This window comes from Dipodomys merriami, unplaced genomic scaffold (assembly GCF_024711535.1).
Source record: "Dipodomys merriami isolate MVZ:Mamm:240054 unplaced genomic scaffold, mDipMer1.0.p SCAF_36, whole genome shotgun sequence".
Taxonomy (NCBI): domain Eukaryota; kingdom Metazoa; phylum Chordata; class Mammalia; order Rodentia; family Heteromyidae; genus Dipodomys; species Dipodomys merriami.
The window spans coordinates 6739560-6872500 of NW_027205159.1; the positions used below are offsets into that span (position 1 = coordinate 6739560).

Sequence of the window (132941 nt, forward strand, 5' to 3'; positions counted from 1 at the left end):
AGACATTCCTGCCCCAGATGGCTTCAAACCGCAATCCTCATATCTCAACATCCTGAGTATCTAGGATTACAAGCACGAGCCACCAGTGTCTTATTGCAATCTCTTTTATAAGGGCACTGATTCTATTCAAGAGGGGACATTGGCATGACCTAATCACCTCTCAAAGTCACAACTTCTTAATACCGTGGAGGTTAAGCTTTTACCATATGAATTTTGGGAGCACAATCATCCAGACTATAGCATTCTTACGAAAAAATTACCAAATAAACCCAAGGGAGCCTACATTATCTTGTCAGTGAGAATACTTTATCTAGTTCTGTAGGTAGATGTAAAGCATATGGAAAGGTTTTCTAAATGAACAGCAGAGGTAGAATTAATGCTCAGTATTAACTAAAACTAAACCAGGAGAAAAAAATCCCTTCACCAAGAATCCAGTGTGATTTCCTTTGCAGACCACAATCAGATCATAACATCTCAAACGGAATGCAGTCTTGTCCCCCATGGTATGCCCATGTGGTGGCTGGAGTGGGCTCCAGATTTTATATACAGAACAGTGACACAATTCATTAGACCTAAAAGCAGAGGAAAAGATGTGTGATTGGAAAATGTTTGGCACAGCAACATTGAAAAATCCTAGTTTTCACTCTAATCAACTACAAGAACTTTGGCTTAGTATTTAAGTTTTAATGCTTAAAAAAAGTAAAATAAAAATTACAGGCTCATGCCTGTAATCCTAACTACTCAGGAGGCTGAGATCTGAGAACCATGGTTCAAAGCCAGCCAGGGCAGGAAAGTTTGTGAGACTGTTATCTCCAATTAACCACCAAAATAACAGAAGTAGAACTGTGGTAGACACTAACCTTGAGCAAAAAAGCTCAAGGACAGCACCCAGGCTCCCTAGTCTTAGCCCCAGGAGCGGCACAGTTATGGTTGGGTGAGGGGAGGTGTGGAGGGGCATGCAAATGGGACAATCAGAAAGGAAACTTCCTTAAGTATCTTTCCTTCAAAGCTCTTTTATGGAATAAGAGCATATTGACCGCTTTAGGGTTTTGATTTGTTTTGTTTCATGCTGGTACTGGAGTTTGGACTCAAGGCCTTGCACTATCACTTAGCTCTTTCGCTCAAGGCTGGCACTCTACCATTTGAGCCATACCCTCCATTTCTGGATTTTTTCTAGTTAATTGGATGTAAGAGTCTTGCAGACTTTTCTGCCCACAGTGGCTTTGAACTCTGAACTTCAGAGCTTAGCCCAAATAGCTAGCATTACAGCATGAGCCACCAGAATCAGACAAATACTTCAAGCTTTGCTATGAAACAGGTGCAGAGAGATAAACATCCCTAGTTATCTGGGTAGAGTCTAAACTAGAGTCCTGGCCCATGCCTTTCACAAGTACTTCTTCAGTGGCTATTGAACCTATATGCTCCAATTCCAGGCCATTCAGGGAGAAAAGGGACATTGCAGAATTGAGCCTAGAAGAAGCCTCCACGGTATATGGATAATTCCATGTTCTACAATTTAAAAGAATTCTCAACGATTTTATTAGGGAGATTCTTGATTTAAAGTGGTACTTCAGGAAGTAATCAACTGTTTTACTGTCATATTGAGATAATAGCTACTTCTCAGCCTGTATAAACTCAAATAATACCCATATCTTGGCCTATGCACAGTAGAATGAAGCATTTGAGAACTTACTGACTGGAAAGGGGTCCTTATAGCTAAAAACCCATGAGACTAACCAATCAGGAGAAAACTCATTCTGATGAGATGAGATCAATGGCAAATTGCATTGACATCAGTTTATTTCTGATTACATGGTAAATGAGAAAGAGAAAAGGAGAGAGAGTAAGAAGAATGAAACAAGGGAGAAAATGAGCATAAAAATAGGAATATAGAAAATAGACCTCAAATACTGGGCTTTATGCAGTGTATGTATAACCACAGCACTCAGAAAGCAAAGGCAGGAGGATGGTAAGTTCAAGGTCGTAGGCTTGGCTACATAGTGAGATTCTATCTCAAATAAGCAAAATGAAAAACAATAGCAACCTAAATCCCCACAACAAAGCCCACTGGCGTCAAGTATAACACATGTCTTTAATATTCGGAAACTAGAAGTTAATTAACAATTCACTCACTTAATAAGAAGTCAGTTAAAGATACTTTTGTCATTATTTTCTTTTACTGCTGATTTAATGATCTGTCCATTTATAAAGTATGCCAAAATAATGAGATGTACAGTTTTAGCTCTTATGGTATTTTGTCACTTATTTAAGGAAGCCTTTGGGATGGAGCCAGATACCTTAGGAAACAGAGCCATGATAAACACTCCATTACTACCATATCACTACCACTATCATCTGCATTCATTGCTTCAAACATCACTATCACAGCTAACATTACCATCACTACTACCACCGTAATCACAACCACCATCACCATCACAACTACTACTACCACCATCAGTATCACCACCATCAGCAGCACCAGAACCTAAACTACCACCAGTACCATCACTACTACCACAATTACCATCAACCACATCACCACCATCACCATCATCACTATAATCATTACACCACCACAACACCAACACCAAAACCACAGCCACCATCATATTATCATTACTCACATTGCTACCACCACCTCAAGTCAAAAGTGAAGCAACACAAAATTTTCTTTCATCTTTACAAAGGAATCTGATTCCTTCTAAAGAAAAAGAACAGGTTGAATGGTAACCCCTTTGTACAACTCTCAAAAATAATTTTTAAAACCACAATAAGGAAAAAATAAGAAAACAAAGTTTAAAAAGTAATCATTTAATTTAACATTAGTACAACAAAAAAATCTTTTGGAAAATTCAAATTTAGAAGTGGGTCCAGGCCTGCATATAGACAAACCCATAACACAATAGCAGGTCCCTGTGTTCTTTAGTCATTAGTTCTAGCAACTTCCTCTCCATTCACCTGTTCAATAAACAAGAGCCCTTTAAATTTATATCATGAATCTCTTTGGATTCTGAAATAATTCACTTTTACTGGCTACATTTTAAAACAGGCCAACATTTTTATGACAGGTTATCAACTTTGCTCCTTCATGCTTTGCAGTCTGAAAAGAGAATAGTGTTGAGAATTCCTTGAAATTTCAGGGCCAATTATTGGCAAAGACAGAAAGGGAAAAACCCAAGACAAACAAACAGAAATTCCTTTCCACCAAATCACATTGCCCACTAACTCTAATGGCATCACTGAAATTCCATTCAGGCCTCAAGCTACATAAGATTAAGGATGCCATATTTTGGGAAACTCCAAATACCTTTCTTACTGACTTTTGAAACTTTCTAATATTTCAATGCATTTTTCACTCAGTGAAAACTAAAAGTGGAATGACAAGATGATAAACACAAGCCATCAACTCAACACTGAAATCTCTCTTGCTGTCAAGTCTGTAGGCACACTGCAATATTCCCTTAAATACCTTTAACACCTAGGTGAGCCAGCATTTGATGCAAATAACTAGTTTTCTTGCCAATGAAAATAATGTTTGCATTCCAAACTGCAGGATAATATACTGGCTATGTTTATTATAGCAGTAATCATTTTAGAGATCCTGACTCAATATTTTTAACATTGGAAGGGTTTTCATGGGCAATTACATCCTTACCCCACATTTTGATGAAAATGACTATCCATTCAGACATAGGATATGCAGGCAATCACTGGTGGCCCACACCCGTAATCCTTGCCACTCAGGAGGATGAGATCTGACAATCACAGTTCAAAATCAGCCTGGGCAGAAAAATACTTGAGACTCTTATCTCCAACTAGCTATCTAAAAGTTTAGAAGTGAAGCTGTGGCTCAGGTAGTAGAGTCCATCCACATGAGATTGTGAAATCCTGAGTTCAAGCCCCAGTGATAGCACAAACATAAAAGAAGAGCCAGGCACTGGTGGCTCATGCTTGTAGTCCTAGCTACTCAGGAGGAAGAGATCTGAGGATCAAGGTTTGAAGCCAGCAAAGGCAAGAAAGTCCATGAAACTCTTAAGTCCAATTAATCACCATAAAACCAGAAGTGGAGCTGTAGCTCAAAGTGGTAGAACTCTAGCCTTGAGCAAAAAAGCCAGTGTCCAGGCCAAGTTCAAGCCCCATGACCAACAATACACACATACTTACATACATACATACATACATACACACATACATACATATATACATGGGATATGTATACTTTAATTCACTGATTCATTCATTAATTCATATATTTTCTACTACATGTTCTAGACTCTCTGGATCCAGCAGTGGAAAAAAATGGTCTTATATCTAACATGTCTGATACTTTATACTCTAGGAAGGGGCGAGATATTAAAATAAGTACAATAATTCAAATTTATTTGTGGATTTAGACATGCAGTTTTCACTAAGAGCAGGCAAACAAACTCTAAAATTTAAAAGGAATTTTTTAAAAAGTTCTAAATTTTCACATGCACATTGCGTGTAGAACCTCTCAAGCAGTCCTGTGTTGTCAGGTGTGTCCAAATAGCTATGTACTTACATCTGTTGAGTGTTTCTATACACCAAGTTTTGTGGAAAAAAATCTGCCTCTCAAAAAGGACATGCTTCCCCCCAAAAGCAAGGACAAGTTAATGTGCTTAATTAGAGCAATAACATAAACATTTCAGACCTGATGAAAAGTGGCATGTATTTAGCAAAAGTTGGGCAGCATTATTGGGAAAAAAAATGAATGAAACATCTACAGGACAATACAGACATCTCTGCATCCTGAGCAGGCACATTTTTTTTTAATCATTGAGGGTCCCCTTGGAATAGTATACTTTCAGATACCAAAGGTCTACTGTATGTGGAGGTAAATGGTTGGGGTAAAATGAAGTACAAGAATTTTCTATTGTTGGTCCATAAAAGCTTCACATTAAGGAGGCAGTGGAACATCTTCTTGAAGGGTGAAGGGACCACAGTGAAATCTGGATATCTGAGGCCGACAGGAACCCAGCAAGAAGGAAGGACACCCTAAGTGACAGTATGTCAGATATAGTTCAGAAATAGCAAATAGGTAAGCAAGAAAGCAAAGAGATAGGATAGGATTAGATAGATAGATAGATAGATAGATAGATAGATAGATAGATAGATAGATAGATAGATAGATAGACACTCCATTGAACAGATTTAGAAGGATGGTCTAGAAGATGAGGTTAGAGGAGTGCATGTAATTTGAGGGGGACTGATAGGTCAATTTTGCAAGGTCTTTGCAGATAATTTTAAAAGCTTTGTTCATACTCTGGCTGAGATGGAAGTCACTGACAGGACTGGAGTACAGGAATGACCTGATCTCACTGACATACTAATACAGCAAGGATGCAGAGGTGTCACTTGGGAGGTGATAGCAACAATATAGGTGAGCTAACAGGAGTGGCTTGAAGCATGGTGAGCCATGGAGATGATGAAAAATGAGAGGTTGTAGATTTTTAAGGTTGACTCAGTAGGATTTCCTATAGGTTGGACATGGAGTGTAAGGAAAGGAACTCAGAGGTGATGCTGGGTTTTGGTCTGGAGAAGCAGAGTTGCCCGTTGCTACTGGAAGAAAAGTGGGGCTAGAGCAGGAATGAACATGGTACAGAGATCATCAGTCAGTTTGAGATGTAATAAAGTCATAGATGTCTCCTAGACCTCCAGGTAAAGGGGGGGGGACAAATAGGAAACTCAATTTATCAAATCAGGAAGAGAGAGGCACATTTAGAATTTTAAGACCATAAAACTGACGTAGATTACCAACGTAGTGAGTTAAGGCTTGAAAATAGAGTCTATGCTCTGGACACCGCACCATGAGGAGGAAGTGGAGGAGGAGGGGGGCAATGAGTAAGAGGAGAGGATGAGGAGGACAAGAAGAAAGAGGAGAAGAAGAGATGGAGGAAGAAGAGGAGGAGAAAAAGGAGAGGATGTGGAATAAAAAGGGACAAGAAAAGGAGAATTAGGAGGAAGAAGAGAAGAGATAGTAGAGGAAGATGAAGAAATGAGGAAGAACTGCCAAAGGGAAAAGGAAAATGAGGAATGTGTGGTGAGCTGGGATCCATGTAAAGAAGGATCCATCAGAATGTCATGTGCTGCTCCTGGTCCGTCACAGACACAACCACTGAAAATGGTAGAGGGCAAAGTCCACTTCATAGTGGACAGGAGAATATTGAGAAGACTAGGAACAGTAGTCAACAAGAGGTCATAATATCCAAACATGTTTCCAACACAGCTGGTAAGATAATAGGTATTTGAACAGATCTCCTTCTGTAAGCACTGTAAAATGTTACCATGCTGTGGCCAAAGCAGCAATGTATCCTTGCCATATATTTTAAAAACAATTTGCACAGTTCTATCATCTACTCAAAGACACAAACATACACAATGTTCAGCAAAGTACCAAAGCTGACATTAAACAGATTCAAGTTTCTCTCACCATCTTACATCGCATTATCTTGTTATTTCAGCAATAATGTTGGTGATTATACGTTGGCTTTATGCCTAAAAGACTGGTTTAAATCTATCGTTTAAATACATATAATACTAAATAGCATTGCTGTGCAAAAGCCAAGACAAATCCAGTGGTTAGTCTTTTCCTCCTTTCCAAAACACAGAGGAGCTGTTTCTGGTCTCCAGGATGCAGGTGTAACATTGGAAAATGCCTTGAAAATTCCGCTGGTGCATTTGCCTGGGGGCAGGGAGAGGGAACCTAATTTTTTTAAGTTATAAAAATATACTTGCTCTTCTGTCTGAGTGAGTGGATGAAAATGGGAAAATGTACCATTTCCAACTGAGGTAGTAAAACCTTGGAAAGCATTTCAAAATAAATGGCCCTAAATAGTTAGGCTAAATTTTGCTCTGAAATGTTTTTCATACTCATTGTTTTGCATTAAACCTTTTCTTGTACACATGAAAATTAAATTAAGTTCATTTCAGTACATTTACAACTTGTTTTTTTTTTCAAATATTCAATTGCTATTGATACAAGGTCAGGAAAAACTCAAGTATCTTTTTTAAATCTTAAGTGCAACAGACTTGTAGCCAAATGGAAAGACTTGGAAAAATTTTATTAAAAGCCAGACCCAAAGAAACAGAGGTTGCATGGTTTCCCTCGTTTTTGTAAACCCAATGAATAGTAAAAGACAAAAAAAATTACACTTGGACGTGATAAATTTATTAGGATGCTAAGCATTCACACAGTGAGACCAAAAGAGGATATACTTAGGAGAGGATCATAAGGGCTCAATAGCTATGTGCATGCAATCATACAAAAATTATGCTTATTGAAATGAACCCCAAGAAATAGAAACAAGAGGTTTATAATTTTACTTTTTTGTGGAATTGTTATTGTTCTGTTTTAACCTTTTGTCGCTGTTTACTATTCTGTACCTTTTATTTTGTATATATGTTTGTCTGATTTGGGGAAGAAAAGCAGAAGCACAGAAATAGTTGGACAAAGTGAACTAATGTAACCAGTGATACTCACTAGACACATTGAAAATGAACTATACAACTTGTGGGAGAGGGGGATTGGAAGGGAAAATTTGGGAAGAGGTGACACTGTTCAAAAAGAAATGTTCTCATAACCTGAGTTATGTAACTGTAACTCCTCTGTATATTACCTTTACAACAATTTTTAATTCAAAAGAATATGAATAAGAGATGGTAATCATGCCACATACACTTCTCCAGCCACACTGAGTGTGAGACACAGCTGCATATGGTATCAATAGTTGAACTGGTAGGGGAAAAACAAAGGAGGAGGCAACAGTGCTTGATAAGAAATGTACTCATTACCTTGCTCATGTAACTGTTACCCCTCTGTACAGTATTTGCACAATAAAAAACTTATTAAAAATAGTTGAACTTGAACTTCATGATTACAGCATGGGCTGTGTACAGCAAGATGCCAACTCTTGTGCTTTCTCCCCTTTCCCTCTGTCTCTCTTTTTGTGGGGAGAGTTGGGGGTACATGCACATACATGCATGCATGTGCAGGTCTTGAACTCTTGGCTTGGGCACTGTCCTTTAGCTTCTTTGCTCAAGGTTGGCTCTACCACTTGAGCCACAGCTCAACTTCCAGCTTTTTAGTGGTTCATTGGATATGAGTCTCCTGAACATCCCTACTGCAGCTGACTTTCAACCATGACTCTCAGATCTCAGCCTCCAGAGTAGCTAGGATTATGGGCATGAGCCATCAGCACCTGACACCATATCAGTTCTTAATGAACCCAAGTTAAACAGTTCTAGGATGTGTTATCTATAAATGTAAACAGTAATGTCTATTTGATATATATCATGGGCTAAAAAATATATAAATAGTATTAACTGTTCATCTTTCCCATATCACTTTCTGGTTCTAAAGAAATAGTGTCTGATTCTTGGGACATCCTTACTCGATAGCTACAGGTGGTCCAAGAGGTGCTGTAAATGGTCTATCATACAAAGGAAACAGAAAAGGGTAACAACATTCAACAAGAATGTACTCATTGCCTTACTCATGTGACTGTAACCACTCTGTAAAGCATCTTTACAATAAAATAAAAAAATTTTAAAGGGTCTATCATATAGATGTGGTCCTGCTCAATAGCAGGACCTTTCTTTCTGTCATATGGCTTGATCTCTTGGAAGATATAGGAAGAAAGGATTTAGATCTTAAATCACTGTGGTAGGCTACCCAAAAAAATCTCTAATTGTTTGTGAGTATATCTCATTTCTCTCCACTGAAACCTTGTGACTTACTTTGAATATGGATTACAGCAGAAGTGAGGTGTGTGTTCAATTCCAGTTGTGACAAGAGCTTGCTGCTGTACAGCTGTACCTTGGTACAATTAACCCTGCTGCCACCAGGAGGACAAGTTCAGGTTGACCTGTGGAGGAAGGGACAACCCTGCAACACAGCTAGCCAAGACTCCCCCCAGGTATAAGTATATGAGTAAGACTTGCCCACAGAAGCTAACTGAGAAATGAAATGGGGATACTGGAGCTAAGTAATGCCATCTTGCCATTGTAATAAAAGTTAACAGAAGCTGGGTAACCGCGGCTCACGCCTGTAATCCTAGCTACTCAGGAAGCTGAGATCTGAGGATCGTGGTTCAAAGCCAGCCTGGGGAAGAGAGTCTGTGAGATTCTTATCTCCAGGTAACCACCAGAAAACCGAAGTGGCATTGTGGCTCAAGTGGTAGAGTGCTCGCTTTGAGCGGAAGAGCTGAGGGGCAGCGCCCAGGCCCAGAGTTCAAGCCCCATGACTGACAAAAAAGAAAAAAAAGTTAATAGGAGATGGGGACTTTCTGAGAACTCTAGGGGGTATAGAGGACATTCTTTGTCTTGCAAATATGTCATGAGTAGTTGAGCTCCAGGAAACTCATGTTCTTTCTAGATAACTGGGGTCCTGATTGCCCTTTATTGTTCCCCTGGATAGTCTGTACTGCCTAGGTATGACAATTTTATTAGAAATAGGTATCCTCATCTAGCTTGCTTTGTGTTATGTATAACCCTTTTGTTAAGGCTGTTAAGGCTTGGTCTCCACCTGAAGAATGTGGTTTTTGTCTTTAAAAGCTATGTGCATGTTGGAAATGAACTTGGAAGGGAGTATTGAGGAGGGAGGGGGTAACAATGTTAGACAAGAAATGTACTCACTACCTTCTATATGTAACTGTAACCCCTCTGTACATCACCTTGACAATAAAATTAAATTAAAAAAATAAATAAAAGCTATGTGCCAGCTCTGCTCTGGGCTACAGATCTTTGAGACAAGAGTCCATGTGCAAACTGCTGGTATTCTAATAAAAAGTCCCAATTCAACCTCTCAAGATGTGGCTTATCTGTTTTTTCACCATACAACAAGAACAGACCAGAAGGATGTTCTCAGCCAAAGTTGCCAGAGTAGGGGGAGTGTATTACATGGTAGTAAATAACTGCTACAGACATTATTTGAAGAAGCAGCAATGCTTCCTACCTGTTCCCTTCTCCTCTTTTTTTTCTTTGGAAGGAAGAATATTTCTAATCAGTTCATATCTGACAGCAACAATGGATTCTATCTGAATCAATTAATCTGCTTAATCTATCTTAAGCAGATAAACTTACCTGTGAAATCAAAAGGTTTCTCTAAAACAGGTCAACAGCATCATCATCAACAACAACAAAAAACACTAGTCTATAGCACACATTAAATCAAAAGAAAACCATTTTCCTGGGTGGAAGGAACTATAGACAAAAGGTTGTCAGTGATGAGAATTTCCAAAGAATCAACAGAATCATTCTACAAAATAAAAAATTAAAGCATAAAGCTCTGTCAGAAGGAGAGAAAACAATTCTCTTAAGGAAATACCAGCCATACTCTTCCCACTTCTACCCTCTTCTGCTTTCTGCTCTACCCAGAAATCTCATGAGTAGAGTGAATGGAAAAAAAGGGGAGGGAGGAAGAAGAATTGGTTGTTTTCCATCTCCTTGGCTCCCACACTGAGAAGACCCCAAGTAAGTCAGGGTGGGAGAGAAGTTTTTATTTAAATTTGAGATTTGAAATTTGGTTATTGTAGATATGACAGCACATCAGAGAGTTCTAATCATTAGCTAAGTCTCTGTCTTCCAGTACTGAGCCAGAGTTAGTGGAGGCAATACTGAGATAATGTTTTGGTATTGCTTTTAAAAGTAAATATTGAGCCGGGCACTGGTGGCTCACACCTGTAATCCTAGCTACTCAGGAGGCTGAGATCTGAGGATCACGGTTCAAAGCCAGCCCGGGCAAGAGAGACCGTGAAACTCCTATCTCCAATAAACCACCAGAAAACCGGAAGTGGCGCTGTAGCTCAAGTGGTAGAGCACTCGCCTTGAGCTGAAGAGCTGAGGGACAGCGCCCAAGCCCAGAGTTCAAGCCCCACGACCGACCAAAAAAAAAAAAAAAAAAGTAAATATTGATGTGCCAACTACTTTAATTCAACTGTTTCTTTGGTGCCCTACAAATGCAATAAAAATTAAATAGTAACCTAGTTTGGTAATGATGAAGTATTTCTGAGCTTTGTAATCTCTAACAGGGAGCTTTACCTGCTCAGTGATTGAATCGGTCCTGTGTTAGAAAGATAGGATGCAGGCGACACCTGCAGTGCTATCATACTCTACCAGCACCCACGGGCCTGGGCTCGTGCAGACAATACAACCTAAGAGACACAATAGGCTTCATGCAGCACCAAACTCTAAAAAGGATGTAAATGGGTAGACCATTTAAATGCAGACTTCTAAAGCTTTTAGGAAAAGATAGGGCAAAACCCTCATTTTTAGACTCTAAAGACATTAAAGAATGATCTTTAAAAAAAAAAAAAAGCAAATTGAAGTATATTGGACCCCAAGAAAATTTAAAACTTTTGTTCTATTAGAAACTTTATTAAGAAGACAGAGACCTACAGAGTAAGAGAATACTTGAAAAGCCTGATCCAACACAGAACTTATATCTGAAAATTCAAACTCCTCAGTTGAAAAAAATCCTGTTAGAAACTGGGCATCATTCCTTAAAAAGGCAAAGTCAACATACAACAAAATAAACATCAAGAAACAAGTACCTGAAAAGAGTGGAAGGGGGTTAAGGGAGGAGGGGGAGCTGAGTGAAGGGAAGAAGAGGAAAGAGAATGAAAACAAGAAAAATGGGTGAAGTGGTGGGTTAGAAGGATGGGAAAAATGTTGAAAGGGGTGACACTGATCAAACGGCTTTGTTAAATGGCAACTCCTTTGTACAATTACATAAAGATAATAAATAAGTAAATCAAGTTTTACTTTAAAAATGAAACTGGGTGTCTGTGGTTCATATCTGTAATCCTAGCTACTCAGGAAGTTAAGATCTGAGGATCAGAGTTCAAAATACCCATGGCAGGACAGTCTGTGAGATTCCATCTCCAATTAACCAGCAAAAAGCCACACTGGAGGCATGGCTCAAGTGGCAGAATACCAACCAATAGCAAGGAATTTGAGCAAACTCAAGGACTTGAATTCAAACTCCCAAATTGGCGAAAAGAAAGAAAAGAAAGAATGAACAAGAGAGAGAGAGATCCTTTTAGAAAATGAATTTTAAAATACATTTTACTAAGAACCTTTTCAACTTCATTACCATCAGGGAAGTAAAGGTAAAACCACAATAAGATACCATTAAACACCTATTAGAATGACTAAAAGTGTCAATCTAAATGTTGGAGAAGATACATATAAACTGGGTCACTCACATATTGCTGGTATGGATTTTATACAGCGTCTCAAGAAAACAGTTTGATAGTTCTTAAAAGGAAAAAAAAAAGTAAGCATTCAACTACTGTGCAAATAGCAATCACATTCCTGAGCATTTATCTCAGAGAAATGAAAATGTCTTCACTTACAAAACTTTTACAGGGGTACCTTTGACAGTTTTATTCATGATAGCTGAAACCACTCAGGTGATTTTTAATGGGCAAGTAGTCAAACAACCAGTGGTACATCACCCCATCACATACCACTCAGCAATAAGAAGGGAGAAATTGTTGATATGTACTACTTGGATGATTCTTTGGGGAAATACACTAAGTGAGAATCCAGTGTAAACATTACATATCACATTATTCCATTTACATAACATACTTGAAATAACAAAATGAGAGCCATAGAGAGCTAGAATAATAGTTGCCAGAGACTTAGAGACAGTAGTAGGGAGGGATAACTATGGAAGAAAACCATAACACAGTCCTTGGTATTTTTGTTTGCTTGTTATCTTTAATTAGTTGTATAAAAGGGTTTCAATTCAACATATCAGTTTGTGAATACAATGTCACACTCTTCATAATTCTCCCAACTCCACCTTTATCCTCAATTTACCAGATTCCATGTTCTCATATGTGCATTTAATAAACACAACCCTTGTGATTATGGAACTGTTCTGTATCTCCACTGTGGTGGTAGTGGTTACAGAAGTTTACACAACAGACAAATTGAGTGTCCTCCCTCCCCCACCCCCCCACCCCCGCCATCAACCTCTAACACATTAAGTTTAAATCTGGAGAAATCTTCATTGTGATGGTTTCTATAAATTTTGCATTATTATTGAGAGAAACTGGGTCAAGGCTAACAGGAATCTTCCAAGTACACATTGTTTGAACTTTCTTGTGACTTCATAATTATTTCCAAAATTGTTTAAAACAAAGCATGGCAAAATGATACAGAACAAGGAGGTACATACCTGGCAACTGCAAAGATGTGACCTTGTGGCACCCACAGGCTCCTGTTCCCATGGATGTGCCTTCATTAAGGAAGGTTCATGAGAATTGAACCCCAGCCTGGCTCCTGGATGCTCTCATTTAGTTCCACATGTGGTGCTTATTTTATAGTATTGCTTCACTTCATCAGTATCTGCTTCTTATCGCTCAACAGCCTCAATAGTGAATCAAAATTATTAGGTCTGGTTCATTGATTTAGAGTGAATTCTCATTGTTCCTAGAATTCTTAGAGGCATATAATTTTTTTTATTTTTAACTTTATCATTATCTTTAAGCAGTTGTGTAAAAGGGTTTCAATTCAACGTATCAATGTATGACTACAATGCATCTTCCTTTAACAAACTACTAAGTTATTGGTGTTGTAAATGGTATTCAATCAAGTACCACCACCTCTGGTATCCCTAGAGGAAGCTGGGGGAAGGGCCGGCAATGAGCTGTGGACCTTGTCTTTCTACTATCTCAGTGTCATATAATACATGACATGTTAGCCCATGGCTGTCAAGCATTCTGAAATGAGCTCTATAATGAGCTTCCGTCTGAACCCTAGAATTTTGATAAAATTGTAGCAAAATAAAAGTTGATCAATGCTTGGGACCTATGAAGATCTACATACCCTGCTCTTCGGCAGAAACCAATTCTTGACTGGATTCTCTTTCATTCTGAGAGAGTGTATGTATTTGTTTATGCATCCTTTTTATTGAGCATCAGTGGATATGGCATATCATTCCCCAAAAAACCTTATATCTGAAAAATAAGTGTAGAAACCAGAAGAAAATTTAAGTAATAATCAGGTGGACTAAGTTGGTTATGAGCAATTATCCTCTAGTCTCAAACCCACTACCTCAGAAGAGGAGTGTGGGCGTAAGTGGTAGACTGGCAGCCAAGCTCCAGGCCTTGAGTTTGAGCCCCATTACTATCATTAAAAACAAAAACAAAACAAAACAGAAACAAACAAAAACTGCAAGCTGGAGAAGAGTTTGGAGAAAGTGGGGGGGAAAAAGGCAACAGAGATCAACAGAGTTCTCCTCAAAGAAGCAGAGTTTTAGGTTCCTATCAGGCTATCCACATCTAGAGAATCACACCAAGTAAGCTATAATTATACAGAGGTTCATACCAAACAAGAGAATTATGAGTTGCCTGCATAAGAAGACAGAATTAAGTGCCCGCCAGCGGTGTAGGGCAAGCAGCTGAGGAAGAGGCCATGGCTGCAGCCCAAGGGCTTTCTGCTCACCTTTACAGTGAATTTAAGCACCAGGTACAGGAATCCACGTTCCAGCCCACCACAGATGAATGCAGAGACAACTCATCACATCGCGAACATCTGAAACACAAAGGAAAAGCGTGAGTACCCCACAAAAGACTTCTTACCTCCCAGGAGAACATCTAGAAGGAAATGTCCCCTCCCCTTCCCCGAGAAGAATGGCAGTTTTGAAAGTGGCATAGAACCTTCCAGAGCACCTGGCAGGAAACACTTGCTGGAGAAGCAGCGCCATTTTTTGAAGAGGGGCAGGGAATAGGAAATCCCTCCCAGGGGGAAGGAGCCCTCCCAGAGGACACAGCTCAGCCCAGGGCTGATGGCTCTGCCCCTCAGCAGCAAGCAAAGCCAAGCTTGGCATTCCAGATAGATTGCAGCTCAGCCTGTGGGTAGCCAGGCACCTTGGAATTACAAAACCAAAAGTCTCTAAAAGCTCACCAAAAAAAAAAGGACAGGTTGTCAAAGCTGAGGTGATTTCAGCCTGGGTAAAAAGGAGGGTCTCAGGAGCTAGACACCACGGGAAAAGCCACTGATGCTAGATATGCCACAGTACTGCCCACAGCCTAGCTTGCTGCAGAGACTCTAAGCCCCAGAAAGCAGTCATCTCCTCCCTAATCAACAAAGCAACTCTGCCCTCCCATTAAGTAAGGCTGGGAGGAGGCCTACAAAGACTCCAAGTTTGTAAGGCAGAACATTATTCTGGCCTCTTAAACTGATTTGAGGGTTAATCTGTTCACTTGGAGTTATAACTAAGGTTCAGACAGGCCTGAGTGTGGGAATGCAGGTACACCCCTGTATCAAGAAGGCTTATTCACCACATAGAAAGCTGACCACTGCAAGGAAATCAAAGACTACACCAAGAGACTGAATAGTGAACATCAAAGAGACACAAGGTTCCCCAAACAAATTGGAGAACAGGTTTTTGTTTTCTTTTTCATTCCTGTTCTGTCTTAGATACACAGTCGACAGTGATTACTAGGTCTTTTTCCTAAGTGCATACTTAATTCTGCATATATATATATATATATATATATATATATATATATATATATATATATATATATACATACATAGATATAGATATAGATTTTTTTTCTTGTCAGGGCCTTGGTGCTGTTCCTGAGCTCTTTTGCTCAAGCCTAGCATTCTACCACTTTAGTCCCAGTACCTCTTCCAGTTTTTGAGTGGTTAATTGGAGATGAGAGTGTCATGGGATTTTTCTGCCAAGGCTAGCTTCAAACCACAATCCCTCAGATATGAGCCTCCTGAGTAGCTAGGATTACAAGTACCAGCCAGCAGCACCCAGCCTTTATTATTATTTATATTTTTTCCTTTTTTAAAATGTTCTTTTGATTTTAGGTCTTAGTTCTCTTCCTTCTGTTCCTTTCCTTTTTTTATAACTTCATTCTTATTTGCTCTTCCCTCTGTTTTTTGTTATCTCTTAATATTGTTTTTAATTTCTTTAACTTGTTTTCCCTTATTTCCAGTCCTTCTCTCCTTCTTTGTTTTCTTTAGTATGTTGATCCCTAATTGTTTGTGAGTTAGACTGTATTTGTTTCCATTTGACTGTGTCTAATTGGCACATCCTATTATCTTTTTGGTTCAGATTATTTTATTGCCAACACCAGATTTGCTCACTGGCTACAACTGGCTACAGCTTTCCTAAACTATAATACCTGTCTTCAAACAGAAGAAAGGAGAGTTCAATTGGGGAATACCTATCTATGATTTAAAACCTCTAAAGTCTGTGCAATTACAGGTATATGGGTTAGTTTTGGACTTAAATTGTGTTCTCTTGTGGTATTGGATTTGCTTTTGTTTCAAAATGAGAAGAACAAAGAAAATGGCAAGTCAAGGAACCTCAACTCCCACTCAAACAAAAAAAAAAGTGGAAAGTCTTGATGGAAGATTAGATGACATAAAAGGCAGTCTCTGGAATTGAAGATAGTCTAGATATTAGAAAGAAAGAATTGTTCACAAGAATTATTATTCAGAAGAAATCCAAGAAACAAGAAAGTCCTTACAGGATTTTTAAGACGCAGAAGACATAAGGTTAAGCTAATATGTATTGCAGAATGTTAAGAGAAAGAAGCTAAAGGAACAAGAAATATATTTAACAGAATTCCAGCAGAGAACTTCCCAAATGACAGGCACTTTCAGATTCAAGACTTTCAAACCCCAAACAGACCAGAAAAGAACAGAACATTCCGTCACCACATTGTAATCCATACAGGATCAATAGAGACCAAGGAAAGGATCCTTGAAGCTGTCAGGGAGAAAAGATTGATAACTTATAAAGGAAAACTAATCAGAATATCTCCAACAAACCAGCATTACAGAAGATACATAGACATAGTGTACATAGAAAATCAAGTAGTAAATAGTATTGTAGTATTGGCATAGAAACAGCCCCTTACCAGAGAAACAGATAAATATAGTAAGAAATGATGAGGCATAGCCCCTAAGAAGGTGTATAACATGGAAGGAGCTCCAAACACTTCTCAGTCCTAACTTTAAATATTAATGGACTTAACTCTCCAAATAAATGACATAGATTGACTAGTTGGATCAAAAAGCAAGATCCATCATTTTCATGTGTCTTCAAGAGACACAATTTTCCCATTAAAACAAATATACTCTGAACATGAAAGGCTGGAATAAAATCTGTCAAGCAAACAGCCCCCATAAGCAGGCTGGAGTTGCACTACTCATATCAGATAAAATAGACTTCAATTAAAATTAGTGAGAAGAGACAAAGAAGTATATTACATACTAAAAATATATATATATATATGTGTCTTACAGGAGGATATAATGATCCTAAATATCTATACTCCAAATGCTGGAGCACCTGACATCACCAAAAAATATTACTAACCCTAAAAACATACATAGATCCAAACACATTGATTGTTGATGATTTTTTTAACACATCACGGTTGCCTTTGGATAGATCAACCCAGCAAAATCTCAACAGAGAAACCTCAGATCTAAACAATTGCATAGATCAACTATATTTAACAGACATTTACAGAATATTTCATCCAGCAGCATCAGAACATACATTCTTCTGAACACAAATGGAACATTCTCCAAAATAGATAACATTTTAGGACACAAAACAAATCTGTGGAAATTTTGAAATATTGAAATTATTTCCTGCATTCTCTGAGACTACAACAGAATAAAATTAGAGCTCAACACCAAAAGCCACCACAGAAAATTCTCTAACTCATGGAGACTGAACAACATATTGCTGAATGACCAGTGGGTCATTGAAGAGATCTGAAGGGAAATTGAAACATTTACAGAATTTGACCAAAAGGAACATACAAAATACCAACTTCTCTGGATACAACAAAGGCACTAATCAGAAGAAATTTTAGAGTTCTGAGTGCCTACATCAACAAATTGGAGAAATCTCAAACCAACAATTTAACGATACACCTTAAGTTCCTTGAAAAAGAGGAACAAACCAAACCCCGAACCAGTAGACAGAAACAAATAATTAAAATTACATCAGAAATAAATGAATTAGAAATTTTAAAAAAACATAGAATCAACAAAACAAAGAGTTGGCTCTTGAAAAAAATTAACAAAATGACCCTTAAAAAATCTGACATTAAAAAAAAGAAGAAAACATACCCTAATAAATAAAATTAGAGATGAGAACAGGGACATGACAGAAACAAGCAAGATACAAAACATTATATGGAAATACTTTGCAAACCTTAATGCTAAAAAATTGTAGACTCTGGAAGAAATGGAAGAATTTCTAGAAAACACTGATATAATCAAATAAACCAACAAAATAGACCCATAATAAGTAATGAAATAGAAATGGCAATAAAAGATCTCCCATCCTAGAAAAGCCCAGGGCCAGATTGATTCACAGCCCAGTTCTATAAGGCCCTCAAAGGAAAATTCACTCTAATACTCCTCAAACTCTTCAATGAAATTGAAAGCAAAAGGATCACTGCCAAACTCATTCTATGAAACCAGCATAACCCTCATCCCAAAACCAGATAGGGACTCATCAAAGTAAGAGAACTATTGACCCATTTCTTTGATGAATATTGATATAAAACTTCTCAATAAAATACCAGACAATCAGCTTCAACAATTAATCAAAAAAAAAATTATACACTATGATCATATGGGATTCAAATCTGCAGGTCAATTATTGTAATTCAACACATCAGCAGGAGCAAGGATAAAAACCACTTGATCAATTCAAAGATCCACAAAAAGCATTTGACAAGATCTAATACCCCTTTATGATGAAAGCTCTGGAGAAACTAGGAATCCAAGAAACATTCCTCAATATAGTAAAGTCTGTATATGACAAATCTACAGCCAGGATTATACTTAATGATAAATAGTTAAAACCATTTCCTCTAAAATCAGGAATGAGGCAATGATGTCCATGCTCTCCACTCCTCTTCAATATAGTATTGGCAATAAGGCAAGAGACAAACATAAAGGGGATCTAAATAGGGAAAGAATAGTAAAGCTCTCCCTCTTTGTAGATGAGATCATCAACTATTTAAAGAACCCCATAGAAATGGTGAGACAAAGGACAAGGAAGGAACCAATGGAACAGCGATATACACAAGACAAAATGGTGGAAATGATCTGCACAACTTGGGGGTGGGAGAAAGGGAAAGTAAGAGAATAATGAGTTTGACAAGAAATGTACTTATACAACTGTAACCCTTCTGTACATCACCTTGACAATTAAAAAGAAAAGAAAAGAAAAAGAACCCCATAGATTCCTCTCCCAAGTTACTTGAGCTGATCTGAAACATTGGCAAAGTAGTAGGATATAAAATTAACCTACAAAAAGCAATAGTTTCTTTTTTCTTTTTTTGGGGGGTCCGGTCGTGGGGCCTGAACTCTGGGCCAGGGCGCTGTCCCTCAGCAATTCAGTTCAAGGCTAGCGCTCTACCACTTGAGCCACAGCGCTACTTCTGGCTTTTTTTTTTTTTTTTTGCTTATGTTGTGCTGAGGAATCGAACCCACGGTCTCATGCATGCAAGGCAAGTGCTCTATCACTGAGCCACCTTCCCAGCCTGCAATAGCTTTTCTGTATGCTAACAATGAGAAGAGTGAGGCTGACACAGGCAAGCAACTCCTTTTGTAAAAACCTCAAGAAAAAAAATACAGGGGCTGGGAAGGTGGCTCAGTGGTAAAGCGCTTGCCTTGCATGCATGAGGCCCTGGGTTCAATTCCTCAGCACCACATAGCAAAAAGAAAAAGCCGGAAGTGGCGCTGTGGCTCAAGTAGTACAGCGTTCGTCTTGAGCTGAGGAGCTGAGGAACAGCGCCCAGGCCCAGAGTTCAGGCCCCATGACCGGACCCCTCCCCCCAAAAAAGAAAAAAATACATAGGAATTAACCAAAGATGTGAATGATCTCTATGATGAAAAATTTTTAAACCTGAAAAAAGAAATTAAAGAAGATTTAAGGAAGTAGGAAAACTTCCCATGCTCCTGGATTGGAAGGATTAACATTGTGAAAATGGCAATACTGCCCAATGCTATCTACAAATTCATTGCAATACCCATCAAAATCCTAACAACATTCTTTAATTATATAGAAGAAGCAATAAAAAAAATTCATATGGTGTAAAAGACCTAGACTAGCAAAAAAAAAAAAAAAAAAAAAAAAAAAAAAAAAAAAAACTCCTTAGAAGGAAGAACAGTGCTAAGGAGTATCAATACCAAATTTCAAACTCTATTACCAAACTATAATAATAAAAACAGTTTGGTACTGGCATATAAACAGGCCTGATGGGGCTGGGAAGGTGGCTCAGTGGTAGAGCACTTGCCTTGCATGCATGAGGCCCTGGGTTCGATTCCTCAGCACCACATAAGCAAAAAGAAAAAAAGCCGGAAGTGGTGCTGTGGCTCAAGTGGTAGAGCGCAAGCCTTGAGCTGAAGAGCTGAGGGACAGCGCCCAGGCCCAGAGTTCAGGCCCCACGACCGGACCTCCAAAAAAAAAACCAGGCCTGAGGACCAATAGAACAGAACTGAAGATCCAGAAATGAGCCTACAGATGTATGGCCAACTAATCTTGGAGAAGAGAGCCAAAATCACAGGATGGAAGAAAGACAGCTTCTTCAACAAATGGTGCTTGCAAAAAAGAAATTGGCTATGCACATGTAGAAAACTGAGGTTAAATCGTGACACTCATATCTACATTAACAATGCTAGCCTTCAGCAAAAAACATCCAGGTACAACACCCAGACCCTCAATTCAAGCCCCAGGACTCGTTCTCTCTCTCTCTCTCTCTCTCTCTCTCTCTCTCTCTCTCTCTCTCTCACACACACACACACCCCAAACCTCTACCTCTTATACTGTGCACTGACTGAACTCTTTTTTTTTTTATTATTATTGTGAAAATACAGTACAGAGGGGTTACAATTACATGGGCAAGATAATGAGTACATTTCTTATCAAGCATTGTTGCCTCCTCCTTTGTTTCCCCTTCCCATACCCCACCTGCCAATCCCCTACCCGATCCTCCCCCACCCCCCCACCAAAGTTGTAAAGTTCATTTTTCCACATAACGACTTGTACATCTCATTCTTGCAATGGGTCCACCGGTATCCCTATTTAAACAATTTGTTTTTTCCCTTCCCCTTTACAAATTATGTGAAAACAGGGGTTATACTGTGGAGGAGGGACATACAAAGCAACAAAGAAATCATCTTATAAATATGTTAGAAACAATAGCAAGAAAGAAAAACCATTTGAGTCCTTATCTTGGGGTTCATTTCCCTAACATCAATTTATCTGACCTTTTCTGCTTGTCTCAGACATACACTAGTTATCGCAAATAAGGGAAACCATGGGACCTATGTTTCTTTGGGCCTGGCTTACTTCACTTATTAAGTGACTGAACTCTTAATCATGTTTTCCTGCTGGATTCTGCTAAAAAGAGGGAAGAGAGTACTAGTGGAAAAATGGAAGGAAATAGAAGAGCATCATACAAAGGGTAGTAGTTCTTTTTGCATGTGGCAACTAGCTCCAGAAAGAGTTAGTTTCAGATTCCAACTTTTTTCTACATTCTCATTCTCATTCCCTAGCTGTGGCAGCAACCAACTGGGTTTACTCTAACCCTAAAGGTTCCTACTCCCAGGTCTGGATCTCCCACCCAATTGAACTTCTAGGTGCTAATAACCCAAAGTTCTCCCTTTATTCTTCTAGTACTAGATGTGGCCACCTTCTGAATTTATTATTTCTATATTAACTTGTATTAACTCTTTTGTCTTTTCTGTCCTATACCTGTTAAATTATTGTTTAGATTAACTTACTCTAGTTAAATAAGTGATAGGGTTCTATTTTCTTGCTTGGAGCTTGACAATATGAAAATTAGAATCCTCAAAAGGAAGTATCCGGGCTGGGAAGGTGGCTCAGTGGTAGAGCGCTTGCCTTGCATGCATGAGGCCCTGGGTTCAATTCCTCAGCACCATATAAGCAAAAAGAAAAAACCGGAAGTAGCACTGTAGCTCAAGTGGTAGAGCGCTAGCCTTGAGCTGAAGAGCTGAGGGACAGCGCCCAGGCCCAGAGTTCAAGCCCCACAACCGGACCCCCCCCCCAAAAAAAGGAAGTATCCACCCTGAGAAGCAATATGAATAATTTCCCTGAACTCATCCATGTGAAACTTTCACAAGCAAGGAGCTAATGATGAGTCAGCCATTAGTTAGGTAGACAACAGGGGCAGAAAGAAGCGTTGGTGAAGTGGGAGGGTAACAAAGAGGTTTAGCCTTTTAAGCCAGCTGTAGGACTATGTCTACTTGTCCAGAAAGGACTTGTGTCTAAGAGAAAAGCCAATCCCATACAAGGAACTGAAACAAGTAACCCTGTCCACTTCCTGGTTTGTACCTTCAATAGATAATGGCTACAAGGAAAAGCTTGTTTTACTGCAAGGGGAGCAACAATCCAAGGTGGATGTGACATTAATCTTATGCTGCTACATATTACATCTTAGATGAGATAATAATACTAGAATCGTGTTAATCCATCAAAGGATGGTAACCATGGCAAAGAGTAGGGTGAAAAGGTAGGTAGGTGAACCATCAGTAACATTCCCAAAAAAGAGCAAGAAAGAGAGCAGGAGGATAAGCAGAGTCTGATGGGTTGCTTATAGCAGTAAATTAGACAGAGGTTGTTGGGGTTGGAATAATCATTTATTTGCATTGCTTTTAGGAAATGAATGTGGGGGAGGGAAAAGAAATGGAAGCAAGGACTATCACATTTCAATTGGACTTAAAGGGCAATTGAAGACTAAGGGCCTTGGCCCTTTTTCTTGAGAGAATTTATGACATCTATTTACTGGTGAATTGAAGAGTACGAGCTGAAAGTTTTTTATGGCAAGTGATCAGTACAATTGGCACTTCCAAATAGTCTTAAATCTATAATTTATACATCTTATTTATTCAAGGAAGTATAGATTAAAAGTAAGCATTTAACCATAATAAGATACAAATTCTTAGAACACCAAACAAGAGAATGTGCCCTTCTTAACAAGATAAAGAATATTGAAGTTAAATTGCAAGAATCATGTTTTGATTAATTATCCAAAACATTACATCATATAAAGGCTAAGTCAAAGATAAATGTTGTCTGTGTAAGGTCTGCCCAGGCCAAGCAGGCCCAGTACAGACAACTCCCTACCTCTTGGCTAAGTTTCCGCCCAGTATCTGTTACCTAGGTAACTGGCAGACCAGGAAGCAGTCACCTCCCCTTCCTGCTAGGTCACATCCTGGACCACCTCTGGTCACATGCCTCCCATCTGACCACAGGAGGATCCCAGGCCCTGAGGTCACATCCCGATCTAGTGTGGCCACACCTTTCCCCCAGCTGGCCACACCTCTTCTTGTTCCTGGCCTAGATAAATCCTGGCCCAGGGGTGGTTCTTCCTTTTTTTGCCATGCCTCTCCCCAATGCACAGTAGAGGCAGCAATTTGGTAAATAAACTTCTTTTCCTGCCTAAATAGCACAGTGGTGTTCTATTCACTGGCTACATAATGAAACCTACCTACTTAATATACCTTACAGTCTGCAGATTCTATACTCATTTGAGAATAAACCAAATCAACCTAGACAATTTGACCGAATGAATATGTAGACCATAAGAAATTATACTAGCATTAGTACATAGTATTCTCTTTGTCTTTGGGGTTCTTGACTTTTCTTATTCTGTGTTTAGATTTAATATTCATCATCTATCCTGTGCACTCTTTTAAACCAAGGTCTTTGAATACTTCTAAGTTTTTTTTCTGTTTCTTCTATTCTTGGAAACAGATTATTAAGTTTTATTACAATGTGCAACTAGTTCAAGAAAAGTTAAATAGAAATATGAACTTCCTGAAGGAACTGGGAAGATGATGTAAATATCAGAGACCTACCAAAAGATGATTTCATGAGCAGATTAGATCAAATCTTCCCACAGAACATCAGAATGTAACAAGTGGTCAACATCCAGCCCATGGGAATATTTAAAGTAAGAGAAAAACAAACAGGAGGAAGCATTTAACAACTACTTGTAATAACGGAAGGTCTTTAAAATATGCACAGAGAAAAGCCAATCACATAGAAAGGACCAAAAGACAACAGACTCCCAACAGTATCCTTTGCATTAAGAAGGTAGTAGTGACATTTAAAAGATACCCCCCAAAATAGCTGAACAATTTTGTTTAAAACACAGGGAGGAATTCTTGTGGCTTCTGAGAGACATTTCTATGAATTGAACAGGCCCATTCTTCCTAGAACTCAGACAGAAATTTAGCCACTGAAATCTTATGTATTAAGAGGGCAGAAACTCTGTCTATGGTTAGAGATAGAGCTTCTGGAAAGCGAGTGAGTGGATGAGGTCAAGTCTTCAGGGTGGAACCTCTGTGATTGAACCCTGGTGGAACTTTAACCAGGGGGAGATCACACAGAGATACACATACCCAGGATGTTATACAGCCAGAAGGACCTTTACAGAGACCTGAGACATGCTATTCATACCTTTTCCCTCCTGAACCATGAACCAAAATAAACCCCTTTTCTCTGTAACGTATCTTGCTTCAGATAATTTGTTACCCAAAGTATAAGCTGACTAAAATATAGAAAAGGGAAGGGGAAGAGAGGTGAGGGGAAAAGATGGGGATAGGGTAGGGGAAGGATGGGATAAGGAGGGAGGGATAAAGAAGGGGGAAGGGGAGAGGAAGGGAGTACAAGGGAAGGAAGAAGGGAGGGAAAAGCAGAGCAGAGGAGGGGAGAGAGGAGAAGGGAGGGAAAGGAAAGAGAGGAGGTCATGCAGTTGAGAATGCAAATGTCTTGAGGATGGAGACTACATAGTAAGATGCAAGAAAATTCATGAGATTCTTATTTCCAATTAACTACCAGAGAAGCCAGAAGTGGAGCTGTGACTCAAGTGGTAAGATGCCAGCCTTGAGCAAAAAAGCTCAGGGACAATGACCTGAGTTCAAGCTCATAGATTAGCACCAAAAAGTTACCCAAGAATGGATTACATATCAAAACATATTCCAAAATCCAAAGAACATCCAGAATAAAATATAAGACAAAACCACCCCAATTCTTGATTTTACAATATGATACAGATCAAAACAATCAAGAAGTCTTAAACTTCTGTTCTTCAAAAGGCAAAGAAGTAAGAATATTCAAAGACAAGCCACATACTAGAAGAAATTATTTGAAAAACATGCCTACAAAGAATTGGTATGTAGAATATATTAAGAATTCTTGTAACTCAAGAATAAGAAAACAAACCGATTTTTTAAGCTAGCAAAAGTATTGAGCAGATAGTCAAACTGACACAGATGGCAAACTGTGCAGAAAAGGTTCTTAGTATCATTAGTTATTAGGGAATTACAAATTAAAACCTTAGGCCATCCCTACATAGCCAATGGAATGACTGAAAGTAAAAAGACTATACCAAGTGCTGGAAAGAATCCAGAAAAACTCTCAAATCTACATACTGCTAGGCAGAATGTAAGATGTCACAATCATTTTGGAAAAGTTTGATAATTGTCCCCTCCTTCTTTCCATCCTTTTCTTTTTCATCAAGCCCCCTTGAACTCAAAGCCTAGGCACAGTCTCTTAGACTTTTTGGTGAAGGCTGGATCTCTCCTATTTGAGTCACAGTTCCACTTCTGGCTTCTTGGTGATTAACTGAAAATAAGATTCTCACAAACTTTTCTGCCTAGGCTGGCTTTAAAGTGATATCCTCAGATCTCAGCATCCTGACTAGCTGACATTGTGGGTGTGAGCCATTGGCACCGGCTTGATAATTTCTTTAAAAATACAGACATACACTTCCTCTATAACCCAGGCATTCCACTCTTGGGAATTTGTCTAATTAGAAGTAGTAAAATCACATATCTGGCCAAGTGCTGGTGTCTCAAAACTGTAATCATAGCTGCTCAGGAGTCTGAGATATGAGCATTATGATTTGAAATCAGCCAGGATAGCAAAGTCCATGAGACTCTTATCTCCAATTAAACACCAAAAAAAGCAGGAAATGCAGCTGTGGCTCCAGTGGTAGAGCACTAGCCTTCAGAAAAATGCTCAGGAACAGCACCTAGGCCTGTGTTCAAGTCCCAGAAGCAACACACACACACACACACACACACACACACACACACACACACACACACACACACACACACACACACACACACACATCTGTGCACTGATAAATAGCTTTATTCGAGAGTTAGAAACAAGCCCAAAACCTATTAACTACTGAATGAACAAATCAAACATGGCTAATCCATGCCAAAGAATACTACTCAGCAATAAAAATAATTAGTGATATAAAATTAGTTGATGAACTTTAAGGATAATTGAGTTAAAGTAAATGAGATAATTGACCTTCCATTGTTACTGCTCCCCCCCACCCCCGCAAAAGCATATGCTGCATAATTCTAATTATATAAAACTTGAGAAAAAAAACGTGAAGGAATCCATAGCAATAGCAATTCAGTGTCTGCCTGGGGCCCAAGCTGGATCGAGAATAATAAGGAATATTAGGAAATTGGGGCATGATGGATATATATGTTCATTATCATTTATGGTAGTTAGAGATTCACATATGTCAAGATGTATCAACTGCACTCTTTAAATATGCCAAAAATTTTGCACATGGCCTTTATAATAATTTTTTAATTCTCAATTTTTAAATTTAAATTACATCCCAACAAAGCTATTAAAAGAGAGAACTACTAGTTGCTGACGAAGGAATGTATTAAAATAAATATATACATCACACATATTAAAAAATCACATTCATGAAGATATGGATTCTGAGACCTACTTATGGTCTGGGGATCCTGATCATTGTAATAAGTAAGTTCAAAAGAAGTAGATAGATTCAATGAGGAGATTCACACCTGATGAAGAAATTAGGGGGGGTTGGGAATGTGGTTCAGTGGTAGAGTGCTTGCCTAGCATGCATAAAGCCCTGGGTTCAATTCCTCAGTACCACATAAACAGAAAAGCCCAGAGGTGGCACTGTGACTCTAATAGTAGAGTGCTATCCTTGAGCAAAAGAAGCACAGGGACAGTGACCAGGACTTGAATTCAGGCCTCAGGACTGGCAAAAAGAAAAAAGAAAATTAGGTAAGATGCCAGGGAAAAAAAGGCTTTATTCAAAACAAGCCTTGGAAACTTGTTACAATGGTAAGGAAGAACTGAATTCCTGGTAGACTGAGCCATAGGAACAAATGCATGGATCTAGAAAAGCTTCTGGGTAGGAGCTAAATGTGTTATCTTTTCTCCAAGTTACCCTAAGTTTTGCTCTATGGATATTCAGATTTATAGTCATATTACCACTTAAATATTGTAGCATTGGGTTTTTTTGTTTGTTTTGTTTTGTGCCAGTACTGGGCCTCTACTCTTCTACTTTCACTTAACTAGTTTACTCAAGGTTGGCATTTGAGCCATAGCTCCACGTCTAGCTTCTTGCTCGTTAATTGGAGATGAAAGTCTCATGGAATTTTCTATTCAGGCTAGCTTCAAACTGAGATTCTCAGATATTAGCCTCCTAAGTAGCTAGGATTACATGGGCAAGCCACTGGCACCCAGCTGTAGCTTGTTTTTTAATGAAAGCCTATATTTGAAAGTCTTCATTCTTCATAGGACACTAGTTCTCTTAAAGGCACTGAATTATTTATGCCACAAGCACTGTAGTATCTATTATATGTCTATAGAAATGGGTCCCTGGGAATGTTTCCTTTAAACTAAAGGTTCTTTTAAAATTATGAAAGGGCCAGTGGGTCCTCTGTCTCTGAAGGTAACCTGTAGCTCTTTAAATACTGAAAACATTTTAATAGAAGGTTTATTCTTTTAGTTTTACGTGTTGGAATTACATATTCAAATAAAACATATAAAAAGAAGGAAAAAAATCTCTTGTTTTCATGCCATAGTAATTACCAATAGTATTTGGATGCTTACTAATAAAATTTTATGCACTTCCAAACCTTATAGTGACATAAAATACATATTAATCTTCAATTCATTTGAAGATTATTTCTATGCAATGAATTAGGTGACTAGATTTTTTTCCCACTCTATATCTGAAGACTTACATTCCCTCAAGTACATATAATTTATCAATGTTTTAATATGAGACCATCACCTACCGTAAAAACTTTCTTTTTCTCTAGGTTTATTTTAGTTTTTTATTTATTATGATTCTCATATGGATGGGTGGCGGTTTAGATGAATAAATAACAAAAATCAAAGCATTCTTAACTGCATACCACAGGCCATATTGTCTTATTCAATAGTCAGTATATTACTATTCTCCAGTTCCAATTAGCTAATGAAGAGCTAAGCGCTGGCAAGTCCTGTTTGGAGGCAAAGCGAACTTTCTGGTGTATACCTCCTTACAGGCAACTTTTGGTTTGAAGAGGGCTTTTTTTCCTTTGCTTTGTTTTTTGTTTTATCCCCCCAATGGAAATGTGTGTACTTGATAAATGCTAATTATATGGTTCCAAATCTTCTCTAGCCAATCCATTTGCAGCTGTTATCCAAGTTATTTTGTAAATGTCTGACACAGCTGTCAACATTCTATAAGAGAAACTCTTCAATCAATGAATTGACAGAAATGCAATACTTAGATTTTTCTGAGCAGAAGGCAAGAAAACATAATATACATCTATTTTGTAATACAGCCAGCAATGAAAGGCAACAATTGACACCGTCATTGTGCTTTAAAGCACTGAAGAGAGTTTCATGCTCTTGGGCATGGAAAAGATATTACAAGAGTGCACTACTTGGGTGGGAGATGCACAAAGTAAAATGGGGTGTTTGAGTGTCCTAAGGATACAATCTTATTTCCCATCACTAAGAATGCTTGGAATGATGTATAGCAACATTGTAAATCATATTTTAATTAAAATTTTAGTACTTGTTGATGTTATTTGTTTATTGGTTCAATAAAACATTTTTTAACAGATGACATCTGGGCATCTTGCTTAATTTCTTTCCTTCTTCTATAAATTCTTTAGTAAATCTAATTGTCAAGAAAGTCATCAGGCTTACAGCTCTGAAAATGAAACCTTTTATTCAGTGCTATCATCTGGATCTTAATGCCCCTCCCTCCTTCTCCCCTCCTCCCTGCCAAAGTCCAATGTATTAGAAACTTTGTCCCCAGGTAGTATTATTGGAAGCTGCAGAGACTTCTGGGAGCTAAGCAAGAAGTCTTTAGGTCATTGTGGGTGTGATGCTGAGTAGGATTATGAAACCTTAGCCCCTTCCTCTTCTCTCTTTTCTTTTTGGCAATGAGGTGATTTTTTCCCCCACTCTGATGTACTGGCCCCAAGCAATAAGCCAACCAATCATGTACTGGCATCTCTAAAATAGTGAGCCTCAGAATTAGTGTATTCAGAAAAGAATACCTTTCATGTTTCTATTGGTTTTAACTCTATACTAGACTCTTAAAAAACAAAGAAAAAAACCTGTTATTTATTTCAATAAAATATTATTTTATAGGATCAGCTGCACAGAGGCATTACACCTTCGTTTTTCTCTCCTAAGAGTATCCTCCTTTGTATGAATGCCTAGAGTCCTATGAAAGACCATTTCTTAAGAGAAAGTTTAGGTTACCTTAGGCTGGGTCTAGAGTTTGATTCTTGGATTAAAACAATCCAAACCACCACCTGTCAGGGAATGCTCTCTGAATCCTTTTGGGTCAGAAATTAATTTTAACCCACTGTGTCTTTCCACCTGTGCGTGGTACTCAAATGATTCTTGAAGTGCAATGACCTGCTTAAAAAATCTGCTGTTTTTCTTCTAAGAAAGGAACAAAACTTCATCAGTTCTGACTTTTCATGTCACCACATCCTTACATAGATAGTCACACTTGTCATGTAATCATGCCAGTAATCAAAAGTCATGATTAAAGTGTTAAATTTGGAAAGGTCCAGCAGATTCAGTCACAGGGGCAGAATACATAAACACATCCTTGCAAATGCACAAGTGTGCTTTAATAATCAAATATATGAAAACTTTTTAACATTGGTGTAGCCTGTAACGAGATGAAGTCATCCATTGCACAATGTTCCCATGTAATTTTTGATATTAAGTATTCTCTTCACTTCTAAATGAAGATTAAGCTGGGTGCCAGTGGCTCACACCTGTAATCCTAGCTACTCAGGAGGCTGAGATCTGAGGATCACAGTTCAAAGCCAGTCCGGGCAGGAAAGTCCATGAGATTCTTATCTCCAATAAACCACTAGAAAACCGGAAGTGGCGCTGTGGCTCAAGTGGTAGAGCACTCACCTTGAGCTGAAGAGATGAGGGACAGTGCCCAGGCCCAGAGTTCAAGTCCTATGACTGACAAAAAAAAACAAAAAAACAAAAAAAAAACTGGGAAAAGAGAATCTGAGTACCAGAGTTTACCACATTGTCAAGCTCAAAGGTCTACTTTAAACAAATGTACCAAAGTGGCATAAAGAAACAGAAAAGTATAGCATGTTGAAAGGGAAAGAAAATCCTGCAAAAACTATCCCTAAGAAAAATCAAGTGGCAGAACTATTAGCTTCAAATTATTGTTTAAAAAAAAAACTAGAGGAAGAAGTGGAGAAGGTCAAGACAATCATGAATGTACATCATTTTGACAAAAGTAAGGAAATAGAAAAACTTGAAAACAAATACACATCGTGGAGCTGAAGAGTACAATAATTGAAATGAAAAATTCACTAGAAGAATCTAAAGGCAGACTGAGCTGGAAGAATCGATGAATTTGAATATAGCACCATTGAAAGGACCAAGTCTGAGCAACACAAACAGTGAGTAGTCAAGTGAACGAGGCCTAAAGCTTCTGTGTAGCACCATGAAGCCAGCTAGCAGGTGTTCTGCAAGAGTCTCAAAGGGAGGAAAGAGAAAATGGGGCAAGACATTCTTCAAAGAAACATAGCCAAGAATGTTCCAAATTTTTTTTTTTTTTTTGCCAGTTGTGGGGCCTGAACTCTGGGCCTGGACGCTGTCCCTCAGCTCTTCAGCTTAAGGCTTGCGCTCTACCACTTGAGCCACAGCGCCACTTCTGGCTTTTTCTGCTTATGTGGTGCTGAGGAATCAAACCCAGGGTCTCATGCATGTGAGGCAAACACTCTACCACTGAGCCACCTTCCCCACCCCTCCAAATTTAATGTAACATAGAAATACAAGCACTTCATGTTAAGTGAGATAAGCCAAGCTCAGAGAAACAAATGATGCATGTTTTCTCATATGTAACTGGACATGATAATCTTTATAGGCTACTAGGCATTGACACACAGAGTAAAAGAAGACATCCTTAGAGAGAGGGGAATGGGGGGGGACAATGGGAAGGGATGGGAAGGGGAAACAAAGGAGGAGGCAACAATGCTTGATAAGAGATGTGCTCATTTCCTTGCCCATGTAATTGTAACTCTCTGTACAGTATTTTCACAATAAAATAAATAAATAAATATATAAAATAAAATTTAAACAAAGAAAAAAAAAAGAAGACACCCTTAGAGAAGGAATCTAAGGGTGTAGCTCCCCCAAACATTTAAAATACTATTTATCAAAATAGAAACATGGAGGGTTTTTTTGTTATTGCTGTTGTTAGTGGTTCTGGTTGAGGGCACAGAAAGGAAGGGAGGAAGCATGAACAAATACAATCATGGTATCCAGTATGCACTATGCGGAAAAGGAACTATGTGATTTGTAGGCAGTGACAGGAGAGGAAAACTGGGTGAAAGCAAAGGAAGGGGTGACATCGTCTAAAAGAGAAATGTATCCCATTACCTGACTTCTGAAATGGTAACCCTTTTGTACAATACCTTAATAATAACAATAATATTACATTTAAAAAAACATATGAACACCCAAGTAGCTCAGTAAACTCCAAACAAGATCCACAAAAAGACAATCATACCATAACAGACTATAATCAGTCACAAAAAATTCAAACACAGCAAGATAATCTTATCCTTGATGTGATATCTTTAATAAGATTTTTAGCATATTTCTCTAATCAGAAGCCCTGGAGCACAGAAGAGTTAATAAGTGTTCAATGCAAAGATGAGCCAGTGAAATTATCCTTGGAAAATGGAGAGAGAGCTAGGCACTGGGTGCTCATGCCGATAATCCTAGCTACTCAGAAGAATGAGATCTGAGGATTGAGGTTTGAAGCCAGCCTGGGCAAGAAAGGCCATGAAGATAATGTGATGTTAGGAAAATGAACCCTTAAATATGTATTTTAATGTTTTCGTTTCTTTCATGCATGTGTTTCTAATGCATTTATAAGATTATTTCTTTGTTGCTTTGTATGTCCCTCCCCCACAGTGTAACCCCCGCTTTCACTATATTTGATGTCAGTATATCATGTGGAGGAGATGGGGACAAACAAGTCGTTTAAGGATTCAGGTGGACCTGTTGCAACAATGAGAAGTACAAAATGTCATGTCAAAACCAGCTTTACAATTTCGGTGTGGGGGGGAGGGGGGTATAATTGGGTGGGGGGAGGGGGGTAAAATTGGGTGGGGGGAGGGGGGAGGCAGGGAAGGGAAGTGAAGGGTAAACAAAGGAGGAGGCTGCAATGCTTGGTAAGAAATGTATGCATTATCCTGCCCATGTAATTGTAGCCCCTCTGTACAGTATGTTCTCAAATAAAATAAAATACAATTTAAAAAAAAAAAAAAAAAAAAAAAAGAAAGGCCATGAGACTTTTATCTCCAACAAACTACTCAAAAAATCCAGAAGTAGTATTGTGGCTCAAGTGGTAGAGGACTAGCCATGAGCAAAAAGAAGCTCAGGGACAGGGCCCAGGCCCTGAGTTCAAGCCCCAGGACCACCATTAAAAAAAAGAAAAGAAAGAAAAAATGAGAGAGAAATCATGTAAAAAGACACAACCAGATACGCAGAAGCTATGAGAGCTCACAATCTATAGGCCCAGTCTACAGGAACCATTAAAAGAATAATTACAGGTTAAAATAACGCATACCATGGAAGTGGCACTGTGGCTCAAGTGGTAGAGTGCTCGCCTTGAGCTGAAGGGCTGAGGGACAGTGCCCAGGCCCAGAGTTCAAGCCCCACAACCAACAACAACAAATAAAAAGTAAGAAAGAAAAGAAAGAAAAGAAAACATGCCCTCAGTACCTGTGAATTTGTAAGAAATAAAGATTGAAGCATAAATGCATTCATGATGATTACAAAAGTTTGTACTACTGTAACATCAGCTTGTAACATATTTTTCTTCCAATGACTTGACACTAATATATTAAAAAATAATAATAAGTATAAAAGTTGATATTGCTGTAAGCATAATTTGTAACTCACTTTGTTGTGTACATAATTAGAGATTAATGCATAAACATGATTATGCTTTTGAACATACAAGATAAAAAGGTATAACTTCATGGCATCAACACCTGAGAAAGGGTTGGATCTAAGCTGTTAAGAAAGCAGTTTGTTTTTTTTTACTGTGAAAATAACATACAGAGGGGTTACAATTACATGGGCAAGATAATGAGTACATTTCTTATCAAGCATTGTTGCCTCCTCCTTTGTTTCCCCTTCCCATCCCTTCCCAACCCCTTACCCCCCGACTCCTGACCAAAGTTGTAAAGTTCGTTTTTCTTTTTTTTAATTTTTTAATTTTTTTTTTTTATTGTGAGAATACCGTACAGAGGAGTTACAATTACATGGGCAAGATAACGAGTACATTTCTTATCAAGCGTTGTTGCCTCCTCCTTGTTTCCCCTTCCCAAGTTCGTTTTTTGACATAATAACTTGTACATCTCATTGTTGCAATGGGTCAATCTGTATCCCTATTTAAACAATTGGTTTTTTTCCTTCCCCTCCACAAATTATACCAACATCAAATACAGTGAAAACAGGGGTTATACCGTGGGGGAGGGACATACAAAGCAACAAAGAAATCATCTTATAAATATGTTAGAAACAATCGCACGAAAGAAAAAAACATTTGAATACTTATCTTGGGGTTCATTTCCCTTACATCAACCTATCTGACCTTTTCTGCTTGACTCAGACATATACTAGTTATTGCAAATAAGGGAAACCATGGGACCTATGTTTCTTTGGGCCTGGCTTACTTCACTTAATGTAATTTTTTCCAAGTCTTTCCATTTCCTAACAAATGGGGCAATATCATTCTTTCTGATGGAGGCATAGAATTCCATTGTGTATATATACCACATTTTCTTGATCCATTCATCTACTGAGGGGCATCTGGGTTGGTTCTATATCTTAGCTATGGTAAATAATGCTGCAATAAACGTAGTTGTGCTGGTAGCTTTAGTGTGGTCTTGTTTGTGAACATTTGGGTAAATGCCCAAAAGTGGGATTGCTGGGTCATAGGGGAGCTATATGTGGAGTCTTTTGAGGAACCCCCATAGTACTTTCCAAAGTGGTTGAACAAGTTTACACTCCCACCAACAATGCAGTAAGATTCCCTTCTGTCCACATCCCCTCCAGCATCTGTTATTATTAGAGTTCTTGATTATAGCCATTCTAACTGGGGTGAGGTGGAATCTCAATGTTGTTTTGATTTGCATTTCTTTTATGGCTAGAGAGATTGAGCATTTCTTCATGTGTCTATTGGCCATCCTTCTTTCCTCTTCAGAGTAGTTTCTCTTTAAGTCTTTAGCCCACTTATTTATTTGGCAGTTGTTTCTTTGAAGATTTGTTGTTGGGGGGTTTAATTTTTTGAGTTCCAGGTATATTTTAGATATTAGACCCTTATCTATTATATGGCTAGTGAAGATCTCCCAATCCGTGAGCTAAGAAAGCAGTTTTGTAAGGCTGGGAAGGTGACTTAGTGGTAGAGTGCTTGTTTTGCATGTATGAGACCCTGGGTTCAATTCCTCTGCACCACATAAGCAAGAAAAGAAAAAATGCCACAAATGGCGCTGTGGCTCAAGCTCAAGTGGTAGAGTGCTAGCCTTGAGCTGAAGAGCTGAGGGACAGTGCCCAGACCCAGAGTTCAGGCCCATGACCAACAAAGAAAGAAAGGAAGGAAAAAAGAAAGGAAGGAAGGAAGGAAGGAAGGAAGGAAGGAAGGAAGGAAGGAAGGAAGGAAGGAAGGAAGGAAGGAAGAAAGGAAGGAAGGAAGGAAGCAACAATGCTTGATAAGAAAATAAGAAATGTACTCAATATCTTGCCCATGTAATTGTAAACCCTCTATACGATATTTTTACAATAAAGAAAGAGAAAGAGAGAGAGAAAAGAAAAGAGAAGAAAGAAAAGAACAAAAGAAAGGAACCAAGCGAGCAGTTTTGTGATTGAAGTTAACCTGGTGTTAGTTAAATGTAGAGTGTGATAGCTTTGGATATTAAATGTAATCCTCACCATAACCCAAAGAAAGATTAAAACATTGAACTGCATAAAAAAGTCAACCAAACAGAAAAACTACAATTTGAGAAAGGGGAAAAGGCTATAAGGAACATAAAATGACAGAAGTCCTCTTATCAGTAATTTTTTTCTGGTCATGGGGCTTGAACTCAGGGCCTGGGAGCTGTCACTGAGCTTCTTTATGTTTAAGTGCCCTACCTCTTGAGATACAGTATCCCTTCAGCTTTTTATGAGTAGTTTGGTGGAGATAAGATTAGAAAGAATGACATTGCTTTATTCATAAGAAAATGAAAAGACTTGGAAAAAATTATACTAGGTGAAATAAGTCAGATCCAAAGAAACAGGCTGCATGGTTTCCCTCAATTGTGATAATTAAAATGTGCCTATAAATCTACAAGTAAACCCAATGCATAGTAAAAGACAAATAATTACAGTTGTACATGATTAATTGAACAGCAGTCCCAACACTCATACAATGAGAACAAAGGAGGATATTCTTTAGTTGTTGTTGTTGGTTGTGGGGCCTGAACTATGGGCCTGGGTGCTGTCCCTCAGCTCTTCAGTTCAAGACTAGTGCTCTACCACTTGAGCCTTAGCCCCACTTCCGGCTTTTTCTGCTTATGTGGTGCTAAGGAATCGAACCCAGGGCCTCATGCATGCAAGGCAAGCACTCTACCACTGAGCCACCTTCCCAACCCCAAAGGAGGATATCCTTAGGAGAGGAACACAAGGGCTTAACAGCTATGTGCATATAGTTATATAAAATGATCCTTATCAAAATGAACTCCAAGAAATGGAAACAAAACATTTTTAAATTTACTTTTTATGGGTTTTGTAGTTGTTTTTCTGTTTTTCCCCTTTTGTTGCTGTTTTTGATTTCTATACCTTTTGTCTTGTATATAAGTCGATCTGGTTTGGGGAGGTGAAGAGGAAGCACAGAAATTGTGGGACAAAGGGTGAACCAATTGAGCAGTGAAATCCACTAAACATCATGTTGGAAATTATACAACTTGGGTGGGGAGGGAAGTCAGGAGGGAAAAACTGGAAGAGAATGAGAGAGGGAGTGACACTGCTCAAAATGAAATGTACTCATTGTCTTACTCACTGTATATATATATATATATATATATATATATATATATATATATATGTATATATATATATATCACCTTCACAATCAAATTTTAAAAAAGAATCTCACAAACTTTCCTCAGATCTCAACTAATTATGTATTACCTTTAAGAGGCTGATTTTAGAGAAGCATAAGTAGTATTAATGATTCACACTAATAAAATATATAAGCAACCGAAGTACCCATCAATGGTGGATTTTAACTAATGTAATATGTATATAATAGAGAGAGAGAGGGAGAGAGATAAAGTAAAATGGTGGTTGTTGGAGTGAAGGGGAAGGGAGCCTTACTATTTAATATTTACAGATGCAGTTTGGCAAGGCAAAAAGAGATCTGGAGATGAAGGATGATGATGGTTGGCCAAAATTATGGATATATGTAACATCATTGGATAAAATCTTCTGTTATATGAATGTTGTCATAGTTCTAAAGAGAGTGAGAGGGGGGAGGGAGGGAGAGGGAGACAGGGAGAGAGAGAATGATAGAGAAAAAGAGACAGACACAGAGAGAAAGAGACAGAACAACACAGAAAGTGAAATAGAGTGACAGACAGGGAAATACCACTATCAAACTAAGTGAGAAAGGTTGTGTAAAAATTAAGAAAATGTGAAGAAAAAAGACAGAAGAGATGTCTCAGCCAACTGTTTCTCTAAATATTTATTTATGCATCCTCTTAGACAAAGGAAATAAAATCTGGATTCCAATATAGTAAATGAATGTTTGTACTAATGAAATTATGTTAAAAAGGAATAAAGGATTTTTCTCTGTGCAAGTGGACATGTGAAGAAATTAATAAAATCAAAGACATTTAAGAGATAATTTTTTCACAAGCAGTCTAACCTTTGGTTTTTCTTTAGAGTATTTAATTATCACTGTAGTTAAGGTGGCTTTCCTACTTTTTTGGTGTTAATATTTCTCCTTTGTTAGCATGTGCTTTTAACACTTAAAATAGACAAGCTTGTGTACTCAAACTTAACATGACTTCTGGTATGCTTCAAGTCTAATTTCATTGTTCTGAGAAGAAGTAAAAACATGAAGAAATGCTTTGAAAAAAACCCATAAAATATTGAGTAAATATAAGGTAAAAATTGTTCTTCATATGGCTTATAAATTTAATATCAGATAGAAAGCTGGAAAATAAAACATGGTATTGTGTGTAATGTGCAATAAATTCCTTTAATTAATTCCAAGGGGTGCTGAACTTTGAGGATTTCAATTAAATAATCATTACAAAAATCAATTTACAGAAATATGCAGATACTCAGTCTGCACACAAAATAAAATGGAGGGTTCTAAAAATATCTGCACAGGAAATGAACCACCAATAAACTTTTTATTCACTCCATATCACAGAAACAAAGCAGGTTTATCGAACCACATGCTACTTGCCGTGATGTGATGACTCACCTAAGAGAATAGAGATGAGCAAGTGGAGACAAATGCCCACTGACTAAAAGCTCTGAAACCATGAACTGAACCTGTTGAGTTGGTTACCTCTGGTATTTTATCATAGCAATGGAAAGCTTCCCAATATATATACCACCTAATTGTCATGATAATCATGATTACTTGAGAAATCATGTCATATTTTTCTAAAGGTAAAAGAAAGAAGATTCTGTAAGGCTAAAAATCATCAATGATATCTGTGCAATAAAAGTAAAGAATATAGCTCAGTGGTAGAACACTTGCCTGGGAAATGCAGGGCCCTGTGTTTGCATCTAGCATCCAAAGGTGGGGGAGGAAGGAAGAAGGAGAAGAGTTTATACAACCACCCACACAGTTATTGTTATTTATGGCCAGTCCCACACAGAGTTAACCTTAGTTAAGTATGTTTAGTCAAAATATATTTAGTTTGACAGCATTTAAGGTTATGTATTAGCTACGTATTTATATAGTTTATATACAATGTACATTTGTACATAGTAATAGTTATATAAATAAATATACCTTCTAAACAGACGGTGCACACAATGTACCACAAAATTTCAACTGGCACAATCATCAATTTATGAAATGACAAAAGTATAAAAGATGATGCCTAGATGATATCAAAAAATGGCAGAATAATCAAAATAGGAATGTTGATCCATGAAAGATGACAGAGAAAACAGAAGATATAAAAATTTAGAACAAAAAAAGGTATTCCAGGTTCCAGGTGTGAGATACTGTTTGGAAAACTGTCAGTAATAGGGCAATGAGCAAAATCATAAGAAAATTATCCCTCTACTACTAAAACAGAGTTAGTTCTAGATACAGCTTAGTTTTTGCCAAAGACACTTGCCAAAGACTTGAATTTGTATCTAAATTAAGTAGGCACAAGAATAGATGTGTACAGCATGAGGTATCTACCAGTGCAATTTATGGCTGAGTCAGTGAAGTTGTAGGTGCTGGTGGGGTGGGTTGGTGGGGCAGAGTTCACCATGGCTTTGCCCATCTTCCTTCAATGATTTCCTAAGTTAATTAACACCTGGTAATAAATTAATATTTTCCTACTGAAAGTACTTACAGTTATAAACTAATGTAAGAGGATTAACCCATTGTTGGAATCTCTGTGTGTGTGTGTGTGTGTGTGTGTGTGTGTGTGTGTGTGTGTGTGTGTGTGCGTGCGCTTAACACAGGGCCTAGGGCTGTCCTTGAGCTTTTTTTGCTCAAGGCTAGCACTCTACCACGTGAGCCACAGCTCCACTTCCAGCTTTTTGGTGATTAATGGAGATAGCTTTGAACTGAGATCCAGAGTAGCTGGAATTACAGATTTTTTTAAAGCAGGATTTTCTGCCAGCTGTTAACAAGGTATGCATCTACAATGCTATTGTTCATATGATTCAATATGCACATTGAAAATCTGGAAAGTTAAAACTCCATTGCTTTTCTCATGACCTCCTTTCCCACAATAGACTCGTGTGTGTGTGTGTGTGTGTGTGTGTGTGTGTGTGTGTGTGAGAGAGAGAGAGAGAGAGAGAGAGAGAGAGATGCAAATTCACGCTCTTGATTTTATCTTCTCCACTATGAATTTCACAAGTTTAATGAATGTCTAAACACAATTGTTGAGTCTGACAGCATAAAGAAACACAATGCCATGAATGGAAAAGAAATTAGGAAGGATATAAATATTTGACATGTATATACTTTGAGGTCAGCAATCTATAGTGAGAGCATGCTGAATACATAATTAGGGTGGCAGAAAAACATGGACTTATTATATATGCATAAATATTTCTAAGTTTTGAAGGTCATTTACAATATAACTCTAATAGCTTGTTTGGAAATGTGATATGCTTATTTCAGGAAATCTCTACTTTCCCCAGGATAAAATGTTTCTTCAAGTCTGAAGTCAAAATAGCACCATGCAGGTGCTTACAATTTAATCAACAGCAAACTCTATCCATAAAGAGATGAGGTAGTTTAATCATATGCTAGGCTGTGAGCTGCTCATCAAAATTGGACACAATTTCAGGTATCAGATATGAGCCTTGATTGTTAGAAAACACTTGGAAAATGAGCCAGAAATGCTCCTTCAGTAGAAACAGGGAAGATGTTGGGCAAATGCTTGAGTCATTTAAAGGTATTGAAGAAAAAATTTTATTCACATGACTTGATAAATCTAGACTAAAGTCTACATTTTATATGTTATGGAGTAGGGTAGGTGAACTGCTTTCAAAGGAAGCTTCTGAATCATTCTGCATGGGAGTAAAGACATGAGTTAGATAGTTTCTTTATTTTTAATTTGTAGCTCTATATAATATTTAGGAAATAAAATCATTTTGATCCATTTGGAAGGAAGTAATGTTTTCCTTCTGGATTTCTTAAATTACTTTGCAATACTTTCATCATTCTGTGGTGGTTTTTTCTAGAATTACAATATTGGTGCACCTATCTTTTTTGCTCATACGCTTATAAGCTTCTGACAGGTAGATGTCATCTCATAACCCACAGGATTTCTTTCACTCAAAGCTGTACAAACACACGTAACAACACATATGCTTGATAAAGGTTAGATACAGCTTGTGAGATTAACCTCTGACTTTAATTCCTAAAACACCAAAGCAGGGATATAGGATAAGATCTTCCATGTCTCTAACTCATGAAGTATCCAGTTCCTTAGTTGACTTTTCTAGAAGAATCCCCTCCGCCCTCCTGAGTACATAAAACCTGAACAGTTCTGGGGCTTATGTCTGTATCAGGAAGCAGTCATTGGGTGTATATTCATGTAAGGTGACATAGAAAGCAAGGGTGAAGCTTGGGTGGAGACTGATACAGGCCACCAAGGTGGGAAGTGAGGAAGGCAAGCTCCCTGCATGATCTGGGGTCAACTGAATGTATCCATGTTTGTACCTCATACACATGAAACACACAATGGAAAAAAGCCTGTTCATGTTTACCTCTGAAAAGCAATGTATGCAAGTATAATTTCATGTCCTCCTCAGGAGATAGGATGGGGGGAGAAGTAATAGCAGAGGACAGAATGACTGCCTAGCTATTCTTTTCATATCTTTTAGAATTGTTTCACATCACTCATCTAAATACCACCCTTTCTGATTGAGAAATATAACATCTCTTTGTGCATGTGTGTGTGTGTGTGTGTGTGTGTGTGTGTGTGTGTGTGTGTGTACCTCTTTGTGTGTGTGTGTATGTGTCTGTCTGTCTGTCTTTCTATCTACGTCTGTGTGTGTATGTCTATATGTGGAGTGGAATTTGAATTCAGGGCCTCACACTCTTGCTTAGGTTACTTTCACTAAAATCTAGTACTATACCCCTTAAGTAACACATCTACTTCTGCCGTTATGCTGAGCATTAAAAAGTCTCTCAGATCTGTAGGCCGAGGCTGACTTCAACCTCAGGCCTTAGCTTCCTGAGTAGTTCCAATTTCAGGCATGAGCCACCTTGGACACATCACTTATCTTTGCTTGCTTAAAAAGTCAAGAATGAAAATGACACTTTGGAACCTTTCTCATCTGTCTGATCTGGATCACAATTTCTTCTCATTTTCCTCTTTAGGCTGCATCCACTTCTCAGAAGTGGCACACATTTTAAGTTGTCTCCCTGCTGTGTAAAGTAGCACTCCTTCTGTTTGCCCTAAAATAGTCCCTCTTATGCCTTCTGGAATTTCATTTTGGTTCTAGTTTTCTGGAATTTATTAATCAATAAGTGAAATAAATCTGTGTTTATTTCTTCCATGCTCTTAGTGATTTTATTAATTTTAGTTACATTCATTCTTCATATCCTATGTTACATTTGGAAAGTTTTCATGTCTTTGACATAGTTTGGTTTCTGGCTTTGGTTATTTCATTGTCTTTTGCTTAGTCCTCTTTATTTCCCTCCAGTGTGCATAAGACAGGTCTATATCAAGTAGAAATTTATTCTCATGGCAAGGATTAAAGAAATATCAATCAAATCCTAGCAAGTAGCTAGGATTACAAGCTTGAGCCACTGTACCCAGCTCCTAAATGCATTGTTTAAAACAACAGAAGTTTATAAAAAGAAATAACAAATATAGTCAAAGAAGCACCAGCCCTAAGCACATGGTCCCTGAACTTGTGCATGTTATAAAATATTTCAATGCACAGCAAATGGTGTGACTGATCCACGTTTGTGTCTTATGTAAATTTGTTTTATTTTTGATAACTATGCCCGGAGAAATGATGCTTGAAGCATCACAACAGGATTGACTGACAGCTCCCCAAGTGTGTTGTCTCTTTCCTAGCAAATATAATTGACAGTTCATAGGTAAAGAGTGTATACAGATGCATTTTGTCTACATTGAACACAGAGGAAAAAAGCAAAGGAGATTCTTTTTATATTTGCTATTTATTAGAATTCAATTAATACAGTAAAATGTATACATCTTGGGAGATCACACTTACTAGACTGAGACAGATTTTTAATTTCTCATAGAAGCTTGATATATATATATTATATGCTGAAATTATTTGCTAGTTTATCACTTACATTTTTTATTTCTTACCTTACATATATCATTTATGTAGTTGTACATGGTATAGATAATTAGAGACTTTGTGAGTAGTTTTAATACACTTAAATTTTCATTTGTGGGCACCTGCCTATGTATCTTAAGTTAAAAATCTGGCCATATTTAAAAGCCAAGAGCCAGTGGTTTATATCTGTAATCCTAGCTAGTCAAGATCATTGCTTAAAACCACCATCCTGGGCAGAATAGACTATGATACTCTGATCTCCAATTAACCATTGAAAAACAAGAAGTGGAGCTATGGCTGAATTGGTAGGGTACTAGCTTTGACCAAAAAAAAAACTAAGAAACAGGGCCCGGCCCCTGGGTGCAAGCCTCCAGTACACTCTCTCTCTCTCTCTCTCTCTCTCTCTCTCTCTCTCTCTCTCTCTCTCTCTCTCTCTCTCCACACACACACACACACACACACACACACACACACAAAACTAGTCATATTTAAAACAAAAATCCTGCAACTCTATTTCTAAGTACATACCCAAAAGAATTGAAAGCAGAGATTTGGACTGGTATCTATACACCTGTGTTCACTGTAGACTTTTCACAATATACAAAATGTGGAAACAGAACAAATTTCCCCAACAGATCAATGAATAAACAAGATACATAAAATGGAATAAACAAGATACATACAATGGAATAGCATTCAGCCATTAAGGGAAATTCTGACATTTGCTACACCATGGATGAACCTAAGGACATTTTGTTAGGTGAAATATGACAATCCAAATTGGATAAATGTTTCATGATTCACTGATATTAAGTCCCTAGAGAAGTCAGAATCATAAAGACAGAAAAAAAAACTAGTTTTGAGGGCCTGTGGAAAAATAAATGTGGAGTCAATATTCCATGAGTACAATGCTTCAGTGTGTGAAATGAAAAAATACTGGAAGTTTATGGTGGTAATAGTTGTACAACAATGAGAATATACTTAATGCCACCATATTGTATTGTAGTGGTTAAAATGGTAGAGTTTATTATGCATTTTTCTCAACATAACAGTCACAATAAATATAAACAAATTTTGCCAGATGAACAAGATCATGTTACCAGAAAATTAGGACAGCTAAATTGACTTTAGTCCATGTGTGTGGCAAGAGAAGAATTCAAGCAAGACAAATGTAAGTAAAAGCGGTACCATATTTTCAAAGAAAAATATGGTAAAGCGAACACATGGATGGAAACATCACCACAGAAACAACCAAGATCCAGAACATTATAAAGGAACACTTCTCAAACCTTTATGGTAATAATTTTGAGAACCTGGAAGAAATGGACGATTTCCTAGCAAATATTGACATGCCAACACTAAACCAAGATGAGTTAAACTAACTTAACAGGCCCATATCAAAACAGCAATAAGAGACCTCCCATCTAAGAAACGCCCAGGACCAGATGGATTTACAGTGGAATTCTACAAGGCCTTCAAAGCAGAACTCACATCAATACTCCTTCAACTCTCCAATGAAATTGAAAAAGAAAGTTCACTACCAAATGCTTTCTATGAAGCCATCATAACCCTCATCCCAAAACCAGGCAGGGACTCATCAAAGAAAGTGAACTATAGACCCATTTCTTTGATGAACATTGATGCAAAACTTCTCAACAAAATTTTGGCCAATCGACTTCACCAATTCATCCAAAAAAACCATACATCACGGTCAAACAGGATTCATTTCAGGGATGCAAAGCTGGTTCAATATACGCAAATCAATTAATATAATTCATCACATCAACAAGAGCAAGAATAAGAACCACATAGTTATCTCAATAGATGCAGAAAAAACATTTGACAAGATCCAACACCCCTTTATGATGAAGTCTCTGGAAAAATTAGGAATACATGGAACATTCCTCAATACAATAAAGGCTGTATATGACAAACCTACAGCCAGCATTATACTTAATGGTGAAAAACTAAAGCCACTTCCTCTTAACTCAGGAATCAGACAAGAATGTCCACTCACTCCACCCCTCTTCAACTTAGTATTAGAATGCCTAGCTACTGCAACAAGACAGGATGCAAACATAAAGGGGTTCTGAATAGGGAAAGATGAAATAAAACTCTCCTTCTTTGCAGATGACATGATCTTGTATTTAAAGAATCCTACGGATTCCACTCCCAAATTCCTGTAGCTGATTCAAAACTTTGGCAAAGTAGCAGGTTATAAAATTAACCCTCAAAACTCAATGGCTTTTCTGTATGCCAACAATGAGAAGAGCGTGGATGAAATCAGGAAAGCAACGCTATTCATAATAGCCCCACAAAAAATAAAATACCTAGGAATTAACTAAAGAAGAGAAGGACCTCTATGATGAAAAATAAAAAACCTGAAAAAGGAAATCAAAACAGAACTTAGAAAGTGGACAAACCTCCCATGCTCCTGGATTGGAAAGATCAACATCGTGAAAATGGCAATACTTCCCAAGGCTATCTACAAATTCAATGTGGTACCTATCAATATTCCAACCCCATTCTTCAAGGAAATAGAAGAGGCAATCCAAAAATGCATATGGAACAACAAAAGATCCCAAATACCTAAAATGATCCTCAACAGAAAGAACAGTGCTGGAGGAATTTCAAACTCTACTACAGAGCCATAGGAATCAAAACAGCTTTGTAATGGCACAAGAAGAGCCTCAGGACTAATAGAATAGAATTGAAAACCCAAAAACAAACCCACAGATCTATAGCCACCTAATCTTTGATAAGGGAGCTAAAAAAATAGAATGGAAGAAAGACAGCCTCTTCAGTAAATGGTGCTGGCAAAATTGGTTACTTACTGTATAAAACTAAAGCTAGATCCTTATATATCACCCTGCATCAGAATCAATTCCAAATGAATCAAAGACCTCAGAGTCAAACAGACACTCTGAAAACATTATAGGACAGAATAGGAGAAACCCTAGGTCTCCTTGGCACAGGCTGAAAATAGAGACCCAGAAACACAACAAATCAAAGGTTGGACAAATGAGATTGCATAAAATTGCAGAGCTTCTGCATAGCAAAGGACATAGCTAGCAAGATCAGTAGAAAGCCCATGGATTGGAACAAGATCTTCACTAGCCATACAATGGACAAGGGTCTCATATCTAAAATATACCTGGAACTCAAAAAATTAAATCCCCCAACAACAAATCTTCAAAGAAACAACTGCCCAAAAGATAAATGGGCTAAAGGCTTAAAGAGAAACTTCTCTAAAGAGGAAATAAGAATGGCCAATAGACACATGAAGAATGCTCAATCTCTCTAGCCATAAAAGAAATGCAAATCAAAACAACATTGAGATTCTACCTCACCCCAGTTAGAATGGCTATAATCAAGAACTCTAATAACAACAGATCCTGGAGGGGATGTGGACAGAAGGGAATCCTACTGCATGGTTGGTGGGAGTGTAAATTTGTTCAACACCTTTGGAAAGTAGTATGGAGGTTCCTCAAAAGACTCCACATATAGCTCCCCTATGACCCAGCAATCCCACTTTTAAACATTTACCCAAATGATCACAAACAAGATCGTACTAAAGCTACCAGTACAACTATGTTTATATTTTTTTGTAGCATTATTTACCATAGCTAGGATATGGAACCAACCCAGATGCCTCTCAGTAGATGAATGGATCAAGAAAATGTGGTATATATACACAATGGAATTCTATGCCTCCATCAGAAAGAATGACATTGCCCCATTTGTTAGGAAATGGAAAGACTTGGAAAAATTATATTAAGTGAAGTAAGCCAGGCCCAAAGAAACATAGGTCCCATGATTTCCCTTATTTGCAATAACTAGTATATATCTGAGACAAGCAGATAAGGTCAGATAAGATGATGTTAAGCGAAATGCACCCCAAGATAAGGATGTGGTTTTTTTTCTCTCTTGCTATTATTTCTAACGTATTTATAAGGTACCACGTGATTTTTTTGGTTGCTTTGTATGTCCCTCCCCCACGGTGTAACCCCTGTTTTCACTGTATTTGATGTTGGTATAATCTGGGGAGGAGAAGGGAAAAAACAAATTATTTAAATAGGGATACAGGTTGACCCATTGCAACAATGAGATGTACAAGATGCTATGTTGAAAAACAAACTTTACAATTTAGGCGGGGGAGAGAGTGGGGGGTGCAGGAGTTGGAGAGGGGGGAATGTAGATGTGGAGATGGGATGGATGGGATGGTAGGGGAAAAACAAAGGAGGAGGCAACAATGATTGATAAGAAATGTACTCATTACCTTTCTCGTGTGATTATAATCCCTCTGTACATTATTTTCACAATAAAAAACATTAAAGAAATAGAGAACACTTGGCACAGATTTGCTACAATATAGCACAATGGCACTTCATCCCAAGTCAGACATCTTAAACTATCTGCTTCAAGTTTTGGACACAATAGGAAAATTGGAGTCCTTTCTGGTTGGCAGGTCTCTCTTAGGTTTCCTGAAAGGTTGCAACACCAAAGATTTACTGTCTGGACTTCATTTCCTTATTTATTTTTCCTTCTTACTTTCTTATTCTTTTGTAACCCTCTTCTACCATTTCATTGTCAGGCAAGTTTTGGTTTCATTAGCATATCATACCATCCAAAAGCTATATTCATATAGGACACAATCCCTGGACTGTTTTCTACTATTCTGTATCAATAGGAGGATCACTGTCAATGGATTACATATAATGGAATCTGACCTACTATTAAGTAACATATTGTAAGTTCTTTTTTTAAAAAAAATGGTTTTTGAATGGTTTATGCAAAGCCACATGCCTACATGGAATAAGTCTGGACTATGACTAGAATTTGGACTTTTTTGGCCAGTCCTGGGGCTTGAACTCTGTGCTTGGTTGTTGTCAGTCCGCTGGAGGACAGAGACAGGGGTTGGGACAGGGGCAGGCACAGGGGTCTGTGGATCAGGAACAGGACCCAACATGAGGTCAGGTAGTGCATAAGACAGGGGATATGCCACAGGTGGGAAGATAACTGAGAGTCAGGAGGGTCAGGAGAGGAAGGAGAGGGGGAGAGCTTTTGGAGGGATCTTGCTGCATGAGCAAGATTTGAGGAGGGAGACAGAGGAAGGGACAGGAGCAGAAGTAGAAGAATCCCTGCATGTAAGGAATTTCAGCCCATTTTTCCTTCCGCTCACAGAAATTGCAGAGATTGGTTAGTATATTGAAATTAAAAGTCCCACTTTCAGGCCAGCACAAGTGGTTATTGAGCTGCTACATAGGCCATTCCCTGTTAGGCCTAGAGGTTCGAGATTAGCCAATAAGCAACCCAAAGGAGTATGTGGGTCTGGTTTGGAATTTTGGTTTCCCATAGTGCCCAGGCAGCCCGGGGTAAAACTAACTCCGAAGAAGATGTCCCTGTCTTAGCCAAAGAGTTACCAAATAAAAACGCGGGTGACAGAGAAGACCAGGCATTCCTGATCATTCTCAGCACCAAGGCCAAAGACTAGAGGGAGACTCAGGGAGGAGTGCTTGTGACTTTTATGGACAGAAACAGAAGGAACCAAGTTCTCTGGGGGAGCAGCCTGGACACTCTGAGACAGGGGTAAGGGACTGACCTAATCCAAATGTGGTGGATACATAGGGACTGAGGTCATGGTCCAAATGGAGAGAGAGAGAGAGAGAGAGAGAGAGAGAGAGAGAGAGAGAGAGAGAGAGAGAGAGAGAGAGAGAGAGAGAGAGAGAGACAGACAGACAGACAGACAGACAGACAGACAGACAGACAGACAGACAGACAGACAGACACAGACAGACAGACAGACAGACAGACAGACAGGCAGGCAGGCAGGCAGACAGACAGACAGACAGACAGAGACAGAGACAGAGAGACAGAGACAGAGACAGAGAGAGAAACAGAGACAGAGAGAGACAGAGACAGAGAGAGAGACAGAGAGACAGAGACAGAGAGAAGGACAGAGAGAGAACAGAGAGACAGAAACAGACAGAGACACAGAGAGAGACAGAGAGACAAACAAAGACAGAGACAGAGACAGAGAGAGAAGGAGGTAGAGGTAGAGGCCTCTGCTGAGTTTACATAGATAACTAATAATATGCTAAGCTACTAGGTAATGGTCCAAGGGATATGCATGGCTTATATGAGGTCTTTTCAGATGGCTGTTTAGCCCAAAGTAAGCTCTGTGGGCTCTGTGCTCCTGATGGAGGAGGCCATGGGAAAGAAGGGAGGAGAGAGGCTGAGAAGGGGAAGTGCCCTAGAGGGAAGCACAGCACTACCACCTTCCAGGTGTGAGGTTTTAGGTGAGGAAAGAACAGGCAGGGGGAGGTAAAGGTGAATAAAAGAAAAGTTTATTGGGGTACGTATGCTCCTGGACAAACTCCCTCATCAGGATCAGAGAGGTAGCGCAAGTCTGGTTGTAGCAGGGTTTATATGGCCGAGGTCAGCAGGAACTTTTAGCAGGTAATTTGTTTTGCAAGTTTGAGCGGTTGAAGAATGATTGGAACAGGTGGTATATAAGGAAGTGGCTTTTCTCGGTACCTCTGTCCTCTAGCGGCCTGACAGTTGTTGTTCCTAAGCTTTTGTGTTCAAGGCTAATGCTCCTACCACTTGAGCTATGGTGCCACTTCCAGCTTTTTTGGTCATTAATTGGTAATAGGAGTCTCACAGACTTTGCTGTTCAGATAGGCATTGAACAGCTCTCCTCAGATATTAGCTTCCTGAGTAACTAGGATTGCAGGCATGAGCTACCAGTGCCTGGCTAGAATTTGCATTTTTAACAAATCTACCGGTTTATACGTTATCTATTGCATAACAAATTACCTCAAATTTCAGTAGCTTAAACCGGTATTAATTACCTCCCAGTGTTGCTGGCAAAGAGCATGAGGACTATGATTCTGGCTTAGGCTCTTCTGAGGGGTTATAGATATATAGTCAGAGGCTGCAGGTATATGAAGATGTGGCTAGACAATGCCCCTCCAGGGTGCTCAGTTGAAAGGTTATTATTAGCAAGAGATTCTAGTTCTCATTAGGGCAGGGCCTCAGATGGGAGAGGGCAGTTGTCTCAAGATCTGACATCTGAATTCTCCAGGAAACCCCTTCCAGAGAGAAAGAAAACAAACTCTCTCTTCTGAGAGACTTGAATCCAAGGTTGTACTCCAAGACTTTCATCCCTTCCTCTTCGAAGGCAGGTCATTCAATCCAGATTTTATTCCAAGGGAGAGGTCTACCTTTTGAAGAAGGAATACCAAAATGCTAGACAGTTTAAAAGCAATACAGCAGGTATATTTCTGAAATTGCCTTACCAAAGTGCCACAAATAGAGTTGTTTAAACAACAGAGTACTGTCTGAAACTTCTTAGAAGTATCTCTGGAGGCCCAGAATCAAGACGTCAGCACAGTGGGTTTCTTCTGAAGACTTGGGTTCCTTGTGGATAGTTATCTATCTTCTCCTGGTTCCATGTGCTTGTATCTTTCCTAGTTAGTTAATTAGGTATCTAATTAATTAATCATTTGAGACAGAGTCTCACTGGCTTCCAATTTGCAATCTTTCTGCCTTCCCTGCACAAGTGCTGGGATTACAGGTGTGTACTACCATGTTAGAAATGCCTTGGGAGAGTACTTTTTCTATCAATCACATCAGGTTAAATTGTTTTCTTTCTCTTTTCTTTCTTTCATCATCTTTTTTATTTTATTTATTTATTTATTTATTTTAGGGTCCGGTTGTGGGCCTGAACTCTGGGCCTGGGCGCTGTCCCTCAGCTCTTCAGCTCAAGGGTAGCACGCTACCACTTAAGCCACAGCACCACTTCCGGCTTTTTTTTTCTGCTTATGTGGTGCTGAGGAATCGATCCCAGGGCCTCAGGCATGCAAGGCAAGTGCTCTACCACTGAGCCACCTTCCCAGCCCTATCTTTCATCATCTTTTTAAAAAAATAATGCCTAATATCAAATTGAATCAGCATTCATCCCAATGGTCACAGTTTAACATAATTCCTTCAGTTAAGAGTCTATTTCCAACTTGGAAAAAATTATATTTAGTAAAGTAAGCCAGGCCCAAAGAAACATAGGTCGCATGGCCTTATTTGCAATAACTAGTATATGTCTGGGACAAGCAGAAAAGGTCAAAAGCTATGTACATATGACTAAATAAGATGATGCTACGCAAAATGAACCCCAATATAGAGACACAGTGTTTTTTTTCTTGCTATTGTTTCTAGTGTATTTATAATGTACCATGTGATTTTTTTTTGTTGCTTTGTATGTTCCTCCCCCACGATATAACCCCTGTTTTCACTGTATTTGATGTAGGTCTAATTTGGGGAGGGGAAGGGAAAAAACAAATGTTTAAATAGGGATACAGGTTGACCCATTGTAACAATGAGATGTACAAGACACTATGTTGAAAAATGAACTTTATAATTTAGGGGGGGAAGGTTGTGGGTGGGGTGGGGGTGGGGGAGGCGGGCTGGGGGGAGTGTAGCTGTGGAAGTGGGAGAGAAGGGATGGTAGGGGAAAAACAAAAGAGGAGGCAACAATGCTCGATAGGAAATGTACTCATTACCTTGCTCATGCAACTGTAACCCCTATGTACAGTATTTTTACAATAAAAAAAAAACCTTTAAAAAAAGAGTCATTTTCCAAGAAAAGTCACGTTAGGAGGAAAAGGACTTGAACATCTATTTGTTTGTTTGTTTTCAGGGTAAAACTTGACTCCCAATTCCATGAGCTGCACCTCTGCTCTAGGAACCACACATTCTAGAACTACTGGCCTAATCAATCCCCAGGTTATATATAATGAGAAATGCAGGATTGCCATAAATGAAATTACCACATGCCAGACAGGAGCCAAGAGCAGGGCTTGGTTCACAATGGACTGATTTCATGAACCATCCAGTGTTTAGTCATCTTTAATTAATGTTCTCTGAAGATCTGTAGCTGTGGAACCCATTAAACTTCTGTGATTCCTCTAGGCTACCGTTTTTTCATATTGATCCCCAAACTCCTATAATTGCTGGGACACATCCTGAGATGCCTTCAAATGTGGAAGTGGGCTGATTTTCTGGGGGAGTACTTCATTTAGTATTTAGTTCAAGCTGGGGCTTGAACTAAGGGCCTTGTACTTTTGGCGTTTTCACTGACGGCTACTTGAGCCACACCTCCACTTGTGGCTTTTGGCTGGTTAATTGGATATCAGTGTCTCTGTGCTTGGCTTCAAACCTTGATCCTCAGATCTCAGCCTCCTGAAGAGCTAGAATCATAGGTGTGAGCCAGTAGCACTGGGCTGAGACTCTCATTTCCTTCTGCTCAGTTGGGTTGGGGCAGGAAGAATGCAGCACGGGGTGGGTGAGCTATTGAGAGCAGTTTCATCAGAACATCCAGTGAAATGTTCTTTGGTTGTCACTGTTGCACTCGTCTACATCAGGATTGTCTCAGCACTGAGCGAATGATTTTCCTTCTACTTAAAAAAAATGGTTTCTAAACTTATTTTAGGCCACGAATCATACTATTCTACAAATCCCAGACAGACCGCCAAGGAAGGGAGATTTACGAGGGCAAGGTTCAGGAGACTAGGCGGTAGGTGCAAACACTGGGTTGGTTCAAGAGACGGGTTAAGTCTGCGTCCAGCAGACCAGACTGCAACTGAAAGGCTGGCGGGAAATGAAGTGCCAATCTAAGAACTCACTCCTCCTCCTCCTATGACTCCTCCCCCTCCAGGGCAGTCGGACACGCCCCCCTGGTTCCACACACCCAATCAGCAGTTAGAGATCGCGGGTCACTGGCCCTAATCCTCGGTTTCAAAGGCCCGGGAAAGCTGTTCTTCCGGACCGCGGGCAGGCTGGCGCCTTTCTGCGCCTGCGCAGCCCCAGGCCCCGCCCCACCGCCCCTCCCGCCAGGGTCTCCCGCCGGCAACATGGCGGCTCCCTGGGTCTGCAGGTGCGGGGCGCTTTCCTATCGGCTGTTTCTCGGGGTTAGGGTTAGCCTGGCGCGGAGGCAAGGGTACTGGCAAACCGCAGCAGCTGAGTTGCAGACAGGTCCCGGATCCCAGGTAAGGGCCCGGGTGGTAGAGGAGTCTGCGCCTGGGGTGCCGTCGGGTGGGGCCTGGGTGGAAGAGGGGCGCGGCGGGGCACTCAGGTGCGTGCCTAGCCTTGTGCACCCCGGGAGGTGGACACCGGACCTTTGCACTGACCTGGGAGGCTGGAAGGAGAGCATCGTGCAGACGATAGCGGCTGAACAACGTGCCTGGAGCCTGTGCGGTCTCGATCGTTTTCCTGACATGTGGCAGAGGTGGAGACCAGAACTGGCCCACTTCATCCCAGCGTCCCAAGCTGGCTGGCTGGCTGGCTGATGCTGCCAGACTACTGACACACAGCCTCAGGAGCAGGAGCCGGGTTTGACCCGGGAGAAAGAGCCATTAGTTGCGGTGATAACTGTGCGTGTGAGGCATCCGTGGGATGGATATCCCGCTGGAGAATTCCCATGAGGCCCATAGGTAAGGACGTGTGTGCCCCCAGAACTGGCTTACAGGCCCTTCTGTTGCTACCCTCTAGGGGGGTCAGTGAAACTTTGGAAATGAATTAGGTCACAGGGAGCATGTCCCAAATGGGGAGAAGATAGAGGATCAGAGCTCCAAAGGACCTGCAATGATAAGGGAAAAGAGCACCCCCCCCCCCCAAGACACTAAGAATGAGCTGTCCAAAGAAGTAAGGGGAAAAGAACCCAATGTGAAGTCGTACTAACTGGGGAATGTTTTAAGGAGATAAGTGCCAGTACCATATATTGCAAAAGAAAAAAGTTAAACGCTTTGCTCGATTGAACAAAATACCACCACCTTTTCTATGTTCTTTCTTTTAGGTTTTAACCTAAGTCAGCCTATCTATCTATGTATTCATTGAGCAGAGGTTTTTTTTTTTTGAACATGTGCTGAAAATTTTGTTTCCTCAGACAACACCCTATCCACATAACTAAATATGAAAGGACCTATAGCATACAGACTATTTCTATTGCTGAGACTTGATGTGTTTATGGGGTGGGTGGTTTGCCTTCCCTCCCCAATACCTCTTAATCTTATTCTATTCTTCTGTTTGATGTCCATATTCTTATTTTTTAAAATCATGTACAGACGTAAATGCACATGAATACTTTTTAGATCTAATGGAACTATATTGAGTTGCATACTTTTTGCTTTTCTTACACATCCACGGAAGAAAGCCTCATTAGTTTCCTGTCATGTTTCAAAAACATTTCTTAATTACTGAGTACTGCCTTCCCTTTAGCAATATTCAGTAACCATCCTGCTGTAGTTCTTAGGTATTAATGCTTTCATTTCTGTGGAAGAGACTTTCAACTGTGAGGTTATTGCTTTGAAAGATGTGAACATCTTAAATTCTAATAGATAGTTTCATTCAGCTGCCCCAAATGGCTGCAAACAAATCATTTTATCATTGATGAATGCATTGTTTGTGTCTACCTACACTAGGATTTATTTAATTTGTTTATTGCACTAAGATGATGAAGACTGAATGTCCTTATTTTTTCCCCTGACCATCCTTGAAATAAAGCTTCTTCTTCAAAATAGCAGATGTTTACAGAATACTTCTCTGAAGTCAGGTAAACAATTTTCAGTCTAACAGTTTACCTGACTAGTATCCATACTTAAGCACTTTCAAGAGATGGTCCTAACAAGGCTGACTCTCCACATTCTCTCTCTCTCTCTCTCTCTGTCTCTCTGTCTCTGTCTCTGTCTCTGTCTCTGTCTCTCTCTCTGTGTGTGTGTGTGTGTGTGTGTGTGTGTGTGTGTACTGGGGCTTGAACTCAAGGCCTAGGTGTTGTCCCTTAAGCCTTTTCTCTCAAGGCTGATGCTCTACCACTTGAGCCACAACTCCACAGCTTTTTGTTAGTTAATTAGAGATAAAAGTCCTGCAGACTTTCCTGGCAGGGCTGGCTTTGAACCACAGTCCTTATATGTCAACTTTCTGAGTAGCTAGGATTACAGGCAGTTCTAGCTTTTCAGATTCTTGAATCTGGACAGCATATATTTTACCACATGAGATACAGCTTTTTTTTTAAATATTTTTATTTATACCTAGTTTTATGTTTATTACTATTTTTTGGGGGGGTGTCCGGTCATGGGGTCTGAACTCCGGGCCTGGACACTGTCCCTCAGCTCTTCAGCTCAAGGCTAGAGCTCTACCACTTGAGCCACAGTGCCACTTCTGGCTTTTTTCTTTTTGCTTATGTGGTGCTGGGGAATCGAACCCAGGGCCTCATGCATGCAAGGCAAGCACTCTACCACTGAGCCACCTTCCCAGCCCATGAGATACAGCTTTGATATAACTGAAAAACTTAACTGCTTTAGATTTTTAGTAAGTTCATGTATAGCTCAGCTATAACTGAAAAACTTAGCTGACTGCTTTAGATTCTTAATGAGTCCACATAACAATATTTATAAAACTCTTTGGCACAGAGCTTGTCTTAAATATTATTTCTTTTTTGTCTTATTCTTGTTTATTGTTATTATAATAAGGGTGATATAGAGATGAATTACTGTTTCATAAGTTGGTTAGTAATACACTTCTTTTTGATAATGTCACCCCTTCCTTTGCTTTGTCTCATGCTTTCCATTCTGTCTCTGCCCACAAGTTGAATAGTTCATTTTTTACATACTGTCTACTAAGTACCACTGCTGCATTTGTCCTTCCATTTCTGTGCCCTCCTTTACCACCATTTCTCAAAGACACATAAATGAATGAACAAGACAAAATGAAAATTAAAACTCTTTCAATTTCTTGGAATTCATTTTGATGAATATTGCTACATATGATCAAGTGCCGAGGCTTTGTGCCTTTCTGATTCTCCCCTAAGAGTATCCTCCTTTGGTCTCACTCTGTGTGAATGCCTACATAATTTATGTCCTGGTGTATTTTATATCTGGCTTCTGCCTGAGAAAAAACATACTCTGTTGTCTCTCTGAACTTGGCTTACCTCACTTAACGTGATTTGTTCTGGGTCCATCCATTTCCTGGCAAATGAGGCAACATTATTCTTTCTAATGGCTATGTAAATTTCCATTGTGTGTAACGACCACATTTTCTTTATCCACTCAACAATTATAGGGCTTCTGGATTGTTTCCATAACTGGGCTAGTGTGAAAAGTGCAGTAATGAGCATGGATGTACAAGTGTTTTTTCAGTCGTGGGGCCTGAACTCTGGACCTGAGCACTGTCCCTCAGCTCTTCAGCTCAAGGCTAGCACTCCACCGCTTGAGCCACAGCGCCACTTCCAGCCTTTTCTGCTTATGTGGTGTTGAGGAATTGAACCCAGGGCCTCATGCATGCGAGGCAAATACTCTTATCACCGAGCCATCTTCCCAGACCTGTATAAGTATTTTTTTAATAGTATCCTGGCTTATGATGTTCTGAGTAGATGCCTAGTAGTGGTATGGCTGAGACCTAGGGAAGATCTGTGTTTAGTTTTTTGAGGAATCTCCAGACTGCTGTCCAAAGTGGTTGTAATAGTTTACATTCCCAATTACTAATGTTTTTTGGGGGGCGGGGGTTGGTCAGTAGTGGGGGGGGCCTTGAACTCAGGGCCTGGGCACTGTCCTTGAGTTTTTTTGCTCAAGGCTAGTGCTCTACCAGTTTAAGCAACAGTGCCACTTCTGGTTTTCTGGTCTTTCATGGTAGATAGGAGTCTCTTGGACTTTCTTGCCTGGGCTGGTTTTGAACTGTGATCCTCAGCTCTCAGCCTCCTCAGCAGCTAGGATTACAGGTTTTAGCCACTGGCACCTAGCTTATTAATATTTCTTCCTTTCTTTTTTCTTCTTTCTTCCCTTTCCTTCTTTCCTTCCTTTCTTCCTTCCTTTCTTCCTTCCTTTCTTCCTTCCCTCCCTCCCTCTCTTCCTCCCTTCTTTCTTTCTTTCTTTCTTTCTTTCTCTCCCTCTTTTCCTTCTTTCTCTCTTTTCTTTTCTTTCTTTCTTTCTTTCTTTCTTTCTTTCTTTCTTTCTTTCTTTCTTTCTTTCTTTCTTTCTTTCTTTCTTTCTTTCTTTCTTTTTTTGGGTCCAGTTGTGGGGCCTGAACTCTGGGCCTGGGCACTGTCCCTCAGCTCTTCAGCTCAAGGCTAGTGCTCTACCACTTGAGCCACAGCACCACTTCCGGCTTTTTTCTTTTTGCTTATGTAGTGCTGAGGAATCGAACCCAGAGCCTCAGGCATTCAAGGCAAGCGCTCTACCACTGAGCCACCTTCCCAGCCCCTCTTTATTTCTTTCCTTCTTTCCTTCTTTCTTTCTTTTTTTTTCCAGACCTGGGGCCTGAACTCAAGGCCTGGGCACTCTCGCTGAGCTTCTGCTCCAGGCTGGTGCTCTACCACTTGAGCCAACGCAACTTCCAGCCTTTTCTGAGTAATTTACTGGAGATGAGTCTCACAGACTTTCATGTGGGGCTGGCTTCGAACCCTGATCCTCAGATCTTAGTCTCCTGAATATCTAGGATTACAGGCCACCAGCCTCTGACCTTATTAATGTTTCTTATTGGTCACATTAACACTTATATCCACTTCTGTATCTAATATTAATAGGTGCATTTCTCTTGGGGCACATGTTTCATAAAACAACAGTTTTCATTGCCATTATGTTTGACTAAAATTACCTCCTTTTATCCCCAAATATGGCTCATAAAATATTAGTTATGAAATTTCTTCAGAGGTTACAAACAACTTAAGGGGTAGGGAGAATAGAATAGCAGTATTCACCAAAGTATCTCATAGAGGGTGCTTGGTTTGTTTCGTTTATATGTATAATTGTGTATAAGATGATAGTATAAACAGATAAATACTGTATGTCACAGAAAAAGTTTGAGAAACAGGGATGCATCAACGAAAAGGAAACAAGTTTTATTTTATTTATTTATTTATTTATTTTGGTCCGTCATGGGGCTTGAACTCTGGGCCTGGACGCTGTCCCTCAGCTCTTCAGCTCAAGGCGAGCACTCTACCACTTGAGCTACAGCACCACTTCTGGTTTTCTGGTGGTTTATTGGAGATAGCAGTCTCACAGTCTTTTCTGTCTGGGCTGGCTTTGAACCGCGATCCTCAGATCTCAGCCTCCTGAGTAGCTAGGATTACAGGCGTGAGCCGCCAGCGCCCGGCTAGGAAACAAATTTTATTAAGTGATTACTCTTGAATTCTCTATCCTGGGTTATCAACCTGAGTTTTTAATTAGACTCTTGTCAACTGCATACTAATCTCATGGAATCCATGATTCATATCAATGTGTTGATGCAATGGCAAATATCTGAATGTCTAGATAACACTTGTGAATGGCCGAACTTTTCCAGTAACACCCATGTACTGTGAGATTTACAGAGTACTTCAGAAATGCAGTGCCTAATTCAGACTGGAGTTATAGAAGGTAGAGAGGTGATCAGCAGCAGTTTCCCAGAAGGGCTAAGAGTGAAGAGAGAAGTATATTAAATTAGTAGCAATTAGGAATTACAAGAAAAACCTACAGATATCTGTTCTGGGAAGATGTAATAGATGCACAAAGGTAAGAGAGAAGCACAAAGTAACAGTGGGTTCTGGCAATAACCAGTAACTGTGTAGAGTATAAAGTTTGGGCAAGAGAATGGTTTTACTAAGCCAGGCACATTTGCCTACCACACAACTGAAAAACTCATTTTTGCCCAAGTTCCCTCTCTGTTTCCCAGCATATGGAGAGGGGAGAGCAATTCTCAACTCTGCCTCTTAGAGACTAAGGTTTAGAAGTGTTTATTGGGAAAGAAACGAGGTGGTCTGACGCATGGAGAAAAGCAAGTGGTGACAGGGAAAAGTGCAGTCAGCTCTGCATGTGAAATCACTGTCAAGGCTTTCTACAGGATACCTCTTCAGAAAACCAGTGTTAGAGCAGAGTCAAAGAGCCACCCATAGACCCATACACAGGCCACGGGAAGGGTTGCTTGTTTAAAGTATTTGAGCTACTTCCTGAGTGTGGGCAACCTTTACCACCCTCCCCTGCAGCAGCATAGATAACCGGTATTATCTGTGACAAAGTTAATGGGAGTGCTTTGCTTAGCTGTGAGACCTCTAAAATGAGTGATGAAAGTAACTAAAAGCATATAAGGCTAGATTTGTTTTATTTTTACGTAGGTTTCAATGATGACAAAAGGAATTGAAAAGTTTGGCAGAGGTCAAAGTGTCATCTGCTTGCTGTGCTAAGATTTTTTTTCCCCACCTATCACAAATGAAAGTAGTATTGGTGTTGTATAACAGTTACCATGAGCTCTTAAATCCTGTATGAGTACAATTAAAATAGGAATGCTAACTTTGGTTTCTATACATTTATGGTCTTTTAAAATTAGAAAAAGTAGTAGACCCATTGCTATTTTGAAAAATATTACACAAAATATTAGGATATTTTCCTAATTTTTCTTTTGTGCTAAGCACTTTCTTAGTGCTTAAAGCATTCAGAGTTTTTCCTAACCCAATGTGCCCATGTTGATTTGGACTGCCTGTGGGAGAAAAATGATCGGTGATATTTGATGGCTTAGTCCTGGTGTTTTTGGCTTCACACGTAAAAGCATTTCTGTTTTTGTCTCCAGTATTTGTTCTTTTTAATCTTTCAGGCACTCTTGGTGGTTATAACTGACTATTGTTTGTTATTTGGCTAAAAAATGCATTGCCCAGCAAATTTTATAATTGACTTGCAAGCTGGGTGTGGTGTGTTTCCAGTTTGAGGCCGGGCTGAAGTACATAGTAAGTTCCAGGCTAGCATGGCCTACAAAATGAGACCCTGTTTCAAAAAGAAATTGCCCTTCATTTGTATCAGAGGCTTTAGTCAGCTCTGTAAATAACTTACATGCCTCCCCAAGGTAATTTTTAAAGATTCACATGCACATCTGTGTGTGTGTGTACACACAACATCTTTTCTTTTCTTTTTTTTTACCCTTTTTGGGCCTTATGCATCCTAGGCAGGCTCTCCACCACTGAGCTACAACTGTAGCTACTGGGGACACAGAAATACATATATTTAGTCCAGTTTATTAGCAGTGGAAAAGAAAATACCCTTGGCAGATAAGTTGTTCCCTGTTAGATATCTCCCCATCTTTACATGATTATAATTTAATATGTTCCCCATTGATTTAATTATGAAAAATGCTTATACATTAAAATCTTGTTTTCAGTATATAGCAGTTAATAAACTGAGCCACAGGTCCACTTGCAGCTTTTTGGTGGTTAATTGGAGTTAAGAGTCTCATGGACTTTCCTTCCAGGGCTGGCTTTGCACCACCATCCTCTGATCTCAGCCTCCTGATTAGCTAGGATTATAGATGTGAACACTGACTTCTTTGTTCATTGTATTCTACTCATCAGAATCAAGTCAGTAGGTCCACCATACACTCAGGGAAGGAGAATATTGCGCAAGAGCTTCAATGGCAGCAGAAACACTGGTAGCCACCTTGAAACCTACTTTAAACAATGAACATCCCCGTGTTCTTTTGTTAGTGTCTGGCGCTAGGGCTTTTCTATGCAGTTGCTTTGTTAATCTTTTTTTTTAATTAAAAATTTATATATATATATATATATATATATATATATATATATATATATTTTGGGTCTGGTCGTGGGGCCTGAACTCTGGGCCTGGGCGCTGTCCCTCAGCTCTTCAGCTCAAGGCTAGTGCTCTACCACTTGAGCCACAGCGCCACTTCCGGCTTTTTTCTTTTTGCTTATGTGGTGCTGAGGAATTGAACCCAGGGCCTTGAGCATGCAAGGCAAGCATTCTACCACTGAGCCACCTTCCCAGCCCCGCTTTGTTAATCTTAAGAAGAAAAAGAACATAGCCCCTGTGGCCCCACTGTGATGCTTAGTGAAATGTCTACAGGTAGCTCAGAGAGGATCATTGTTTCTTAAATACACAGTGGCGAGTGCCAGTAATCTCAGTATTTGGAGGCTGAGGTGGAAGGATCACTTGAGTCAAAGAGTTCAAGACCAACCTGAGCACATGGTGAGACTCCCTTCTTCATCTCATAGCAAGATGCCTCAAGTCCAGGAGTTCAAGACCAACCTGGGCACTATATAGTACAACCCCCCTTCCTTCTTCTCTCCCAGCACACACATAAACAAACATGCACATGCACACACACGCACACACGAAGTTTTGTGTTTGTTTTTGTTTTTGCTGGTTGTGGGGCCTGAGCTCTGGGCCTGGGCGCTGTCCCTCAGCTCTTCAGCTCAAGGCTAGCGCTCTACCACTTAAGCCACAGCGCCACTTCCAGCTTTTCCTGCTTATGTGGTGCTGAGAAATCGAACCCAGAGCCTCATGCATGGAAGGCAAGCACTCTACCACTGAGCCACTTTCCCAGCCCCACATAACAGACTTTTTAAAACATAGTCTCCATGACACTATCTTATCTGACAATGAACAATAACTTCTTAAAAATGTCTATTACTACTTCCATGTTTCCCTAGAAATCCCAACAATAACTTTTGATAGTTGGCTTACTTTCATCATGATTCCAACAAGATCAATATATTTTACTTGATTAATGAACATGTTAAGTCTCTTTCCTTATAACCGTTTCTAGAATTAATATAAATGGTGGACATGTTTTAGCAATTTTAATTTAACCTGGCACCCAATTAACCTTTGTGGCAATATTCAGTTTTCTGAGAAATAGATTGATTCTTTTTCATTCAACACAATCTAGAACCGCTGAAATCTGGGGCTCTAATTACCTATCCAAGGTAGCCTCAGTAAATAGTCCTTCCTTTGAGATCTTGAGCATAGAGACAATTCCATTGAAATCCCACAGTTTCTTCCTGGCCATATTCTAACTGCATTGGACTTTATATAGATCAGTGGAACTTCTGCTTGATCCTGCCTGCCTGCTTTCGGCGGGGGGGTGGGGTGGGGGGGGTGGGGGTGGGTGGGGGGGGTGGGGGTGGGGGGGGTGAGTGAGAGAGGGTTCCTAATAGCATTCTGAGAAGTGCCTTTTTTGCTTTGGTAAACTAAAAGTGCTTTTTTTTTTTTAAATTTCTTTTTTTTTCTGCCTGTTTCCAGAGACCTCTAATTGATACAAGCATAAATCTATTCAGAAAGGTTACTGTAATCATTCTGTTGGAGTGCTTTTGTTGTTTCTATTCACATTTTCTCTAATGTGACTCTTTACCTTTTTAGAAATTCCTCAAAGTACTTCTTTCCCCCTGTTTTTCTATTCACAGTAGTAGCACATACTTCTTTGTTCATTTTTATCCAATTAATCTAAAAGGGAACTCCTTAATACTGCTAGAATACCAATGAAGTAATATTATCACTGGCATTTGGCCAAATTTGGGACATCACTGCTGTCAAGATGTGTCTGCTTCTTTGGCAGCATGCTTGATTGAAATTATAGTTGTCTGACCCACTGATTATCTTTTAAAAGTAACAGATCTGTCAGGTTGTAACTATACTGTTCCATAAACACAAAAGTCTGACAAAAATTCTTTCATCATAGCAAGTTAGAAATCAAACCTGTAAGTGGGGCACTAGTAGCTCACGCCTGTATTCCTAACTACCCAGGTGGCTGAGATCTGAGGATCACTCTGGCTGGAAAGTTCCTGTTATCTCCAGTTAACCAACAAAAAGCTGTAAGTGGAGCTTTGGCCTGGAGCACTAGTCTTAAGCAAAAATACTTAGGGACAGGGCTCAGGCCCTGAGTTCAATCCCAGCACCTGACATTTAAAAAAAAAAAAAAAAAAAACAAGAAAAGAAAGAGAACCTATAGAAAAAAGTTATTAGGAACTGTTCTTAACAGTTGCAAATAAATTCCCTTTGGAAATTTGGTTAACGATCAGAAGTTTGGTTGAAGATCTGGCTTTTTTCTACTTTCAGACTCACCTAATTTAACAGATGTATTATACCAATGAATAATAGACTTATTTGAATGTAAAGATGTTTGTATGAACTTGCTAGGATAATCCAAAACTTTCAATAAATATATTCAATAGCCAACACTGATGTTGTAGTAGTTTTGTACATTTAACAAGTATTATTCATTTCTAGGATATCATATTCTTAAGTGCTGTATAGATAGGTCTTTTAAAAGGCTTCTAAAGATCTTTTATGAAAAAATAGCAAATTAGAGATATATTTAAAGCCCTTTCTAGATGACCAACAATAAAATATTTAATAAATATATTTAAATCTTATTTATATTAGAATTAGGAAAACTGCTACCTGTGTCTCAACCACCATAGAATATAGATAGGTTCAAATTTTTAAATCAGGTGGAAAAAACAAATCTTCAAGTCAGTAACCAAACCTTTTTAAAAAAGGTGGCACTTAATGCTTTGTTTAGGGTTTTATTTATGTGGTTTTTTTTTGCTCCTTAACTTTAAAAAGGTGTACAGGGGATTGCTTGGAAAGATAAAGATGTAGTAGCATCAAAGAAGAAAGAGAACTGTGGATGAAATAAATAATGAGGAAAATGCAAAGGGATATTTATTCAGTAAAATGAAAGAACTACAGTAGTTGTTGTTGTTCCAATTACCTGTGATCAACAGCAGTACAAATATATTTGTCTTGACTCAAGAAACAGACTTCATTCACATACCTGTATCATTATGTGTGGTGTTAATTTTCCTATTATTAGTCATTATGTCAATCTCTTATTGTATAAATTAGGTTTTACCATAAATATATGTAATAGGAAGAAGTATATAGGGATTTGGAACTCTATGTAACTTTAGTTGTTAAGTAGAAGTGGTGCTGCAGAAAGAGGGGAAACTTGTAGAAGAAAGGTTTAAAACTACAGAACATAGACACTAGGGTAAGAAATAAGACCAGGAGAAGATGCTGTATATGGAGAGCAGCATATTGCATGACAGGTGAGCATACCAGGTCAGTGAGATTTCAGTGAGTATTATGTTATTTTTAGAGCTGCTAGGGGAAATACATTAAACATTTTATTCAGAGCTTCCTTAGTAAAATAAAAGCAGAATATATACTCAAATTGCCAGAAAGACAAATTTAAAAATCACAGATTTTTTTTTTTTTTCCTGTAGAATGCAAGAAAGAATATAAAGACCATGCTTTAAAAAAATGGAGAAAGTGGGGCTGGGAAGGTGGCTCAGTGGTAGAGTGCTTGCCTTGCATTCATGAGGCCCTGGGTTCGATTCCTCAGCACCACATAAGCAAAAAGAAAAAAAGCTGGAAGTGGTGCTGTGGCTCAAGTGGTAGAGCGCTAGCTTTGAGCTGAAGAGCTGAGGGACAGCGTCCAGGCCCAGAGTTCAGGTCCCACGACCTCCCCCCCCCCCCAAAGTGGAGAAAGTTTGATGTAATCCCATGAGTCAGTTCTTGCTCTTATTTCCTGAATAAGTTGAATCCTATTAAGAAATAAATGCATTTTGTATCACCAAGAGTCTTCCCTGTGTTTTCCTCTAGTTGTTTGAAAGTTTCAGGCCTTAACATTTATATCTTTGATCCACTTAGAAATAATTTTTGTATAAGGAGAGATGTAAGGGTCTAATTTTAGTATTCTACATGTACATGTCTAGTTTTCCAGTCCTATTTGCTGAAGAGGCTATCTTTTCTCCAACATGTCTTTTGGTGTCTTTGTTGAAAATTGAATGGCTATACTATGTGACTTATTTGTGGATCTTCTGTTCCATTGATGTTTGGTCTAGTTTTGTACCAGAACTCCCATACTGTTTTTGTTACTATGGCTCTGTAGTATAATTTGATGCCAGGTGTTGTGGTACCTAGCATTGTTCTTTGTTTATGTTTGCTTTACATTGGCTGTTCAGTCTTTTCTGCTACCATACACAACGAGCAGAATCAAGAGACAATCATTCTGTTACTCTTAATCAACCATTCTGCCCACTCTGTGAATGGGATAAAATGCTAGCTCTTCATCAGATAAAAGACTAAGGAAATATATATATATATATATATAAAGAATGCCAAAAATTAAACACCAAAAGAATAAACAATCCAATTAATGGACAAATGAACAGTCAGACAAATAGTCTTAAATACATAAAAAATGTTCATCATCCTTAGCCATAAAGGAAATGCTAATAAAAGCAACACTGAGATCCTTCTTATTCCAGTGAGAATGACTATAATCAAGAAAACAAACAACAGGAAGTGTTGGTGAGGAGTCAGGGGGGAAAAGAACCCTTATATATTGTTGGTAGAATGTAAATTAGTGCAGCTGCTATGGAAAAAAGTGGAGGGTCTTCAAAAAGTAAAAATAGAACTGCCATATTATATAGTTATACTTTCCTGGGTATATATCCAAAAGAATAAAAATCACTGTACAGTAAATCTAAAGAGCAGTTTTATTTATAGCAGCCAAATAATAGAACCAACGTAGCTACCCATTAGCTGATGAATGGATGCAGAAATGTGTGTGTGTGTACTCATACACAATGGACTATTATTCAGCCATAAAGAAGAATGAAATTAGTTTGTAGAAAATTGGATGGAGTTGTAAGTCATGTTAAGTGAAATATGTCAGACAGAGAAATCACATATTCTCTCATGTGGAAGATAGACCTAAAAGAAACCTCAAGATGACATCAGTGTAAAATAGACAGGTATTTTTTTTAGGGGCGAGGGCAGTGTGACCAATAGGAGGAGGAAGGTTGAAAGAAGGCAGTAGAAGGGGGAATGTAATTGAGGTACCTCATGCACATGTATAGAAATAGAAAAATAAGACCTGTTAAATTGTTAAAAGCAGGGAGATAAATATGAAGGAATGATAGAGAAGGTGAATTTGGTTGGAGTACATTGTGTGTATGTGTAGACATATTACAATGAAACTATTTTATGCAATTAACAAGAATACCTCTAATCCTAGCTTGGGTAACTGAGGCAGAAGGATTATAAACTTGAGTCCAGGTTGAGCTACATATGAGACCCTATCTCAAAAACCAAAAAGAAAAAGAGAAAAAAAATGTGAAAAGTAAAATTTAAGACAGAAAAGCTGTGAAAAACCATTGAAACTACTGTTTTATCTACTAATAGATAGTACTTTAAAGGAAAAAATGCACCTAACATGGCCTAAATTTTAAATGCAAAGCATTTAAATATATGTTGATTTCCATCTACTTTGATCTTCTGGTTCACAAATATGCTTTAAAGAGTGATATTTAATTTCTTTCTAATATTTTCATGTCATTTTTTTCTGTCTACACTTTAACCACTGCATCATTAACATTGAATATGAAGTATAATTTAATCAAACCTACCCTTCTACTCTCAGCAGACCATCGCCTTTATTCCACAAAGAATAAGAGCCCCTGAGCCTTCCGCCTACTCTTCCTCACTTAAATGTTATTTTGCTCCTTTGCATAGAGAGACTTTCCTTATTTTAACACTAATCATCTCTGCCATCTCCCCTACTCTGATGATGTCAGCACATGTCTCTTGTGGATTTCTAAGAGTCCTCTACTCCTACCTCAGCTCACATCACTCCTGTGTGCCTGCCCAGAGTTATCTGCCTCCTGAGGCGTCCGGCATACATCTCAAACGTATAATCATTCTTTTGGCAATGGAACTTGGGGAAAATTACCTTTACTCTGACTGTTAAACTTTTGGCCTCAAATTCATATATTTGCCTAACTTCTTGGGGTAGAAAAGCAATTTTCTCTCCATTTCATATATGGTTTGCAAGATTCTCCATTGCTCAATGAAGATGTGGAATCATAACAACAACAAAAATAAACCCAAACCTTGCAAAACATTAAAATCATCAGACGATAAAACTACTAGGGCCAGGAGTTGATACTGGTGGCGTTTGCCTGTGTATAGGCTATGTCTATTACAGCAGGCTAACTATAATAGTATCCACTTAGCTGTAGGGGATGGATTTTAAGACTCCTAGTGGATGTATTAAATTTCAGATAGTACCAAACTCTTTATGTCCTGTATTTTTTTACCAGCACATACATAACTATAGTAAGTTTAATTTATAAAGTAGGTATACTAAGAGTGTAGCTTCAATAATTTATAATATTCTACTGTACTGAATTCATCCTTCAGACAAGGGGTAACTATTGTACATGTGAGTCATGATCTTATTGCTCACCAATAGTAACATTCACTGTCTTTACAAAGTATTGTTTGAAAAATATAACTTGATTTATAATACTTCATGTAAAAAGCAGAAACTCCTTTGTGCGCTTTTAAGGAAAAATAAGTTACAGTTTAAATAGTCATTTCTTTTTTCTTTTCTTTTCTTCTTTTTTTTTTTTTTGTCGATCATGGGGTTTGAACTCTGGGCCTAAACTCTGGGCCATTTCCGGTAGTGTAGTGGAGATCAGAGTCTCATGGCCTTTCCTGCCTGGGCTGGCTTTGAACTGTGATTCTGAGATCTCAGCCTCCAGAGTAGCTAGGATTTACAGGTGTGAGCCACCAGCGCCCGGCTTAAATGGTCATTTCTTACCCATGAAAGCATAGAAAGAAAAGTCATTATATTACCCTGGAAGCATTTAAGAACATAATTCTTAACTGCTAATTGAGTATTCTAATATTTTTCCTATTTCTTCCGTATATTTGTGACAAATTTCTGTACAGTGACCTAATTTAGAATCTTCAGAGAGGAAGTAGAGGGATGGGCTGGTAAATTATTTATGTGTAACAGATTTTTATGTTTTTGAAAAAGGAAATAAGTACATTACCAAAACTACAGTTAGAAAGCATGAATATTTAGAGTTGTTGGGGCAAGAATAAAGATTTAAGAAAAGCCAGGGCCAACTAGATTAGTTCTAGTTATATCCAGCTACAGAGCAGGGAGATGTCATTTGAAAACATCTTTCTAATTCTTTAGCACAGTGAAGGCGAAATACAAATATCTTGAAAGGAAATTCCTAGTTCCATAGAGTAAAAGGACCTAAGTTATTGAGATATAATTGCTGATGATTTAAAAGATAGGAAACTTTAATTTCTACAGTTAACATATTGTACCAAATTAGAAGAAATCCTCACAGTGTTTATGAAGTAATTTCTTCATTATGTCCATTGAAAAGAAGGACTAAAGTCTCAGCTATGCAAAACCTCCCCCTTTAAGACTTGAAGAGAAACTTTTCTGAAGAGGAAAGAAGGATGGCCAATAGACACGTGAAGAAATGCTCAACCTCTCTAGCCATAAAAGAAATGCAAATCAAAACAACATTGAGATTCCACCTCACTCCAGTTAGAATGGCTATAATCAAGAACTCTAATAATAACAAATGCTGGAGGGGATGTGGACAGAAGGGAACCTTACTGCATTGTTGGTGGGAGTGTAAACTTGTTCAACCACTTTGGAAAGCAGTATGGAGGTTTATCAAAAGTCTCCACATAGAGCTCCCCTATGACCCAGCAATCCCACTTTTGGGCATTTACCCAAATGTTCACAAACAAGACCACACTAAAGCTACCAGCACGACTATGTTTATTGCAGCATTATTTACCATAGCTAAGATATGGAACCAACCCAGATGCCCCTCAGTAGATGAATGGATCAAGAAAATGTGGTATATATACACAATGGAATTCTATGTCTCCATCAGAAAGAATGACATTGCCCCATTTGTTAGGAAATGAAAGACTTGGAAAAAAGTATATTAAGTGAAGTAAGCCAGGCCCAAAGAAACATAGGTCCCATGGTTTCCCTTATTTGCAATAACTAGTATATGTCCGAGTCAAGCAGAAAGGGTCAGTTAAGTTGATGTTAGGGAAATGAACCCTAAGATATGTATTGAAATGTTTTTTTTCTTTCGTGTGATTGTTTCTAACACATTTATAAGATTATTTCTTTGTTGCTTTGTATGTACCTCCCCCACGGTATAACCTCTGCTTTCACTGTATTTGATGTTCTAATTTGTGGAGGGGAAGGGGAAAAGCAAATCATTTAAATAGGGATACAGGTGGACCCATTGCAACAATGAGACGTACAAGTCATTATGTCGAAATCAAACTTTACAACTTTGGTGGGGGCGGGGGAGGAGGGTTGGGTGGCGGTGGGAGGACGGGATGGGAAGGGGAAACAAAGGAGGAGGATACAATGCTTGATAAGAAATGTACTTATTATCTTGCCCATGTAATTGTACAGTATTTTCACAATTAAAAAAAAAAAGACATTTGACTGCTTTAAACTCATAGGCCGTGTGACCCTATAGGCTGGGGGTGCCACACCAAGGATGTGTCCCTTTCTCCTAAGTCTTCACTTGACTGCATATGCATATCCCTCCATATGTGTCAACTGTCACAGCTCATCATCATTGACCAATCATTACCAAACATGGATGTTTATAGTATTTAAGGTAGAGTATCACTCACAGGTATTTTGGGCTTTGATGTGTTAAAAATGCTAGTAGTTTAACTTGTTTTGTATGTAAATTTTTGTGTAGGCCTCGATTTACAACAACTTTCTTTTTTTTTTTTTGGTCCGGTCGTGGGGCCTGAACTCTGGGCCTGGGCGCTGTCCCTCAGCTCTTCAGCTCAAGGCTAGCGCTCTACCACTTGAGCCACAGTGCCACTTCCGGCTTTTTTCTTTTTGTTTATGTGGTGCTGAGGAATTGAACCCAGGGCCTCATGCATGCAAGGCAAGCGCTCCACTACTGAGCCACCTTCCCAGCCCACAACAACTTTCTTAAAGGGACTTTATACTTTGTTTCTGGACTCCTAAGGTCTGAGCACTGTTATAAAGAAGAGAGCTGGTTTTGGTTTTGGTTTTGTTTTTCTTTAGAGACAGTAGCCTAATAGATCACTGTTTAATTTCAATTTTTTTATTTGTATTTTTTGTTAGATATTAAGACTAGTACATACCACGGTTGTAACAACGAAGAAAAATGTTCCAGCCATGAGACATGAAATGTATACAGAGGAATTTATTAGAAAGCAGATTGAAGAGTTCAACATAGGAAAGAGACATTTAGCCAACATGATGGGAGAAGATCCAGAAACTTTTACCCAAGAGGATATTGATGTAAGTACAGTGAACCCTACTGGAAAAGTAATTGCTCTAAAACTGTAGATATTGAAAGTATTCTTCAGCATAAACCCTTTCGTTCTATATAAATTTTAATCAGGTTCAAACAGAGATGCCACTCTGCTTGAAGCAACACAAAATATGTTGAGTTTTATATTTGAACCAGAAGTAGATACTTTTTATCAACTTAAATATGTACTTGAAATTTCAAAATGAGGGGATAGATATTTCAAGTGATTTGAAAGTTACAGTCAGGATTTCATTCCCATTTCTCTCATGAATTAATATATTCCTAATAATATTGGCCAAAAATACTTGTTTTTTTTCTTGTGACAATAGGAACAATGGAACTCGGTGCCTGGGTACTGTCCCTTAGCTTTTTTTGCTCAAAGCTGGGGCCCTACCATTTGGGTCACAGCTCCATTTCTGGCTTTTTGCCTCTGAACCATGAAATCCTCAGATCTCTGCCTCCTAAGTAGACATGAGCCACATGGGCCCAGCTAAAAAAATTACTTTTTTTTTTGTTGGTTGTGGGGCTTGGGCACTGTCCCTGAGCTCTTTTGTCCAAGGCCAGCACTCTACCACTTTGAGCCACAATTCCACTTCTGGTTTTTGAGTTTTTAATTGGAGATGAGAGTCTCACAGGGACTTTTCTGCCAAGTCTGGCTTTCAACCACAATCCTTAGATCTCAGCCTCCTGAATAGGTAGGATTACAGAAAAATTACTTTTTTTTGGGGGGGGGTCCGGTCATGGGGCCTGAACTCTGGGCCTGGGCGCTGTCCCTCAGCTCTTCAGCTCAAGGCTAGCGCTCTACCACTTGAGCCACAGCGCCACTTCTGGCTTTTTTCTTTTTGCTTATGTGGTGCTGAGGAATCGAACCCAGGGCCTCATGCATGGAAGGCAAGCACTCTACCACTGAGCCACCTTCCCAGCCCAGAAAAAATTACTTTTTATCTCATCCTTTCTCCCTGCATTTGTGTCCCCTCCTTTTTGCCTCTCTCTCAAACATCTTTAAAAAAAAAAGCTTAATAAGTTTTTTAAAAAATTGGTCTGAAACATAGATTTATTTCAAGTAATAAGAAAATCAGTGGCTCTACTCAAAACTACTTTGTTTTTGCTGAATATCCCAGAGTAAGTAACAGGAATTTAAGAGTAACAACTTTGAAGCTTTTCTGATTTTTTTAAAATTAACATTTAATGTCCTATGGTGTTTGGTATTTCACTGAAGAATAGCATCTTCCTACAGTATAATTTAACATTTTATGTCTTTTTTTTTTTTTTTTTGCCGATCCTGGGGCTTGAACTCAGGGGCTGGGGGCTTTCCTGGAGCTTCTTTGTGCTCAAGGCTAGTGCTCTACCACTTGAGCCTCAGCATGACTTCTGGCTTTTTCTGAGTCGTTTTTATTGGAGATAAGAGTCTCATGGACTTTCCTGTCCAGGCTGGCTTCAAACCGTGATCCTCATATCTCATTCTTCTGGGTAGCTAGGATTATAGGCATGAGCCACTGGTGCCTGACTCATTTTATGTCATTTTTAAAATCTTTTGCTTGGTATGCTTGCTTGCCAGAGTTTTTGCTGATGGTGTACCCTTCTGTAGAAGTAAATTTTACCTTGCTGGGGCAATTCTTTATTTTCATGTCCATTGTTGTGACTCCAGTGGTTTTTGGAGAGCATATTTATTTATAACAATGGTACCATGAAGGCAGAATTCTTAGATTTCAACAAGTCCAATAGGTTTGTTGATCCCTTCCATCATGGGAGACCATACCAAAAGACTGCATCTATGAAGCAAGAATGTGCTCAAACCAATAAATAGCAACTCTTACTGTTGCCTTGAGCTTGGTATTTTCCACATCTAAAGCAGATCTAAATCTGATATACCCCCAAAACCAAAATATTCAAGAACCAACACAATGCCGTAAGTGGGAAATTTCATACCAGGGAAAGGCATCCATATGACCCAGGCTGGCATTTATTAGCCAAGAATATACTGAAGGAAAATTACACAGAAGCATTAACAATGAGAGGAGAGTTTACACAGAATAGGTCTGAGACCAGGACTCAAACGTGGTATCTGCCTCCTTCACTCATTGACTAGTGCTCTACCAATTGAGCTACACCTCCAACCCAATGTCTTTAAAGTGAATGTCTTTAAAACCCACCAAAGCAGTGGGAAGACTATGAGAATAAGAGAGGATTTACATGCTCTGCTGAATTTATACATCATCCATGAAAACCAAAGCAAACTATCCCTCCAAACAAAATAAACTTTGTTCTGATGAAAAGAATTATTCACTAAGTTTAAAGTAACCATTTGGGGCAGGTGAGATTATCACAATATGTACGCTAAGAAAAAAAATTCCAGCTGTTCTATTCTTGCTGCTCTCTCTGTTCTTTTCTACTCTCTCTCTCTGTTCTATTCTAGCTCTCTCTCTGTTCCTTTCTAGCTCTCCCTGCTTTCTCTCTAGCTCTTTCCTCTCTCTTTCCTCTTTCCCAGCTCTCTCTCATTCCCAGTCCTTTCCCAGCCATGTGGAGTGCCACCCTTGCCTGGTCCCATCAGGTCTCCAACCTTGCCTGGTCCCAGCAGGTCTACTGAATAAACCTATCCCTTACCTGAATTAAAAAAAAAAAAAAAGAAAAAGAAAAAAAATTCCAGATAATTTCCTTTATTTGCAGTGAGTTCAAACAAATATTAAAGTAAAAAATTCAGATCATTTAAACAAGCAGACAATTAAGGGTATCAAAAAAACAATCACGAACCATGGAATAGAAGGTACCTAAAAATATAAATAATTCATTTTTGTTGTTTTTCTTTTTTTTCTATATTATGTGTCAAAATTTTACCTTTGCATGTCAGATGGCTTTCTTTCAAATGCTTCTGCTTCATAATTTCCTGTTTCTACTTTCTCATTTTTTGTGGACGTTTATAAAACAACTGAAGAATAAGAGACACATGTTTCTCTTTAACTATACTTAATTAAACTTTCAGTCAATAGGAAAAAAGTGCTATACTTTGCTCAATAACAGGAATACATTCTTACAACTGTGTCATTAACTGGTTTTGTCATTTGTGAACATCATAGCATACACTTAAACTAGAAGGGTTGGCAACATCACTATCCAGTGTAAGTTTATAGGCCACTGTAGTATATGGGGTTTGTCATTGACTGCAAAATCATTATATACCATGTAGCTGTGCAGTTGTTTCTTAGTTTCGGTGGGAAATTGGTTATAGGACCCCATGCCATAAAATGGTGAAGCACTTACATAGACCCTGTACACATTCTCCTAAATACTTTAAATATTCTCTAGGTTATATATAAAAGCTTGTGTAATGTAAATGTTATTTGTACAGATAGTATAAGGATTATTCCATTAAAAAAAGACAAAAGACTTACATGTCTTCGGTATCCAAAGAGAAAAGTTCTAAGATTTTAAACTTTGAACTTAATTATCTTTCTTCATTTGGCCTCCTTTCACAAATCAAAGACATCCCATATTATTCAGATTATTTATATAATGTTCAGCTAAGCTGCATATCTTAAAAAATTGTGCCATTCAAGAAAAATGGAAGAAAAATAACTAGTGTCTATAAACAACAACAGAAATGCACAAGTTTTTTTTTAAGAACCCAAGAGTAAAAACAAGCAATAAATATTCTTCTTCCCCATTTTTCACTATGCTCCCTTTAAAAGATTGATAGTGAGCCTGTTGTCATGGAGAGTTATACTGTAGAGTTTTCTTTTCCAAGAAGAAGCACATCTCTGCTTCCTCATGTCTTATTTCCCAAAACAACATCTTTTATTATTATTTCCTTTTCTTTTTTTTCCTAAGTAACTGAGAAAATGCACATGCCATTTAAAATGTTCAAATTATTGGTTTTTAGTGTTCAGAGTTGTGTAGTCAGATAAATACAACTTGCTTTAGACTGTGCATATCATTCCAAAATAAACTTCCTGCCCTTTAGCCCTCATTCTCCCCTTCTTCCATTCCCCAGCTCTAGCCATCTACTTTCTATCTCCTTCTGTAGACTCAATTAGGGTTTTTTTTTGTTTTTGTTTTTTTTTTACTTAGCATGTTTCCAGTATTTATTCACATTGTAGCATGTATTAATATTTCATTCCTTATACTGAGTAATTTTTGTACTGAATTAATTGACAACATTTTAATCATCAGATGGTGGCATTTGTATCAGTTCCATTTTTTTTATATATTAAATTTTATTTTATTGTAAAGATGCTGTACAGAGGGGTTTCAGTTGCATGTGTAAGGTAATGAGTACATTTCTTGTCAAGCATTGTTACCTCCTCCTTTGTTTATCTCCTACTATCTGTTCCTTCCCCACTTCCCCCACTCACTCTTTTTTTTTTTTAATTGTGAAAATACTGTATAGAGGGGTTACAATTACATGGGCAAGATAATGAGTACATTTCTTATCAAGCATTGTAGCCTCCTCCTTTGTTTCCCCTTCCCATCCCATCCCATCCTCCCTCCGCCCCCTCACCCAATCCTCCCCATCCCCTTCTCCCCCCCCCCAAATTGTAAAGTTCATTTTCGACATAACAACTTGTACATCTCATTGTTGCAATGGGTCCACCTGTATCCTATTTAAACGATTTGTTTTTCCCCTTCCCCTCCACAAATTATACCAACATCAAATACAGTGAAAGCAGGGGTTATACTGTGGGGGAGGGGCATACAAAGCAACAAAGAAATCATTTTATAATGAAACAATCGTATGAAAGAAAAAAGATATGTATGGATACATATCTTAGGGTTCATTTCCCTAACATCACCTTATCTGACCTTTTCTGCTTGACTCATACATATACTAGATATTGCAAATAAGGGAAACCATGGGACCTATGTTTCTTTGGGCCTGGCTTACTTCACTTAATATAATATTTTCCAAGTCTTTCCATTTCCTAACAAATGGGGCAATGTCATTCTTTCTGATGGAGGCATATAATTCCATTATGTATATATACCACATTTTCTTGATCCATTCATCTACTGAGGGGCATCTGGGTTGGTTCCATATCTTAGCTATGGTAAATAATGCTGCAGTAAACATAGTCGTGCTGGAAGCTTTAGTGTGGTCTTGTTTGTAAACATTTGGGTAAATGCCCAAAAGTGGGATTGCTGGGTCATAGGGGAGCTCTATATGGAGTCTTTTGAGGAACCTCCATACTGCTTTCCAAAGTGGTTGTCATTTCCATTTTTATTATTATAAATAATACTGCTATGAACACACATGCTATGAACACAGTATTTGTGTAGGGCATGTTTTCACCACTCAGATGTATACTTAAGATTTGACCTCATATTTTTTCTAAGAGTTTTATACTGTTAGCTCTTCTATTTAGGTCATTGATTCATTTTGAGATAATTTTTTTAATATGATATGAGGACGGGTCTGGCTTATTCTTCATATGTGGATATTCAGTTGTCATTAGTTTAAAGGACAGTTATTTTACTCTTGGAACCCTTTTGTCTCTCTTACCAACATTCAGTTGAGTATAAATGTGAAAAACTTACCATTTTAGTTCCTTTGTATTATATGACAGTACTAGTCTGTCTTGATTATGGTAGCTTTCTAGTATATTGTTAAATTGGAAAGTGCAAGCACTCCTACTTTATTCTTTTTTAAAAAAAACTTTTTCTGAAGATAATTGTGGTACTCTGTACTATGAATTTCTATATGAAATTTTAAGGTTGGCTTGTCACTTTCTACAAAGTGGCACCTAGGATTTTTGATAGGGACAGTGTTAAATCCCTAGATCAATTTTGAGGATGCTGCCATTTAAAATTTTCTAATCTATGAACCTGTATGTTTCTTTTTGTTTAGATTTTTAGTTTCTCTTAGTGCTGTTTTCTAGTTTTCAATATAAGTATGCCACTTCTTTCATTAAATTGATTGGTTAGTTTAATTTTTTTTTTTTTTTGGTCGGTCATGGGGCTTGAACTCTGGGCTTGGGCGCTGTCCCTCAGCTCTTCAGCTCAGCTCAAGGCTAGCACTCTACTGCTTGAGCCACAGCACCACTTCCGGTTTTCTGAGTGGTTTATTGGAGATAAGAGTTTCATGGACTTTCCTGCCCAAGCTGGCTTTGAATCACGATCCTCAGATCTCAGCCTCCTATGTAGCTAGGATTACAGGCATGAGCCACTGGCGCCCAGCTAATTTATTTAAATCCTACTTTAGATCATTCTCACACTGGTAGCCACCAGTATCAGTCTATTGAAAGTTCATTCCTTTCCCAATAAACTTTCCTGTTAATCAATTTTGTGTCTTGCCTTAATTCTTCTCATGTGATTGTAAGGATCAATTTTGATTAGCTGCGTTGAATTTCTAAAGCATATTTTGGTGCTATTACTTGGATGAAATATTTTGGGTCTACTGAAAGGAAATCCATTGTCTCCTCTTCCTGTTTGAGGTTGAGGTGAATGAAATTATGTTGTCTACCTCTGTGTTTCAGACACTTTCCTCTTACATGGCATCTCCTACTTTCTTGTTTCTACCTCATGTGACTAGGATACTTATCTTTGACCTGGATTCTTTCTTGTATGTGGCTCAGATGAAATATGTTTAAGATTTGTTCCTCCTCTAGGGCATTTGATCCTTCTCTAGAGCATCCCTATGGGATGGCCCTTAAAAGTACTTTGTCAAACTGAGTTAACTTTTCAAACTTAATGGATCCTAGGCTAAACTCTGAGATAAAAATGATGAGCCAGGCACTACTTCAAAACAGAATGACCTATGATATCCTAACTATACAATACAAGGTGACATGTGTGTCCTGTTTAAGACTAAACTATGTGTTTATGTTCCAAACAATTAAGCCAGTATAACTAAGCCCTGATCAATACAGTGTCTGACTCTGCTATAAACTTGGAAATCTCCTATCCTCATGATCCATGCACATGCATGGCTTCTTAAATAAATAGATGGTTATGATCTCCAAAGGATGTGTCCACTTATACAAGGTCCCTATTTTCACTAATAGTAAAAATTTAAAATCCTGCTATAGGTAAAACTGTTTTCTTATAGAATTCTTCACTGATTTATAAATCTATCTATCTATATATAATATTGCATATTGATATTAAATGTATAACTTTGCTGAACTCATTTACTAAGTTCCATAGTTTTTTAGTGCATTCCCTAGGATTTCTGTTATGTGTACAACACTAGGTATATATATTCTGTCACTTAGAATACTTTTACTTCTTTGTTTCCAAACTGGTTGGCTTTTACTTCTTTTCCTTACCTAATTTACCTGGCTAAAACTTCTAGCAATATTGAATGGAAAGTGACAGCAGACTTTCTTGGCTTATTCCTGACCTTAGGGGGAATTTTGTAATTCTTTCACAATAAAGTATAATGTTATAGTACTGATGTCTAGCTATAGTTTTGTGGGGTTTTTTGGTAGATGCCTTTTATCAAGTTCAGGATGTTTTTTAACTTTTCAGCTGAACTTTTCTGCTGTTAGTAGATTGAATATTGTCAAGTACTCTTTCTGCATGTTTTATGATCATTTTTCCTTTCGTTCTATTGATACGATGTTAATTTTCAGATGTCAAACCAACTTTAAGTTCATGAGAGAAATTGCACTTCATTTATTTATTTATTTATTTATTTATTTATTTATTTATTTATTTGAACAAGGACTCTATGTACCCAGGATAGCCTGGAACTATACAGGCTGGCCTCAAATTCAAAATCCTCACAGTTTTGGGATTGTAGACATGTGCTACTACATCTGCTTAATTTGTAATTTTTTTAAGTTAATGTCTTTGCTTTTGGTAGCAGAATAATATTGTCGTTGTAAAATGAATTAGCTAGTGTTCACATGTTGGAAAATTTTTTGAATATGTTATTAATTCTTTTAAATTTTCAGTTTAAGTTTCTTAGTCAAACTGTCTGACCTTGCAAATTCTTTGTGGATAGTTTACATTTTTGTTTTAGCTTTTAACTTTTTTATTATTTACTATTTGCTTTTTAATAGCATTTAATTGCAGAAATATGGTCACAAATGATCATATGACACCCTCTGTATATTCTTATCACCTCCCTTTTTAAAACAATTTTAATAGGTTTCTCTTCCTACTTTCCCATATTTGTGTTATATACTTTAGTCTGTCACCTTCTCCTTAAACTTTCTACCCTCCTATTTGTTCCCTGCCCTACACTTTCTGCCCTTTTTATTTATGTCATTAAATTTTTTTTCCAGATTCCATGTATGAGAGAAAACTTTCACTATTTGCCTTTAGAACTCTGACTTATTTTGTTTAATCATTTATCTCCAGTTGCATACATTGTCATACATAATTTCATTCTTCTTTATGGTTGCATAATAAGCAATTGTGGATACATTTTCTTAAGCCATTTGTCAATTGTTAAGCACCAGTTTGTGCTACCAGTAATGGCCCCCTAAATTTGTTGGAAAGTGGAGAGGGCATATAGTACTGACTTCTGTGCTGGAGGAGGAGCACTGGAGATCAAGCACTCTACTTTCCCATTTTCCAGGTTTCAGGCCCTGTCCAGCATTAACTGCGTATGGGAGAGAAGACACTGAGGTAATCTCATGATATGGGGGACCTTAGAATTGCTGTCATTGTCTGTGTTACACTCAGACACTATGGCGTGGTGTTCTTGGGCTCGCTAAGCCATGAATAGTCCTTGATTCCAAAGCAATTGATCCCTTCTCAAGGAGGGCCCTACCTGTAATACACAAAGAGTGACAAATGTCTTGCTGTCCAAAGCCACAGGGGAGAAATCACTATCATACCAAATCCCCAGACTGGATTTAACGTTTTCAGGCAGTGTGGTTCCATCTCTTTGCTGCTTTGTTACCTTGTAATTGTAGCTCTGTCATTTCTCTCCCAGGGAGCTGTAGTTGGAGTTGAAAACTTTTTTTCTCTGTTGCCTTCCCATTGCTTTGTGCTTCCCAGCTGTCCTGTTGCCTGTTTTGTGATTCTGAGGCTCTTCTCTTACTGTCTTCAAAATAGTCTCTTTTGTTAACCTGACTCTTCTCATTCAGGGAGTCAAACAGAGGGAGCTTCTAATCCCCACTGTTTTGCCCAACCCTCCTTTTACTGTTTTCTGTTAAAACCCAGCCCTGAGCTCCTCATGGCCTGTGTTAACAGTTAACAGTTCTCCAAAGCAGGTCCTTTACCACCACCAACCCACCAACTCCTTTTTTTTTTTTTTTTTTTTAATGGGGTTTGAAATCAAGTTCTACTCTCACTTGGCTTTTTTTTTGCTCATAGCTGATATTCTATCACTTGAGTTGCACCTCTAGTTCTGGCTTTTGGGCTGGTTAATTGGCAAAAAACAGTCCTCAAGATTTGTATACTCAGGTTGGCTTTGAATTGTGATCTTCAGATTTCAGCCTTACTGTGAGCTACTGATGCCTAGCTCATGCAGCTCTCCTTTTTTGGATGTACCCGGGGTATAATTAACCTATTGAAAGGAACAGAGTCATATTTCTATCTGAAGGAATAAATATTTATACACAATATTAAAAATGAATTCTTTTGTTTGGAGTGGTTAGTTTGTTGCTCATATGTTTACTGAATATGAGTTTTAAGATCTTAAAATTATTTTCTGAGGGTTTAATTTATGCAGAGTAGACATGATCTATAATTCAGTTGCCTAGTTAAAAGTCTAGACCTACTATAATTTTGCCATTATATTCAGATCAAACCACTGATTATTTTATGTATTTTAGAAACTTGATTTTTGCATACTACTCAGTTGCTAAAATAATGAGAGCTCAAGTGATTTATGAAATATATTCATTGCAAAATTGTTTTTTAAGATTTGAAACAATTTTCCTATATACTAAAATCTCTTCAAATGTCTTGTTATAGTGTCTGCAGTATCCACATTATCCTTTTAATATTATTTTGAGAAATCTGAAAGGATACTGTAAATATAGATCATATAGAACCTTATTATTAAATTGGTATTGTTTTTAATAAATCCATTGCAGTTGAAGTGCCATAGGAAGATGTAGAACCTGGGATTAGAAGATTCCTTTTAGTGTCACAAGCACGTTGAGCAGGTCACAGCTCTCTGCCACTTGATTTTCTCCCCTCTGATATAATAGTATCTGCTTGCCTACCTCAGGATGAGTTAGCAGTAGGAGATGAATACAATGTGTTACTGTTCTCATCACTATCAGCAATAATAAGCACAGTCTACCATAACCAGAATCATTCCCTATCTGTTATTGCCTTTGTCACACAAATCTTTCATGCCTCCTGAGGCTGAATGCTGGGAGAATCACCAGCACTGCTGTTGAGTACATTGATTTTCCGTTGATCAGCTTAAAGGGGAGATTGCCTTTCCTATGGGGTGATATGCCTCACCTTGCTTGGAATCTAAAAGCCCATATGGAAGTGAGTGCGCCATTTTCCTTGACACTGGTGACATAATTCTGCCACGCTAGACTTTGCTGCAAGTGATTGATCAGCTTCACTGGGTCTCACATTTTATATCAATTAACTCTTTTGGCATTTTATTAATTTTAATGGATTCCCTCGGCATCTGAGGAGATGTAAAAGCCAAAGGACAGTAACAACCGGTACTTCCCGAAGCGTTACAATTACATACCCATTATACTTCCCTGCTCATTTGTTTTTGAAACTATTCTTTTTATAAGAATTTTGACTATATCTGTGAACTAGGAGAGGCAGTGCAGGTGACAAGTCTTATTTAGATTTCCATGCTGAAAAAAAAATACGCTTCATTACTTCCAAAGACAAAAACCATTTATCCAAAATAATAAAAATACATTTTAACCTCCCTTTGCAGTTACCTATTTGGAAGTTATAATGTTTTCTTGTAAAATGTTTGACTTTAGCAGATAAATTAAAATTAAGCAGAGTAACTCTTACTTAGTACAATTAGGAAATTAGATATTTCAAAGAAGTGAATTTTTCAGGCATAAGAAAGGTATTTTTAATTATGATTAGTAATAAGACTTCTACCACATATTAAAAGGCTGTATGTCTGTGAAATGCTAACAGGGAAACTAGTATATGGCATTATATTTAATCTTCATAAAAACCTTTGGAGGTGGGCATCTTTTTTAAAATTCTTAAGGATATCAAGGAAATAGAAGATACCTCTTTATCCAAAGACTGTGTTCTGTTTTCCAAGATTAATCTTTTGAGAAACATTTTCTAAAATAAATTGCTCTCTCTTGTCTTTACTTAGTATGGTGAATATATTTTAACTAAATGTACCTTAAGATTTTTGTTCTCACTGTGGTTGTTAAACCCTGGCCATGGCTGGTAGTACACATTTGTCCCTGTACTGAATGGACCATGGATGCTTGAATACTGATTCTTGTCATCTTTTACTGTCAAGAAGTCTTGTGTGGTGTGTCTGTCTTTAATCGCTCTCACCTGCCTGCCAGCCTTCTGGTATAAACTTGTTAGACATGTGAATTAAAACTAAGAGCCCTTGGACTCCAGGCAAAATCCATGAATTTATGCCAGCTATTGTAGCTCTTCATAAGTGTTTTTTTTTTTTTATTGGTTTCAGGGTTTACAACTTTATTTCAGAGAACTGAATTTGAATTGAAGTCTGGCCTCACTTTGTATACCATACCTAATTTATGCATGAATTTGTGCAAAATATTTCTTTAATGAGGAGTTTGGAAGAACATAGAGAGTCTTAGTAAAAATAAAAAGGAAATGTTATGGATAACATTTCTGAGTAAAAATAATTTTTTTTATTACTGGTATTTATTTTACTGCTAGTACTTATTTACAATATTTGGAAAGCTTATTATTATTAAAAATGCAGGATCTGGAATTTTAAAAAATTATCTTGCTATATTAAATGCTTAGTCTTTTATTAAATTTATATGAAAACTATTTTTAGTTTGTATAATAAAAATTAACAAAAGTTATTGGCAGGTATTTTTTCTGATTCAGAATAATGGTTTAATGTTGCCTAAATTACTTCAGTTATATTGAAAATAATTTACTCATTGCTCTTATCCAGTAAACTATTCTAATGCTATTGATAACTGTCAGAAAGTCTATCGGATAAAAAGCTGGTATTCTTAACAATTAATAGTGTATGAACTGTTTCAGGAAAAGTAGTTTGAAAGTATGAAATCTTTTGAAAATAGATCTTAATGCTAAGGTTCAGGAGTTCTGTTCCACAGCTTTTCACAGGTTACTGCTAAATGTTGATGAGTATGTAAAAGCTATTTTGGGTTCTGCCAGTATTGTTAGAGTAATCTGCCAGATGCAACACTGAGCTGTGTGGGCTTTGTCATACAGTGGAAAGGAGTAGCAAGAGTCTGTGTGTCTAAAAGCTGTGAAGAACTCATTCCCAGAGTGTGTTGATTATCACATGCAGAGCAGGATCAGTTTTCCCTCTTGACCCCACAGCCAGGTGAGTAGTGCAGTCAGGCTTGTGGAACATTATGCATGTTGGATCACATTGCTATGTTACAACAGTCATGGGTACTAATGATGGCCAATCAATCTGCTCTTGTGTTGTTGCAATTCTAAATTTTTTGTTGTTGTTATTTGGCTATTGTGGGGCTTGAACTCTGGGCCTGGGGACTGTCCCTGAGCTTTTTATGTTCAAGGGTAGTGCTCTACCACTTTGAACCATGGTAATGCTTTCAGTTTTCTGGTGGTTAATTGGAGGTAAGAGTTTCATGGACTTTTCTGCATGGGTTGTCTTCGAACCCTGATCGTCTTATCTCAGCCTCCTTAGTAGCTAGGATTACAGATGTGAGCCACCAGCTCCTGGTGAGAGTAAACCCTTAGTGTACCAAAAAAGTTCTTTTACTTAGAATCATGCTCTTGACACAGAAAGTTGAAGACCACTGATACTTACATCTTCCTTTTTGAATTAAGCATATAGTCATTATAAATTTCAGGTTGGAGACACATTTCTTTTCAATATATGAGTACAGAGTTGCACTTGTGCTTACTAATGTCTTTATTTGGGAATTAAAAGTTAAGTTCTACATTACTATAGAATTTCAGGAAAAAAGCCAGCAAATTGATATATAACACTGCTGAGATCTACCAATTACTTTTTAATTGGTATTATAGACCTCATTCTGAAACCAGAGTGTTTTATTCTCCTCAGTGTGAATATGCTGTGTGAAGTTTCTCTAATTGATTTGCTGTGCCCATTCCATTTGATGTATCATTTTTCACAATATTTCATAATTTGTGCTCACTTCTAATGAACAGAGTCGTTAGGACAGGCATGTCTAAGTACAACTGACAGCTAACATTAGGTGCCAGATGCAGTTTATAAAGCTATGTAGAACTGTAGAGAACAGTTTAAATAAATTAGCACCTGTACATTAGTCTCACTTGCTGGTAATTTATAAGCGAATCAGTAGAGATGACATTTAGGTAAGTCATTGATCAAGTTAACAGCTGCAAGCCCACTGCCCAGCTGGGATACCTAATTAATAGAGATTGCAGTCCTGACCCAGTGCTTCTCCTGGGTTGAGCCTACAATCTTATTATATTTTGTCTTATGCCTAAGAATACAGCCAAATACTTTGCCTTCATTTTAGGAACTATGGAATTACCAGTATTTGGATTGAAACCTAAAATTTATTTTTTAACATTTTTTAATAGTGAGATTAACTATCTGAACCTTAAATTATAATACTTTAGGTTAAATTTTTAAATTTTATATTCTTTTTTTGTCAGCACTTTGTTGTTTGAGATTCAGGTTAAGCATACTTAAATATGTAAAGGAATCTTTTAAACTTATTAAATATATATTCCAACTTTGCTTCTGGAAGAAGCGATGTTTGTTGTTGTTGTTGTTGTTCTTGTTGTTTATTGTTGTTTTGTGCCCACCAACCATTGAACCTAATCTGTGTGTTTTGTAGTTTCTTAAAAATTAGCGTAGGGGCTGGGAAGGTGGCTCAGTGGTATAGTGCTTGCCTTTCATGCATGAGGCCCTGGGTTCGATTCCTCAGCACCACACAAGCAAAAAGAAAAAAGCTGGAAGTGGTGCTGTGGCTCAAGTGGTAGAGTGCTAGCCTTGAGCTGAAGAGCTGAGGGACAGCGCCCAGGCCCAGAGTTCAGGACCCACGACCGGACCCCCCCAAAAAAAAATTAGCGTAGGCTTAAAACATCAAAAATTTTGCCAAGTTAAATTCCATATAAAATTTTGACTTTAGTATAATCTAAATTTAAAGGAAAATGCCCATTTTGTTTTCTATTCCTGTGGCTTACATTTCTTCTGGATGAATCTAAAACTGGAATATTAAAGCATCAGTAACATTTGTTTTAGTATGTATACCACATGTATTGAAGGTTTTACAATATATATTGTTGGTGTTTGGATACCAGGGTGTTTACTATAGGCCATGCCCAAAATCTCCTTCTTACACTGAGAAAAACTCTCTTGAAACACAAATATTGAGCAAAAAAAATAGAAATATTGTTTTAAGGCTTCTAAAAAGATCATTGAGTTCCAACTGTCTTTTTTTTGTTTTTACTTTTTGTTGTAGTTATTATATTGTTATTTTCAAGGAGTTGTACTAAGGGATCACAACTTCATAAGTTAGGTTATGAGTACAACATTTCTTGGGCAATGTCATCTCCATTTTCCCCCCGCCTGTCTCTACCTACAAGTTACATAGTTCATTTTTTACCTAGTATACATTGAATACAACGACTGCATTTGCTCACCCATCTTCCCTCCTGTCGCCCTTTTCCTACCACCATAGAAAGAAAAACAAAACATAAAAGAAAACATGTTTCCATTTCTTGGAATTCATTTTGATAAATAGTAGTTTAGATGTTCAGAGGATTTAAACCTTCGGATTCATCCCCTATGTTTACTGTCCTTTAGGCAGCTGGTTTGTTTGTAAATACATAGAACTCCACATAATTTACCATGTTAGGCATATTTTAGATCTAGCTTCCACATATGAGAGGGAACAAAGAGCTGTCTGAGCTTAGCTTAACTCACCTTAACATGATTTGCTCTAGGTCCACCATTTCCCTGCAAGTGACATCATGTCCTTTCTAATGGATGAGTAAATTTCCATTGTGTATATCTGCCACATATTCTTAATGCACTCATCCACTGTAGAGCATCTAGGCAGTTTCCATAATTTGGCTATTGTGAATGCCCAAGAGTGGTGTGGTCGAATCATAGGGCATAGTTCTATGTTTAATTTTTAGAGGACTCTCCAAACTACCCTCCAGAGTGGTTGTACTAGTTTACCTTTCTGTTCAATAGGTTGTTTTACCCCACTTCACATCCCTGCCAGCATTTATTTGTTACTGTTTGAATTCTTAATGTTGGCCAGTCTTACTGGGGTGAGGTGGGATCTCACTGTTGTTTTGATTTGCATTTCCTTTATGGCCAGAGAGGTTCAGCATTCCCTCCTGTGTTTATTGGCACTTCTTACTTCTGAGAAGTTCTGCATTTAGTCCTTTGCCCATTTATTGATTCCTTTATTCATGAGTTGGGGGTTAGTTTCTTGAGTTCCTTGTATATTTGGGTATTATAAATTTTTACTAAGTCTCATGTTTGAAAAAGTTGGTCCAAGTAGACCAGCCCATAGTTTGGAAGTAAAATTCCAGTTTTCCATTTTTAAGATACTTGAGAGACCAGGCCACTTACTGCTGGTCCTTTTTCTAGTAAGTGCCACACTCAATGGAGGATCAAAGAATAGGAACCGTGAACAGATAGACTCACATCCACAGAGAGGATTCTCCTCACCACTGTACTCCTGTGGTTTCTCATGGGCTTAGTTTCACCTATTATAATATGTGAAATTTGCATTATGTAACATGCCATTATGGATATTCCAGAATAACGTGTGAGAAAAATGGCTAGACGGAAAGATTCCATTTCCCTTCCCTTCATGTTTCTCATTTCCTCTCTCCATCCCCCTCTCTTTCACTACACTGAAGAATTAAACCCAAGGCCTTACACATGCTAAGCAAACACTACCACTAAGCTACAGCCCTCACCTGTTTGTTTTTTATTGTACTTCTGAATCTTTAACATTTTATACAATATGGTCTTCTACCTCCAATTATTTTTGTTATTTTATAATAATTATCTAATTTGAAATGCACTTCTGGTATAAAATAGATTAAGCTTAATGCTTTCTCTTATATTGGAACTTTCTATTTTTTTTTTTTTTTTTTTTTTGCCTGTCACGGGACTTGAACTCAGGTCTTGGGCACTGTCCCTGAGCTTCTTTTGCTCAAGGATAGTACTCTACCACTTAAGCCACAGTGCCACTTCCAGCTTTTTCTGAGGAATTGAACCCAGGGCCTCATGCATGCTAGGCAAGCACTGTACACTAAGCCACATTCCCAGCCTCTATTTCTGTTTATTGTAATAAAACTCAGGGGACTCCATTCAACTCATGGAAGATCTTACTACATGCAATGAAGTGTTTTTCCAAATGTGGAGCAGTAGCTGCCAAGTTTGAGGAGCATGAATGAAGTTGTCTGCAGTCAGCAAGGAAAGTTTGGGGAAGTTCAGTCATCTATCTGATAGATTTTGAGAGAAATTGATTAAGGAAGCCAATGGCCATCAGTGGAAGAAAAGGAAGAGATGAAGAGTTCAACCTTGTATTTAGAAGGGTTTGAACAATGCCTTTATAAATAAAAGTCAAGTGATGATGCCTTAATAGACCCATGTAGGAGCCAGCCACATGTGATACAGTAGGGTGTGTACCACTGAGCTAGTTTCCCCTAAGCTGGCTTTGTATTAGGTCTGTATGATCCTAGTGAAGGTAAGGGGAAATTTTAACACTTGTGTTGGTGGGGTAGAAAGATGACTGTAGAGGAAAGACTGTTTTATGGTTGCCTCTAGCTATGTGTGATTATCAAATTAAATGAAAAATTTTTAAAGTCTTAATAGCCATCTATCAATTGTCTAGTAAACCACATAGGTTAATGGCTATCATTGGGCAGCAGACTATGGAACATTTAGAACATCAGAGAAAGTTCTATTAGACCATGTTGACTAGAAGATTGCTCCTTCATTTCTTCTCAAATATGCATTTGTATTTTTGGCTAGTGTTACTTCAAACAAATAAAACTTGGGAGTACAAGTAATATTAACCTGTCATTTGTTTTCGGATTGTCTTTCATTGATACAATTCAAAATATGTGAAGAGTTGATGTAGAAATAGTAAAAGTACTACAGAGTAGAAAAGTAGAAATTTAGCAGTGTAGAAAGTAGTTATTTTTGTTTGAATGAAGCAACAAAGATTCATTAAAGCAATTGCAAATTATTGAAAGAGAATTATTATTCTCTTGTTCATTGTTCTTTTTCTGCTGCTGGGTACTGAAAGTAAGGATTTTGCTGTTTTATAGCACCTAATTCTCTGCCTGAAACACATCTGGAGGGTGTTCAACTCAAGACTAGTCAACACTCAAAATCACCTTATTTTACCTTATTTTGCTTGATTTTTCTCAGAGTGCTGACTAGGAGTTAAACCCAGAAAGTAGCATACTTTTCATTAAATCAAGTCATCCTTTATTTGCTTCAGAATTTTAAAAAAGCTGATCGTTGGTGGTTCACACCTATAGTCCTATCTACTCAGGAGGCTGAGATCTGAGGATTGGGGTTCAAAGCCAGCCTGGGCAGGAAACTCTGTGATACTTTGATTTCTAATAAGCCACCAGAAAACCGGAAGTAGCACTGTGGTTCAAGTGGTAGAGTGCTAGTCTTGAGCTGAAGAGCTGAGGAACAGTGCCCAGGTCCAGAGTTAAAGTCCCACAACCAATGCTCCGCAAACCCCCCTCCCCCCCCCAAAAAAAAAGAAATCTGTGTAGGCTATCCATAGGAGTCAAATGGAAGTGATATAGGTCCAGGGGGGAACCTGGTTTCTGTTTTGTGTGTTTCCTTACTTGAGGTACAAATAACTGGCTTATTTTATTTACTAGTCCCTCTCTCTTGTTTCTTTTCCATCCATCCTTTGCTTTTCATGCCTTTTACTGAATTTGTAAGATTGCTTTTTTTAATTTGACCTAATTTGCTTGTTATTTTTCATATAGTAGCTCATACTGCAGGACCTTATTATGGTGAGGGCTTATAAACCAACCAATGTGTATTCATTTACTTATAGCTGAGATGATTTTTTATGGCAAAGCCAATTTTCCAGACTCCAAGTTGAATTTCAAAATATTTCCAGCAGATTTCTTTGTTGATTTGTTTTCTGTTTTAAAGACAGAGATCACCAATAAGTCCTAACATTACATTATAATCAATGTTTTGTTTTCAACTTCTGACTGATACTTCCTAGTGTCTTCTTTTAAGTCTTGGTGCTCATGAGAAGTGAAATTCCTCAATTACATTTCCCTCTGGGATTCTAGTTGGTGATCACCTAAGTTAACAGTAATTTTCATATCCGAAAATGATGCCTGTGATAGCTCAATGATCATTTGACAATGAGTGGCCTGGCATGCCTGTGATTGTAAGGAGTGTACCCTAAGTGAAGAGTCATGCTTTTCCATGCCTGTGTGTGTTTCTCCTGTTCAGGAGCCTCCTGCCTAGGAGGTGGCACCCTTTGGACTACTGTATATGGTGCAGACAAGTCTGGTTCTGCAGGCTGATGATGACCTCACAGGACAAGTTGACTGTGCGAAAATGTGTATGATTTCTAAAATTTTCATACCTTCTTAGAAACTTCTCAAGTTTCTATGACATTTGAATGCCTGATAAATATAAATACTCACCTATCACATAGATTTGCAAGTTGTTAATATTTTGCCACATTTTCTTTGTCTGTCTGTATATAGACTGATCAATTGAAAATTAAAGGTATCGTACAAGATGTTATGTCGAAAACAAACTTTCCAACTTTGGCCGGGGGGCGGGGGGGGGGGGGGAGGAATGGGAAGGGGAAAAAGAGGAGGCAACAATGTTTGATAAGAAATGTACTCATTATCTTGCCCATGTAATTGTGATCCCTCTGTACGGTATTTTCACAATAAAAGAAAAAAAAAGAAAATTAAAGGTATCAAGCTTATCTCCCATATATATATATATAATATATGTATATAGAGAGAGATCAATATATATTTAGCACCAAAATATATAATTATATATGTAATACATATATATATGTGTATGTACACATATACATTAGTGTATATATAGTCAGTATTTAAGTTTTCCCAGTTTATTCCCAAAATATGTATATAGCCATTCAGTTATTTTAAGGAATCTAGGCCATTCTGGCTTGCCCATTACTCCTCAAGAAGAGATTTGGAATGTATTTAAAAAAAAAACACTATGGGGCTGGGAAGGTGACTCAGTGGTAGAGCGCTTGCCTTGCATGCATGAGGCCCTGGGTTCGATTCCTCAGCACCACATAAGCAAAAAGAAAAAAGCCAGAAGTGGCGCTGTGGCTCAAGTGGTAGAGCGCTAGCCTTGAGCTGAAGAGCTGAGGGACAGCGCCCAGGCCCAGAGTTCAGGCCCCACGACCAACAAAAAAAAAAAAAAAACAAAAAAAACAAAAACCCACTACTTAGGTGCCACTGGGTGTTCCTTATAGCACCATTCCAAGAGGCGCATAGTCTGCTCATCCCACTGATGTTGGTGATGAGATGACTGATGCTTTGTTTGATTTGACCACTGAACATGTTGTATTAAGTACCTTTCCCCCTTGTGCCATTACGTAATCTGTACGATAATATTTTGAGTCCATGTAAATTTTTCATTTCCTGAGAATCTTTCAGCCTGTGGCTTTAGCATCTTTTAGCACTGTTGCCTGATGATGACTCACTTGTAACTTGTAAAGGTTTTCTTCTGCCATTCTTTCTACTTTTATTACTGGTATTGTTCCATAAAGAAGCTTACTTTTTCTCCCTGCCCCACACTGTCATAGAGAGATGAAGGCAGGGGGAAGAGAATGAGAAAGAGGGAGAGAAGAGGGAAAGAGAGTTTGTACCTGCCCACATTTGCTCACATGTGTGCAGCTTAAATCTATGTATACCCAATTACTGAGTGTGTTGGAAGGCATTGCTATTGTTCTTTTAGATGCTCAAACTGCCCACCTTTGGCACACACAGTTGGCAGTGGGAGGAGCACATTAAAATTGACTCTTGTGTCCTTGGGAATGCTTCCTGTTTTAATAGGTAGATGTCTCAGGCTCGTGTTGTACATTCTCTGCCTTCCAAACTAATAAAAATGGCTTAGACCTAGGTAGTTTTGCATTCATTCCTTACCCTGAGAAATGTATTTGCAAACTAAGATTTGGGAGCTCTGTGATCTTTCAAGGAGACAGAAATAAGAAATATACTTCATAAATATTATAGGAATAATTTTAAAGATTATGACTTTATAATGCTTTGTCTAAATACTTAATATTTCAAAGTTTACCCTTTCTTATTTGTTTCTGTGTTCTACAGTAAAAGTTTGGTGCTCTTCCTCACATTACTATGTCTACTTATTTGCTCCAGACTATAATATACATAAAGTATTTCAGAATTATATGACGATGACTGACATTAAGTCTACAAAGTAAAGTTGATGTATTTGCAATTATATTTTGTTATCAGAAATTAGATTTACTTCTATTTAGATTTTGCATTTCTTTGGCAAGTTTCATTCTTTATTATATAAAATATTTACATGCTTCAGAGTTGAACTGTAGACAGAGGTACAGTATATCCAGAGGATTCTTCATCTCTATGTCATTTTCAGCTTGTTCCACCTACCCTGTAAGATGTAATGTTTATTTGTCTGTTTTATTCTTCTTGTGTATATGTTTGCTAAAATATACCTGTGCGTCTTTCTTCTCTATAACTATATACAATTTGTGTTTGTCTATTTCCAGCATAAGAAACAGCAGCATTCTGTTTTAGAACTGTCTAGAATTTGACTGCACAGATATGCCATAATTTGTTCAGACAACCTCTATGTGTAAGGACTTTAGTTATTTCTGATGCTGTTTTACTACTCTGGTGGCTGTCCTGTCCTGTCCTGTACTGTCTCCTGAGTGAGTCTGTGGGTAACTGTGGGTGCAGTTCCGCTGCAGGGGCTTTGCTGTGTGATGCTCCCAAGGTGACTTTGAGCCTTGCCAACATTGTGTGGCCAATTGATTGAACTTTTAGTTCTTCTATTAGATGAAAAGTCTACCTCAGTAGTTTTTTTTTTTTTTTTTTGGTCGGTCGTGGGGCCTGAACTCTGGGCCTGGGCGCTGTCCCTCAGCTCTTCAGCTCAAGGCGAGCGCTCTACCACTTGAGCTACAGCGCCACTTCCGGTTTTCTGGTGGTTTATTGGAGATAGGAGTCTCACGGTCTTTCCTGCCCGGGCTGGCTTTGAACCGCGATCCTCAGATCTCAGCCTCCTGAGTAGCTAGGATTACAGGCGTGAGCCACCAGCGCCCGGCTACCTCAGTAGTTTTGATTGCACTTTCTTTGTGAATACATTTGAGCTACATTGTCTTTTTTAAACGGAATTCAATGTATCTCTTTAAATTCCTTCTGCACTCTCTCTGTAGTCCTGCATGTTAAGTGCAGGTCTGGTTTTGTTTTGTATGTTTAAACTCTAACTCATTTAGAGTTATGTGGTATGAGGTTTGTATACACTTTTATTTTCTCTGGCAATCAGTTGTCTCAGAATCACCTAATAAAAGATCCTTTTTTATCCTGTAGGTAAGAAAGGAAGAGAGGATTTGTCTTTTATATTTTGGATTTGTTTTTATATTTTGGCTTTTATTTATTAAATTAGCATTCTGGTGTTTGTTCTGGTGTTGTTGTTTAAATTAATAGAGGCAGAATAAGAGAATGAAACGTGGCCCAGAACCACAGCCAGGCTCCCTGATAGGTGAATTTATACCCCTGATTATATGGTAGGCAGAGGAAGCCCATGCTCTCTGAAAAGCAGCACTGTCTTCCAGTGTACTGACTGCCTATTCATTCAGCATTCAGACAGGATGCTAAAATCCCAGGCTACAGACCTTTCATCTGACACTGCTCAACAAAAAACTTGTGTCATTCATTATGTTATTGTCTTAAAAGGAGAAGTCTGACCTGTAAAGTTTTAAAAGGTGCTCCTAACTTGGGAGCAATAGTTTTTTTCTAGGAGGTAGAAGCATTTGGAAATGTGTAGGGTAAAATTTGATCATAAGCCCTCGTATAGATTGTGAAAGGGCCAGGGATGTTCATATCCTCTCCCCTATGCTACTCGGGGAAAGGGCATAAAGACTGTCGATAACAACAGGAGTCACACCCAAGAAGGTATGAAGCTCACTACTAAGAAACTTGAAAGAGTATACATCATTTAACAACTCAGCAAGCACTGGGCAGGCATCAGTGGCTCTCACCAATAATCTTAGCTAGTCAGGAAGGTGAGATCTGAAGATCATGGATTAAAGCCAACCTGGGTCGCAAAGTCCATAGACTCTCAGCTAACCACCACAAAGCTGGAATTGGAACTGTGGCTCAAGTGGTAGAGTGCTATCCTTGAGGAAAAGAAAGCTCAGGGACAGCATCCAAGCCCTGAGTTCAAACCCCCAAATGACCAGCATCCAAGCCCTGAGTTCAAACCCCCAAATGACCAGCATGTACACACACACACACACACACACACACACACACACACACACACACACACACACACACACACACACACACACACACACACACACACACACACACACACACACACACACACACACACACACACACACACACACCCAAATGACCAGCATCCAAGCCCTGAGTTCAAACCCCCAAATGACCAGCATGTACACACACACACACACACACACACACTGAGTTCAAACCCCCAAATGACCAGCATCCAAGCCCTGAGTTCAAACCCCCAAATGACCAGCATGTACACACACACACACACACACCGGGAAGCACACACACACACACACACACACACACACACACACACACACCGGGAAGGATTAGGGTTGTAGACAGTGGTAAACTGTCTTTAGCATGTGTAAGGCCCTGAGTTTGAACCCCTGCACCAAAAAAGAAACCAAAAAATTGGGGGAAAATGGAAAGATCATCTAAAAACATTAGGAGTGTCATGATGGATGTAATGATTCGAATATGAAATGTCCCTTATAGGCTTAAGTGTTGAAAGTTTGATCCCCAGCTAGTGAGCCTATTTTGGGAGGGGCTGGGACCTTTAGGAGGTAGGGCCTAGCTATAGGAAGTAGGTTGATGGGAACTTGCCCTTGAAGGGCACCTTCTCTTTGGTCTCCTTTTGTCTTTCTTTGCTTCCTGGATCCCATGACATAAGCATCCCCTGCCACCCCCTCCTGCTGCAGTGTTCTGCCTCAGCTCGGGCCCCAGTGAATACATCTGCTCTGGAACCCTGAGCCCACATAAATCCTTTCTCCTTTAAATTGTCTAAGATATTTGTACCAATAATGAAAAAACTGACCAACATAGTAAATTAGATTCAGAGCCTGTTCTTGCCAAGATTTTGTCTTTGCCCTTGGCAAAATTGAATGATTGCCTTGAGTACTTTGCCATAGATGTTTTCATAGGAGTGCTTTTCACTTTTATTTGCAAACAGATTATTCGTGTATCACATTGAAGGAGTGACACCTTTGAAGCTGACACTTGAAAATTGTCAATACCAATTTAGAAGTTTAAGTGGGGTTTGGGGGGCAGGGGAGAGTATGCATGTAGTGATTTTATCGTGGTATTTATAAAGTGCTTAGGCATGGCTGGATGGTAGAGTTAACAGCCTCACACTCACAAGACCCTGGTTCAAATGCCAGTAATGCCCTCCCCCAAAAGATAATGAACTGAGACTGTGAAAATGGAACACTAGTTCACTAGTTCAATGTCTGGTCTACAATAAGTATTCAATAATAGTTATAAATGAGTTTATTTGATATCAGTTGTTAATTAACCTTTGTCTGTTATTTACAGAAAGCTATTACTTACCTTCTTCCAAGTGGTTTGTTTGAGAAACGAGCCAGACCAATAATGAAGGTAGTTACCTTAATTACTTAAAAAAATTTTTTTTCATTTAGTTTTATATGTTACAGCCATTATCTAATAACACTTTAAATTTATTTTACAGCATCCTGAACAGATTTTTCCAAAACAAAGAGGTAAGTTTGCTAAAGAATAAACTTTCCCCTCCTCTATTACAGTGTTGGGTTATATCAGCAGTTGCTCACATATTGCCATCTTGGTCCTAATTGTCAAAAACATTTTGTAACTAATAACCAATAATTAGAGTTTATAAGCTGTTCTTCATTATTAAAGGATATTCATGTTAGGTAGGGTTAGAGCTTATGCCTGTGCTAATGTCATAGAAGTTACTTGCATTCTGTGCCTCTTTGATGAAGAATTTAGTATAGATCTGTTGTCAACTCTTTCAACTTTTATTTATATTTTAATTCTTCATTTTAGAATCATATTTGTCTGAATACAGATTTCTTTCTTTGTCCTTTCAGCCCTTTAGTGATATAATTCCATTGTCTTATGTTACTTTTTTTTTTTTTTGTCAGTCATGGGGCTTGATCTCTGGACCTGGGCGCTGTCCCTGAGCTCTTAGCTCATGGCTAACACTCTACCACTTGAGCCACAGCACTACTTCCGGCTTTTTCTTCTGCTTATATGGTGCTGAGGAATCAAACCCAGGGCTTCATGCTTGCAAGGCAAGTGCTCTACCACTGAGCTACCTTCCCAGCCCTGTATGTTACTTTTGATGAGCAGCCAACTGTCTTTCCTACCATGCCATCTGTTTTCTCCGACTTTTTACAAAGAATTTTATTTTTCTTTTTAACCCACAAGCCTTAAAATTGCTAGAGAATTTAATACTAAATGTTCTAATGCATTAGAAGCCTTTTACAGACCAGTGGTAGTTGGCACTTAATTTAGGAGCTGGGCCCAATTGACTCATACCTGTAATCTCAGCTACTCAAGAGGCTGAGATACAAGGAATTATAGTATGAAGACAGGTAGGCAGAAAAATGCAAAGACTCTCCCTCCAAAACAATCAGCAAAAACTGAGCTGGAGTCATGGCTCATGTGGTAGAGTGCCAATCAAGCAAGCACAAGAGCCTGAGTTCAAACCCCAGCACCAGGGGTAAAAATTGTATTCATTGTAAAGGCCATTTAAAAATAAATGTAAACTTAGATGAGTTCATCAGCTGTGATATGTCCCTGGAGGGATTTTTAAGTTTGTGTTTGTTGTTTCATATGACCATGATACTGATGGGTCAGCATTTCTTATTTTTGATTTCCTTATGGTAGAACAAAGAGTATAACAGAACTTACTAAGAAATCTGAGTACAAAGAATTTCTATATTTCCATCAGTGTTTTTCCTTCAACCACACTGAAATGAACACAACTCTTTTTCTTTTTCTTTCTTTCTTTCTTTTTTTTTTAAAGAACTTGCCACAGAATCTTTCTAGAACACTCAACTTCATTTTCTTAGATGCAGCAACTACCTTTTCTGCTTGAGCTTGTATTTCATCTGTTTAGATGGTACATAATTCATGTGTCCTGTACTTAAAGAAAACATGAAACTATAATACTCCCACTTAGGGTTAAATACAACTGAGTTAGTAATGTGTAGCTGGGCAGCATAGATAGAGTGTCTGAACAGACTGAGTGCTCAGAATGCTTCAGAGAGATTGGAAGGAGTACAGGTACATCCATAGAAATTTTGTTTTATGTGAGTATTTCTGCTCAGCTGTAGTGCTGTTCAGAACTGAGTGTTCTACAGCTTTACTCTAACCTTAGAAACAACTTTTATGAGACAGATGTTGGTGGCTCATGCCTGTAATCCTAACTGCTCAAGAGGCTGAGATCTGAAGATCATGGTTCAAAGCCAGCCTGGGCAAGAAAATCCGTGAGACTCTTAACTCTAATTAACCACTAGAAAACCAGAAGTGGAGCTTTGGCTCAAAGTATAGAGTGCTACCCTTGAGCAAAAAAGCTAAGGGACAGCACCTAGCCCTGAGTTCAAGCCCCATGGCCAGCAAAAAGGAAGGAAGGAAGAACTTTTATGTTGAATCTTAAACACTTTGTCTAACTTGTTCATGTCTTTCCTGTTTCCTCAGTCTTTCTTATTTCCTTCATTCTTAGACATGATAATTACAAAATACATCACATCAACTTATTGGGGAAATAAATAAAGGCAATACCTCAAAATCCACCTTGGCTAGTTTTAGAGCATAATTGTAATAAACACAGGCTCAATAATCTGCTCCTAGTGGCATTCCTATAAATGTTGGTAAGTGGCAGTGCTTTCAGTCTTTTTTACTGGTGCTGAAAAGTTGAAAAACTTCTTTCAACTTTTTAAAAAAAACTTTTTTTCAACTTTTCAGCACCTTTACCCTTATCCCTCTCACCTTTTGTTCTATGTATTTCTACTAGTTGTGACTCAGTTGCCCTTCTGAGACTAGTTTTACAGTATTAGATTTACCTAATTACAAGCAGCTAGAATGTAACAACTGACGGGGTCTGTCTATCCTCCCACACTGTTCACGTGCCATTTTGAAAATATATTATTTTTTAAATTAAGCAATACTCCTATAGAATTATTCAAATAGGTTTGGCTGTATACCTTCCAATTTTACTGTACATTGTAAGTGTAGGACAAACAGATCTTTGTAAGTTGAAATAGTAACTGAACTTTAGGTTCAATAAATGGACCGTGATACTTGTAAGGTTTAACCACTTTATTGAAAGATGGAAGCATCTAAATTGAGTTAACATGAAAACCCTGCTCTGCAACTGGCAGAAGAAAAAGAAAATACTGGGAAAAATGAAGCCATACACCAGATTAATGACAGAAACAAGAAGGAGCTCTAATGTGAGACAATATGGAATTCAAAGAGGATGGGGAACCGCTCAATGAGACAGGAATGCTAATTTATACGGATAAAACCTAGGATCCATTAAGTGAATGTGATGACCATGAACCTTTTTGCACCAAACATTTAGTATCCATTAAGTGAATGTGATGACCATGAACCTTTTTGCACCAAACATTTACTATTGAAACGTTATAAAGCAAAGCCGTTAACTAAGGCTATAAAGAATTTGAATAACACAGCATGATTTTATAGCTACATATACAAATACAAAGAATACATTTCTATGGAAATGCATGTGGAATGTTAATAGAATTATGATGAAATAGGTCATAAAAAAATCTTAACAAAACCCAAACAGTAGAAATCCTATCTGATTTTTCTCACTTAAAATCAATAGAAGCCATGTTGCAGTAAAGACAAAATAAAAATTGAGTTTACAGAGTATTTAGAAGCCCATGACAGTGGGAATATTTCCTGTCAAATCCAATGGGGTATGGCCACTGTATGCTGCATAGACAAACATACATTATTAGAAATTAAGAGAGACTGACAATAAGTGAACTAAGCACTGAGTTTTCAGAAGTGTTCAGTTCAGGGAAATCTAAATTGATGTACATAATGAACAAATTTGAAGAATGAGTATGGTAATTAATCCAAGTATTCCTTTGAAAAAAGCCAATGAAATCAGTGAACATGGGGCAGATTTGCTAAAGGAGAAAGAGAACAACATTAAGTTTTATTTTATTTTGGTTATTTCAGGGCCTCCTCTATGCTAGACAAATGCTCTGTTTCTGAGATCTAGTCCCAGCCCAACAATAAGAATTTAACATAATATTTAGAGAATATTTAAAATATAAGATCGTTACGAGTAACTTTATCTCATGTAATAACAGCTAATGTTTTTTGGAATGTGGAAAATAATAGGCATACTTCAAAGTGATTCACATATGCTAACCCAAAACCTTCACACTAATCACCTACTTACTATTCTTTCCTCTATTTTATGGATGTGAAATGAAAAGCAGAGTTTAACTCACTAAGGACACAAAGCCAGGAAGGGCATGTAGAAAGGCCAAAGGGCCTACCTCAGAACTCTTACACAGGTGGCTTAGAGAATAATGCAGTTGTCACAATTGTCTTACTTAGGAAAATGCTGATTGGACGAAAACCCAGAGAAGCCCAAGATCAGAGGTCTATGAAAGAGACCTGAACCTAAGTCTTGCCAGTTCCAAGATGCAAATGAAAACAAGTAAAGGCTTCTAAATTTGCTTTAAGGCTCACATAATTATCAAGTCCAGAGAAGAATTGTTTGGAAAAGAAGCCTATATCAAATGCTAACCAAATAAAGCATTTTATTAAGAAAATAAACTAGAGAGCATTTTTCCCTGGGAACATAAGAATGGTTTGACATTAGGAAGTTAATATTAATGTAATTTTCTCTGTGAATCAAAGGGAGAGTATTTCCAGAGAGAAAACACAAAATCAGTTAACAAAGTTGAGCATTTTTTGTTGTTGTTTGGTTTTATTTGGATTGTTTTGAAAAAAAAAAAAAAACACTAGAAATGAGAAACTTCATTAATTTGAGGAAGGCTATCATGAGAAACACAAATGAATTGAAATTTAAATTCGTCATTTTTTAATTGTTACATTCAGGAACAACAAAGGTTATGTCCACATGTACCTCATTATTCAGTATTGTTTTAGAAATCTTATCCAGTGTAACTTAAAAAAAATTATGGGACCAAAAATAGAGTTCTAGGAGTAGTTTCTTCCTGCCTAGAAGTACAAGTCTTGGTTCAATCCCTAGACCTTTCACCCCACCAAAAAGTAGAAAGTAGGAAAAAACAGTGTAGACTAAACAAAGAAACACCAAGAAGAACCTTAAAGAAATTAGGAAGAGTCCTCTGATACAGTATCAAGTGTTGCTTGCTTGTTTGCTTGCTACTCCCCCACATTTGAGAGGCAGAGTCAGGAAGAGTGCAAGTTAAGGCCATCCTGGCTTCGTAGAAAGACCATGTCTCAGCCAAGTAGCTGAGGTTGTAGCTTAGTATGGTGTATATGCATATAGCATATACAAGGCCATACATCCTGTCCCTAGCACTGTAGAAAGAAAAGAAAGAAAGAAATTGAAACAATAAACTGTGAAAAATCGGAAAGACTATTATGGAAATTTCAGTAGAATATTATTACTTGAGTATCTGAATTCCAAAACACAATATCAGTTGTTCTGAAACTTTTTAACGATCCTTTTCATAGAAAGGCATCACAGGTAGTTAAAGGCTGAACTGCTGACTATGTGGAAGCCAATTAGCATCCTGCCTGTCAGTGACATCAGTGTCCACCACACATGATGAAATGGTCATACACTGGAGTGTAATGATGATACAGGCAACAGAACTGTGATATTGACAGAAAATAAATTGCTGCCTTTCTCATTCTTTATGTATTTTGCAGAACCACTTTGAAAAACATGGAATCCAAGCTGTATAAATATATATATATATATATATATATATTTATATGTGCCAGATGTATGTGCATGTGTCCCTTTTAATCTGTTTCAAGGAATGTTACAAAGTAGATTGTGTCCAAATGATAGAGTTGGGTTAAACTTTACAAAGTCACTGTATGATATGGAATTAAGAAATTTAAACTCCAGAACAGAAGTAAGGTGGCTAGTATACAGGAATAGATAGATATTCAGCCTCATTATTTTTTAAATGATATTAAACCACACAAAAAAAAGCAAAGACAAAGATGACAAACTACTGCGAAGGTAAAAGCTTTGACAAAAAGACATTAGAAAAATTTTGGGCTGGGAAGGTGGCTCAGTGGTAGAGTGCTTGCCTTGCACACATGAGTCCCTAGGTTCAATTCCTCAACACTACATAAGCAGAAAAAGCCAGACGTGGCACTTTGGCTTAAGGGGTAGAGCGCTATCCTTGAGCTGAAGAGCTGAGGGGCAGCGCCCAGGCCCAGAGTAGACCCCCCATGACCAAAAAAAAAAAAATATGACAAAGGCTTGAAACCTAAAATAAATATTTTTTACATATATTAACAACAGAAAAGCCTGAATAGGAAAATGGACTAAAGGAAAGCAATATGTAAAAGAAAAAAAAAGCCATTAAACATTTGAAAATGTCAGACCCGAAATAATTCCTTTACAATAATAATAACAAAGAGGCTGTTTCTTGGCCAGAAGATAAGAAAATTTTAATATATGTCAAGAAAAATTAGAAACAGTTCAAATAGTTATCATAGAGTTTCTAAATAAACTGTGAGAGCCATACTAGGCATTATGGACAAATGGTGAAAAGAGTGAAGTTGATGGCGAGTATCAGCCCAGGTTGGACTGGGATAGAAAGGCAGCTAAAAACACTACAGAGCAAACTCCCTACCTTATTCTTTTTAAGAATTTCCCATGGTTTCTTGAAACTTAACTTATAAAATGACATTGATAGTTTATAATTTTGAAAGAAGCTCTGGAATATTGTCTTCTATTATAGGAACATGCAACACGTCTTGTCATATGTGTGTCATGTATTACTACTTAGGTTTGTTTCTAAGAAGAGCAGACAGTACTATTTCATCGAGGTAGCCCTGTAAGAGCTAGAAAGAACTAGAAAACCCACCTTTCCTCTAACCAAGCAATGTCAACATGTAATCCTTATAGCAACAGTACATACTTGTATAATTAATACTGTCTTTTTTAAATCTGTTCATAGTTAACTAAATGGGAAGAAGCAGTATCAAGAGCAACAAAGTAACTAAATCATTTGCAATACCAATAAAGAGTACAGAATAAGAGATTTGTATAGAAAACAAAAACTGAAGACCAGAAGTGAAAATCTGAATATTTGGAAGACATATTGCATATTTCTGTAATGGAAGACAATATTCCAAAAGTTCTTTCAAAATTATAAATTATCAATATCATTTTACAAGTTAAGTTTCAAGAAACCCTAGGAAATTCTTAAAAAGAATAAGGTAGGGAGTTTGCTCTATCCGATGTCAAAATGCAGAAGAAAGTTCTGATGGGTACAATGGTGCTTGTGATACAGAATAAACAGAACAGTGGAACAGAGTAGAATATTAACCTCCAGCAGGAGTGTATGTCAGATTTTGTGATTTCTAAGACAAGTTTTTCAAATTTTAGTGTCTTTGCTAACAAGATACACTTATCAATAATGTCAGTTCTGATATCTGCTATATGTGTATGTGTGTTACATACAAGATGGGATATCTTTATTTTGGGGAGATTTGAACTAAGGGCTCTACCATAACAGCTACTGGAAAATACAATGAATTTAATTAAAAAAAAAACTGTTTAAACATGGTGTTTAAAATGATTAGAGCATCTTTAAGCCATGGGCAAATAATTTTATCTTTCAATCCAAATGTCCAATAATTCTTATTTTTCACTATTCATTAGGATATTTTGGTTCTCTGTTAGGTATATTCACATAAAGTAGCTTGGGTCTGCCTAATACTAATTATCCCCAGAGAAAAAAGTATCTTGCATATGATTCAGAAAATATCACAGCAGGAAAGTGCTTACTTAAAAAAAAAAAAAAAAAAAAGAAGAAGAAGAAGGCTCTTTTCTGCTGGCTAAAATAATCCATGACCTTACACACATAAATTCCAGATAAATATCTAAATTTCAGAATAAAAGATAAGAAAATTGTTCTGGAGAGCCCAACACCTTTAAGCATACACACTCCATCGGGACAAAGACTGCTCACAAGGGTGTAGAAACAGTGGTTTCCATGCACACTGGTTGTGGCCCTCTAAACACCCACAGCATATACCACACTTAATATGTGTACAGTAATCAACTGGCATGACAATAGGGCAGTCTGCAAAACTGTCCAAAGAAGCTCTGTAATGGGATCAATAATGAACAAGAAGATGGAAAATACTGCTATAAAGAAAAAGAAACAGATTTGACTATGGTATATATGTGATATATATATATATATATGTATATACAATATATCATATTATGTAACAATATATTACATATTATATAACACTAAATATTTACATATTATATTTTATATATTATGTAGCAAAAGTAGTTTACAATTCATGTATGGACCTGGAAGCGTGGTCTTTACAGGAGTCACTGCAAATAGTTACTTGTGAAACAGAGAGTAGACAGAGAGTGTGGAAGTGGTGCTTGTCTTATTTATATAGGTTCGTTTTCAACATAGTGTCTTGTACATCTCATTGTTACAGTGGGTCAACCTGACCCCCAGTATTTCGGAAGGAATTATAGGCAGCTCCTTTCTGAGGCCCCTTCTGTCATAGATGTTTTAAACTCAAAGGCAAGTCGCCACAGGTTGAAACAAATGCTGTGGCATAGAAAAAAATAAGTTCTTATTTTTAAAATTTGTTACATTATGTGTGGCTTGAAATTTTAGAGTATAATACATTATTGACTACCAAGTTTCCTTTTGAGGGACACAGGGATACATTGTTTCTGTAGCCATAATTAATCTTTGTGGTCCTTTGTAGATAATTTGATGTGTTTTATGTGTTTTTACTTTAAAACAATTTACAAGACATTCTCGTAGTGGAGTATTTTATTGAATGTTTATGCTAGCTGGTCTGAAATATTAAATATCCTAAATATTTGCATATTAAATATGGCAAACTAAATATGAATTCTAAATACTAGTACATTTTTATTTTAAAAGATAAGCCAATTATAAAAGTGTCCAATAACTGTAGTTAAATACTGCTGTTGGCCTACCTATATATCTTTTTATTTCTTTTTGTCTGACTTTTTATTAGCAATCCAATGGGGAGAAGATGGCCGCCCATTTCATTTTCTCTTCTATACTGGCAAACAATCATATTATTCATTAATGCATGTAAGTATACAACATCTATGATAAATATGAATTGTATCTACAAAATTAATCATATTACAAATGTTTTCCCCCTTCAGAGTTTAGTGTTTTAATAATGGCTGAAAATAAAATTTCCAAGGTAAGGCAGTGTTAATGAAATGTTTTATATTATTTTTTATTTGATAAATCTTACAGACTTTGTGCTGAAATTGTCCTTAAAATACTTTCACTTGCAAATTGAAATTATAGTGCATGTGTATGCTTGGAGGCTAAAGCAAGAGGAATCCCTGAAAACCCTGTTAGCAGGACCAGAAGACATTGAATTTACCTTGAGAGTTGTCTGTACTTTGCGTCTTTTATTCATATGAAGTTTTTGCTTTTCACGGGCTAATGCAGTGTGAGTCCAAACCACACCTGAAAAAATGTTTCTGTTCCACTTTGACTTCCAACTGCGTTTTAGTCTATTGTGGACAATTTTTGTTTTGTTTTAAGAGCTGTGTTTGATAGTGTGCACATTTGGGAGAATTCTCCAAAATTACCGTGAAAAAGAGCTGAATGCCACTGCATCCCATTTTAAAGGGCAGGATCCATTTTATTTTTAGAACACGATGTCAAGTTCTATTTTAGTCAGTATATGAGTTTTTAAAGTTACAGGAATATTTATGGGGCTTCCCCCATCTACGGTCCGCTTTCAATGGCTTGAATCAATGTGCCCATTTACTCTATTTTTTTAGACTTATCTGCTGTTTATTTGTGCTCCACAAACCCAGAGGACAAAATCCCCACTTGTCAGGTACATTTATTTCTTGGGGAAAAAAAAAAAAGAAACCTTTCTTTTTGCTTTTTGTTGACCTTGGGCAAATGAGCTTCTTGCCCTGGCAGAAATGAAATGAATGATAAATGTAGAGTGTGTCTTTGCTGAGTAATGGAGCTTCGACTCTTGCTTCCACTGAGGCTTTCTCCCGCACAGCCCGAGGCTGCCCGAGGACCCCTGCTGTTCATTTAAATAGGTATGTCAAATCTGCCTCCAAACGCTGCTGGTTTGATCTGTGGTAATATTTGTGAAGGTTCCATATGGACTTGAGCCCCCTGCAGTGCTAAGAAATAATGTACAACGCTTCATGGTGCAGACGCAAATTTTCTCTGAAAAGGGATGCGGTGCAGTGTTTTAGCTGTCGGAGGGGATGATGGAGCTGGCGCGCTAGGCCTGTCAACTTGTTACACGGATGGGTTGCACGCAGCGAAGCTGTGGAAAATCTGTGCCTTTTAACTTTTCTACTTAATCACGGTTGTAGCATTGCCTTTAGACTGTATGCTACATTAATTCTCTTCCTGCCTTCTGCCTTTCATCCCAAGTTTCACGGAAAAAAGTAAAGCATGCAGGTCTTGCAGAGGAGCCTTATCAAACAGCTGTCATCTGACAAGCCATTTGCATTTGTTTTGGCTGAATCTGAGCAACCCAAGGGGGAGATACTGTGTTGCATTCCATCGTAATGAAGAAATTACACATTGTGGAAGAGCCCCAACTTTATTTTTAGTTCAATTTTAATTTATGTGTTTTACAAGGCTTTTCTCTAGAAACTCAGGCTTCTCAATAGATAAGAGTTTAACCTACTCTGGAACTAAAATGCCACATTATATATCATACTAATAATCACTCTTTGTTTGGGGGCAGTGTAGGTGCTATTACATACTCCAGAGTTCCTAAATGCTTGCCAGTCACTTCAGCATCACTATGGCAGATGTCATTAATTACAAGGGTGGCCACACCAAGCACACAACTCTACCTTCTGGTGCTGGAACTTTGGAATAGCACCTAAATGTTCTCAATTGAACTCAGCACTAACTGGGCTAAAGTCAAATGGAGCACTGCACATAAAATCCACTTGTGAAGCCTGGATGGTTCAGGTGCTTTCTGTCCTTTGTTCTCCCTCTCGCAGTGGGAGGCAGAGGTGGTAGGGACGCCCCCTCTCTCTTCTTATCCTGAGTGATCACTTTGCTATCCTCCCCAGAGCACAGGAAGACTGACAGGCTTGAAAGGCTTGAAAATGAATCTTTGTTGCTATTTGTTGTTATAATTTTTTTTTCTCTGTGACAAGGGAAAAGGCACTAAGCCAAACTGTTTATCCCCTTCTTTGTCCAGCTATAATTGCGTGAGACATGGCAGTCTCTGGCCGGGCTTTTGACAAGGAAACAGATTTCAAGCCCATCCCATGTGTAGCTGTGTGAGGAGACTGTGTCTGAGGCCAGTTAACCTGCCTTATTTTCTGTAATCATAAACTGGTCTTTGTAGTATTGAGTGACTGTGCATATTGCGTGTACATACTACTTTATAGCAACTAAGAAAAGTCCTGCTACAGTTGACTGTTAAGGATAGTATATAATGTTTAGTGAAGACTGTCCATCAGTTTTGTGGAAAATGAGATTTTTGAGGAAAGATGATAAAGGAAGTAAACAGGCAGTTTATTGTTTCTGCCCCAACAGTGAAGCCTGATAGGGAATGTGAAGTGAAGGAAATGTCATCATTCCTTGAGGGTCTCACACCGACTGTATCACACTGTAGAGATTCATTGCAGGTCTTTTGGGACACCCATTTTCTTATAGACATAGTGGTCCATTGGGGTCCTGGGAAAGTAATATCCCAAATATTTTATAAAACAAAGTATACACATATAGTGAAAAGGTATAAAAATAATATGGACATGGTTTCTTAAACTGTAGAAAGTAATTTGAAGAAATAAGAGACTTCTTAAGCTCCTCAGAGAAGACCCATGCTTCGCAGCACAGGTTGACCTTGCTTGTTTTTACTCAAAACAGGCAGTTTCCCATTCCCTTAAGAGTCATTTAACCAGTAGAACTTGCATACTCTTCAGACAAGATTTAGGGCTTCAGTTTAGGTTTCGGAAACAGAAGGAAAAAAAGAGAAAGAAACAAAAGAGGCCTCTTGAGACAGCTGAGTGAAAGCATAAAAGAAAAAGAAGAAGACATAAATGTCTGCCAAAAAAAAAAAAAAAGCTTCTTAGACTCAATGGTATAGTGTCAGCCTAGTATATGTGAGACCCCTGGGTTTGATTTCGAGCATTCAGAGAAAACAAGAGAAGGAAGAGAGGAGTAGAAAGAGAGAGGGAGAGTGGAGGAGATGGAGAGAGAGAGAAAAAAAGGAATGGGAGGGAAAATGCTGTACTGTGCTATGTAGCCCAATAACCAAATTTTTTTTAAGTAGCCTAGATTTAGGCTAGGGAGAAACCCTGTGTGCACAGTTAAGGGGAACCCAAGTTCTAGCCCTTTGGGCCTATTTAGGGTGCCCAGCAGGTGGTAAAGGGAATAGTGGTCTATAATCATAACTGAGACATTTGCAACCTTGGTTGACACCATTCAGCTTGTGTAGCTCAGTTAATTTTAAGAAAAATAACAGTTTAGGTTTACAAATTTTGATAGTATATGTTCTTGAAAAATTAAATAAAATTCACTAAAAATGAGTTGAAAATTGTGCTCACTTTCCCATTGCTGTAACAGAATATCTGAGATAATCTGCTTAAAAAAGTAAGGTTTATTTTGACTCACAGCTTTGGGGAGATAATATACAGTCTGACACCATGTTTCCTTTTTCCTTTTTTGGTGGTAATGGTTCTGGACTATGGACTTTGTGCTTGCTAGACAAGTGCTCTACTATGAGGCACATCTCCAGCAGCTCAGAGCTTTGAAAGTTTCAATCTATGGGCAGTAAGCCCTGATGCTTTGAGGCCTATTGCAAGGATAACACATAATAGAACAAAACTTCTCTGTGTCTTGGTGAGGAAGTGAAAAAAAGACCAGTGTCCTACACTCCCCTTCAAGGGCCCAACCAGAATAACTTAGAAGACCCCCACTAGGCTCTGTCTCATAAACCTCTACTACCTCTCAAAAGTGCCACCTGTTTATCAAGCCAGATCCTTTGGAGGCCCAAAGCATAGCACAAATCACATGAAGCTCATGGAAGGTGACTAGTGACTGAGAAGTAGGACCCCTTTTGTCAGATATAATTTATTAAGTCAAGGCATGTCTGTAATGCAGCTTTTCCCAGAGTGCTTTCTGTGGACCACTCGTTAAAAATATTTTTAAGAGAGTATGAAGTAAAATTAGGTTATAAATGTTGTATCATAGACTGAAGAACTCAGGATGTAAAACCTCTGTGAAGGCTATAAGGAAAGTTGTTGCTTTAACACACTGGTGCTCCAAGGAAGATGCATCTCAGAACCCTTTGTGCCCAGAACACCTTTTAATGTCCCAACAAACCCACGTTGGGGAAAGTCTTCACAAAATTCTGAAAACTGTATGTTGTGCTTGTAAGAATTGCTCTAATATATTTTCTTAAAATACAGGTGATAAAGTTTCCCCAGTTTTCAGCCTGGTGTAGCTCCAACACAATAAGCATTTCAGAGATGTTGCATAAGTTTGTCTTGCCCAATCTCTTACAAAAAGATAGACATGCAATTCTGAAAACTGCACTTGACATTCAGCATTATATGGAAACTTCACTTGAATCTTAGGAATAAGTTTACAAAAAATTAATGGGATATATCTTATTTTTATTTATTTATATTTAAGTAGATGTACAAAGGGGTTTTAATGCCACAAATCAGTTTTAAGTACATTATATCTTGATCAATGTCACGGCTTTATCATTCTCCCTATCTCAAAGTACTTCTGTAAATAGAAGAAATGACATGGCCAAAGGAAAATTACACTAAACAAATATATAAAGTGAAGGACTAAATAGTTCATCATACACAAACCATTGTGATACATTGAAAAAAAGTTTTAAATGCGAAAGAAGTATTTCTAATCATCCTAACTTAGAAACAGAACTCACTCTCTGTGGCTGTGAAAGAAGTTTCTGGCTTGTTCAAAGGTTGCCCAATTTGTTTTAGGTGACGTGAGTATCCTGAGTTCTTAAAGCCTGAGACCTGCAGTGCAGAGGTGATGCAGGCTCAGGAAACTAGGGCCTCCCCTGGAATATTGGGAAAGTTTTGCTTGGCTTAGAGATGTTTCTAGATTCTCTTTGTGACCTTGCAGCAAGTATTTAACACTCTTAAATGTAGTGCTATTATCTTTAAAACTAGAATTAACTAGTGACCCTTCTCACACTGAGCTATTATAAAATAGCTGTTTTACAGCTGTGTAAAGTGCTTATTTTTTTAAAAGCTATGGACTGGTGAGGTATATCTGCATGCTGTTTTAGGACTTCTTGGCAGCCGGAGTTAATTCAGTAATTAATTCAGCAGTAGAAATTGCTGCTCTTGAGGTATCTTTAATGTACATTTCATTTACATACGAATAACTACCATTGTATATTTTGCGTGCTCCAAAGATAACAACTCGGAAGGTTACTTTTCGAAAGCACAGATTCACCTTATTGCCTCTATGTTGATTTTAATCAGATTGCTTTTTTCTATAACAGTATGATTGTTATGTGATTTTAATCTAAGAAATAAAAATATACAATATCTGAGTTCCTGGCACTTTGATGTTGCCATGCTAGCTGTGACTTCCCTAGAGGGCTTTCATACAGCCTGTATCTGAGACTCTTCTTTTTATATTGGATGGCATTACACCATAGATGTGTAAGCTCTACAACATTCACTTAAGGAACACTGGACAAATAATAGAAGTATGGTACTTGAAACTTGAGGTACACAGCAGAAACTTCTCTGAAATATAGCTGTGTTTATTTCACGTAATTTTGTTTATCCCACTGTCCAAAAGATGGAGATGTTTGTTATTTAAGAAACTGATTTTTTACTTTCTCAAAAACAAATTATGTACCTGAAGTTGAATCTAAGGTGATAATTGCCATTAGTTTGTTACTATTTACTTTGCATGCCAAAAACAGTTGACTTTTCCTATACCACCCCTACCTCTTGTTTACCCAGGAAAGATTGGTATTTCTATACGATTAATAGAACCAAAACAAATTTTAGAAGAATACTAAAAATCATACTGCTCATGCTTTGGGAAAGATTTAAACATTTCTTTTCTGTAACCTGAGCATCTGGTATTTTCAAATTAGGCACCTTCTAAATTTGACTCATACATTATGGAAATCTGATGACATGAGGGGTGGATAGGCTTGCTTTGATTTTATGAAATATTAATCGTAGCTGTGATTAATGATTCAGCATTTCACATCTGGGTTATTCCTGTCATATTTGAAAATTACACTATTAAATACAGTACATAAACTACGTGTAGATTGGGGTCATTCTAATTCTCTAGTGTTCCTTAAAAATTAAGTGGAAATTTAACAATATACCAGCAGCTACCAGTGAGAATCTGTGATGTTGACAGTTCCTGGCATATTTTATACCCCTGTGGATTTTTTTTTTAATGTAAATTAGAGCCATCTCTTCAGGGAGGTGAAGCTGTAGATGGACTTTTCAGAGAATGTTAGCTCTAAGGTAGACTCTCAAGAGTGGTTTTATTATAGGGAAGAGGATGAAGAAATAGAAATGGTTCACAAATAGATTACCTGATTCTTGAAAGCCCAGCATCACCCCTGCTAGCATTCTTGACATTAGGTCAGGCCCTGTGTGTGTCAAGCACTTTATGTATGTTTTCTTATTTAAAGAACTATATGTACCTGGCAATGTGACTCAGTAGTAGAAGTGTGCTCAGCATGCATAAGACCCTGAGTTTAATCCCAAACATCCCTCTTTCCAAGAAATGAGGAATGTATAAAGTGTCTTGAGGAACTTTATTTAGTTTGTCAGATTACAACCAGTTATAAGCAAGTATTTGCCTTAAATGAATGGAATTCACCATGTGTGAAATTCCATGTATATTTTTCATGAGTTGTTTCCTTCTATATTTTTCTATTTTGCTCACATTATATATAAATTACTATGGCTGTAAACAGAACACTAAAAGAAATTGACATTGTAAGAAAATAGTTCAAGAAAAATACAGGCTTAAAGCAAAAACTGCTCAAAAGTCATTGGAAAATGATTGTCAGTTTAACAATCCGAACTTTGACTTGAAACTTACTTATGAAGAGTGCTGATTATTGCTATTTTAGTTACGTGGGCTAGTCCACAAAATTAAACACTTTCAAACAGCGGAGGGAGGGAGAATATCGCTGTCATTGGTGTTCTCATGAGTTCATTTATGCTTATACCATCTTGGCACTCTCCAGATCTCAGGCCTGAGGAGCAGGCAGTGCTGGGCTTGCTTCCCTGTGTGTGTCCCCCTTTACCCTGCTCCCCCACCCCGATGCAACCCCCTCATGGGGTCATTCTGCCAACATGCAGTTAGCATGTGTCTGTCCACTTGCTGCAAATGAGGGAGGATTCGGGAATTGCATTCTAGAAGCCGAAGCATAGAGAACATTTTGTTAGGGGTTGGGGATTGTAGCTCAGAACTAGAGGCATATTGAATGGCACAAGACCCCAGATTTGAATTCTAGCAACCCCCTTCCCATACACAGATTAGTTTAAACACATGCTAACCACAGTCAACAAGGCTTTTTACTTCTTGGGACAAGTTGTAAAATTAGGTATTATTTATATAAAATTAAATATTAGAGAAGTGGTTCCACTATAAAAGCCATGAATTTAAGTGTAATTATCTCTGCTTAAATTGCACACTGCTATGTAAACTATGATTTTAGGAAATAGTTTCCAGAGTTTTTGTTGTTTTAGCCATCCTCACTAACATGGAGTTGTACAATTTTTATATTTATTTTTTGTCAGCTAAAGTTAAGTGTGCTGAAATTATTGTACCATCCTTTAATTTGGTGAGAAAGAGTTTTACTAAAAAACCATTTTTATTTTATTTACTCTAACATTGAAACGAGGAGAACCCACAGGAAAAAATACGGAGTTTTCTCAGTAAAAATGTACATTCTCTTATTTTAACCTGTATATTTTATTTGCTGCAGGAAGTATATGGAAAGGTAGTCCAGTTAGAAAACCGCAAAGGCCCACTTCCAGAAAAAACTGGAACAAGGTAAGTTTTTGTCTTGCATGAAAACTATGTATACTTTGAACTAAAATGTGATGCTTACTGGATACTAAAGCCTTAACTTTGTTCAGTGTTTCAACATCAATCATTAAAATTAGGGTTCCAAATAGGAACTGAATTTTGTTTAGGAGGAAGCAGATATTGAGGTTATTTTTGTGACTAACTCTATCAATGACTACATTAGGATTGAATGTCCTCAGAATTTGTTATGCACATTGATTCAGCATTTGCACACTACTTGGTTTTGTTTTGGGGACAAGGTTTCACTGTGTAGCTCAAAGCTCACCCGGAAATCACTATGTAGCCAGGCTGCCCTTAAACTTCTGATCCTCTTACCTCAGTTTCCTGAGTGCTAAGATTACAGATATGCACCCCCCTCACCACAGGTTTTATATTTGTTTTATTTATTTTTGGAATTTTAAGGCTTGTGCTTCCATTTGGCAGTAATAAATAAGACTTATCAACATAGGCAACCAGTGTAAAATTGTGGCCTATCTATCCACATATGTTCTCTCATGTGAAGAGTCAGATCTATGGACATACCTTGTTTAATTTGCAAATGTGTTAGTGGTCCTTTATGTGGACATTACTACTGTAGTCCATTGACAGGTTAATTTTGTGCTCTTAACATTTTCAAAGTGAATTATACAAACATACTCGTTAGTCTTTAAGAAATCTGGTAGTTTGTAGATACCCATAACTCAAACCTTTACTTAGGACATTGAGATCAGGAGGATCATAGTTTGAGACCAGCCTGGGCAGAAAAGCCACAGCATCCATCTTAATGGAAGAAGCTGAACATGAGGGCGTGCATCTGTCATCCCAGCTATGACAGAAAGCGTACATATGGGGTCCAGGGGTCCAGGCAGGAAGCAAAACCTATCTCAAAAATAACTAGTGCAAAAAGACCTGGAGGCATGGCTCAGTACTAGAGCATCTTCCTAGCAAGCGGGAAGACTAGGGACTTCAAACTCCAGAACTATTTTTAAAAAAGAAAAAAGGTGGGGAGAGGAGAGGAAGCCAGTGCTTTTTAAATGAGTTCTATGATAGTGTATTTACCCTTTAAACAAAACATTTGCTCACATGGGTGTCGTTTCTAAAGTAGATTAGAGAAGTAGAATAGTATTTCTCAGAAATACTACGCTTAGATGAAAGCATTGCTATATAACATGAAAATATGCCTTCCAATTATGAATTGCTACTATATGTAGGATCTTTTGTGATACAATTCTAATTGCATGGTTAATTACAAAGAGAATATATGTGATATTTTAACAGAGACCTGATTGGCAGCAGATGGCTGATTAAGGAGGAACTAGAAGAAATGTTAGTGGAGAAACTGTCAGATCAAGATGTGAGTAATTAATCTTTTTAATTTAAGGGGACCTGTGCCGTAAGAAGGCAGACAATTGCTATATTAAGGGTCCTAATAGTAATGGTCCTCAGAAGCAGGTGTTCCTAAGACATTAAAAAAAAAAAAATCACATTCCTTGTTGAGTTCTGCTGTGGAAGAAGGCCCTTTTCTGTGGTCAGGACAATGGCTTTCCAGTCTCCAAACCCTGCTTTCATAGTGCCCTCATGTCTTCTGCTAATGGTGATTACAAACACCATTCCAGGGAGAGCAAGAAAGGAAGTGGCGCCTGATTACCTTCCTGAAGAGCAGTGGTCTTCATCAAGGCATCTGCAGACCCATCTGTGTTACAGTAGCTGGGAACTCTGGTTGCAAGCTACAGGGTCCCAAACCTCGCCCCAGACCTGGCACAGAATCCCCAGTGGGCCATCCAAGAATCTACCTACTTAACCAACTGTTTTGTTAAATATTCACCCAGCTTTATCAGAGGAAGTTTTATGTTTTGAATATTCAAGTGTTCTAAATGACTTCCTCCTAGAAGATGTGAACAGACATAAATTTCAGAAATCATCCAAGACAGATTTTATTTTTCCTCTGAGGCAGTGACCAACACTGTTAGTACCTTTCCACCTATACGGATTTTAAGTCACATGTTTCAACTGTTCTCTTTCTCCTTTTATATATTAAAAAATTAATGATTTAGAAAAGTTGCAATTTGCCTAAGCAAAGTATTGGGCCCCATTTGTTTAGTGGTAGGTTTGAAGTAATATTTTTTCTTTTCTGTGTGTGTGTGTGTGTTTGTGTGTGTAGTAGTAGTAGTAGTAGTAGTTGTACAAAGTAGTTTTGTTCAACATAAGTACATTGCATCTTGATCAGTGTTGTTCCTTCCATCATTCTCCTTAAAGGTAATTTCTGCTGTCCTCACTACCAAGAATTGTTGCATCTGACTCTAATGAAAATTCCCTTCACTTCTTCAGTGAATGATGCATCCTATCATTGTTTCTTCTGTTTCTGGCCACTTAGACTTCTACAAAATTCGGAGGGTTTTTATCCTTCATTTTGGAAGTATTCTAAGAAAAGAAAAAACTTCAATAGAGACATGCGGCAGTGAAACAAAGTGAACTGTATATGATAACCTTCTATTCTTTGGGAGTATTGGGGATCAGAAGAAACCCTGCAGTTTGTGGCTAGTGTTGAGCTGAGTGAGGTGTAAGGGTCTTTGATTTCTTACACCTTAATCTCAGTTCATGAACAGTTTATGTCATATTTGTGATGACCCTTGGAAGTTTAAAAATAGTTATCTGAATTGTGGTGGGTTGGAATTGAGAAAAAAGGACATCAGAAACAGGAAAGACTAGGGCTCTGGATACTGGGGACCACAGGTAGATAGCCATTTACTCTTACTTAGAAACTTCCTCTTTCTCTTTCTCTCACTCCCTTCACCATTCTCTCCCTCCCTCCTTGTCTCTCCCCCTCTCTCCCTCTCTCTTTCTTTCTCTCTCCCTCTCTCCCTCCCACCCTCCTACTGGTAGAGCTTCAACTCAGGGCTAGAGTGCTGTCCATTAGTTCTTTCACTCAAGGCTGGTGCTCTACCACTTGAGCCACACCTCCACTTCTAGCCTCCTCCTTTTTTTTAACCTTTGGTAGTTACAGTAGTTACAGGCATGAGCTACTGGCACCTAACTGCTACCTCTTTTATTATTGTATAACACAAAGGTGTATTTGTGGCAATTCATTTTTAATGTTTATCTTATTAATGAGATTCCTAAATACCCCAAATTATTATCAGATTTTCATTATAAAGACAAGTAGTTGCAAACTCAAGTATAATTTTTAGGGTTGGCAAACCCATAAATGAGGTTATGAAAACCTAGGTTTCACAATCTATATTAACTAAGGATCTCAAGTAGTAGTTGTTTCCTTCTCCATAAACACTTTAGAATGATTATTCTGGCTTCTAATTTTAAGGGGTTAATACCAAGTTGTTTACTTTCTAATCACATGTTCAAGAACTATTAAAAAAAATGCACAGAGTAGCAAGGATAATTTATTTCAAGAGGTTGCCCTTTAAGTCAAGTATCTCTTGAATTTTTAAATAGCTTGATTGTTCAGTTTTAAAGGAAATCATAAACATTAAAGTAACACAGCTTGAAGAGCCAAAAATATATTTGCCAAATGTATTATGAACTATAATTTGAGAGGTACATTTTCTCAAAATCAGACTTTCCATTTTACTATACATAACTTACTGGAAATAGTTTCTCATGCTCCTTCTGATATAGTTGTAATAAAAGAGTAAAAATTACACTTGAAGATCACTAGATATTTTTTGAAAATGAATTTAGATCACAATATCATAATCATAATACAGAAAAAATGATTTTTCTTTGAATGATAAATCTCTTTGTTTCTGGAAAGAAAAAATTTAGCACTATGCATACACAGAAGAGAGACGCATCTGCACACTGTTTTAAAAGCAGCATGAAGATGCAGAAGTGTCATCCTGTCAGAATTCATCAAGAAAAGCAACATTGGAAAGATCAAGTATATAAAAATAGAAAAAATTTAGCAAATGCAATTACACTTGCATCTTCTAATGAATTTTTATTGTCTGCAGCATATGCAGTTCATCCGGCTGCTAGAAAAGTTATTGACATTGCACTGCGGTCCTGATGAAGAAGAATTTGTTCAGAGGTTCCGCAAAAATGTAATGATGCAGTCTAAAAAGCAGCTGATTGAACCTGTGCAGTATGACGAGCAGGGAACGGCCTTCAGCAGGAGCGAAGGTAATGGCACTCCATGAAGAGAAAATAAGTCTAGTGAAGATGGAGAAACTATAATTACTGTCATTTGCTCTTGCTCTCCCAAATCCCTTTCATTTGTATCTCTTATAGCTACATTGGAGTTCTTAGCTTTAAGCGTCTATTGAAGTTTTTAAAAACTGAACTTACCATTATCACAAGAAAAAAATGAATCATAGTGACACCTCCTTAAATTTTTCAACTGATAAAATCAGCAAAATATTTATAATACAACTTTGTTCTCCAAAACTAAAGGTATTAGGTAAATCCACATGTCAAATACAAAAACTACGAACTAGGAAAACCTGAGGCCCTCCCTTGACTTACATGGTATTTACATGTGATCAGAAACTTTTAGCGTGGGTCATATTTCAAGAATTGGCCAATCTGTTTGCAACCCTTAAAAATGTTGCCTTATTCCTTTGTCATTTGCAACTACTGTTTTCAAAAAAATATGATTTTTCCTGTGGATTTCTGTCATTTCTGTCCATTAGATTTCATTATACTCTTCACTTGTTTTTTTAAAATTATAGTGATAGATATATTCTTATTGAATATAAAAGAACATTATGCAAATTGGTTGTTTTTCACAAGGTAAATGAATATGAATGACTGTTGGCTGTTGAAACTAATTTGAAATCATTTCAGTATTCTAAAATGGAATTGTAGAGCAGAATTACCCCCCAAAGTATGCTTTATTAACATCAATTGTGGTATGCCTTAACTGTTGTACTTTTGTTTGATTTGTAGTTCTAGTAGAACTCTCTTGTATACAGCATTATATACTATTCTGGGAAAACTATGCTAAATAGAGTTTTACTTTCCTCAAAGCATTGGTCTATAAGGTTTTTGTTAATAGGAATTTTGCATTTTTAAAGGAAAAAGAAAAAGTGCAAAAGCAGAAGCCACTGTTTACAAGCATGGAAGTGGAAAAATAAAAGTGAATGGAGTCGATTATCTTCATTACTTCCCAGTCACACAGGACAGGTTCGATGTTGATTTTGATTTCTGTTTTTAAAGAAAGTATGCATTATAATACATCACAATCAATTAAGAAGACAAGGACTTCTAATTGTTTGCCTGATGGATTGTTTCCCTTCACTAATATAAACAAACTAGCTAAAGGGAAGTTGTTGCTTGACCATGCTTAGGTGTATCTTACATTCTGAAACTCTATACCACAAGGTAAGAAAAGCAGATTTATACCTTCTGATTTTGGGGTATGTATGCATAAACAAAACAGCAGCCCTAGAAACAAACCTTGGTGCTTGGGTCAGGGAAAACCACAGATTTCCTATGGCTTACATTTGTTTCATTGATCATTAGTGTTTTTTTTTTTTTAAAAAGTATGCTGTACCTTTTTAGACTTTTCCCTGTTTAAAGGAAATTGATTGTACATGTACTGAATAGGCAAATAAATGTGACATTCATAGATTAAAATAAAAGCTCATCATCTTTGCTTAGTTACCAGTGCTAAATGTGAGTTATGTTTTTTAAATTTTATATCCTGTGGAGGTATAGATATTCATCAAAAATAGATATTACAATTCTTCTAATCCCTAAGTGTAGTTATCTTAGAGCTATCTTTGAGTGCCTATATAAAGGCCTCTTCTTGAGACGATTATTATTTTTCCAGTAGTTACTATCATTATCCATGAGTAGCTCAAGTTCTGTATGATTAGTTCCTCCTTCCTAATCCTTCTTCTGTTTCCTGAATGTGTTGTGGTATTTAAGGTCAAAGAGACTGATGTTTATCTGATCGTGATGCTTGTGTAAGGAAACGAGGACCCTTCTAAAATGGGATAAACTTCAGGACAGAATAATTACCTCAAGAAATATATGCTTACTGTGTTTGTGTGTGTGACTATATCAAGAAGTGGCCCACTCTTGACTATTTAATATGAATTAAATTAACTGTGCCTTCATCCCCACAGGCAAAGGATTGGAGGAAGCTTAGGAAAAGCCAGAGAATCCCTTGGCTTATCTTCTACTTACTTTTTTTTTTTTTCCCTAGCCATGGGTCTTGAAATGAGGGCCTGGGTGCTGTCCCTGAGCTGTTTTTTGCTCAAGGCTAGTGCTCTACCACTTTGAGCCACAATGCCACTTCAGGATTTGGGGATGGTAAATTGGAGACGAGAGTCTCACAGATTTACCTACCCCGGCTGGCTTTGAACTGTGATCCTCAGATCTCAGCCTCCTGAGTAGCTAGGATTACAGGTGTGAGCCACCAGCACCAGCTTGTCTGTTACTTTTTGTGCAGATATACCTCCTGATGATGTCACAACAAGTCTCTATTGCAGCTGCATCTCAAAATTCAGTTATATCCTTAGGGTGCTTATTCTTAAACTCATCAAGCCTTTACTAAGGATCATTGAGCCCAGGCTCACTCTGGGCTTTGAAAAGATACCCATATTTTGTCAAGGAGCATTTGCTTGAGAAAACTTAACACTAGTCTTGGTGGAAATAGATGCACACATCCTCCTTTACCTTACTGTATAGTGTTAGGGAGACCTTGCTGGCTTTCTTCTTTGTAGAGTACATGGGCACTCATGAAGCCAGCAATGAAGTAACCACTGGCTAATCAGAAGACCACACAGCCAAAAATCATAGATCTTAATTCTAGTTCTGTTTCTTAGCTAAGTTGCCTTAACCAAGATGGTTCAAAGTCACATCACATCTCTGATTTTGAGGAGGGAGTTGAACTTGATTCTGAGAGGCTTGCCCCTTAGTCAGTTGAACTGCTCACTTCTTCCAAGGTCCTTTTTGGGGGAATGATTTTACACAGACAGTAACTGTTCACAAGGAATATTGGCAGTGTTGCCTGCCAGTATCATGAGAAGTTTTTTATTCATTCACTCGCATTTACAACAAATACGTATTTACAACAAATTTTTTCCTGTGTTCTTGGTCCTGTGGGATACAAAGGCTGATAATCTTTCTGGAAAGGCCTTTTGCTCTGTCAGGCAACCAGTACAGCAAACCTTAGTTGATTATCCTACAAGAGAAATACATTGCTAATACAGCACTAACCATGTAGTAGTTGAAACATGGTTAGCATTTTGAGCAATTACAAGAAAATGAGAGGTTTTATTTGTGCCAGAGGAGTGGCATTCAGAGAAAATCATTTATTTTGCTTACTTATTTTTAAAATTATGCTGACTCATGTCACCAAGACAAAATAAAATGTGGTTCTTTTAACTCATATTCATCTGAGTCCCCTAAGAAAAGACAATGAGCGATGAAGTAATTTCATGTCACTTAACCACTTTTGCAGACCAGTATAGTTAAAAGCATTAGCAGTATAAACATTATTTCCGGTTGCTAACCCTTTGGAGTAGCAAGCTGCAACTGTCAAGGTTTGAGGGCAAACCCTCTGGTGATTCCACACCTTGGCTAGCACTCTGCCACTTGAGACACATCTCTAGTCTTCCTTATGGTGGTTTCTTACTGTCACCATTCTTGTTATAGTATATCTCTGGGTAAATTATGAAATCTTTTTTCTGAATACTAACCTAGTTAGTTATATAAGCTTTGTTAAGGAATCTTAAAACTTTAGGAACTAAGAGATAAATGAATGTTCAAGCTCCCAAAGACTTGGCTGTCCAGAGCTTCTCTGTAACTTCTCATGCAAGCCCACTTTTTTGGGGTGATGCAGAAACCTCCCTAGCATCTATACATCACAGACTTAGAGATTCTGCCATGTAATAATGGAATTAGATCACTAACCTCTAATTTTTTTTTTCGGTTAAACTTAATATGGCTACTACTTTTTAGACTTGCTATTTAGAGGAATTTGTGTATGTTTGTGTGGTGTGTGTGTGTGTGCAAATATATATATATATATATATGAAGCAAGCAAAGAAACCTGACATTCATGAATAAAGGTTTTGCTTAGTTCTACTGTGGCCTTAATGGATTATTGCCAACACTCCAGAGATTATTTTGCTAGAGTAATGCAAAGCGTAGTGCTTGAATAACTTCTCATATTCATCTGTGAGCTTAACTGTTAAAATAAGCTTTATTTGGGATCTAGAAAGCTGCAGTGTCTAACCAAGCAAACAAATGCTACACACACACACACACACACACACACACACACACACACACACACACACACACACACACACACACACACACACACACACACACACACACACACACACACACACACACACACACACACACACACACACACACACTTATGGACCTTCCTAAACTGGGAATGTAACTAAATGATAGTGTCGCACTTGTCTAGCATACACAGGCCTTGGCTTCAATCCCCAATACTGTAAATTAAATAAAAATTAAATTTAAAAATTTAAAAAGTCCTGGACATCATACCTAGTACCTAAATGATAATTAGCAAATGCTTGTTGATGTGAGTAAGCAAGTAGTCAGAGAAGACCCAAAGGTCATGGTCTTGTATAGTTCCCATCTGGGACCCCATGAGTGCTCACAGGTCTTCAGAGCAGGCCTGATTGGCTGCACACTTAGAGAACCTTAAGAGGAAATATGTGGAGTTTTGATGTGAGGAGTGGAATTAAACGTAGTTCTGGTAACTTTAAAAAGTAACCATTATCAGGTGGGTTTGTGATAGCTAACACTGGTAATCCTAGCTACTCAGGGGGCTGAGATGTGAAGATCAAGTTTAGAAGCCAGCCTAAGCAGGAAAGCCTGTGAGACTCTTATCTTCAACTAACTACCAAAAAAGGCAGAAGTGGAGCTGTGGCTCAAGTGGTAGAGCATTAGCCTTGAGCAAAAAAACTTAAGGGCAAAGCCCAGGCCTTGAGTTCAAGCCCCAGGACTGGGGGAGAAAAAAAGATAACCATATCAGGATAAATAAACATTCTGCATTATGCAAATACATTATACTTTAGTAAATCAAAATGACATTTGATAATTGCTTGAGAAGGCCTATTAATTTCATATCTGATCCTTCAATCCAGAGAGGGTTGATTCAGTTGATTAATAGAGTTCCTCAACTTTAAGACTTCTTTATGATGTTATTTTCACACATAGCAAAGTTCTCATGAAAGAGGAAAGGATAAACAGTAACAGAGGCTATGGCTATATTTCCTGTGTGGTTTGTTGCTGCAGCCAAGAAAAAGAGATGTAAACCTTCCAACCCAGCAGTGCAGTCTAGACATTAGCAATGTCAGCGTTTCTGTATCTTGGTGTAATAGATTGATTAAGAGTAAGAAAAGTGTAACATTGGCATGACTCACACAGTTGTTACAAATACATGTCCACAGAATATCCACAGCTTGTGAAGTGGAGAATCTGTACAGGAGACCTAATCCCATGTGTTTGTGATGTGCTTTAGAGAACAGTTAATGTTCCCTTTCCACTTCCTGGACCGGCTCGGAAGACATGATGTGACCTGCACAGTCTCCGGTGGCGGGAGGTCAGCCCAGGCAGGAGCCATCCGCTTGGCCATGGCCAAAGCCTTGTGCAGCTTCGTCACTGAGGATGAGGTGGAGTGGATGCGGCAAGGTATGTGTCCAGGCTGGAGATCCATGATGGCCCAATGTTCCCTCCCAAGCGTTCCTCTGAATTTTCCAAAGTTAGTGAATAAACATGAGAGAATCAACACGTGACATCACAGCTGGTGGGCTTGCCCAGAGCCCTCCCAGCGTTATTCAGGTTTGATTTCCACAAAGTGAAGTTAATTTTTTTTTTGAGCCCTGCTAAAATACGCAGTCTCAAGGCCAGGTACAATGTCTTTTGGCCTTTGGCACAGCTTTTATAAACTTTAACTGGTACATTGCTCAGTTCCATTTGAGGCAAATTGGTTTGTTGTTTTTTTTTTTTGTCATGGAAATATATAATCATTGTTAGGTACGTGATAAATACTCCTGGTACTGCTTTCCAAAATGACTGGAGAATTTCCTTCTTCTCTACTATGATTTTAGTTTGAATTTTATTTTTTCTATGTAGCCCTGTTACATAGACATGAAGGAGAGTCTCCATGTAGTAATTGACTCAGGCATGAGCATAGGTCTTAAGTGAATCAGAGCAGTTGGAGTGGATGAGTGTCCTCACTGCCTATGAAAGGGTTAAAGCAGTGTGAGCTACTGACCATCTGCATGCCCAGGGAGAGCCACTCAGTGCTTTGGTCTGCAGCTCTCTCTGGTTTGCCTGTTGCCTGCCCTGTAGCCCCAGCCTCTGGGAACAGTATAAACATTGCCCAGTAGCTTAGGCTACTGAAAAATCCACTGGCTTCTAAATAGTGTGCCATTATACAGGATTCTTTTATCTACTCATTAAAATAATTTGATAGCCCCTGACTTCTTAACCATTCTACTAGTTTGAGATGGGTTGTACCTGCCTCAATCTCCGAAGTGTTTGGACTGTAAATGTGCACCACACCCAGCCAGTTAATTTAAACCAGAACTTGGGTCTTTTGTACAAAATATTGTTCTATTAATGTCTGCTCTTTAAGTACACATAGACAAAAAAAAAAAAACTTGAGTGTACTAAATGGTTTTCCTTTGCTGTTCATTAAAGGACTCATAATAAAACATCTAAGCCACATAGCCAAGGAAGTGTTAGTATTGGAAAAGAAAAAAATAAACAAGGAAAGCTAGAATCTGTTTATCTTTTTTTAAAGCAGTAAGTGTCTTTTTTTCAAATGTGTATGGTGAGTCTTGCTTGCTTACGAGTACATTTGTGTACACTGTTAATGTGTAGTACCTATGTAAGTATGCAGGACACTCCTATCACAGTGAACAGTGACTGAACCTTTATCTGAAGGACAACAAAAAATGAAAGGTGTTAAAAAACAAAAAGGAGTCATAATTCTTAGAGCAGACAGGAAAGCAGAGTCAAATATCACTGGTGTTTGTCTCAAATATTGGAAAAAATACCCCTGAAGAACGAAAGCAAGCTGCCATCAGGAGATGTATATGAGTTGCTAAGTCATTATGGGTCTGGTTGCTTTCTCTCGGGTTTTTTTCTGACAACATTTGCCATAAAATCATGCAGTTCAGTACTCATCTGCCAGGCAGTGTGCATTTTGGATGACTCATGAAGGTTTCTCTTCCCACCGCAGCTGGACTCCTCACTGCTGATCCCCGCGTCCGAGAACGGAAGAAGCCAGGCCAGGAGGGGGCCCGCAGGAAGTTCACCTGGAAGAAGCGCTGAGGGGCGGCCAGACCGGCGAGAAGCTGTGTCTCTGCGCCTGTGCACCTGCCACGTGGCAGAGTACGAGTCAGAATGAGCCGTGAGACGGGGTATTTTTAAATGCAACTTTGTAAACATGACTGTAAATAAACAAGTAGAACGTTAGCTTCATTCTGCTGCTTCATTTCTTCAAATTTCCATAAGCTAGTTATAGAAGCATCATTCATGAAATCCTTGATACGAACTGGAAAAGTGCAGTCGGCAAAATCCAGTCACAGCCTCATTTTGCAATTGCGAAGAGCCTGACTTGTGACTGTTGCTCATTTAATACGAAGCCTGGACTAGAGCTCGCTGTGCCTCCTCCTTCATGGCCATTCTTGACCCTCTTTGGAAATGGAATAATGAAAGTGTTCTTCAGCATGCCGAGTGATCACTGCCCGTCAGGCCAGTTGTGGACATAGCCAGGCAAGAAGGCAGCCTGTGAGGTCACTCCCCATGACTGTAGGACCAAGGGACTGTAGGACCAAGTCCTTTTTGGATAAGTTGTGGTTGTATTTTGATTGTATATATTTGAAGTGTACAACGGGTATTTTGATATACACAGTGATTACTATAGTCATTCAGATTAACATGCCCAATGTCAGATAGTTTACTTTTCTGGTGGAAAGGACACCTAGAATCTTCTCTTCTAGCACATTCCCACTGTCTCTGTTGGACATTATTAGATCATCCCACACTGCAGTGACTTCTTGCCCCATTTCTCCTGTCCACCTGGTAAACCACTATTCTGCTCTTTGATTTCCAGCTAAGTGACATCATGAAGTTCTTGTGTGTCTGTGCCCACTAATCTCACTCAGCTTAATATTCTCTAGCTTCATCCATTTGTGTCCAATATCAGATCTCTTTTTAAGGCTGATGGGGCGGGGGTTGGGGGCTCATTGTGACATTTGCACTAATTTACAATGTATTCCAATCAATTTCATCCCCTCCCACTTTCCCTGCCCCTCTTCCCCTCTGCAAAACACTTTCAACAGGTTTTACTGCTCTGTTTTCATAGTTGCAAATAGTCTGATTGGACTGTATTCAACCTCCTTCATCCTCCTTGTTAGCTCAGCCTCTCTTGCTAGTACTCACCCCCTCCCCCACACAGAAGTGGCTGGACTCAGTCATAGCTAAGGGTTACATTGTCTCCCCTCTGACGACCCTCCCCCCCCTCGTGCTCTCCCCTCCCCTTCTGGAAGTTGAACTCGGGGCCTGGGTACTATCGTTGTCTCTGAGCTTCTTTTGCTCAAAGCTAGCACTTTACCATTTAAGCTACAGTTCTGCATTCATCTTAACATACTTTAAATGAAAAATATTTACCCCTCCAAGACTATTTCCTGCAGTTTTTAGTGGATTTTTAAGGGGAAGCAAACAGCAGTTGGTATGGGGTACTTTAAAATCCATTTCGATACAGTTGCCTTAAATAAGAAACCCCCAAGGATGAGATCTGCAAAGCTTAATCTCTTTTTATATGATTTCTCCATAAATTCACTTTAGAAATTCCTAGATAAACGTTGAGATGTGTATATATGCATCCGATTCATACAGAGTAACATAACATGGTGGGAAACTGAGTTCAGCGCTTCCCATGGTACCAGTGGACGTACATCTCAGATGAACCTCCAGAAGTATGCCTGTGTCTTATGTAGCTGCCACGAGCAGGTTTTGTCCAGCTATGTCGACTTGGCCTCTGTCTCTTGGAGCATGCTCCTTAGCACTTACACAGAAGGGGGCTAGTTCCTCCTGGTGGCAGATCAGCAGGTGGCTGCTTGTCAGCATTTACTAAGTCCTTGTTAGGTTTGACTGGCATGCTGGCTATCAGTTCTCACATTGGCCACTTCTAGCACCAGCAAGTGGATACACAGATTCACAGGGAAAATCCCGGAGGACACAATGGGGCCTTGAAGAACCAACCGCCTTAACCCTGGTAGGGAGGGCAGCGAAGCCGTGGTGAGGCAGAAAAGACCTCTGTGTGCTGGGAATGGCCTGGCAGGCCTGGGGGCTGTGAGGTAGGAGTTGGGCTGGGGGTGGGGGCAGGGCTTGTGGTGTCATGGAGATAGCAATAAGCTGAATTACAACAACATTGGTCTCTAACTATTACAGGACATTTGCCCCTACACACACACATTTGGCTTTTGTTTTGAGGGGTGAGGGTTTTTTGGTTTGATTTGGTTGTTTGTTTTTTTTAATAAAAAGAGAGATAGCTGGGTGCCGGTGGCTCATACCTATAATCCTAGCTAGTCACAAGGCTGAGATCTGAGGATCACTGCTTGAAGCCAGCCTGGCAGGGAAGTCTGTGAAACTCTTATCTCCACTAAAACTACTCAAAAAAAGTCAAAAGTGGTACTGTGACTCAAGTAGTAGAGCACTAGCCTGAGCAAAAGAAGCTCAGGGACAGTGCCCCAGGCCTAGAGTTCAAGCCCCAGGACTGGCAAAAAATTAAAAAGTAAAATAAAAAGAGGGATAGAAAGTATACAGTACAACCAAGACATCTGAGCCTTAAATTCTACTGCCCTATGAGGCCCAGCTCTGGAATACAAGGTCAGAGAAAGGTCGTGGAAGCCCTGCCAAGAGGCTGAGGAGATCTTAGGAGAGCAGGGGACTGAAGGTAGATTGAGTAGTATCCTGCCCACCTGGACAGACCTGAAAGAGTGGACAAGAGGGGAGCAGATGTTATATATGAAGTCTTATCACTAAAGAGATAGACGAGAAAAGGGGGTGGAAGGATGACACCAGGAGGTCAGCTTAGAGCCTCCTCAAACACCTAAAATGCTTGGCCCACAGTTGAACATGGGTGGGACTCAGGGGAGTCCCATTTTCTGGGATGCTGCCGAGAGAATGTCACCTGGACCAGGATTTGGACCATGCGCTGGGATGGACCAGGAGGAAGCTCAGAAGGGACTATTATAGCTCTCAGGTCTGGAGAAGCCACTTTACAGTGTAAGTGCTAAAGGAAGGAGTTGGACAGCAGGAAAGCCAGGCCTAACTGGCCCAAGAGGTGGAATTCAAGTGCTTCCCTTATGGTGTCAGACCACAAGGAAACTCCCTGCGAGGAAAGTGCAGATCCCTCTACCCCTCCAAGACTATTTCCTAGCATCAAATTGAAGTCACTGTACACCTAGCCAGCCCCACACATAGTTTTGTGAAAATCAATTCAGACTTTACAAGCACTAGGGGCAAGTGTAGCCAGGACTTGGGTGAGGGGCAGCCGAGAGGACCCGAGCACATCCAGCCTTCTGCACCCCTTTGTACCCTCTAGCAGCTTCTGTCCACAAAGGTTCTGCAGCACTAAGAAGTGTAGCAGACATTCCCACTATACTCGGCCATTCAGACACCTGCTGCCTTTGCTGGAAACAACTTGAGGGAGTCACGTTCTCTGGGGGCTGTTGTCTTAAGTGGCATTTGATCCAATTGTTGCTTAGAGAGAACAGCAAGATTCCTACTGTGTGCCAAGTGCTGTGGTAAGTACTTCACCAGTCAGAATTCCTTCAAGGGACTGAGGGTAAAGCTAACACTTAGCATGTGCAAGGCTCTGGGTTCGGTCCTCAGCACCAAAAAAAAAAAAAAAAAAAAAATTCAGGAAGATTAAGTAAATTGTCTCTTAAGTCATGTAGCTAGTAAAGACCCAAGCCAGGAAAAGCCCTGGAGTCCCATTTCTGGAGCCACTGTGGCATGATGCCAGGAAGGACATACCACAGTGGCAGCAGCCTGTGCTACATTAGGCTGTAGGGGGACAGTGGCTCATTTGGTACAGTCAGAAGACTTGATGGAGGAGGCAAGGCTGAAGCCAAATCCTACTGGCTGAATAAGCATTGATGAATTAATGTCTGTCACTGCAGCCCTCCTCACGCTGGGGAAGGTAGCAGCAGCTGCTCTACCAGGAAGGGATGTGCCTGTTGAAATACATAGGCTGACCCTGGTTCACACACACACACACACACACACACACACAGAGCATGGAATGTGTTCTACCATTCACAAATCCATCAGAGCCATATTAAGTAGCTCCCACATGGAATTTACGCTATTTATAAAGAAGATCATTATGTTGTATTTTACACATGTTGTTCAGTGGAAAGGCTATACCATCTCATAAAGTTAAGAGGCAAGGAATTAATGTTACTAATATTAATATAATCTCACAAAAATATTCCACCTTTGGAGAATTACTATGTCAGCTACAGTAAAATTTTCTTATTCTAAGCCTTTGGTTACAAATCTTGTTACACAATAAGCTCGTTACCCAAAATTGATACACTGAGCTATAAAACCTACTGAACATCTATATTATTAGTATTATTTAGCTCACATTAGTTAAAAGAGGGGTGAACTTAGTAATTCTCTAAGCAAAATCTGACCAGTTTTTTTTCTGTTGTTTCACAGAAAAAATATAACAGCAGAAGTGCAAAATGTGAAAAATAATTCAAGTCATACTGCTTTTCCTTCAACACAGGACATTAGCATTTTAAACTAAAAAATAATTCTTTTTTTTATTATTATTGTGAAAATACCATACAGAGGGGTTACAATTACATGGGCAAGATAGTGAGTACATTTCTTATCAATAAAAAATTAATTCTATATCCAGAAAAAGACCAAGAGTAGAAAGAATTAAATATTTCATTAGAATTCAAAGAGACTTAAAGATCATGATTTTGATTAAACAAAAGCCTGAATTAAGCATGCTACTGATGTTCGGATGACTTGGGTTCTCTTTGACCCTCCCAGAATTGACCAGTTCCTACAGATCGTAAAGGCCCTGCAAACATGACCTTCAGATAACAAGCCACACCAGCACCTAGACCACTGCCACTTCCCAGTAGGAAGTGGGCCCAGTAGGAATTGGGCTTTTGCTTTGCATAAATGCTTCACGATGGTGTTCCACAATTGTGTTCCACAACCAGTTACCAAACAATTAGGACCACTTTGTACCCACTGAAATTGTTTAAAGCAGGCAATCCTAAACCTGCCTCACCCTTTCCTTCCCAGGAAAGCACAAAATAGTGGCTCCTCAGATTTTCCCAGCACTCCCTCTGCCTCCTGACTCTCCCCAGTGCCCCCCTCATCCCCCTCCACCTTAACCCCCACCCCCATATGGCCCTGCATGGTATGGCACATTTCCTGGTCCAGATTGTGAGTGAAGAAGCAGCTTTTCAGTGGCAGTCATCTTGATCTATTGGCTCCTCCATTTGTAACGAATAACACAACCAACATCCATTAAACAAGATCTCATCTTCCCAACTCTGTTATGACATGTTAGGACAGAGGCCAGCATAATAACTTTTCTGTTCTTTTTTGGTTTTCATCCATCAAACATTTCTTTACCACAGTAGCAAACTTCACCCAGATATAGGAAAACAGCAGCCTCGGCGATTAGCATGGTAGGTTCATTTGGCTACCAAAGTGGATAACAATTTGTGCCCACTGCACAGGATGCCAATTATGGAAAGGAAAAGTTTTGCCAAAGACAAAGTTGCCAAGCAGTTAAATATGGAGTCAGAAGATCATGTCTCAAATCCAGCTCCAAAGGGCAGAGTATGGGGATATATATGGGGTAAGGTCACAGGGTTGTTCAAGGAGGGAAAGGTACAGGTGCAGTGCTCAGTATGCATGTGCAGTCTTTATGGCTCTTCATGGGATGTGTTCTGAAAATGATGGCCTTTGCATGATCTGAAGATTGAACTTTTGGCCTCCTGATGTCATCACCTATCAGATACCTGAACAGGCTCAAGTGAAGAAACAGTAGCTTCAGCAAAGCTGTCTTTAAGTCCCTGAAATGTACCATGGCAGCTGGTATCATGAAGAATGATCTGGCAGAGCTGTTACTACAGCTTAACCAGTGGAAGACCAATAATGTATTACTCAGCTGTGTGACCTCCAAAATTAGTGATGTTTAAAGTAATTAAGAGCAAGTGACAGGGGAGAAGTGACAGGATCAGAGTAAGAGAAGAAAGACAATGGGTTGGTTAATGTGAGACCCCCAACTGAGCTATGGGCTGGTAATTATCAAAGTTGACTGTCCTCTTTTGGAATCCTGGAGACTTGAGGTCTCATTCTTCTGCTGAGTGTGTTCCTGAGACTGGCTCTGAGGTCTGTGGAGGTGCTTCTGTGCTGTGGAAGACAAATGGACAGTTGGTCTACCTTTCTTAGTAAACACCGAGCAGTAGGTTACACCCTATCCAGCAAGGTCACAAATTTAATATTGCTGTTCTTTAAATCATTGCTCCTTAACTTTAACAAACCTTAGGATCACTTTGGGATTTTCTATGAAAACTGTACAGAAGAATTTCACATTTATTTCTTTAAAAAAAAAATTGATGGTACTTCTCCCCTAAAAAGATTGGAAAGCTCTCTGGGGGAACCAGGCTCACAACATGAGGTCTTTCACTCTATCTGCGGTCTTTCTCTGCTGAGAATAAAAACTGCATCCCCAACTCTCCACAATTCTGTCCAACCTCATTGTAAACCTTCAGCAAGGATGCTGTAAATGCCTCCCTTACAGCATCCCCCACTAGTAAGTTGTATTTCTCTTTTGTAATCTCAGAATATTGCTTTTTCAAAGTGAGAGGAAGAATGATGGAGGGTGTTTAACAGATAAAAGCAAGGAAGTTGAACAGTGCCTTTGGATCTGGGATTGTATTCGGGTGTATTAGGAGTCTTGGTTGCAGTGGCAAAAGTTCGGTTTGGATGATATTTAAGCTCAGAGGGGAATCTATCGGGAAGCTCTTAAGGTCTGGGACATTCCTGAGTGAAGGGTTGGATGGCCTCCTACTGGACGGACAGCAGAGTGCAGGGCTCTAGAATGCCAGGATGTACAGAGTACTCATCTGTACCCCAGCTGCTTCCTTACCCTTGATGCAGAGCTGCTACTTCCACTCTCAAATTGAACTTCCCACACTTCAAACTGGGCTTTTTAAAGTTATTCTGAAAGAAGGCCCTTCTGAGCTGGCTTGCAGAACTGGTGTTGAGTTAGAAAGATAGCAGTGTAAGTTGAAGTCGGATTGGAGTGGAGAAAGGACAATTCCCAGAAGACATCAAGCCTTCCAGAAAGTTGTGTGTGTGCGCGCGCACGAGCGCGCGCACACACACACACACACACACACACACACACACACACACAAATCTGTCTCTCCAAGGTTGTCTCTGGGTGGTCTGAAAATACACGTTGTCATGTCAGATCTGTAGAGTGTGACACGAATCCTGGCTATGCCAAAGGTCTAAGGAACTCTTGATCAACCTGCTTAGCCACCTTTCCAGGCTAACTGCTCCCTCCCTAACCTCCTTACCACCCCCTCCCAGTAGCCAATCAGGTCACAGCTACAAGTTGTCCCTATACTCTGGCTGGACCACACTTCCTTCCTCTCTCCATGCAGCCCGCCCACTCACCACTGTCTCTCCTAGAGCCTGTGCCTGCACACTTGCCACAGCTCATCACTGCGATCTGCTTTCCTCCCAGTTCTGGAATTCCTACAAAGACAGAGGTAAGTTATTCCCCAGGCCTGAGCACATGGGAGGCACAGAAATAAGTACATCACAGTTGATGGACCTCCTTACTGAAATGTTCAAATCATTGAGATGGTGGTATGGTCGGCCAGCCTGTTTGCTATTTGTAGTTTGATTCTTTTCAGCACATGTTTCTAACAACTCCTTTGGCCCAGTAGTAGCATGTATTAGGTGATTACCAAAAAATGGTCAAGTCACTATTGTCCTCAGAGCTTTGAGGCTAATTAGAAAAAGATACAACAAACACAGAGAAAGCAATTAGAAGGTGACTAAGTTCTGGCTGTGAGGCTGGCCATGAATGGGAGCAGGAAGGACTTGGGGCCAGGAAGTCTGCATCTTGCATGGTGGGAGATGGGCCTGGCCTCACTCATCACACAGGCCTAAGAGCAGGTGACAAAACCTGGGAGCTGCCAGCTCTCACCTCATGGGGTCCTGGGCTAGGAGAGACTTGGTTAATATCTGGAACAAAATAGATGCTCAGAAAACCTCAGTCTTCATGACTTCCTACCTGAAAATGGAGATAATATCCTTACTGTTCAGGGTCCTGAGGACCACCCAGACTCAACTAAGCCAAATGTTTGGTTGAGTCTGACACTTGACAGGCCACTGGTAAATAGGTAAGTGAAACAATCAAGCCTGCCTCCAGGAGCAAGCAAGCCCTGACCACACACACGTGCAGAGAGGCAGGCCATGGGGATGTTCACAGTGGGTTTGCAATCTCAGCAACCCTCCTACAGCTCTATCCAGACCACTCCTTCCTGAGGAAAGAATTGATTGGAAAACGATACTAAGGTGCGATTTTACTGGTTCTCTGGATCCTGAGGTATGTTGATCTGCCTGTTGGGTCACTTGGCAATACTATATCATAACATTGAGGAATTCAAGGGACCCCCTAACTTGTCTATGGTTTGGGAGTCTATGTACTACCTAGTTAGGAAATTCCATTCAGGTCATTACTACAATGTGACATGTTATAATTTTTTTTATCATAGCTTATTTAATTTCTGATTGTCTTGCCTCTGCCATAAAAACCCTTACTTGTGACCCAAGTACTATGGTACATGCCTGTAGTCCCAGATACTTAAGAAATTAAGAAAGGATCCTTTGAACCTAGGAGTTCACTGCCAGCCTGAGATGTGAAGGGGGACTCTTTCTAAAAATTAAAAAAGCAAAATCCAAGCTCATATGTTTGAAAAGCATGATGAATAATTTGATCTTTGTATATCCATTCTGACAACACAAACCCTGGGATCAACATGAGGTAGGGCTCTAAATGCCCTTGGAACCTCTCTAGAGGACCCTCTCCAGAGGACCTTCTCTGGCTGTCCCCTCCTACCTACTCAATCAGACTCTTTTACTGGGACCAGAGTGGAAGACTAATTATCCCTCCTCACGTTTTTCCATGTCAGAGGCTGGAGCACAGGGACTGGGAAACTACAATATGCCACAGTAGATTACTAGGTTACACACTAGTCTCCCTCCAGGGAATGGCTGCCACAGTACCCAGTAGTACAGAGAGCACAACTTTATGGTGTGAGGTTGGGGTAACATGGCAAGAATGGCTTAGAGGCACCCCAAATATGTGGCTCTTACCCATGTCATTCTAGAACTAATGTCTTCAGAGCATTTTTTAACTGTCGAACTTCTGAACTTCCTGAACAGAATACGAGACTGATATGGCTCAGTAAACCTGTTTATTTTCTTTATATGGGAAAATTTTAAATTCATAGTTAAAGCTTTCAATCTAACAGGCAAACTGAACTCAAAACGTCCACCTTGAAATGAAGACCTCTAGAAGAACCACCAGTGTAGTTTAGTAGTGGAGCGCTTGCCTAGCTTTCCTGATGCCCCTGGTTTGATTCCAAGCACCAAAGAAATAAAGCAAATACAATACAATAAAACTAAAAAAAAAAAAAAATTTAAACAACAACAGATTGAAATCTTTTAGATTCAGAGAGCTCCCAGAAAGAAGAGCAGCCTGTTGGCACATTGATCTGAGCCCCGTGGGATTTTAGCCCTAGTTAGCTGTCTGACCTCTAGAGCTGTGTGGTAACCCCCTTGCGTTTTCAGTGGCCATGCCCACAGCAATCCACTACAGTGGCCACTGAACACTAATGCAGGGCCTACAGAGATGGTTGTTCCCTTTATAGCGCAGAGAATGGAGACTGGTGGTTTTCCAGTTCCAGCAAAGATAATAAACACAAGATCAGGCTGGTGCAAGAAATCAGGATGAGGGCTGGGAAGGTGGCTCAATGGCAGAGTGATTGCCTTGCATGCATGAGGCCGTGGGTTCAATTCCTCAGCACCAACCACATAAGCAGAAAAAGCCAAAAGTGGTACTGCAGCTCAAATGGTAGAGCACTAGCCTTGAGCTGAAGAGCTGAGGAATAGCACCAAGGTGCAGAGTTCAGGCCCCACGACTGACAAAAACAAAACAAGCAAACAAAAAAAGAATTCAGGGTGCACTGGGTATCCTGAATCTGCAATCTTAGCAACTCAGGAAGCTGAGGTGTAAGGATCCAGGCTGGAAGCCAACCCATGCAGGGTTAATCTCCAATTAACCACCCAAACACTATAAGTATAGTCATAGCACTATGTAGAACTATAGTTGTAGCACAATGGTAGCGCACTAGACTTGACCAGTAAAAGCTTAGGAACAGCTCCCATCCCTGAATTCAAGTCCCAGGACTGAAACACACACACACACACACACACACACACACACACACACACACACACACACACACACACACACACACACACACAAGATGCTTCTCAGAAGGGCCAGGGAGGTGATAGAAATGCACACTAACCAATGAAATTTCTTTTTCTACACTGGAGGAAGTACTTGCCAGCCAATATTGACCTTGCTTGTGGGTAGGTGAACTGTGTGTGGCTGTCCTGGGGAGCTCTGTCCAGGGAGGACTTAGAATCTACGTTCAGTCAGACAGGAAAGTGCTCTGATGGATTCCAGATAATAACTGGGCAGGCGAGGAGTGAGGCAGTGTGCACGGGTTGTGAGTTCGGATCACGCAATTCCCCTCCCTGCCTCCTGAGCCACCCAGTTAGCGTCTACATCTTTCCTTACGCATCAGATAGTTATTGATCAGCACTGCACACAGCCCTGGGCTGAGTATTGAAGATTTCTCAAGAGACTGTTGAAAGTCCCATGCTGGTGTGGAAGTAGATTACTATCCAATGATGAAGAGTACCCAGATTTTTTTTAAACTATTAATACCCATGTTTAACCACAAGATGGAGCAGTGCACAATGGAATAAGTAAACTAAATGCACAGAGGCAGAAGGAAGAAGATGGCATTCCTGTTCTTTCCTGGATTTAATTTCAGTGATTCCGGTGCATTTTCAATGCCTCTTGAAAACATCAGGTGTATTAATCATCTCCTAAATCTATCTATTGCAGATGAATGTCTAAATTCTGATTTGTTTCTCTTATGCTAACATTTCCACCTGTAATTACTTCACTCATTAAGTTGATTTCTTCCCAGGAAAGGGGCAAGTCAGCCAAGGAGCAGCAGCAACTTCTGAAGGAGACGCCTGCTCTCCAGCTGAAGCTGAGCTACCCCAGTTACAGGATGGTGACCATTGGTCTTCTAGTGGCCACTTCAAAATGAATTTGTGTCCGTGTGCTGAGTCATTCGTATGCTCTCTAAATATCAGCATGAGCCCTCAAAAATGAGGGAACAATACAAGACATTTGGTCCAGAATAGATGAACACGAATGTTAAGAACTAGGACTCAAGGACAAGGTTAGTACTTGGATCCATTGTAAGACCTGGGAAAAGAATAACCTGAGGATCGTGTTATTCTGGTGCACTTGTCAGAGAGAAAGCAAGCTTCCTCTCCATTGGCACAATACAGAACTGACAAGACTCTCACCCACCACCCAGCACAGTAGGGTGCTTAGGTTGGAAATACAGTTAAAAGTTTATCATTGTCTTATATTTTCTTTCTTTCTTTCCTTTTCTTTTTCTTCCTCCCCCTCCTCTCATTCCTTCCTTTCCTTGTTCTCTCTCCCTTTATCTATCTCTCTATTCCTTCTTCTTTCCTTTGTTCCTTTCTTCCT

At 38.6% G+C, this 132941-nt stretch overlaps 1 protein-coding gene across 1 annotated transcript; it reads left to right on the plus strand.

Annotated features, from left to right (window-relative positions):
• The first annotated feature begins 52311 nt into the window (after positions 1–52311).
• Positions 52312–121477, plus strand: Mrps9 (mitochondrial ribosomal protein S9). Its single transcript, XM_069988615.1, has 11 exons — positions 52312–52470; positions 69194–69373; positions 93279–93341; positions 93433–93463; positions 101982–102061; positions 109956–110023; positions 111317–111392; positions 114007–114175; positions 115069–115177; positions 119514–119683; positions 121242–121477. Exons 1-11 carry the CDS (start codon positions 52336–52338, stop codon positions 121331–121333), a joined length of 1173 nt encoding a protein of 390 aa, XP_069844716.1. The 5' UTR covers positions 52312–52335; the 3' UTR covers positions 121334–121477.
• The last annotated feature ends 11464 nt before the right edge of the window (positions 121478–132941 follow it).

Coding starts and splice junctions, on each gene's coding strand:
- Mrps9 (XM_069988615.1), top strand. CDS start 52,336: ATGGCGGCTCCCTGGGTCTGCAGGTGCGGGGCGCTTTCCTATCGGCTG. Junction 52,471..69,193: donor AGACAGGTCCCGGATCCCAG/GTAAGGGCCCGG, acceptor ATTTTTTGTTAG/ATATTAAGACTAGTACATAC. Junction 110,024..111,316: donor CCAGAAAAAACTGGAACAAG/GTAAGTTTTTGT, acceptor ATATTTTAACAG/AGACCTGATTGGCAGCAGAT.